The sequence below is a fragment of the Uranotaenia lowii genome, chromosome 1 (genome assembly GCF_029784155.1).
Source record: "Uranotaenia lowii strain MFRU-FL chromosome 1, ASM2978415v1, whole genome shotgun sequence".
NCBI classification, from domain to species: Eukaryota; Metazoa; Arthropoda; class Insecta; order Diptera; family Culicidae; genus Uranotaenia; species Uranotaenia lowii.
The window spans coordinates 3,037,637-3,143,450 of record NC_073691.1 but is presented as its reverse complement, the minus strand read 5'-3'; the positions used below and the strand labels follow the sequence as shown (position 1 = coordinate 3,143,450).

General features: G+C 36.3%; 2 protein-coding genes across 3 annotated transcripts; both read right to left on the bottom strand.

Annotated features, from left to right (window-relative positions):
* Nucleotides 1–14,163: 14,163 nt before the first annotated feature.
* LOC129754910 (uncharacterized) lies at nucleotides 14,164–56,976 on the bottom strand. Of its 2 annotated transcripts, none has more exons than XM_055751185.1 (8): nucleotides 56,757–56,976; nucleotides 39,491–40,288; nucleotides 32,702–32,840; nucleotides 31,887–31,998; nucleotides 27,955–28,161; nucleotides 21,245–21,674; nucleotides 17,117–17,328; nucleotides 14,164–15,679 (listed from the first exon to the last, which is right to left on the bottom strand). In XM_055751185.1, the coding sequence occupies exons 2-8, from the start codon at nucleotides 40,203–40,205 to the stop codon at nucleotides 14,414–14,416; spliced, it is 3,081 nt and encodes a 1,026-aa protein (XP_055607160.1). In that variant the 5' UTR covers nucleotides 40,206–40,288; nucleotides 56,757–56,976; the 3' UTR covers nucleotides 14,164–14,413. The 2 variants fall into 2 exon arrangements, with proteins under 2 accessions (XP_055607160.1, XP_055607151.1); XM_055751176.1 differs by having other exon boundaries at nucleotides 14,165–15,748.
* LOC129741931 (sodium channel protein Nach) lies at nucleotides 44,946–72,544 on the bottom strand. The gene is made up of 11 exons (XM_055733750.1): nucleotides 72,528–72,544; nucleotides 72,170–72,283; nucleotides 71,147–71,227; nucleotides 68,187–68,737; nucleotides 68,013–68,126; nucleotides 67,857–67,931; nucleotides 67,452–67,536; nucleotides 64,224–64,339; nucleotides 64,094–64,172; nucleotides 46,819–47,042; nucleotides 44,946–45,007 (listed from the first exon to the last, which is right to left on the bottom strand). Exons 1-11 carry the CDS (start codon nucleotides 72,542–72,544, stop codon nucleotides 44,946–44,948), a joined length of 1,518 nt encoding a protein of 505 aa, XP_055589725.1.
* Nucleotides 72,545–105,814: the final 33,270 nt, after the last annotated feature.

Below are 105,814 nucleotides of genomic sequence, written 5' to 3'. Positions count from 1 at the left end.
GTGTTCTCATGTAGAACTTTCAGTTAATCCTCTAAAAACTAATATTGTTTTATTTACTAAAAAACGTATCACCCGCGGGGTGCGCCCTCTGCTGTTTTATGGTTCCGAAATCACCGTGTCTAATCAAGTTAAATATTTGGGTGTCATTCTTGACTCCAAATTAAACTGGTCTGATCACATCGAATTCAGAATCAAAAAAGCATGCATGGCCTTCGGACAATGCCGACGTGCAATCGGAAAAAACTGGGGACTCAAACCCAAACATATTCACTGGATTTACTCCACAATAGTAAGACCAATTCTGGCCTATGGGTGTCTAGTGTGGTGGCAGAAAGGAGAAGTTGCAACAGTTCGGACTAAACTAAATCACCTTCAAAGATTGTGTCTCTTAGGGATGTCCGGATCGTTCACTACAACTCCTACTGCAGCACTAGAGGCTCTGTTTTCTATCAAACCTCTACACTTGTTCCTAAAACAGGAAGCCTTCTCATGTGCTTTTCGTCTACAGGCAGTTGGTCTCTGGCTGTCAGGAAATATCGAAAGATCATCGAGTCATACAAATGTGTGGCCTGAATTAGTTAGATTAAACAAGTTTAATCTAGCGCCAAACGATTTAACACTCTCGAGTAGTTTTCCCTACATGGGGTTTAAAGTCAAATTTCCTTCTCCTCAAGAATGGTTATCAGGTTTCGTAGAGGACCAAATGTCCTCTCATATTGTATTCTATACTGACGGTTCATTATCAAACAGCCGTGCAGGTGCAGGAATTTACTGTCACGAGTTGAACATAGAATATGCTCAACCTCTAGGAAAATATTGTACAGTCTTTCAGGCTGAGCTATATGCTATTATGTATGGAGTGCAAATTGCACTTCAAAAGAAGATTATGTTCAGAACAATTTATTTCTGTTCAGATAGCCAAGCAGCTATCAAATCACTCAGTGCTTCCAGTTCTAGATCAAAACTGGTAATCGCATGCCGGAAAGCAATCGAAGAACTTGCTGAAGGCAATGGATTAAACCTTCTATGGGTACCCGGACATAAGGGAATTTTTGGAAACGAATGCGCCGACGAACTCGCTAGAGCTGGGTCGGAAAAGGAATTTTACGGACCAGAGCCGGCTGTCCCAATATCACCATGTTGGTTCAGGAACCAAATTCAAACTTGGTCCTCTAACCAGCATGAACGATACTGGGAAGAGTTGGACACTTGTCGTCAAACTAAATTATTTTTAGAAAAACCATCTCCAATCATATCGAGTTACTTATTAACTTTAAATAAATTTCATTGCAGCATCTTGATCAGAGCACTCTCCGGTCATTGTAAACTCAACTATCACATGCACAACATTCAGCGTGCTGAATCTCCAGTATGTGGTAGTTGTGAATCAGATGTGGAAGATCCCTTCCATCTTATATGTAACTGTCCCTCATTTGCCAGACTACGTTTTCGTACTCTGGGATCTTACGCTTTAAGCGAATCTGAGTTTAAGAAATTAAACTTAAAAAACATTCTATCATTCCTTACCGAATGTAGAAAAGAGCTTTAATGCTAATAATCCCTAGTGGAAAGGCTTTATGCCATCTTAAATAGATTGAATTTATTTCTTCCTTTTATAGGTTTTTCAGGTTTCTCAGGTAAATGATGAAATCTTGGATAAAAAAAAGGCTAGGCACAATTTTCCCGTATGTTTGGATAACGTGCCGCTATTAAGCCTACCCCCATTCTGATACCTGATACCTGAAGGTTGATTCCGAAGTCCCGAGGCTTTCAGCAATCCGGCGCTTCGATTCTCCGTCCTTCAACCGCTGTCTGGCGTTTTCCAGCATCTCCGGAGAGCAAATCTTCCGGCTAGTTTTCCTTTTGTACGTCCTGATTATTGAAAACTTGATTATTCTTTGGGTTAGCTTTCCAAATGTTATCAAAAAGACGAAGGAAACCAACGCGTACTCTTGCCCCACCAAACCTGCGTACTCTTGCCCCCTACGACCATTTGTGAAAAAAGCTAAAAGTGCTAAATATTCCAATCATATCCTGGCATGAGTGTTCCACAGATTTAATCTATATGAATTATGTGTCCTTTATCACGTATGCAGATTTGATAAGCGAATTTCCACGAAGCGTGATAATGTTTTCAAAAACGCATAAAATTACAAAAAAATTGGAAAAACTAAAACTTATCTCATTTCTCCGACGTGCGCGAACCAAACCACAAACAAAAACACAAACAAAACAGCTGACTCGATGACCTGTCAAACCGGTACAGTGTTGCTAGTTTCAGTGTTTTCGTTTACTGTAAAAGCCTAGTGCGTACTCTTTCCGCCTGCGTACTCTTGCCCCATTTTACTCTACTGGTACCTTTAATTGGACCTATACCTAAAATTCTTATTAAAAGCATTATTTTTCGAAAATAAATTAACAAATTCATTAGAAGTGTAATCTTTAATCAAATATTATCATAAAAAGTATTACAGCTTTTTAACGATTGAAAAAACTTACATTTCTGTTATGAATATTTTGAACACTTTTATTCCCCATCAGCTCTATCAGCAGGACAATAGCTGAAACTTTTTTTATGTTAACTTACTTGTAGTTTATTTGCGTGAATCTAACAAAAAATGTTAGAAATGTTCAATATTGGTTGGGAATTATGCCCCAATTAAAAATTCGCACCTTTGTTGATTTGTATGGTATTCATACAAAGTTTTTGTGATGTTAGGTCTAAAAATGGAACATCAAAGTCAAAGACAATATTTGGACCGTTTACAAATTTTCCGGGTTTTCCATTGATTTTCATTTATTTTAGGAAAAATAGATAGTCTGGTTCATATTCTCCACAGTGAAAGTAATAACCCTTTAAACTTTGGCTTGGACACTAAAAAAACATGATTTTTCCTTATTCTTTCTCATTTCTCAAAACGTGCCCCAATAATTGAGCTCTCTAATTTACCAGCGAATAGGAGGCACATTTTTAAAAAGGTTGAAAATTTTATCAGAAACACTTTTTATGGCAAAAAGCGGTATGGAAAGATTCAGGAAGAATAATAGTTCATTGTGCACATAGCAGCATCTTTATTCTATGCAAGAAAAATGAATTATTCACAATTTTCAGTATTTTAGGACTAAAGTAGGCTCTAGGTCCAAAGTAGGAGCACAATCGAGAAAAATAGTCTAAAAATGACAAATTTGATAAAAATATCATATATTTTTAATGACAAAAATGACAAAAATGACAAAAATGACAAAAATGACAAAAATGACAAAAATGACAAAAATGACAAAAATGACAAAAATGACAAAAATGACAAAAATGACAGAAATGACAAAAATGACAAAAATGACAAAAATGACAAAAATGACAAAAATGACAAAAATGACAAAAATGAAAAAAATTTTGACAATTTTGACAATTTTGACAATTTTGACAATTTTGACAATTTTAAAAATTTTGACAATTTTGACAATTTTGACAATTTTGACAATTTGACAATTTTGACAATTTTGACAATTTTGACAATTTTGACAATTTTGACAATTTTGACAATTTTGACAATTTTGACAATTTTGACAATTTTGACAATTTTGACAATTTTGACAATTTTGACAATTTTGACAATTTTGACAATTTTGACAATTTTGACAATTTTGACAATTTTGACAATTTTGACAATTTTGACAATTTTGACAATTTTGACAATTTTGACAATTTTGACAATTTTGACAATTTTGACAATTTTGACAATTTTGACAATTTTGACAATTTTGACAATTTTGACAATTTTGACAATTTTGACAATTTTGACAATTTTGACAATTTTGACAATTTTGACAATTTTGACAATTTTGACAATTTTGACAATTTTGACAATTTTGACAATTTTGACAATTTTGACAATTTTGACAATTTTGACAATTTTGACAATTTTGACAATTTTGACAATTTTGACAATTTTGACAATTTTGACAATTTTGACAATTTTGACAATTTTGACAATTTTGACAATTTTGACAATTTTGAAAATTTTGACAATTTTGACAATTTTGACAATTTTGACAATTTTGACAATTTTGACAATTTTGACAATTTTGACAATTTTGACAATTTTGACAATTTTGACAATTTTGACAATTTTGACAATTTTGACAATTTTGACAATTTTGGCAATTTTGGCAATTTTGACAATTTTGACAATTTTGACAATTTTGACAATTTTGACAATTTTGACAATTTTGACAATTTTGACAATTTTGACAATTTTGACAATTTTGACAATTTTGACAATTTTGACAATTTTGACAATTTTGACAATTTTGACAATTTTGACAATTTTGACAATTTTGACAATTTTGACAATTTTGACAATTTTGACAATTTTGACAATTTTGACAATTTTGACAATTTTGACAATTTTGACAATTTTGACAATTTTGACAATTTTGACAATTTTGACAATTTTGACAATTTTGACAATTTTGACAATTTTGACAATTTTGACAATTTTGACAATTTTGACAATTTTGACAATTTTGACAATTTTGACAATTTTGACAATTTTGACAATTTTGACAATTTTGACAATTTTGACAATTTTGACAATTTTGACAATTTTGACAATTTTGACAATTTTGACAATTTTGACAATTTTGACAATTTTGACAATTTTGACAATTTTGACAATTTTGACAATTTTGACAATTTTGACAATTTTGACAATTTTGACAATTTTGACAATTTTGACAATTTTGACAATTTTGACAATTTTGACAATTTTGACAATTTTGACAATTTTGACAATTTTGACAATTTTGACAATTTTGACAATTTTGACAATTTTGACAATTTTGACAATTTTGACAATTTTGACAATTTTGACAATTTTGACAATTTTGACAATTTTGACAATTTTGACAATTTTGACAATTTTGACAATTTTGACAATTTTGACAATTTTGACAATTTTGACAATTTTGACAATTTTGACAATTTTGACAATTTTGACAATTTTGACAATTTTGACAATTTTGACAATTTTGACAATTTTGACAATTTTGACAATTTTGACAATTTTGACAATTTTGACAATTTTGACAATTTTGACAATTTTGACAATTTTGACAATTTTGACAATTTTGACAATTTTGACAATTTTGACAATTTTGACAATTTTGACAATTTTGACAATTTTGACAATTTTGACAATTTTGACAATTTTGACAATTTTGACAATTTTGACAATTTTGACAATTTTGACAATTTTGACAATTTTGACAATTTTGACAATTTTGACAATTTTGACAATTTTGACAATTTTGACAATTTTGACAATTTTGACAATTTTGACAATTTTGACAATTTTGACAATTTTGACAATTTTGACAATTTTGACAATTTTGACAATTTTGACAATTTTGACAATTTTGACAATTTTGACAATTTTGACAATTTTGACAATTTTGACAATTTTGACAGTTTTGAAAATTTTGACAATTTTGACAATTTTGACAATTTTGACAATTTTGACAATTTTGACAATTTTGACAATTTTGACAATTTTGACAATTTTGACAATTTTGACAATTTTGACAATTTTGACAATTTTGACAATTTTGACAATTTTGACAATTTTGACAATTTTGACAATTTCGACAATTTTGACAATTTTGACAATTTTGACAATTTTGACAATTTTGACAATTTTGACAATTTTGACAATTTTGACAATTTTGTCGATTTTGACAATTTTCCCAATTTTGACAATTTTGACAATTTTGACAATTTTGACAATTTCGACAATTTTGACAATTTTGACAATTTTGACAATTTTGACAATTTTGACAATTTTGACAATTTTGACAATTTTGACAATTTTGACAATTTTGACAATTTTGACAATTTTGACAATTTTGACAATTTTGACAATTTTGACAATTTTGACAATTTTGACAATTTTGACAATTTTGACAATTTTGACAATTTTGACAATTTTGACAATTTTGACAATTTTGACAATTTTGACAATTTTGACAATTTTGACAATTTTGACAATTTTGACAATTTTGACAATTTTGACAATTTTGACAATTTTGACAATTTTGACAATTTTGACAATTTTGACAATTTTGACAATTTTGACAATTTTGACAATTTTGACAATTTTGACAATTTTGACAATTTTGACAATTTTGACAATTTTGACAATTTTGACAATTTTGACAATTTTGACAATTTTGACAATTTTGACAATTTTGACAATTTTGACAATTTTGACAATTTTGACAATTTTGACAATTTTGACAATTTTGACAATTTTGACAATTTTGACAATTTTGACAGTTTTGAAAATTTTGACAATTTTGACAATTTTGACAATTTTGACAATTTTGACAATTTTGACAATTTTGACAATTTTGACAATTTTGACAATTTTGACAATTTTGACAATTTTGACAATTTTGACAATTTTGACAATTTTGACAATTTTGACAATTTTGACAATTTTGACAATTTTGACAATTTTGACAATTTTGACAATTTTGACAATTTTGACAATTTTGACAATTTTGACAATTTTGACAATTTTGACAATTTTGACAATTTTGACAATTTTGACAATTTTGACAATTTTGACAATTTTGACAATTTTGACAATTTTGACAGTTTTGAAAATTTTGAAAATTTTGACAATTTTGAAAATTTTGACAATTTTGACAATTTTGACAATTTTGACAATTTTGACAATTTTGACAATTTTGACAATTTTGACAATTTTGACAATTTTGACAATTTTGACAATTTTGACAATTTTGACAATTTTGACAATTTTGACAATTTTGACAATTTTGACAATTTTGACAATTTTGACAATTTTGACAATTTTGACAATTTTGACAATTTTGACAATTTTGACAATTTTGACAATTTTGACAATTTTGACAATTTTGACAATTTTGACAATTTTGACAATTTTGACAATTTTGACAATTTTGACAATTTTGACAATTTTGACAATTTTGACAATTTTGACAATTTTGACAATTTTGACAATTTTGACAATTTTGACAATTTTGACAATTTTGACAATTTTGACAATTTTGACAATTTTGACAATTTTGACAATTTTGACAATTTTGACAATTTTGACAATTTTGACAATTTTGACAATTTTGACAATTTTGACAGTTTTGAAAATTTTGACAATTTTGAAAATTTTGACAATTTTGACAATTTTGACAATTTTGACAATTTTGACAATTTTGACAATTTTGACAATTTTGACAATTTTGACAATTTTGACAATTTTGACAATTTTGACAATTTTGACAATTTTGACAATTTTGACAATTTTGACAATTTTGACAATTTTGACAATTTTGACAATTTTGACAATTTTGACAATTTTGACAATTTTGACAATTTTGACAATTTTGACAATTTTGACAATTTTGACAATTTTGACAATTTTGACAATTTTGACAATTTTGTCGATTTTGACAATTTTCCCAATTTTGACAATTTTGACAATTTTGACAATTTTGACAATTTCGACAATTTTGACAATTTTGACAATTTTGACAATTTTGACAATTTTGACAATTTTGACAATTTTGACAATTTTGACAATTTTGACAATTTTGACAATTTTGACAATTTTGACAATTTTGACAATTTTGACAATTTTGACAATTTTGACAATTTTGACAATTTTGACAATTTTGACAATTTTGACAATTTTGACAATTTCTTCGATTTTGACAATTTTGACAATTTTGACAATTTTGACAATTTTGACAATTTTGACAATTTTGACAATTTTGACAATTTTGACAATTTTGACAATTTTGACAATTTTGACAATTTTGACAATTTTGACAATTTTGACAATTTTGACAATTTTGACAATTTTGACAATTTTGACAATTTTGACAATTTTGACAATTTTGACAATTTTGACAATTTTGACAATTTTGACAATTTTGACAATTTTGACAATTTTGACAATTTTGACAATTTTGACAATTTTGACAATTTTGACAATTTTGACAATTTTGACAATTTTGACAATTTTGACAATTTTGACAATTTTGACAATTTTGACAATTTTGACAATTTTGACAATTTTGACAATTTTGACAATTTTGACAATTTTGACAATTTTGACAATTTTGACAATTTTGACAATTTTGACAATTTTGACAATTTTGACAATTTTGACAATTTTGACAATTTTGACAATTTTGACAATTTTGACAATTTTGACAATTTTGACAATTTTGACAATTTTGACAATTTTGACAATTTTGACAATTTTGACAATTTTGACAATTTTGACAATTTTGACAATTTTGACAATTTTGACAATTTTGACAATTTTGACAATTTTGACAATTTTGACAATTTTGACAATTTTGACAATTTTGACAATTTTGACAATTTTGACAATTTTGACAATTTTGACAATTTTGACAATTTTGACAATTTTGACAATTTTGACAATTTTGACAATTTTGACAATTTCGACAGTTTTGACAATTTTGACAATTTTGTCGATTTTGACAATTTTCCCAATTTTGACAATTTTGACAATTTCGACAAGTTCGACAAATTGGACAGTTTTAGAAATTTTGAATTTTCTTATAATTTTGATAAATTTGACAATTTCAACATTTCAGCAATTTTCTCATCTTGGATAATTTTGACAATTTTGGCAATTTTCACGATATGCGTTTTGAAATATTCTTCTAATCGGGTCATGCTGCTTGTTTTCCTGCTTTCGAAGTGTTAATGATGCGATATGCAAAACCGACGAAAATATGGTCAGCTTAAGGATGGTTTATTATTTTCAACAGCATTTCCTTTTCATTTGAATCACATGCCAACGAAAGATATCCGTTCTCTATCCTTTCTGGTCATTTGTATCGGAATTTTATGAATATTAATCAGGATCAATGCAAAAATATTTACTACATGCTTGATAAAATTCATTATCATCTTGTTCCAGTTTTTGCAATATTTTGCTTCGGATTACCCAGTCATATGGTTTTCTGTTCAATTTTTCATCAGAAAATCCCTTCTGATTATCCTCTGAGTTGTCTCGTTGTGTTGTGAATATGAGACGTGACATTTTTTCCGTAAAAGCTCAACTCAAAGCTCAATTTACCTGATATGGAACGCAATGTGGAAATATTCTTTCCCAGGAAATTCGTCATCTATCGGTATCAGCATGAAGGTACAACATTTCTTCCAATATATTCCCTTAAGTCGAACGAAAAATCAAACACTGTCAGGGAAAAGTCAAGTCAAGTTGAAGAGAAAAAACAATAACCAATCCTCAGGGACTCATACCTATCTTTTGTGTTGCTTTCCGGTACACGCTGGAAGACATTATTTTAGCGTCAGCACAATCGTTATCTAGCCCTTTTGAGGATTGGATTCCTCAAATCTCAGATCCGGAAGGTAATTTTATTTTCAATTTCATGAGAACGCAAGTTCTGTTTGAAGTTTGTGAGAACGAATTACCCAATTTCCACTCAATGAAATGTTGGAACTAGATTTATTTTAGAGAAATTGAAAAATAAATCAATTAACGACAATCAATAAATAAATAATAATAACGTACTTAAAAATAATGATTTTAAGGGTTCACCAATAAGCTGGTTAATGAATAGTTTTGCAACCCCCGGCACATGGTATAAATAGAAAAGAATTAAAAAGTATTTCTCTGATGAGTAGAACGCTAAAATTTTCTGGCCGTTTGTTTTATCACATTCATGCCAAGTCACGTCGTGCACAACACAGTTTAACCAGCCAAAACAGTGGACCAAAAACTCCCACATACTACCCCGGTTCGAGATAAATTAAACCTTTTGACCATAGTTGGTGCTGTTTTGACCACTTTTTGCCGATATGTTCGCGCACAACTAAATTATCAACCAAAAACCAATCAAACTGTAGGTTTTGGTTCACCTACAACGGATCGATAAGCGATTGCAGTTCACAATCAAAGCAACCGGATGTTTTATGCGGATTCAAAATATAAACAGCGAGCGCTGGAAGCCTTTCATTAAAATTTGAATGCCCCCGTACCTACGCGATTTTTGCATTCGTATGCGTTTGTTAAGTTAAGCCCATGGTACGTGTTTGGTTGACTTCAAATGAGTAGCAATATTGAAAAGGAAAACTTTTGTGTAACATTTTTTAATTTGGATGAAGATAAGTGTTTATAACTGAATCAGTTGATGATATAAACAGTAAGTTGATAATGTTCTATATAGCTTAAGTGAAACATATCGATCATTCACGAAGCAGTCTTTTTAGGCCACTGCTTGCATACGTTTAGAATTATAATCTAATAAGTTTTCCAGGAAAAGAACCAATTAGCAAACATAGTAAATATAAAATTACTAAGATCTACAAACCCAATCTGTCAGATTTTTGTCATGGAAGTCAGTAATACAAATTGTATTTATAAGAGTATTTATGAGAAATTTTTTAAAATTTTGTAGACAGGTTTCAAGCCTACAAAATTAATTTTTTTCCCAATAGCATCTAATGTTAGTTGAAATATTCAAACAAAGAACCCGGATCTATTTAGAATCTGCGTCATTACATTCAATCAAAGGCATTTCATTATTAAGATGTTCGGCATAATGTTTTCTCGAACAAATCGTACACAGTAAATGTCAAATGTTATGTATGATGGTGCCCTCGATGAGTAGAGATTTTCAAGTTGTTGTTGCGATAACGTGCACTTTTCGATGCACGAGCCTTTGAAATCCACTTAAAAATACACTAAATGCTTTCCTCAGCAACATCTTAAATGTATGATGAAATAGTAGATCTTAGCTTTTTCCAACTTTATTCCCAGCGAACCATTCCATCCAGCCTACAACGTTCCAGATTTAAAAAAAAAACTGTTTTTTTCAAGGAAGTTTTTTTTTCTTCCACTGTAACTTCTGAGGATGATGTAATAGGACTTTGACATATTCGCCAAATTTATGTATTTTGACTAGATATACAACTTTGTCGAATACATAAAAGCCCTTATTTGAATAATAAATAAGTTAGAATTTTCAACTCGCTATTGGTGGACCCCTCGTCAATAAATTTCACACCAAAATATACTCTTTGTAGAAATGAACAATGTTGATGTTCTAATTTGAATTCGATAAGCGTCGTTCCCCTTAACATTGTATTCAAGAGAATGTATTCAACAATTGGAAACTGTAAAAATACAAAATCAAAAGAAATTGACAGATGTTGAACAGAGCATAATCTAAATAGAAAACTTTAAACATTTTCACATAATAAGCTTATTGTTTCGTATGGTTCTACAGAACGCTTAAACTCATTGACTTAATGAGCTGCGAGTAATTTCCAGATTGGTTTTGAAAAAGTCTTTAAATCTTTAACCTTACTTAACCCTTTTATGCGTGACTCAACCTCTTTGAGTTACTTGGGTTATTATCACTTTTCGTATACTATTTCATTTTTTGAATGATAAATAATCTTACTATGTTTTTGTAAATAACAAAGAGTTCCAATTTTACCCTTTATTATCAAATCTGAGTTATTTTAGCATATTTGAACAATCGTGCTTGTTCGGGCTCGGCCGATGGGGGGGGTTCGGATTTCGAGGTATTTCTTCCCGTCTCTCGTCGACGGCATCCACCAGCAGCAAGAAACTCCAGGTAAGTCGCCTATTTTTCCACACAACAGCTGATCGCTCGCTCGGGGGGAAGATTTCGTTTGCACCTTTCGGGTTCGGGTTCTGCTTGTGAGATAGCACCACACACTATGCACTCGATAGTTGTTGCCACCAAATACTTTCCCAATTTTCGGAACTATTTAAGAAGTCGCTTGGTTGGACTTTAGATTAATTTATTGCGAAGAAGTGAAAATCCGTGCGATTCGTTCAACTTTACTTTCTATTCTAACAACTAAAATGGCTTACATACTATTGTTTGTGTCTCTCTCGGCGAAAGTTCTTATGTTGCGAGAGAGTACATATTTATGCTAGGGTACGTGTACAGAAAGTGATGTTTGCGAGCAAATGGATTAAAGTGTCAAGTGAACATAAAACTAGACACATATTACAAACAAAAACTTAGATGCTATTTCCTGACCGGTACAGTACCGATCAGTGCTATTTTTTCCATCAAGGATAGTAATTTAAGAAAATATTTTAATAGTTTGACTTGAATTTGATTACAATTTTTGATGGACGAAAACACAAAAGCGTGCCCCGCCCAAAAGTCATGGCTTACTCCTACGTACCTCCTATTTGAAAGTTTTCTAAATATAAGTAATGGAATGGTATATCATAGGCCACTTTTTTCTTTGCTCCATAACATCTTTATCATAAAAGATAAAAAGAAAAAAATTAATTGGGAAGGTTAAATTAATTTCCCGAGTTCTGACTGTTAAATAACAGTATTGATCATCAAATCCAAATTGAATAGATATCGTGCAAAGTTTATGAGTTGCCCCAGAACTGGAATTTCATAATTCATTTAGTTATTTTAAAGCAATTTCGGATGAGGAAATAAAAAAGAGAGTTGTGTATGATCGAATAGTTCCTAATACCTGGCTCGCGAATGTTTCGGTAAAATTCCTGATAGGTATAGTATTTATTTTCGTCTCTATCGCATTGGAAAAAATGGAAAAAATATTTTTCATAACTCTTCATTTGGCATAGGAAAACTTTGCAGATAGGAAAAACGTTTTTTAAGCTCTGAATGTGTATAAAACATAAAAATATAGGTGGCCCATGATACCCCACAAAATGTGGCCCACGATTCCCCACAAGCTATGATTTACAAATTGGTTGCATTTGTGTGACTTATTGATGTTTCATCAAACATTCCTTTTCCACGTAAAGAACATGACAAAACTAAGACCATAAGCGTATGAGCATATTTTTGTTATGTCTTTTAGATCTCTCATAATTGCAATAAGCGGGGGTTTGTTTAATTATGTAAGTACATTTTTCTAGGCTAGTAAAATAAAAGAAGCATATGATACGTACATAAATCAACAACTTATAGAAAAACATGCTTACGCTGAGCTACGCCGAAGACAGTTGGATTGAGATTTTTATCTCGACACACAGCTGAAATATTTACAGTGACCCACGTTTCCCCATGGCCCACGATATCCCACTCTCCCCGAATAAATTTAAAAATGTATAATTATGCAGGAAAAACCTGATCAGAGCTTCAATTTTCATTACATTACTGTCATACAAAGTAAAATCATACTTAGAATGCCGACTTTTCTACTCATGTTGTTGTGTGTTAATTGAAAAATGCACATATTTATATTATAAAATGCTCTATGAACATTCTAGCTTCAATTCACCAAACTTTGCTAGAAACTAAACGTACAAAAAAAATTACTAGAAACTCCGTTGGAAATTTAGCTGTATTAAATAAAGAATCTGACACTTAGTTTCCTCGAACAGAATTTCATTTACAGGATTTTGAACTAGTCCAATGCAAATTTCATCTCGCCATACGTGTTAATAACATACTTAAATGAATGGAAATTTCGTATTCAGTTCAAAATAAGGCGCTTTTATACCTACCTGATCGCTCTACAAGTAAAATGATGTGGGCACTGTGAGTTCCGTTTATATTCCATGGTAAATACAGCTTCCATTCGAACAATCGGATTTCGGGACCTGTCTGAATGTGTGAAGGTTTAATCCATCCAATATCCCCTCCATCCTGAGCTGACAGGAAAATTATCCGAGTGAGCAGCTGATCAATTTTTTTTTGTTGGTATTTTGAATATTTGACCGGTAAATCATAACAGATATCGAAACCAAAAATAGCTACTTCATATTTTGTGTTGTTTTATCGCTCTTCTCGAGTGAATGAACAAAGTGTGTCTGATTTCGGGCAAGGCCTCGCGCGTTGTGACCACTTTATTCGCAAGGTCAACACATGTTGGTATATTTGCATCTGAATCGTGCATGACCGAATTCTAATGCTGCCTCTCGATGTGCCATATTTATCGTGAATGAAATTTGCTTCCATCGGATATTGATAATTTAAACTATGCTTGACGTTTGTTTGATCTCGAACCATCAGGAATATTTCACAAGTTTCAACTGGAACCAAACGGATGAAAAAAAAACAGACAAAATCTTTATTCTAGACTTTTAAAAATGTAACATTTTAAATATTTATTTTTGTTTCGTTTTTGATGCTCAAACAGTCGACAATTTGTCGCTACTCCAAAATCAATCGTATAATCTTCAAAGACGAGTTGCATTCGTTTGTACCACACAGTTCGCTTTCCTGCTGTTTGTTACTTTTGTTCGTTTGTCAACAAACTTGTACCGTTTTTTCCCGTTCCAATCTGTATCCTAACCTAACTTACTTCTTAAAAAGAAGAACGATTCGACAAACTTCATTCGAATCCAAGATACAATCCTTTCCTGGGCGAAGACGACGACAACACCTCTGTCGTAGACGCCGCAAAGTGCTGGATTTCCGGTAGGCTGTGACTTTTCGACAGGGTAGCTTGCCCACTGCTGTCAGTGAAATCGACGGTGCCGCCGGTTTTTCGCCCGAAAGCTGCCGATGGATTTGTTGTTGTTGTCGTTGTGTTGACTTTCGTTGGTGCTTCCGTTGGTGTTGTTGTTGAGATGGGAGCTTTCCTAACTGACTGGCGACGCTTCCTGCGATGCTGCTGCGGCGCTTGTTGGCTACTTTGATCGGGTAAGGGGGGATGATGTTTTTCCAACTTGACGTTCTGTAGCAGTTGGTTGAGCTTTTGCTCGAAAGCTTTCGACTGTTCGGATAGTTGCGGGCTTGCGTATGGTGAGGGAGCTTTTAGGTGGGCCGTTTGACCATTAGCTGGGCTTTCGTCCAGTGGGTTAGAGTGTGTATTTTTGGGTGGTGGGGACAAACTGGACAGATCCGGATTGGACGAAAGGTGATACATACTTCTCAGATGAGGATACAGGTCATACTGGCACTGTAGCTGGCCACTCGTAAGGTAGTGGGATTTTGTCGGGGGGAATTCGTTGGAAGTTGATGAGCAGAGTGAAGCGGGTGGGGGATTCGGATTGCAGCATCGACTTTGGCATCTGGCAGGAATTGGGACCATGTGCTGGGATGCTGGGCCACTCGATTGTTGCGTAGTGAAGTACCTTATCGGAAGCCAGTGGTCAAGTTTGCTCGAGCGTTTCTGTCCTGATTTGACCGCAGGCCGATGGAATGTGTTCGAAGCAATTGGAGAAGAGCAATTGTGTAAACTCTGGTTCGAGTCTTGGTTGGCGTTCAGACTTTTGCCGCTCCAGTGCGCTGTGCCAGGGCCAATCATCCTTTGTCCACCGTTGTTGATGCAAACAGCTTTCGGATGCTGCTGGTGGTGATGATCGTTCGGATGAAAAATTCTCGGAGCATTCGAGTGGGATTGTGGCTTCCGGAATGACACCACCAGGGGACGTTTCAGCCTGATCAGATCCGTTTCCATGTACCGTAGCTGTTCGATTCCGCTGCTGGACTGCGAAGGAGATTCTAGGGTCACGGCCACAGATTGCGAATTATTATTATTATTGCCCGGGCCACCAGGTGGCGCCGCCAGAGTGCAGCACACTGTCGAGCACGTGTTTAGCGACTGCGAGTTAGGGGAATTTGAGCGCAATGAGGCATTCCTAAAAAACATACGCTGTCTTAGTAGAGGATGATGAGGTTGCCCGGAGGACGAGCGTCGGTACAAATAATTGGCCAAAGTGTCCTACGGAAAGTTGTTTTGTGGGCGCATGTGGGCGACACACATACGCATTCACACGTACAGCCAAAACCATAGAAGACAAAACCATATGTAGAAAAGAAAGAAAAAAAGAGACAAAAAAACTTATGTTCACAGAGTACATATTTTATGCGGTCCAATTTCGTGAGGTTTAAAATTTTGGGTGTTTGATTCTTCTGATTTTGGGTGAATGTTTGGTCAGGAAAGGAAATAAAGAAAAAAGCCACATGCAAAAACTGTGGGATTAAACTCAATTTTCACGAACCAATTTTGACGTTTTTTTTCCATTTTTCTTGCATTTGCATATTGGTATAGATTTTAACTAATTCTACAATTTGTGGTTAGAAAGCTATGTATAAGGCAAAGAGTGGATCGATTTTGTGTTTTTATTCACTTCAATTATATGTTGTGTACTTCCGATCACATGAAATTCGAGATGAACATTATCAAGTTAAAATTTTACACCCAATCACGGGGGTCAACAATATGTTGCTTTGTCTCAGATGCTTCTTTTGATCTAAGCTCTCGTGGTTTTGTGAAATATTCAATCTCCCGGATTGCTGAACTTCTTTACGTAGATGTCATGCTCTTAAAACCCTAAAAACACAATTAAGTTCACACACTCCAAACAAGTACCTGCATCATCTCTCAAGAAAACAAAAAAAAACCCTTACGATTGGAATGAATAACCTTTGTGGGATGGTGTTATGTGAAGTGATTAAAATTAATCCGATTCTCGCAACGTGATAATTGAATCCAAACGAGGGGTAAACGTTATTGTGGAGGATAAATTTCATGAACAAACATATTGCGATGTGGGTAGTTACAGTTATGTCTTCTCAAGCAAATTAGATAAATAATAATAGAATACCATCTTTTAGCCCATTAAGAAAAGCTTTAATTCGTCACAGTTAAATACAAAGTTAATCAAAGATTAAAAGACAGATTTTTTTCTGAGTTTCTGGAAACGGATATGGGATTCGTTTCAAGTATTCATCATTACCTTTACCATTCCCGCTGAAAAATCAGTAAGCGATTAGCTTTATTAAAAACTTGTTCACTTGCGTAATTTCTTGTGTGTGCTCGAAACTTGAGTGAGAGTTTAGTGCCCCTCATGGGGACACACTTTATTTGGGCGAATGATGGCAAATGGCGATGCGATAGGATTAGGAAATAATAAGAGCTCGTGGTTTGCATAGAAGAACATTTAATCTAACATGCGAAGTGAATTTAAAAAAAAGAAGTTTCTTGCCAAAATCGATCCACTCTTACAAGACGTCACAATTTCATCGGAAGCTGATTGACAACAGCAGTTTCTTTTTTCTGCTGTTGTCGTTTCTTATACCCACTCACCTTAAACGCCTCGCGGAACTTATGGCTCATAATGTTGTACAGCACCGGATTGATGCAGGTGGACATAAAATAGAGCACCCCGGACACGTACGTCAGGATGTCGAACGCGATCCGTATTGCTTTGTTATGGTTCTGGTCGTTTCCGTACACGGCGAAGAGACGTTGCGCGTGGAAGGGCGCCCAGCACAGGAAGAACGCTATCACCACGGCCACTAAAAGAAAAAAAAACAGGTGGAAATCAAAGTAGGCGGCTTATTGATGAGTTCATTTCGAGTGAGCGAGCAGTTTTCCTGGTGGCTCATTTTGGGAGCGGCAATTCCCAGAACTTGTAAGAGTTAATTTCGAGCGTCGGTATTTAATGCTAACTCATTAAGGGCCTTATCACAGTAGTTTATTTCATGTGCAACTGCCAACGAATATTAATCCGATATGTTCTTGGACGAATTCCCAATTGTAATTAATATTGACTTTTCAGAATCATATTTTATTGGTAACTGGACCGTAAATCAATGTACAATTTCATTTCAGGTAGCTTTTAATGTTCACTGTTGGCTTCGGTTATTCGAATTCTTCGGGAAATTGTCTGACCCTTCCACCTTCCACCAATCTAACAGTTTGAAGAGGAAAATTAATTTCCAACAAATTCCATAAATTGCATCTGTCCTCCGTTCTTGCTACACTTGTGGGACACACATTAGGTAGTTGCTGGTGCTGATGATGGATCATTGAATCAGGACGTTAAAATTAGATACGTGTTTTCCTCATAACACAATAATCTCGATTACTTGCTCGACATAACTTGTTCAGAGAGCTGATATATGAAGAAGAACGATCGAAAAACTTATGGATCGAAAAATAAGACATATCCCTCAATGATAAAAAAAAAGATTCAGTAAATAATTATCCCTGGGAATTAGAGGGAAATCAAAGTAGTCTGGTTGTGGTTGAAATCCCACTGTGTTCCGACTACTGTCATAATGCAACTCACGGTGTGCTTCACAGAAGCATTTAGAGAAAAATATGTATTCGTATGAATCGAAAGTCTTTTGTAATTTCTTCGGCGTAATTAGTCATCTTTGTTAAAAAACACTCATTCTGTTTTTAATAAATTTTAACTTTGAAGTTTGTTTCTAATGACCACAAGAATAATGTTACCAAAATTTAGGATGAAACTCTGGCACATGTCAGCATTTTCAGTACGAAACTAATAAAAGCCATGCTTTTCAACAGAAGTTAAATCAAGCAGCACATTTCGAAATGTATTAATCAAAATAATTCATCAAATTTCTGTATGAAATAATAAGATTTAAAACAAAGCTTTTGTCTAGGAACTAGTGCCTCTGGAGGAGTTAAAATCCCTCATAATATAAATTGGCAAAGACCCCCGTGACCCTCCGATTGCTTCGATGAGACGAATTTCTACACTTTTCCTAAACATACGCATTCATGCAGTCTTATAACTACCTCTGGCGCCTCCTCCTGAAGATGGGCTCCTCATCTACTACGCACGCACCGGACCTTATTCGTCGCGTTCTTTCGAATGACGCTCTCGCCCATGTTGCAGCTCGAGGACCTCCTCCGGGATCTGGCACGATGACCTAGCAAGACACCTGTCCGGAGACCTTCCAGCAGCTTCGGTTCCTTCGATCTTTCATGGCTCTAATCTCAAGGCTCTTTCCATCTTCCAGCCGGACTTGTAAACCATCGACATTTTCTCTGACAGTCGCACAGCCTGCTTCTATCAGTTTCATTGTCCGTGTCATCAAACGAGTGCGACAGTCGACTACCATCAGACGAAAGGACATTCATTCTTCTTTGTGTGATTTTCGAACGAAATTTCGTGTCTTGGTACACGAGAGCGATGATTTGATGGTCAAACGACCAGAATTCCCGACAGTTGACGACGTCGCCTGTCTCTTTCACGCAACAGAACCTACAGACTCAATAAGCAAATGCAATCCTTCTATTCACTGTCTCCCATGGAAAAAAATCCGTCGCTCTGCAGCGCCGGGTGATGTTTAGATGTGAATGTGGAATGATTATTTACGTATATGGAATGAAAGTCGAACGACTAACCACCACAAAGATCAAAATTTCATTTGACATTTTTTGCTCTCCGATCAAACGATTGCGCTCTCCATGATTGTCATGAACGATGTGTTGTGGATGTCAGTGAAAAAGTTCAAACAATGGTGACCACTTACAAGACTGGTTCCAGCCCGAAAACCTCCACTTGGCTTTCCGGTCCGACGACCTTCCATGGCACCGGCTTGACAAAATTCCGTGGTACCCCACTCGTAAGTCCTCCAGTAACTCCTGGTCCGACGACCACCACCTGGTTCGACCACCATGATTTTCCATGATACCGGCCCGCCAAACTTCCATGACTTCCGGTTCGACGATCCACCAGTGACTCTGGCCCGTGGTTTCAGCCCAACTGCCTTCCATGGCTACCAGTGGCTCCGGTTCGACGACCTTGTTTGGTTCCAGCTCGACGCAGGATCCGACCCAACAACCTTTCATGGCACCTGTCCGACGACCTCCCGTGTTTCCTGGCTTGTCGAGCTCCACCTAGCTGCCCGATCCGATGACCCTCCAGTCGGTTCCTGGTTCCAAGGGCGCTGGCACAACGACCTCCCAATGGCACTGCATCGACGACCAACCAGTGGCTCCAGGTTCCTGTCTTGAGAGCTCCCAATGGCTCCCGGCTCGTTGTCTTTCCTTGGTTTTGGCTCGTCTTTATTCCTTCGGTGCTAGCTCTTCTTGCCACTGTTGATTCCACTCCTCCTTTCCGCAGTGCTTGGTCCATAACCTGTTGTGCAGCACTTTGGGCAGTTGAAAGGAAGGACTTGGAGGTAGAACTTGGACTAATTTATTACAACTAGCTTTACTACCTTACATAATCAACCATTCCCATGGTTACGTATAATAATTTGTTTTTCCTGATAAACACCACCATCCGTGTGTTGTTATCCATCTCGCCGATTGCTTCGATGAGACGAATCTCAACAAGATCGCAGTGCTGTGTGTGGATTTCGGGTGAATTTTCGAGTTCATTCGAATCACGAAGGGGCATCGACAAGGTGATTGTCTACATGATGTTCAACGTGGCGTTAGAAGGTGTTATTCGACAAGCGGTGGACGAAATGTGATCCGATAAATTTTTGAACGATTTTCAACATGATTTTTGTAATATGAACGTGTTAACCATGTTTTTCAAGAATATGCTTGAAAAAATGTCATTACATAAATAAGGAACACTTTTTTTATTATAGTCGATTTACCATCATTATGGCATTCGCGACTTTATCAACGTTACAGTTGGCGGATGGTTTTTGAAAAACTTATCCGGTACAACTGTGTTCGATGTTTACTCTTGGGCTCAAACTCGCGGACATCTGCTCAGGAGACAACAGGCTTGCCAACTGAGCTATATCACAAGCCAAGGAACACTTTTTAAGGTTGTTATAGTTTTAAACTTTTCAATTTTTATATTCATGAGGGCATGAAAATTCTTGTAAAAAAAGGATAATAAACATTTTTAGAAATTGAATAAAATGAAATGTTGGCAGTTGGCAGCCAGTTGAAGGATTTTGAACAATTGATATTCATCCAACTCAAAATAAGATGACTCAACCAGAATTAATACACAAGATAGATACTCTTGTTTTATTTGGAAAACATGAGGTATCAGGAAAAAAATTTCAAATTCTTTTGACTTGTTCGATTTTTCAACAAACAGCGTGCGTAGATTTGATAAGGAAAGCATTTCAAACGACTTATCTTTTCATACATGGTGAGTGACTTTTATGTTTGAGATTGAAAAACGTTTGAAAACTCTTATGAAACGTAATAAAAAAAAGCATGATTATCCAGTTACATTTTTATTTTCGGAAAACTAAGGGATACTGTTTTTTTTTCTTTTTAACATCTCCTATATACACACCGCGAACTGCTTTACAGCGAGCAGCGCCAACTGGGATAAATTGAAATTGCACAGTTCCAGATTCGTGCTTCTCCCTCATGGATTCTGGATGCGAGTAATGAAAAGACACACCATCTCCGAATACCAGATAGATAGCTTCTGAGTACATTTTTAAAAAAAGAACTTTTTCGTCCTAAACTTACCGAGCATTTTGACCACGTGCTTGGTGCTGTGATATTGAGCCCGATTGCTGTAATTGATCCGCCCGTCCTCCGACGATAGCGAGTTGGTTTGCTCCACTAAAACATGGACGCTGTTGCCCACCTGCAGATGGTTCTGGCTTTGGTGGGGCTGCTGAAGATGCGGATGCTGATGGTGATGGTGATTGGAATCGCCTCCGTAGAATAATCCGTTGTTGTTCAGGTGCTCACTGCGTCCTCCGCCTCCGCCGCCAATGCTCAGTGGAAGTGATAGCTTCGGTTGCAGCGGCGACGGCGTCAGGCTGCTGGACTGGTGATGCTGCTGCATTGCAGTCGTCAGCATGCTTTCGCTGTAATGCTGCGGTGAGTCGTTGTTCTGGTGATAGTTGATGGAAACCACTGTGCGATTGGACGATTTTTTGAAAATGCTGTGCTGAAAGTTTCGGGTGGAAGAGAGATTTTTTTCCGGCTTTATTAATATTGCGTGAAATATGCTCGGGTGATGAGTTGACCAAGCGTAACCGGATGATAGATGATGGGGATGAAGGTTGAGACAAAAAAAAAACAACAACAAAATAATATGGTTTGTAACCCTCTCCTAAACCTAATGGAAATGGAAAAACGACAGGGAACTACGAGAGTGTCGTTAGCTCGAATCGGATGGACCGGTATATGCAAATCGCGCCCGACTGTTAGCGTAGCTAGGGTTCATTAGAGTTAAGTCGTCATCACAACATTTTTTTTTTATGAATGCCTTCTAAAAGCAACTTTTATTTGTAGATTTTTAAAGATAGGTACCATTCATATATTTTTCTAAGACTGAAAAGCTTGTGTCTTCTAACTTGCCTTTTTAATGTTTTATTTTTAGTAAAACATGGTCTAATGAAGCTTTTTTCGTCCTTGCTAGCAATCTGGTGAAATGTCGGAAGAGCAAATATGGAAATACGGGGATGGAGACGATGCCATTCCACATCCGGGTTGATGTATTCTGGACCACAAGTCACGTTGAAAATATTTATTTTTCAGACAAAAAAGAAGAGATAAATAGAAAAAAAAAACAAACTTGCGGAACCCCTATAAGTGCGGTGCAGGACAGGATAGACCGACGAAAAGGACCCGAAAAAAGCAGTGAAAAATGCTACCCACGATGAGCTTACGCTCTCCTTCTGTCCGACAGACTTGACAGACATCCGGTCGGTTGTTGGACCTGTGTAGTGTGTGGTCAGTGTGAAAATGCCAAAGTAAAAATACCACCGACTTGAGATCGTGACAAATCAGATCAGTCAACCGGAGCCGGAGGTCAAATTTGGCACTTTTTCTCCGAACGGAACGGTAGGTCAAAAAAAACAAACGTGGGTTGTTGTGAACATGTGAAAAATGATCTAATAAATAGAAGCATCCTCATCCTTCTGATTAATATGGAAAACACGTGTTATTTGTTCGCTCGATTTGCTAACAGGTAAACTCGATTGAAAGTCTGTTATGATGAACGCATCCCGATAATAAACTTTTTAAAATTAAAATGTTATGATAATATTGATTTATCAGTCAATTTCATTCAATTAATATTGTTGAAAACGCAGGTTTCAGTGGTGGAATAGAGTTATCTTTATTCATGTTTCGTCTGTGAGGTCAGTAGAATACAACTATAATAATTAGCGATAGCTTATTGTCACTTTCCACTTCCTATATCCCCTAACCGGGAAAGTACTCATTTCTCAATGAGTACTTTGATACTTCTACTCATTTCTGCCTGCCAACACTGCAGTGTAACTGCTAACCACAGTTTGGGTTATATTGGTCCACAGTGTGATGATGTAAACATTTGTACCGTGTACATCATCACCAGCTGTCATCAGCAATCATCAATGATCAATTGCTATTGTTCTCAATAGACGAATTGACCAAAACAAATAGAACAAAACAAACTGTTTTGGTTCGTCCAGGTTGCAGCAGAATCATCTGCTGCCGAAATACTTCTTCCGAAAACCGTAAGTTCAACAAATATTACCTCCGGAAGATAGATAAACAGATATCCGGTGCTTGAGAATTATTGCTAGTTCATTTTTTTGCTCTCAGTGTGCCATGATTTTATCACCTGATTGGATTTTCCTTTTTTGTGTTTTTTTTTTACCGAAAGTCAATCGATAGTTTCTTTTTTCACAAAAAAACTTCGGTGAAGGCGTGAATCTATTTTTTTTGTTGACGTTTGGGACGGAGAGGCTTTTCGCCAAATCTTACTTTTGAAAGAAGTTTAATATGAAGTCTAAGACAAACATGAGGTAAGTACGTGTTGAGTTGTACGATTCCCTCGTGTATAATTTAAAGCTCTTGAAAGAGCTTGTTTTTGTGAATTTTTCTTTTAATTTGATTATGATATGGCTGTTTTTGAACTAATCAAAAATAAATGCGACTCATTAGATCGAAACTCAATCCAAATTAGAATGATGAAATGTGCAGTGACCGAAGCAGGATTAGTACCACTATGTGTTTGCTTGTTAAAATATGAATGATTGAAAATCACCAAAATTATCTTCTTTAATTTGTTTTAAATTGTTTAACGGATAAAGCAAGCATAAGTTAACTTTTTTTTTTGACAAAGCAATTGGCGTTGAGGACCAAAATATGAAAAAAGGGTGCGAAATAAGAATTGTATCACTTTCAGCTAAATCAAGATTATTTCTTGAAACTTACTATTGCCGTTTTCGTTTTTCTCCACTGGCGCGGGGCAAAACTTTCTGTGAATAAACAAACAGAATCGTCACCCGGGACGATGCAAATATACGGTTGCTATACTCACCCTATGCTTACCCCCAACACTGACAACTTCTACGGGTTGCAACCAAGGTTGCCGAAAAAAAATCTGTGTTTTTGACAAAAAAAATTCTCGAATTCTGTGATTTGAACCTAAAATTCTGTGACGGTTTTCTGTGACGCTTTTTCAATGAAGTTCATTAGGAAATCATGTCAAACATCAACAAATTGGAAATTTCTTACAGTGTTAATTAAAAAAAATCAATTAGCATTACCTAGTTTTCATATTTCCATGAATTGTAATCAGAAATAAAAAGTCGAAAATGACAAAAAAAATATAATTTTGGAAATCTGTACAAAATTTAGAAAATCTGTGAATTCTGTAAAAATTTTAAAATATCTGTGATCTGTGACACAGATTCTGTGACAAAATTTTGCTCAAAATTCTGTGATAATACAGATTTTTCTGTGATTTCGGCAACCTTGGTTGCAACCGCCTGCTTGAGGTTCAAATCTCGGGCAAAACTAGTGGACTTCTGAATTAATAAACGAACACAAAAACAGCAGTTAGGGCAAAACTCGTGGATAACTAGGTTGCCACTGCTAATAAACGAAAACACTATATGTAAAAATGAATAATTATGCTTCTACTAGCTTTTTGGACAGTTACCAGCATTTTAAGGCGTTTTCTAGTATTCCAAAGGTGTTAAAGGGGGTTTGAAGAGATGCTCCAGTACCGCTAAGGAATTGGATATTTGAGCTTTAATACTTTATTAAACTGCCTAATTTCTTCATTAACGTTCGTTAACATGACGTAAAATGATGAAACATAGATTCTAGGCTAAATTTGAAAAAAAAAAACAGGCTTCCCTTTCAAAAATACTGATGTTTTTTAACAGTCAAACACTATTTCACCAGTTTCAAGTCATAGATGGCAGCACTATCTAGCTATTAAACGGAATTGAGGCCGATTTTTGACATTCCGAAATTATTAAAGCAGGCTGGATGATTTTGATCAAGAAATAAGTTCTTGGTACCGTGTGAACGCCTTGAAAATTCTAGGATCATTAAATAAAAAAAAATAGAATTGCATCAAGGTCACTAAAATGTGAATTTCTTTGACCGATAGTCAGGATAATGTTGTACGTTCCGATGGAGCTTGATGGACCAGACGGCCAGCGGTATTACTAATATGGTTTGCAATTGAATCGTAAGTTGAGGTGAGCAGGAACTTTGGCGTTGGTATATTCTTGTGCTGGTGATTTTTTGCAAATCCAGAAAAGCTTTCTGCAGCGTGAACTCCATAAAAACTGTGTTGGAAAATAACCTTGAAATAATGAATATGGGCCTGAATAAACCCGAAGAATCAATATTGACTGCAGGATTAACTGCAGGATAGTGCTGTCATCTACAGGAACAGGAAATAGTGTGGTTTATTGAAAGAAAATCTAAGTTTTGGAACTCCAATCTGTTTTTTTTTCTGATTCAAAATTAACCTAGAATGTTTGTTTCATCTTTTCACTTTTTGTTAATGAAGAAAGTAAGCAGTTTGGTAAAGTATTACAACTCAATTATCAAATTCCTTAGTACCGTAGAAGCATCTCTTAAACACCCCTTTAAAACCTTTGGAATGCTAGAAAAAGTCTCAAAATGCAGGGATCCATTCGAATAGTTGGTAGGAGCATTATTATTAAAATTTACATAATCAATTTTAAGAAATAATCTTAATTTTCGTAGCAAAACATATGTGGTAGGTACTATTCTAATTTCGCACTTTTTTTCCATATTTTTAGTCCTTAACGCCAAATGCGTCGTCCGAAAAAAGTAAACTTATGCTTGATTTATCCGTTGAACAATTTAAAACATGTTTTTTCGTTTCGATAATAGTCGTTTTACCATCTTTATGGCATTCGCGACTTTATCAACGGTGCAGTTGGCGGATCGTTATTGAAAAACTTATCCGGCTCTTGGGCTCGAACTCGCGGACATCGGTTCAGGAGACAACAGACCTGCCAACTGAGCTACATCACAAGCTCAATTTAAAACAAGTTGTAGGAGACAAATTTTGGCACTTTCAATCATTCATATTTTAACAAGCAATACACATATTGGTACTATTCTTGTTTCGCTCACTGTATTTTCGACTGACATTTCACCAACATTGCACCTGCACGTAAGTTTGTTACCATGGCAAAAAATAGCCTAGTAAATTAATTCCCAGCTTACATCGATTGAATCATCAATCCCCATCACTTTGCTGCCACGTGCATTTCCGTGTCGGTCCGAAGGATAATCAATTAAGGCTAGAGAAAAAGACCATCAAACTAGAGCCTCCTTGTCGATCCTTGAAAGGAAAGAAATTGATTGGAACTGGATTAAGCTGTAGGTAAGTTAGTCTGAAGTGTCGAGATATCCGGAATGTGTTGAGCTTGTTTTAAGATGAATTCACTGCAGACCGAAAATTAACTTTTATGTAATGAAAATTACCGTGAAGTATGGAATTGAGTTTCAGGAGAATAAATACATTTGGCACCCTTCAGCAGCCGTTTCCCAATGAATGTAAACGTTTGAGTTAATTTTTTTTACGTGAACTTTCTGTCTGCTGACCATATTTCGATATCCAAATCAGACAACTTCAACATGACTGTCAATGCCGGCCAACCTCATCAGTAGTGGGAAAAAATCCAAAAGTGGCTCCAGAGAGTGATTAACTTTTGCTATAGGTAGGCGAGTTCACAAGTGGTTTAACCAGACTATCGCTTGAATGTTTTATAACATTACATTGTACAAGATGCAGTAACAGTACGCGAAGTAAATTTTCATCTAGAAGTTACATCATAATCACTCGTTCTTTTCATTCGCCGGCATCTTTACGTTACAAAAGCATCCTCAAGGAAAGGCTCCTACCAGACATTGTTTGCTCGTTATTGTCTGCTCTCGGACTCGAACTCGGTTGTTTTTTTTCATCCTTTTCTCAGATTCCAACTACGCCATTGAGGATTATAACTTTTATTTTCAGTTCCCCCATTCATGTGGAATAATTTGTAGGAACGCATTATCTCGAAGGTTTTGTCCAATCATAATTGATGAGATTAAAAAAATGATGCTGCATAATTAATCCGTAGACTTTCTGAAGACGAATGAAAAACAAACCTTCCACAGGGTTCTTTCGTTTTCGGAAAGTTTCTCTTTAAGAAACACAAGTCGATGCGAGTCGGCTCGTTAAACGATAAGCGATCCGTGATTAAGAGAAAACCCGAGGAGAAAAAAGCCATACAATAGTGGGAAAATTTTGGCTGTACCCCAACCAAAAAGCGAAAAAAAGAGGAAGGTAAACATCAGCCTTGTGGTTGAAAAGTTTTCCCGTTAAACCAAACGCTCGAAACTGGTGGTATTGGAAAAGGCAAACAATCGCTTCTTTTTGCAGACGGCGAATCGACTCGGAGAATTTTCTGCTTCTTTTCGTCGTCAGTTTAGAACTCTCACTAGAAGTGTTCGTTTAAAGTTGTTCGGAGACGAAATTTCTACAGCACAGCATACATACTTATACTGAATCTCAAAGCATATGCATGTTTTGGCGCCAATTGGGAAATAACTTTATTCGGTTCTCTTAAAGTTGAAAATGAATATAACCTGGTTTGACACGAGCTGTTTGAAATGGCAAACGAGATTTTAAAGTGGGGACAGAAGACTTGAATCATTGATAGAAGTAGCTGTACCTATTTATATTTTTTCTACTGAATTTTCGATTGAACTTATCAGTTTTCAATCCCACCCTCCAGCTCAGTCACATAAAAAGAAAGTGAACAAAGGGTCAGTCATCTCGTTTGAGCGAACCCTTATCAAGTTAATGGCATAAATGATATCAATAAATGAACATTACGTCCCGGGTTGGATTCTTTTTCATCGCGGATCTCAAGAGAACCTTCTGCTGTTCAGTCGTTGTAAGGAACACTTACCTTGAGGCGGACGCTGCTCCCGAGCTGGGTGCCCCGTTTCATTACCTTCGATCGGCGAAGCTGCAACCCAATCAGGACGTACAGTATCGTCAGGACGCACATCGGAAACACAAACACCAGCACCGTCGAAATGGTGAACACGTGCTGCTGCCAATCTCGCCGTACGGTGCAGGTGCTGAACTCCTCGTCGATCTGCAGGGCCAGGGCCTTTGTTGTTGGGAAAGAGATAAAAACGAGAACAAAAAAAAATGGATACGTTTCAATTCTTCAATTTTGTCAACACTTTTTTTTTGCTACATGTGGCGTAATTTTGATGAAAGCTTGTCCGCAAGTTATCTCCCCGGCAGCCTACTGATTTATTTATCCGAGCTGGCGTGTTTTTCTACGCCTACTTTTAAAATGGCATTTTGAAAACTTCAGAAATTGTAGGACGACGACGTGGGGGTAGACAGCTGTAAATCTGTTCCCGGTATTGACACGGTATTAATAGAAATTGCTGATGAAAACCTACTGAAAAAAAACCTTTTTTTCTTTATTCGGATCCACAACATGATAACGTTTACTTTATGATGGTTTACGGTGCATAAAACGATTTTCGGTCTTATCCAAACTTACGCTACATTATTTTGATTTAGGACTGCTGATATGTTCATTCATTGGTGCGGTCGAGAAGCCAAAATGGCAATCAACTGAGTCTTCTGTGGGGTTAACAGCGTTAACGAAACGATTCAAAGGAGGACAATAAATACATGAATGACATAATAAATAAATGACATACATCAATGTTTATTTAAGTCTAGTCAGTCCTGCATCAATTCATGCTGCCGTTATGCTGTCTAAACTGATTTTGAATCTTTTTCCTTAACAATGTCCAAACTTCTTACTTACTTACAAACTCAAGAAAATAATTCACTAAAAAGTGTATTCGAAAAATATGCAACACTTAATTTTCTAAATAACTTTTGAATGCATGAAACTTTTGAAATTGATGAAATTTTCAGCGAAGTTATCTGGTGATGTAATGTTTACACATGCAAATTTTTGTGATGTTCTGTTGAGTGGTTTTTTAAATAGTGTCCAGTGAAGAAATTTTTCGACATTATTTTTTGGGCAAGACGTTCGCCATCTATAGCATATTATGAACCACCTTTTTTAAATCAAGGCTATTTTTTATAACGTTTGCTGAAGCTTGACGTTCATAATAACTCAAAATTTTGAATTTGGTCGAAGTTTCAACAAATTTAGCCGATTGTCCTCCTTTGGCACAAAAACAACATAATTGACTTTTTATCACTCCACCACCGATTTTGCGTAATGGCACGATTCCAGATCCAACTGAAACAAAGTATACATTTTGTGGGACCTATTGAAGTGCTTTGCAAAGAAAACGATCGCATTTGGAGGCAGTCTTCTTCGTATTGTTAACCGTTCATCGTGTCAATCATTATGAAAGACAAAAAAACATGAAGTCTAAATGACATTATGGTAGGTAGTAATATTAAAAATGGAATGGAATAAATAAAAAAAAAAAGGAATTTAAGAGCTATGAGTGCTAAACAACGCCTGCATTATGATTTTTACCATTTTCCTTAGCTTTGGTTTCAATTCGACCGTTTTGCAAAATCAATGCAATTTTCAGCAATTTTGTCCAATCGTAGTAATCGATGGGAGAATAACAACATACACATTAGAAATAAACAAGTACAAAATGTAACCATGAGACCGGTTTCTGCCACAACAGGTTTTGGGTCCAGCACTAGTGGAAAGGAGGAAAAGCGGAATCAAAAGTGGACAGCCGTCTAGCCAGGAATTGAAGTGAGGACAACGAGTCGAAATCCGGAAGGACAATGTGCCAGGAACCATTGGGAGGTAATCGTGACAGAGCTAGATTGACTAGCCGTCGTGCCGGAAGTTATGAAAGGTCATCGAGTCAAGAACCAGGTAGTGGTCGTCGGGACTTGTGTGCGGGGTACCCCAGAAGGTCATCAAGAGGGTGCCATGGAAGGTCGTTGGGATGGAACCACTTAGCGTCAGGAGTCGAAGCGGAAGGAAAGCTTCGAACCTCAGGAAGTGCGTCGAGCCACGGAAGGTTGTCGGGCCAGGTCCCGGTTGAGGTCGTCGAACTGGTGTCATGGAAGGTTGTCGAGATTAATGCGACGATTGAGGTCAGGTCGTTGAAAAGAAGCAACAAAATCTTCAAGAGAAGCCACCGGAGGCAGTAAGAAGACTGCTGAATGTGTCGTTTGTTGTAGAGGAGTGTTTAGATTTGTCTCATAAAGTAGTGAACTTGACCATGGAGATAGTTTCCCTTATTAATAGACTGATAAGTTAATTGAATAAGGTATTCAAAGTTCTACCACCAAGTAGTAATTAAGTAGTAATAGTAATTCTCCTTGCCACTCCCCAAAGTGCTTCTAACAACACTTTCGGCAGACAGTGATACAAGGTCTTCTTCCTCTTTGAATGTTTCACTAGTGGTCATGAGCAAATCCAACTATCTGCGTACCTGTTAGTTTTGCATTAACACCTCATTCTACATGTCGTACAGGAGCACAGGTCCGAGTATAGAACCCTGTGGAACACCCGTTGTAAGGGCAGTAGATCGTGACACGCTAAAACGGATCGCCTAGTGATCGTTGTGCCTCTAATCATAACACATTCTCCGGTTCATATCAACTTTCTGAGCTCAAGAGGGTGACATAACCATCTGATGTTCTGTCTGGTATTCCATGCTTGCTTCTTAACGCTCACGATTCGACACACCTGGTGGAGCACAACCGCCGCCTTCATCTTGAAGACCCTTTATCCATTTCCGACTACCAGCTTCTCTCTTCTGGTCCAAAAATTTTCTAATGAATTGGTCAACAGCTCTTCATGGACTCCCGGTTCGAAAATTTATCGAATAGCTCTCGGTTCAACGATCTCCCGAATAGTTACTTTGCTCGAAGACTTCCTAGAGTGAATCTACGTCTCCTCGCGTTTGAGCTATTCCCATAACATATTGAGTGCTTTGGATAATGCTTAGAAGTAACTTGATCTGTGATATCCATGATCCGAACTGACTATTTACTTTTCATGGCACCGGTCTGAGGGTTTGGACTGTTTTCATGGAATTGAATGTGTCTGGCCCTCCGGGAAATGGACCAGGAAAAGATAGTTAGACAGATTGATAATTTCACCGATTTCAAAAATTGTGTCCAGAAGTTGATATAAGTGATGGACGAATCATGTATGAAATGATTGAAATTTCCAATGACTTTCTGCCTTCCAACACGAAAATTAATTTGAGTCTCTGTGATATTTTGACTCAATTGCCTTCAATGGAAATCAAATCGATTCTAAGTTTTGCCGCCAATCCGATCCAAAAACCTTCGACAGTAGGAAGGTAGCCGGTAGGTTTCAGAATCACACAAGCCTGGCTATTTCGGGGAAGGAAGGAGCCAATAAGCAATATCAATTACCTGGACTGTTCGTCCTCGGATGCATATTTTCGACAACCCAGTAGGCGGGAGCAGACTGAGCGAACGAAATCCAATCACAGTCAATACTATTTGGAGGATTCAACGCCTCCCACAGCTTTTGGTTGAATGAATTTTGAGAACATTGGGCGTTGAGAGACGAGCTACTTTGATAACTGTTATTCGAAAGTTTTGTTTCGTCCGAAAATCAACCGAAATGCTTTACCTATGATTTCTAGGAATCGAAATTTAATTATAATAATTTTGTTTTTGGCGTGGTTCATTTTCAGATATTTCGAAGTAGCAAAAACGAGAAATTTTTCATTTCCTACAATTTACAAATTCCTGAAAGTCTTAATTATGTTTTAATAATTTTCATTCGGTGTCCGCTTACAGTTGAACGCTGAAGTCTTCGGATTCCAAAAATAATTAAAACACCTTCTACGAAGAGAAAAATTGTAACCGAATACTAACCTGTGGCACAGCCAGACACATGGCAATCACCCAGATAGCTAGAATGAAGCGCACTGCCCGGGACAGTTTGGACATCGTGTGAGACAAGAAGGGTTTGCAAATGGCCACATATCTGAAACATAAAAAAATAACAATGAGAAATAAATTATATCAGTCATGTTCGGATTTATAGGAAGTAAAACTTTGTTTTTTTTTCCTGATAATGAATCCATCCCTGTGAATCCGATTTCAATTGCCAACTTTAACTAAATAATTTCTGTAACAGGGTTGGTTTTTTATTGTTGGAAATGAATAAAAGCATAACCGGCCTACTTCGACCGGTTTAATTAGGCTTTTATTTTGATGATTCCATCAAACGATGAAATGTGAGAATTTCATGGGAATCGTCTTGAGTGCACACAGTTTGAGTTGCCACTCAAATAATTCCTCTAATGCCTAGAAATTCTGAGAAGCACTTCTTCTCCTAGACGGGATAGGGATCACTCAATCACACAAATAAAAAAAAAACAAGAAAAAAATTTAGAAAAATATTCTCCAAAGTGGCGAAACCACTTCTTTTTTTTTTCTTAGCTGTCTGTTTTCGTCTCCATGGAGCTCGTCACTCGTAAAAGTTTTCCCGCATAATTAATTCCCGTGAATCCGAAAGTTTCCCCAAATGCTTTTATGGCACTTTTTACGAGTCACTAATCGTACCTTTTTAGGATGGGAGGATCAAATAGAAAACCGGTGTCCTCGAAATCGTGTCATGCTATATGAACATTTGACAAACCAAGACGATATAAAAAAAACCGAGAAAAAAAAAGAAACAAACTTACCTTTCCACCGTGAAGGCCGTGATGGTGAGCACCGTCGCGTTGGCTGAAGTTTCCGCCGCAAAGCCCTGCAGCATGCAGACGTTATTGTCGAAGGGATACGGAAACCGAAACCAGATGAAGTAGATCTCCTGGGGCACACCTACACAAACGGGAAGAAAGAGATGGAGGCGAGAACATTGAGAAAGAGATCAAATGTTAATTAGGATTTAGGATGGCAGCGAGGTGGAACCGCAAACATTGTCACCGCAAACGCGACACCTCTTGGCTCGGTCGGAAGTTTATTCTTAGACTAGAGTTTAATCATTCTAATGCGTTACGGTGTGATTTAATTCCATACATCATCATAAAATTTTGGATAGAATGGAATCAAATGTATCTGGCTTTAGGGTTCTGCAAAATAGAATTAAACTGTTTTTAATGGGATTTCTCGTCTAGCCAGAATGTCTCAGCTATTTAACGATATTTTTTGTCGCATTCAAAACGTTATTGACTAAATATAACTATTTAATAGTTGTCACTTCTAAGGAATTGGGATAAATATTTGTTAAATATATTTAACTAAAGCATAATGTTTAGTTTGAACATTTTACAAAACTCTCACTGAATATTTTATTTCTTAGAAAAGAGTGGACCTATTTTTTAAATATAAGGATAGTGAGTTTTTTAATGATTATAAATGCAGTCATGCAAAACTATCATCTAAAAATTTAATGTATGTATATAAAGTTAAAAAGCTGCGAATCACTCCGCAGTTAATTAGTTGAGTAAATATTGTTCAGTTGAATTCCTTTGGACGGCGAATAGTGGATAATATTTGAAAACGAGGCCCCGTAGTGGTCCAACTTGCTAAAATTGAGAAGAAACTGTGTAAGTTAACTGTGTTAAATTTTCACTAGAAAGAAGACGGACACAGACATCCATAGGATTTCGGCATTCTAAGATTCTTTACATTTCACACTGGGGAAGGTGCTCTCTTTCGGAAATTTTAGTCAGAGAAGGGCACAACGAAAACACTATGATCGTTTTTAACAATGCGGGCATTTGAATTAAAAGTCAGAACCACATTATCCAATAAGTTTCTGCATTTGAGACTTCTAAAAACAATGCAGATTTTTCTTGAATTTCTTACTTTTCAAAGAAAGAAAAACTTTTTTCCTATCGTTTCCAAGCTTTGCTATCTGAAGTCACTTGCACCTAGTATTTTTTTCGGTGCGGTTCCAAGTAGATAGAGCGCGGTATTATAAAAAAAAAGTTCCAGTTTAAGGATAAATCGGTTCAGTAGATAACAGTCGGCGCCTCGACTGATACCGGAGGAACCGGTCGCCAAACTGACAATATCCATTATTATTTATGGCTCTGGGAAGAGCTAGCCGCAGTTGCAAGTCGGCCTACCGAAGGTCCCGGAAAATCGTCCATGATCAGTGCGTGGCACCGGGCAGAAGTCACTGTTTTATGGTCGGATGGTTGGTTTGGTTTGGATGTTGGAACAAGTTTTTTATGGCCGGATGAGTTTTATGTTTTGTTTTTTTTTCTTCGTTGGTTTAGGTAACATACCACGAGACTGCTGGTTTCAATTTTTGAGGGGGTGGTTTTCTTTTTAGTTTTTTTTTTATATCATCGCCCTTTAGTGCGCATAAATTGTGGTACTTTTTCCCAAAAACGGTCTCAAATTAGCATCATCCAGATTAATATCCCTCGGGTCTTATAAATTAAGAGATCATCATAAAATAGGTTTCGAATAATAGTAGGACGGGTATGTTAATTGCACTTTTCAGGATTAGTTTTCACATGCGCTAAATTAGATTGAACTTGGTTTGGATTGACGAAATGTTGCATAATAACATCTTAGAGGTAAACAGTAATTTTTGAAGCGAAAATGATCCGAGGAAAGCTAGCTGGTTGGTAGAAATTCATTTATGAATGTTTATGTGCTCATCACAGCTTGATGGTTTAATTTTCATCATCAATAAAGGGAATTGCCTTTTTTAATACTTTTTAGAGGGACTCAAAAAATAAATTCTACAGAAATGGGATAAAGCAACCGATATGAAATTATGAACGTCTGATGGCCAGGGGCAAAATTCCCGATCAATCAGCCCATACCGTGGGAGAATTGAAGCTGCCGTTGCAGAAGACGAGTTACGGAAACATCGTCGGAAAGTATCGACACTTGATCGGAGTCCCTTTGTCGAACACCAAGATGGAGGTTCCCAGAATTCTCATCGGTCTTGATAATCTACACTTATTTTGCCCCTCTGGAGTCCAAGGTTGGTGTCCCGGGAGACCCGATTGCCTAGAGTGCTGCGTTGGCAATCTACAGTCCCGATTTGAGATTGGATCAGCGACATAGCTACTTCACCATCTGGTTCAGAGATTGAATAATCGGGAGCAGTACGATGGGAGCAGTACGAGGGCGGAGCAGTACGCTCAGAAGGATTTGCCTTCACCGTTATGAAATGGGGCTGATGTGAAGACAAGAACCCGTTTTTCCTGATAGCTATCCAATGGCGTCGAATAGGCTGAGGAGCCTTGAGCGACGGTTCAACCGAAAACCACACCTGCAACAAAATATCAACCATCAGATCGAATATTACCTGACCAAAGGTTACAGCCACAAGGCCACGAAAGAGGAACTGTTGAATACCAATCCCTCTTCCGTGTGCTATTTTCCGCTAAATGTAGTACTAAATCCGAAGAAACCACATAAGGTACGCTTAGTGTTGGATGCAGCGGCCAAATCTCAAGCTGATTCCCTCAATTTATACCTGCTCAAAAGCCCTGATCTACTGGCATCACTTCCGGCAGTCATCAGCAAATTTTGAAATGTACCACCAGCTCAGGATAAGAGCAAGTTCACTGGAGTTGGGAAAAAGTGGTAGAAATTTTGACATTTATAGCACCTTTTGAAAATTTTACCATGTGAAAATGTTTGGGAGTTGTATTTTACAGCACTGTTTCTACTTCAACCGTATGTCATAGAAATATTGCTATTTTTGCATCACAGCATGCGAAAATAGAACACGTGTTGTAAAAAAACCTTGAAGGCCACAGATCTTGAAAATGTGTTTGCATGATAATGTTTTTTAAATGTGCTAAAAGTGTCAAAATTTCTACCACTTATTCCCAACACCAGTGAACTAGCTATAAGAGATGCAAATAAGCAGGCGCTAAGGTTTCTTTTCCGTTTTCTGCAAGACGATCATCCTACTGTGTTCGTCATGGATATGGCCACCGTCGGTGCTGGCAATTCACCGTGCTCGGTACAATACACCAAGAACATCAACGCCCAGCAGTTCTCTACAAGTTATCCAGGGCAGCAGCAGAAGCCATAGTTCCGAAGAGGAAGCCATCGCGCGGGCCAAAGAGGTAGGTACATTTGATTTACTCGAAAAGTGGATTCGAGATCACTAACTGGACATCTAATTCCACTGAAGTTCTTCAAAGCTTGGGTGTTGACCGTGGTTCCAGAGAATCGTAGAGGACAACGTTAAATGTTCGTTGGTGCTGGCGCGATTGAAAGTGGCGCAGATTAAACAACTTTCCATTCCATGACTCGATTTGAAGGCAGCAGTTTTGGGGGCGAACCTGAGTCTCGCTGTCAGGAAAAATCATCTACTTCCTATAGGCCCAACTTACTTCTGCAGCGATTCTCAAACCGTTCTCTCCTGGACTCAATCTTATCAGTGTCAGTATCAGTTATCAACCCTTCGTTGACTTCAGAATCGGAGAAATTCCGAGTCTCTCCAAGTTGACGGACTGGCGTTACATTCCAACCATGCTGAATGTAGCAGATTCGCTCACCAAATGGTGTCGTCTTTCAAATCTTTCGAGCGAGGGTTCTTGGTTTCGTGGTCCGGATTTCCTGTACCAGCATCCGTCGAAATGGCCTCAACAAAAAATTTCCGCTGCAAACACAAATACGGAAATCAAAGCAATCCACAGCGTTGAGCATCGACGTGCTGAAAATGTCCTCTTCAGGTTGGCTCAAAGCGAGACCTAAAGTGAAGAAATCAGAATACTGAAGCCTGAAGTGGAACTCAGATCTACCTTTCAAAAAGTGGTTGCCGTTGGAGAAGTCGAGTCCTCTCTTCAAGCTAATACCTTTGATCGACGCAGATGGTGTGTTGAGGATGGAACAGTGTTCCTAAAAAGCGGAGTTTCTCCCCTTCGACCTTCGATTTCCGATTATTTTTCCAAGAACCCACTGTGTCACGAATCTTTTGGATTAACAATACCACGAGAGGTTTGGACACGTTTTGTGGTAAGCTTTTGTGTTTTGTGGTAAGCGGTCTCACTAAAATTTGATAAGACGAACCAAAAGAAGCTGCGTATGGTGTAAGGTCCGAAAATGGCTGCAATACCCTTGCAAAGATTAACCCCTTCCAAACGGCCGTTTACTTTTGTTGGTCTTGACTATATGGTTGAAGTCGTCGTTGCTCGCCACGAGAAAAACTCTGGATCATGGTGTTCACGTGTATGGTTGTCTTACCGCTCAATCATGCATAATGGCTATCCACCGTTTCATCAGCCGCCGAAGTCCCGCCTCTGAACACTTCTCGGATAACGGGACGAACTTGCGAGGACAAAGTAAGGAGATAATCCCACAAGTGCGAGAGATTGACAATGTTTGCGCCGACGAATTTACGGCTGCCATCACGAGTTGGCACTTCATTCCACCTGGAATACCTAACATGGGAGGGGCGTGGGAGAGGATGGTGCGCTCGGTGAAGCAGGTCATGAAAGCCTTAGACGACAGACGTCAATTAAACGCTGAAATCCTCCTGGCTAAGCTAGTTGAAACTAAGGACATAGCCAACAGCCGGCCCCTTACTCTTGTATCTACAGATCCAGTGCACTTTGTCATAATGTGTTCCTACGTGGTTCAGATCCCAACGAGCCGCATGAAGTCATCAAAGCTACCAACCCTGCAGAGGCACTACAGGATGCTTACAAGAGATCGCAGCAACTGACCGACGACTTGCGAAAACGGTGGATAAAAGAGTACGTGCCGACAGTCAACCAACGATCCGGGGTTCTCCGAACCAGACCTTCTTAAGAAAGGAGATGTTGTGTACGTGATAGACAGGAATCGACGCAAGGCCTGGGTACGAGGAATCATCAAGCAGTCGATCATATCCGGTGACGGACGTGTACGTCAAGCATTGCAAGTCAAGCAAATGGTGGGTCCAGAGAGTTACGGTCATCATGCAACACCAGAAACTCTGAAATTGAAGGTAACTCTGATAAGGTGGCTCCAGAGAATGGACCTGGACAAGGTTTATGGGTGGGGGACTGTTGAGCGTGTCGAGCCAGCAAGCTGCCAGCATGGAAAGGGATGTGTCATCTGGAGGGTTTTAAACAACGAGTGCAAGCAAGATGGTGGAAAAACTGTAGTTCTAGCGTGCATAGTACAAAAATTCCTCAATTTACCAAAATCTCCGAAAGAAATAGCCGTGTATTATTACTTTCCCATAATTTTAGTGCAAAGGTGATCGTTTACAGTAGGTTGCCTACAGAAAACTGAAAGTTCGAAATGTTTTGGACCCGTGCTTTTTGTCAAAATTGTATTCCCAATAATATAGGTCATCGTAGCTAAACATAACCTACAAATCTCGCTAAACGGAGACAAACAGCTCTAAACGATTATATGAGTAATTGAACTGTAAGTAAGTTTTAAATAATTATCATTCGATTTGCCTAACGATCGTTATTTGTCAATTGAGGTGTCCAACTAAACTATTTACACACAAGTTTCATTACTCAACACGGCACGTCGGTGTGACTGTCCGTGCAAGTAAACTTAATTTAAGTTAACTGAATCATCCCTAAAGTTAGTATGACTAAAGCTAATTTCTTTTAGCTTTAAGCTGCTAAACAAGAAAGCTGCTCTAGAGATTCGTCCGTAAGTCCGTTTTCGCATCTACGAAGTCTTGTGACCTTCTAGGATAACAATCAGTGCATCGAAAGAAAGTCTTCTTCCGGACGACCGAGGTTTCTGAGCGGCAAGAAGCTCCAAAGGATGCTAAAGAGAAATACAGAGTGGAAAGTGGCTACTTCGCTGCGTGCGCTTGGTCAATACCTGCCAAAAATGAACGTACCTACATGTCAGGAAAGAACATGCTCCTCCATTATTTTCGGAAATGCAGGCAAAGACGCAGCGCCAGTGAATTTTTCGATAAATTTTCAGAAGGCCACTTGAAGGATGAAGATTATTTCCCCAAGAAAGCTTTTATCTACCATGGAAAATTTACAGAACCTAACTAGTTTAAGCCGGAACTAATTTAAATTATTCTTTTGTCATTTGGAGTTGAAAGATCACGAGAAAAAGGGGATTGTTAAAAAATCCAACTTCTTAATAAACAGGAACAAATTGCACAAAAGACTTGCGTATAATCTACATTGCATTAAAATAGAAAATCGAGTTGTTTTAGATCGAAAACTTGAGACAATCTTGACAATTCCCATCTTCTACAGTTTGGCTTATGCTTTTTCAACTGTTTGAATTTTCGATAAATTTATCAAAATTTTCAATAAAATACCTTAAACTTTATATATGTTAAATATTAAAACAAAAAAAAAATGCAAATCAAATCATTTGATCAACTATTGAAGTATTCTTCAATATGGCAAAATGAACGCACTCATTAAATCCGTAGCAGTGAGATCTGCAAATCACTTCAAACAAATCCAATTATGGAGCCGGCAACACTGTTATTCATTGCCGCAGACACCGAACGGCTTTATTTTAGTCAGGAAGGTAGACAGGAGTTATAGGTATCAGGTACTCACCAGACAACAGCAGCAGCAAGTCCGAGATGGCCAAGCTGAAGAGATAATAGTTGGTGGCGGTGTGCATCGACCGGTTTCGCGATATCACGATGCACGTTATCACATTGCCGAGGACACCAATCACGAAAATGGTCGAATAAATTATGCTTATCGGAATGACAATCCAGAGCGGGTCACGTATCTCGTAGGCAATGACGGTCGGGTGCGGACCCGAGGGGTAGGCCGTTGTCGGGTAGGTCGACGACGGATTTGCTGCGGTCGTCGTCGTCGTTGCTGTGGCCGGCAGCATCATCATCGTACTGCTGCCGACGCCGAAGGAGAACGACGAAGAAGAAACGTTATCGGGCGTCCCGGTAAAATTATCACTCGCAGCAACACCGACATCCAGGGGGAAAAAACTCCCTTGATTCAGTCTATTATCGGTGCCATTCTCCAAACTATTAGCCCTAACCCCAACCCCAATCCTACTATTGGCACCACTTGGATAATATCCGCCGTTTGTTGGGTTTGCGGTTGAATTGTTCGTCGATGGAAGGCCACCGATCACCGAGTCATCCAGCAATAGGCCGCCGTGGCTGGGTCCGCTCGGGAATGCTGCCGTCGTCGGTGGCGTCGAGATGGCACTGTGCAGGGACGTGATGTTGGTCAGCAGCAGGTTCAACTCAATTGTGGTGAAAGTGAGCCGTTCGTAGGACAGCCGGGCACGTTTGACCATGTTTGAACCCCCGCTTGCTCTACTCCGCTTCACCACCGGAGCATGGTTCCTGGCGGTTTTCCGGATTTTTCGACGTTTCACGCCTACCAGGGAAGAAAATATGAATGATTTATTACTAGGCGGATTGTGTTAACCAAAAGGTTTTACAATTTTACGTTGTGGCTCCAGAGAGTTAAAGCAATATTTTATTGTTCCGAAGGCATTATCCATGCGATTATCTGGTAAAATATTATGTCAGTGCTTTTTCTTTGTTTATGTCTTTTGAAATCCCGCATTTTAATAGTTTTTTAATGAGCAAAAGTTATTTGAAGATCCTGTAGTTGAACCATAAGAATTTATGAATTATCAAAGCAATCGAAAGATTCCCTTTAATTCAACCACGGCAGACCCATGTAACTTATCGAAAATTCTTTCTATACGCTCAGTGCTGCTCCCTTCTGAGAAGGGGTATCATAACAGGCGACTAAAATAGCTTGTACACCCTCCATGGGGGTCAATGGTTTGAGTATTCAACAACTTTAACGTCAAATAACATACAAAATTATCAAAGCAACCGTTGTTCCTATTCGCACGGTTGGTATCAATTTCAACATACTTGTTTTTATGAACAAAAAGATTCCCAATTGAGCATTTAATAGATGATTTTCTTCTCGACCAGAGTAAAATTAGAAAAGCAGAGTTTCGGTTTAATAAAAATTCAAATCAATTGTTTCCCGAATGGCAATATATGGTTAATAATTCGTCCAAAAGGTCAACCAAAATATATTTTTACCATTTAAAGCATTGTAGATGGCTCTGAAGTACTCACTTCCAACAGATATACTTTTAAAGCAGATTTGTTTTTCCAAGACACACATTGGTTACCATGGCTAGATGCATGAATCTTGTTGCCCGAACTCTTAAGATGGCGTTGCGAACATCGAAAGTCCGTATAGAAGAATAAATGTTCACAGCAAAGCCCACTTCTTTATCTTGAAGTGACGGTATCTTTGACCACGGTTAAGGATCAGATACCGGTATTTCGATAGCAACTTACTATCTTCTTCAGTGAACGTTTATCAATCGTAATCAGTAATCAATCGAAAACGCTCACTGAAAAAGATGGTTAGTTGCTATCGAAATACCGGTATCTGATCCTTAACCGTGGTTGAATTAAAGGGAATCTTTCGATTGCTTTGATATTAGAGTTATCAATTCTATTTTTCCTAAAATTCAAATCTTCTTAATTTAAATACATCCAAATTAGAAACTAAAAGTAATCATTATGATTTTTTCATATAATAAAAGAATATATTTACTTAGAGTATTCAGATTTCAGACTCTTGACTTTCAGATCACCATTTCAAACTGGAACATATGCTTCAAATTAACTTTAACTCAGATAAACATTTTTTTTATGTTTGTTTTTATTAAGTTTTAAATTTAAAATGATTGGATGTTGAATTCGAAACTCAAAAGAGAAGGCCATGATTCGTTGACAACGTACGCGTTTTATTTTCACTTCGCTGGAGGAATTTTTATTTTTTTTATATTTTAGTGTTTAATTAGATTCAAAATATGAAATTAACAAAAAATAAATATCGTACTTCCAAACATGTCAATCGTTAAAAGTGATCGTCATGAAAGTAACAGTCTTCCTAGACGAAGTAAAGACTTTGAGCATTACTTTCCTTAGTTTGATCTATCAACGACTATCAGTGACCAAAGATTATTTGGTGAGTTCGTTCCATTATAATTAAAGAAGTTTTTCGATTTTATCACTGTTCGATTTTATCAATACTCGCCAAATTCAAGCTCGATTTTATCACGGCTATTGTTTCGATTTTATCTCGCTTTTGAAGAAATCATTCAGAAACCATGTCCAGGACCTTAAAACTCGTTCAAAAGCGTAGAGCGTCTTTATTCATGATATTTTATATGGTTTACGCTATGGTATATAGATATTCAATAATACGAAAATGCCATTGAACTGCTTATTTTAGCTGTAAAGTGTTTTAAATCATCATTTGGATTTTCAAAACACTTGTAATAATGGACATAAGTATTCCAACGTCACGCTAATGCTAGTTTTGTCAATTTTGCTTGGTTAGTCACTCTATAAAGTAATCTTTTTTGGTTATGCGAATCATATAAAAATGTGATAATGCGTTTTTAAAAAAGAGATTGTTTCTGAATTCTTTGTTGAATTCGCTTATTTAAAAGGATGGCGTGGGTAATCGTGATTGGACAGCCTTTAGTATTGTCTGAATAGATAATTTTGGAAGATGAAAATTAAATTCTGCTAGCTTTGCCTTAAAATATGAAAAAAGGACTAAAATTTCTGTTGTTCTACATATGGAAAAGAAAGAATTTTCTGCCAATAAAGCCAATTTCGAGAAACACACTTTAAAAGTCAAAGTTGACCAAATTAAAAAATATTTTTCGAAAAGGTTAACTTTTTAGTTAATCAAAGGTGTGATCATTAAAATTTTGAAATTTGAAATTTGCAGAAGAAATTTTTTTGATCCATTTCTCTTCGAACTCTTTTTCAAAATCGAAATAAAAGATAACGACTGTTAAATTTCCATAAAAACTAAATAATTTACTTTAATTAAATGTAGAATATCAAATAAATATTCTACATGGTTTTATTTCAAGAAAAAAATCTTATAATTGCTATATAGAAGAAAAATTGGAACTGAAATCGATCCTTTGTGTTAAGTAAGCTTTGATTATTACTTCTTATGATCAAAATTTATTGATACAAAACGTTTCCACTACTGAAAACATTATAAATTATTGATTCAAGACAATAAAAATACTTTTTTCCACTTTAATTTTTAGTTTCGCCAAATTCACGGTTTCGCCATATTCACGGTGAAATTTTTTTGAACCTGTTAAAATCGAGAAACTACTGTACTATCTTTCAATTTAAATGAATGAATGATTTTTGGAAATTTCTCATGAAAATCTCCAAATTATACGTTATACGTTCCAGCATTATTTGGCTTATCAATTTTTTTTTGCTTCCAAAACGTAGTCCCTTCTATCAATTGATTTGAATGGTTTTCGATTTCTAGTGTTTTTAATGTTAACCACTTCTTTGTGACCAACTGCAACGTGCGCGTGTGTGACAACTTTTCGGAGTGCTGCGATTGCAAAAAAAAAAATGCGATAGTAGGGCAAACGCACTTAATACATTTATCAGTAAAGTTGAAGTAGGGAAGTGAGCTTTCAAAGAAATTTTTGGCTCCGTTGTTCGTAGGTACAAAAACTTGTTCAACAAGTTCTTTGATATTTACCATGAAATCTTTGGAAAGGATAAAGTTCCAAAGATTGCATGGATGTAACAATAACTTTCTTTTTTTTTTTAATTTTTCTTTCCAAGAGTGAGCAATGGTCCTATATCCATGGGCGATGAACTGGGATGGGGAGCAAACAAATTCAAAATGAATATGTTCTAAAATTTTTAAGTGCTTTGTTAAAAAAGGCCCATTCCCACTCACATAAGAAATATTTACCGGGGATCGGAATCCGGGAGCACACTACTTTCTAGCAATTGTTCTCCCAACATAAAAATTATCAAATCATGGGAATGTGTTGTACTGTTGTCCACGATTCTCCCTCCCTGTGTTCCGGTTGTTTTTTTTTGTACAATACTGCACAGTGGGCCTGGCCGGGTAAAGATGAGTAGTAAGTGTACTTTTATTACTCACCGGGATGCTGACAAGATCTGGCTGTGCATGTATCATAAGCATAAGCAAGCATATGATTGAAATGTTGAATTCGAAGTCTAAAATAATGCCAGATTGATTTTAACTAAATCTTTCAAAATGTGTGTATCAATTGGAGGATAAATCATTAATTCACACACACCCCCACACAACGAACGTGAGGCTTTTCTGATATTAAGTCACGTGGAGCGTTATCCATCCCTTTTTCTCCCTTTTCATTGTACAAAGATACTTCAAATGCCACAGCCGGTCATTTCTCCACCCTTCGAATGCCATTTTGATAATGTTGCAGCATTCACGGTCAATAGGAAACTGTTGAAGTGTTTCCTCGGATTGATTGCAACTATCCAATTTGCCGCGCACTTACTCGTCTTCTTCTGCGCCGTCCTTTAGTCGACGTAGTGGCTGTGGCGATAAATAGTTGATGCAGTAGAGAAGTCACAAAGTGCAGTGTTTGAAAAAAGAGCTTATTTTCTCGTCCATTCGGTTTTATACCCTCCTCCCCCCAATCTCGGAATGAATGATAAAAACGACACAACGAAGAACGTATCATTTCTCGGTCCCTTCGATGAACCAAAAGCAATGGGGAAACTTAAGTATCAAGCGATCGATTTCAGATGGCAACTGTATCGGATTTTTCTTTCCTTCAAACGTGTTTTTGTATTGAATTTTTCCTTTTCCAAATGCTTGAAGAACATCTTGAGACATAACCTCAAACTTATAAAAAAAAATACTAGTAACAATAAATTCGACAGGTAACGAATGGGATAATGATGAAGGTCAGAAAATGTTATTGCGCTTAAATTCTCAGCTCAACCGATGATTGGTGACGACAAAAAGAATATTAATGTTTCCCCGTTCGAAACGGAATGTAGGCGGTTGTTACGGTTCAATAAATATAAGACGGTACTCATCTCTTCCCGAAGGTGACAGGGTGATTTGAAGGCCCCCAGTCCAAAAGCAAACAATCAGAGAAAAAAATGGGAATGCTTTTAAAAAAGGGAAAAAGTACGGGAGTGATGATTTATTACAGCACTTTTTTTGTTTCATTCCACTGTAATTTCTTAGCTAGGGAAAGAAGAAGACAATCTGTAAATAAGAAATGAAAAATGAATTTCGGTATTCGAAATTGGCACTTCAATCAGAAAATGGGCTTTAACTTATTCATGCATACTTTATGTACATACTTTTTTTTTAACTGACAGTGGATGTTCTACAAAAATCGTTCTTTGATTTTATTTTAAAGAATATGGTTCGTTTGTTTTGCAATTATCGTTCTCGGCGCTCAGTAGGCTGGTAAACGAATTCAAAAACTTTGTCAGCGAATTTTCCCACCCACACAATCGAAGCAAGCCCGAATAAAAGAAACCTACGCAAAACCTTACCATTTCGGATTGTAAACTGCTGTTGTACATCTGCAGCTGTCATTATGTAATCAATTTTTTCTCCGGCCATTCATACTTTCGGCCGGGGTGGATGACGAAATAATTGGTACTTACTACTGGTCAGTTTTGGCCATCCATTGGTTTTTCGCTAAACGGATTATGAGTTTTGAACATTTTCGTTAACGATAATGACCACCACCAACCAACCGCTTCAATCAAATTAATCGTTTCATTTGAAAAACCCTATTCAAAAGACTTTATGATACATGATTGGAGAATCAACATTTAAAGAAGTAGGCGTTGATTTTATTCACAGTCACGAGTTTTGTTTTTTTTTTCTACACTGATAGTTAATTTTAAAAATTTTATTTTTCGTGAAAAATTATAATAAAGTAGATCAATTCATTCACAACCTATTGTGGCCTCAATCATGTTATCGAGTGATCGGCAATAGCTTGTAAGTAACAATGTTTGTCCAAAAAACCGTAAAAAGAAAATGATGCTTCAGTTTCCTCTTCAAATCCCCTGAACCCAAGGTAAATACTAATCAGGCGAATGGCTGGTTTTTATTGTTTTATGTGAAAAGGATTGCTTTTTTTAATGGAATTATTGATTACAAGTTTATTATTGGAAAAAAATGATATTGGAAAGATCAAATTTCTGATTATAACATCACTGACAGCTTAGAAGCTGTATAAAATTTGTTTATTAATGTTTTTCAATTTCACACGCGAAGATTTCGCACGAATGCGAAGAAAAGAAAGGAAGGCGATGGAAGAACGTTTTCCCAATATTCCCGTTGAGCAGTTTGCCGGCTAGCTCAGTCATAAAACTTTCATGAAATCTTAGATAGATTAAATAAATTTTAGTTTATTTGCCATGCCATTTTGTTTTATTTGCTCAACAGCAAGAAACTTCTTCCGCTTCTACATTCTACTTTCTTACTTAATGATCCCGCGCCGATCCTCCGGTGGTAAAAGACCTCCACTGTTGACGATCCGGAGCCAGCGTTTTCACCTGGTCCAAGTCAAGATTCTCGTCGACAGTCCGGATTTCAGCGGCTAGGCTTCGCCGCCACGAGTTTCTGGGTCTGCCTCTTCTTCGATGTCCTTCTAAATTCCAATCTAGCGCCTCTCTGCAAATCTCGTTTTAATCTTTCCGTGGCGTGTGCCCAATCCATCTCCACTTATGTTCCCGAATCTCGATTTCTAGCGCGATTTGATGACATCGGCGATGTAGTTCCTCATTCGAGATCCAGTTGCCAGGCCACCAAACGCGGATGATATTCAGCAGCCAGCGGTTTACAAATACTTGCAGTTTTTGTGTCGTTACCGCATGTGTGCACCAAGTTTCGCACCCGTTCTGCAATACGGATTTGACGTTTGAGTTGAAGATTCGGATTTTCGTTCGTAGAGAGATCTGGCGTAACCGCCAGATGTTTTGGAGACTCGCAAACGCAAATCGGGCCTTCTACATTCGATGTACATTATAAACAATCAATGGTCTGGCACTTACATTGTTGCCTCTTGATCACCTGAGGGTTCTGGATGGACTTGACACTTTTCCTATTCGAAGCTCCAACCTGCTGATCGCGCGTCATGGCGAACCCAGAAACACCTTCGGTCATCAGCGAACTCTTGCCATCGTTATCTCCATCGGCTGCTTCAGGCAAATCCGGAATGGCATCCGCCTTCAAATGCGGCCCAAAGTGAGGACCTTCCTCCCGAGAATCAACTGCACTAGAACGTGCAACTCCTGGACAGCTCGATCGTCGCAGCACGTTCGATCGATGTCCGACTCACAAGAACCGGCTACTGACGGCTCCACAAAACGATTTTCTTCGGTCGTTCATGTGCATTCGTGCTGCTCCAGCTGCCGATTTCTCTCGACATGAATTCCGTCTACTTCGGTTGTGCCGTTGCGAAACTGGCTGCTTTTCGAACCCGGTCCTAACAGCTGTGATTCCGAGTGTCTTTCCGGATGATGCGACCACTCGTGCTTGTTCTCAGCACTCTTCTTCACGGCACACCAAAAACGCCACTTGCGCGTACGACAGCCAGCAAAAGAAGAACGCGTCAAGTGGAAGCGTGCCGTCGTGTCGTTGTTGTTGTGTTTTTCTTGAAATCGTTCTTATATTGCGTAATTTCCTCCCTTTTGACAACAGCGGGTATTCAGGTCGACTCACACTTTTGGTGCACTGAGTTTTTTGATTGTTTGTTAATGATATTTCCATTTTCTTATTTAATCTTTTTACATTTAAATCCGAATGGGTTCATAATACTTATGAATGAATCAAGTTTTAAACATAACCACCGTACATGTGCCGTACGGGCTCCGTGGGTCACAAAAGAACTGCGGCGACTTAAGACGGCTAAAAAACGTGCCTTTCGAAACCACAACAAGCACATGTCGCTCGCAGACTCAGAAGTTGAACGAATACCGCAAACTGAACGCTATGCGCTACTCCCAGATTTGTTTTAATCGGCTACAGCGGAACTTTAAGATTAGTCCGGAAACAATTTGGAAGCACGTGAAAAATCAGCGGAAAGAAATAGGGCTTCCGTCCTACAGGTTCCTAGACAACGATACAGCTAATTCCGACCTAAGCGTGATGTCCAAACTCTTTGAACTGGTCGATTCAGATCCTATCTACTCGTTTTGCCAGCTCCACCAAAGATTCATGCCTGCACGATCTACGACTTCAAACTTACTGAGCTTCACCACTTTCGTTCAAGACTACTTTGCCATCAAGACCCAAACTGATGCCATTTATACTGATCTCTCTGCTGCGTTTGACAAGGTGAACCATAATATTGCTATCGCAAAGCTCGGACGCTTAGGGTTCTGTGAATCCCTACTGGATTGATTCCGAAGGCTATTCCGGGAGTTATCTCCTGTTCGAACTGGTGAACCCTTTTCCAGGAAATTCTAGCCTCCTTTGGAGTATTCAAGGAAGTCATTTAGGAACGATAATTTTAATTCTCACTACTCGCCTGAAAATTTTTCATGCCATGAACGACCATGCCATGAATTTTTACAGCAGCAATTCTTCGTATTTGCTCTCACTGGTGTGCTATGAACTGCTTGCCGTTGAACAGCAATAAATGCTCGAATATATCGTTTTCCTGGAAGCGTCACACTCTTAATGCGGAGTACATTCTTAGAGACGAAACTATCACCCGAGTGGACCACATTAAAGATCTGGACGATATCTTCGATCAACAGCTGGAGTTCAAGACTCACTTGAAATATGTTGTCGACAAATCTTCTATAAACCTTTGAATCCTTTTTCGCATGGCTAAAGACTTCAAAGACGTGTACTGCCTTAATAGTCTATATTGCTGCATAGTTCGTTCCATTCTCGAGTACGCTTAAGCTGTTAGGTGCCCTATTTCTCTCAGTGTACGATCCCGAAGATCAAGAAACTAGCTTCTGCAGCTCTACGTTTCCAGTTTCCTGACGACTATAGTAAGGTTGCCAGATTGCCCGGTTTATCCGGGTTCGCCCGGATATTCAATACAAAATTTTTGAAAAACCCGTTCCGGCCCGGTTGCCCGGATTTAATTGAAAAAAGCTCGGATTTTGCCCGGATTCATTCATTTTATTTTTCAAATCAAACAAAAAACATACAAATTGTGTTAATTTTTTTTCATTCATGTATGTATGCCCGATACACGCCCAGTGTTTTAATGCTCGATATTCTACAATGGTTATCGGCTAAACAGAGAATTGCATATAACAGTTTAATGTTTGTATATAAGATAAAAAATGGTATTTTACCAAATTACTCAACAGACGGCCTGCAATACGGAATTGACATTCACAGATACAACACTAGAAGAGCACAAGACTTCAGGATGCCTAATATTAAAAAAGAGATGAGCAAAGGCTCTTTTTTCTACAACGGATTGAAACTGTTCAACAACCTACTGCCGAGCTTCCTAAAAAACTACCTAAGTAACCTTCTGATAGTTCTAAATTTGCCGAGATATTTCGGCTGGCCTGAGCACACAATCCATTATATATCAGTCTTTTGATCGTTTGATGACCTATCCAACCCCCCAAAATTCCCCTTTAATAGAGTTAAGCTGTCTTGAATTTGTAATCATTGAAAAAAATCGATTATATGTATATACAAGAAAAGAAAAAATAATGAAACGAACTCACCAATTTGTAGATATGTAGATGTAGCTGAATTCACGATGGACATCGAGCTATGAAACCGGTGCAAATTTAGTGATTAAGCGGGCCTGCATCATCCGGCTTCTTAAGAATTTAGAATGATGGCACTTTGAAACGCGATGGAATAAAAAAAAGATTCCTGAATTTGTGAATATCTTTAACCTGGTACGATAAAAAAAAATCTTCTTGTAAATTCCACATCCATAAATTTGTCAAACTTCTTTAGAAAAACCGAAAAACAACGCAAGCAAAAAATGACAGGAAAACGCTTCCGCAGTCGACCAAGGCCTACTCAGAACTCTTGTTAATTTTTTCCATTCATGCGCCCAGAACGAAATTTTATAAAAATAATCATGATAGATTTTTTGAAAGCCTAAAATCTGCTGTTGAGTTTTATTTAAATTTATTTATTTTTTCAGGTTATTTTTCTTGATTTTTGTTGAGTAATTCCTGGCTTTTGACCAAATTTGCCCGGATATTGCCCGAATTTTTGCTTGCCAATTTTGAAATCAACTGCCCGGATTTTGCTAGGGTTTTAGATAAAAAGGTTCGGATTTCTCAGGCCCGAACATGTGCTGAAGAAATTCTGGCAAACTTAAACCATGGGGCCAACAGCGCTTTAACTTGAAAGAATACTTGAAACAGTTAGTATTAACAATGAAAAATACACGTTTTCATAATTCCACTTTATTTAAAGAATGTTTGGAAGACTTTGGTCAATGAATCTCAAAATAGAACTAACACCAAACCTTTTTCAAAAATTTCGACCGAAAAAACTTTACAAACGTCCCTTAAAAGCTTGAAGGATCATTTTGTATTGTAAGAGTCAGTTTTGTGAATAATATCAGTTGCTTTGTCCCGGTGGAAGAAGGCCTTATGTATGATTCTAAAGATGTTCTCTCGATTTTCATCCTTCTAGCAACGTTGAGGTTCTTAAAAAGCTCCTCACAAGTGACAGCAAAATTGTATAGTCGATTCATTTTCCACAACAATGTTTGCCAGATGCTGCATCGCATGCGATGATGAAAATCAGCATTGATAATTGACATTCGTATGAAAAACTATTTGATATCGCCATTGTGATGGCGCTATGGCACGAATTCGCGAGAAAATCAGCTTCCATTTGCGATATCCCCAAGTTCGCTAATAACTTTTACACAGAAATCAATGCTACTTGCTACTCTTTACCAGAAATGCAATAAAAATTCTACACCATATTGGAAGCTCGATTTAATTTTATTTTCAGCAGAACTTTGAGCCGCCATCAGCAAAACGGAAATTCATAAAAAACCAAGCCACACTTCAAATCAAAACAAAACAGCAGGACCCAAAATGTGTTGGGATTCAATTAAATTTAATCTGCTTTCGATTGGAGGTAATTAATCAAAACAAGCGTTGAAATCACGCCGAGCAGGCACCACAGTAGGCAGGAAGACAGGTTGGTAACTTTGACTGCCGCTAATGTCAACAGTAAAAAACAACAACAACAGGCATAGCGTGCTTGCCAGGTGGACAACAAATTTTCACACAAACCACAGTCGCTCGGGTGATGGCTAGCCCATGGCAAGCTTTGTTTACATGTGTCTACGTCTACATGGTCGCTGTGATCATCAACATCATGGTTTACTGCATCTTATTTACTTGTCAGCAAGGGAGATTGATTTTTTGCTATGTTTTCGATCATTCCCGGGCATTTAGACTCCCATCCATCTAAAGTTGATGGAAAAAGGGGGAGTGGGGGGTTAATTGGACCCCCGAAGCTGTGTATTTACTACAACCGTCGAAGCTCATCGATTTCGGTTGAAGTCAGGCCGACTTATTCGGTCAGGAATTGAGGAAGATTTCACCATAGGTCTACCTAAGTGATTGGAGATTAAAGTCTTCTTCAGGATTGTTGTGGCTGACTCATTTTCCGCTGAGTGTACTAGAGGGCAGAAAAAGTCGATGAAGTGTGGGTGAACCACATAAATCAACTTCGGTCGTGTTAATTTATTTCCGAGAAACTCATTTATCGCTCTATCGGGAAACCGAAAAGTTTGATTTGCGATAACTAGCGGGGATTTGTGGCCTGGTGGTGGTGTTGATTGTTGACAGCTCTCGTGGGTATCAGGTGCCGATATTATTGAGCTTGGGAGCTTTCGGAAACACATGCGTTGAAGATAAACTGCGTATCGTTGATTGGTTCGGTGGATCCAACAAGTTTCATACAGCTTTTTGTTGATGGAAAGTTGTTTGTTTCATTTTACTTATCCTTCCAAATGAATCATCAAACAATTGAATTCTGTGAAGTATTTTTTCCCATATCGTTTGTTGCTCTTCATATGAGTCTGAAGAAGCAACCGGAGCAAGTTTAGCAAGTATTGAAAAAAAAACATGTTTTTGTTATCATTGCTTTCTGGAACTGGCAGGCTTCTTCGAAAACAATGGCAAGATGAATGTTACCTTCCCCGCATCAAAATTGATAAAAACAGAATTATTTAAATTTTTTTCAACTCTAATCATGAATTGAAAACCCAAATAAACTCACCTCATTTCTGAGCTAGAGCATAGGTACAGGTCAATTAAAAGAATCCCAGCTGCCCGAATGCGTTTGTATTTGCTTTCAAACGGAAATCAAAGCAAGCGCGCTTCTGAACTTCGTTTGCAATTTTCACCCGATTTGGGTTGTTGACCCAGCTGGATTGTTTTTTTTTTCATTTTCTTGTTGATATTGTTAGAAATTTGATTTCGGTCGAAAAATAAACATGATGATGATGATGCTTTCCCAAAAACCGGCCAAACTTTTTTTATTCATCATCATTGTGGTGTCTTGCGTGGCCTTCTGCGATTGACAGTTTCAAGAGGAAGAACACTTTTGAGAGCGAATAAATCAAGAATTGCCATCGATTTTCACTTTTCTCATTGGAAAATGTTGATTTATCGCAATGATAGCTAGAGATCCAAATTGTTTGATTATCAAACAATAATGAAAAAGTTTGAGGGAAAACGGTATCATCTACATAAATTAGTATGTTTTTCATATTTTTTATAAGATTCACCTCTAGGTAAAGTGAATATTCCAAAATCAAACTTATCATTTCTTGATCCATTTCGGGCCAGAAAATAATCAAACCTTCAAAGGTGATGCGAAAGTTTTGAAGAAACATGGGAAATCAGAGAAGAACTAACCTTGCCTTATACAATCTGAAGTGCCGTAACCTGAGGTTATTTTGATCAATATAAAAAAAATCCTTAAATCATTAATAACTCTGTTAAAAGTATTTCTCTGATAGTAGAATTATGAATTTTAAATTTTCTCTAACTATCAGATTTCCTTTCCTGCAATATAAAATTTACAACAAACCTTCAAACAATACTCCTCCTGATAAAATGGAAAGGTTAAGTTTTGTGTTATTTTCATGATAATTTTGTCACAACTCTTGGATTTGTGAATAGTTTCATAGACCTAGGAACAGTACTCGATTTCTTTTTCTATTTTCGTTTTTCGAATCTAATCATAAAACGTTTTTCAAAAAAAATTCGTAACTGACAAATAAGGCTTAAGGTTTGCTACTGTGCCAGTAAAACAACCAAAATGTCATAAATCTCGACTTTCGAAACCCCTACCTACCCTACCCCTACCTAAACGTATTTTTCTTAAGAAGTGTATGCAAGTTCAGAATTATAAAACAACATTTATAACTTCACAATTCATTCATGCAATCCTAATTTGACATATCGACAACGTTGTATCCATATTGCAGATATTTAAAACTCGTGACAATCAACCGAATGTGCAAACACAAGTAGAAGCCCCAAAATAAGAAAAAAAAATGTGATGAAACATTTTCAGCAGATATTCTTTAAAATGCTCAATTCTACGTTTCAAAGGGTTTTGATCAAATAATAATAATAATTTATGTCATTTTTTGTGCACTGAATTCTCAGCATTGATTTTTAGTTTTGGTTTGCACCAAATTTTTATTTTTATTATTTTTTTGTATTCCTTTCAAGATGATTTGTGGCAATATAACAAAAGAGATGAATTCTTGTTTTCTTTAATATTTTTTTCTGTTTTTAAAACCTGTCTTTAAATTTGTTTTCCAAGCATTATTTTGAATCTAAAATTAAGACTCTGTATTTGTTCATTTGAAAGTTTCTTAATTCTGCCACAGTAATTGTTTTACTTGTATAAATTTCCTCTCTCGAGCCAAATTTGGTTCCATTTGCTTAATCACTTTCCAAGTCATAAAAAATAATGTCATGAGAGTCCCCTGCTTAATAATCAAGAAAAAGTTTCTCATAACCCAATCCCTTCTATGACAAATTTGCTCGAGCATTCCTCGAGTTATTAAAAAAAAGTATGGGTGCACTCCTCTCCCTTTTCAAGCTCCCCACTGAAAAGAACGGATGAGTCTTGAATTCTAATTTTCATATATTTCCTATGACAAATGTAACCCCATTTACTTAAAGTTTTATCGAGTTAAGCAAAAAAATGTATCAGAGCCAAACTCGTCCCGATTCACCCCACCACTAAAGGGTTCTCGAATAAGCATAGAAACATTTCTCCATACCAAAACCCTGCCCTACTAAAGGTGATATCCTCCTGACTAATTTAGACTATTTTTTTTAGATATGCAACAAAAATGTATGAGGCTCCCGTCTCCTCTTCCTATCTCACTAAATGGAAGAAGGGAAGGGTCCCAAAGAATTATAGAAAATAATTCTCCTATCAAAATACAATACCATACCACATTCGGTGTTTTTCGACTGATTAACTTTCGACATCTTTAAAAAAAACTGTGGTGGCCCCCTCTTCTCTTCCTATTTCTTTACTGGGATCAAACAGGTGTTTTAAACAACCATAGAGTCTTTTCCCGTATCCAAATAGCCTCCCATGGGAAATTTAGATCCGTTTGCTCAATTATTTCATCAGTCATGCAAAACATTGTATGGGATGTTTATGTTCCTCTTATGAAAAGTGGAAAGAGCTTCAAACCATCTTGAGAACATTTCATTCACCCAAATACCCTCGCAAGCCAAATTTGATTCCCCTCGCTTGATCAGTTACAAAAGAGGAATTTGATATTTGTTGTTTCTCACTAAATTCAAAACCACCGTAGTACTGCCACCTTTATCCCGGTCCTACTTCTCCAAAATATGTAATGAAATGTTACGGGGTAAAGTATGTTGTACGTTGATAAGTTTTCCACGCAAAATGCTCCTTCGTTCCTTTTAACATCTATAAAACATTTCTAAACTAAAATTTACAAAAGATATACTATAGTTCAAAGCTTCAAAAGCTTGGTTTTTCAATTTTCATCCCTGTTTATGGTACTCTTTTTGTTTACTTCCAACGGGAGGTCATTCTGTTAAATGATATTCGGTAAAGCACATGACAAATTTAATTTTATAAAATTTCAACTGAGCATCCGAAGAAAATTGGTAAATCTAATTCAGGGAAACTGTATATTTTGTACTTACGTTTTAGAAACTGATTTTGTACAATTTTGTCGTTCTGCGTTCGAATCGTTTGTCAGTTTTCGGCGTTTGAAAAATATAAATTAATCATTTTTGTGCAAAGCCAGTAAATATTGAATGAAAAATGAACAAACTTATATAAAATAATCGTTTTTCAATGAGTTTACCATCCCTAATTCAAAGCAGTATTCAGATTTCTCTCAAATATTCTGGTATCAGATATATGTTTAATTTTCAAAGCTTCTAGTATTGCTTATTTTTAACCTACTCAAAAATGTTCAAGCTGTTTCCTTTGAAAAATGGTCAATGAAACATTATTTAAAAAATTAATTACGTCGATACAAAAATGAAATCTCAATGCTGGAAATACAGCAGTACACACATTTTAAGACTTTCACTTTCTGAGTAAACACTTAACAATACACCAGTGAGTTGGAATAAAAGATAAAGAAATGTTATTCATGTAGTTTCTTCCGGCTCGAGTTGTCTCTCTGTCGGATATTGCTCAGTAAGACAAGCAAAATACAAGGAAATATAACATATGCTTACATCGACCAGATGTACCAAAAGCAGTTATCATAAGGGCAACCGAAAGTATCCGAAAATTCCCCAAACGACCCTTAGCAGGGCATCGAACAGGCACAGCAACAACTGATACTCCAAGATTCTCTTACACCCTGGAGGTTTCAAATAATGTTTTCGATCTATCGATCTACCGAAGAAAAGTCGTTCACTTCAATATGTGCAGCCAAACATTCCTTCGAATGACACAACAACGAAAAGAAAAACCTAATACAAGACAATTTCAACAATAATTATGCCTGAATATTTCATCCAGGGTTTCGAGAAAGGCTTCAGAAACGCCATAGAGACATCAAATTCGATTGGTTCGGGTATTCGAGAAGACTGTCACCGAGCAGCTTCTTCAGATTTCAGCTGGCAAACAACGGTCTCCGATACTGCCTATTAGCATACACATTCTTCCGAGCGTGTTTGATTTTTTCGCAGAAGGCACTGTGCTCCATGATCCTTTTGCATAAGTAATGTTCCGTTTAGTGTGTGTCCAAATGGAAGGAAGATTTTGCAACAGAAAACAACAACAATAGGTTGGCTGCAAGGGAGGAAAAAAACAGTAGGCTTGCTTCCCGTTTTGATGCCAAAACGGAAATTTCGGCACAGCCTGCTGTGCCGTTACCCTGCGGTGGAGTTTCTTAATTTCGCCTGCTTCGGTTGTTGGTAAGTGAGGTTTCGCCGTTTTTTGTACGGATTTTTTGTTCACAAGAGAGGTTAATTTTCTTCTTGCTCGGAACCCTTGGACGGCTACAGCAGTTTTTCCATGCCAGCGCATAAATGTCAGCCACCGTTGAGCGCCATAAATAATTCCACTTGCAATGAGAACATATGTATGTATGAGAGTATCCACACGTGTATACACGAAACACAACTGGTCTGAGGCGATTAATCCACATTATTAGGGCGAAAAACTCTCTCAGGAAATTATGCCTTTTGATGTAACTATCATACACCTAGTACTTAGCACCAAACCCAGGTTTTGTCTTGAGGCTTATTTCTTATTCCAAGAAATCGATTTCTTCCTGCCTGTTATGTTATAACTGGTTGAGTTTGAAGGTATGCTTTAAAATTGAGCAGCACTTGGCTTTTGAGGGTGCTTCAAATTCACCGCACATCACTTACAATCTCTTCAAACTCCACTTCATAATCAGAAATTCAAATACAATTACACAAATTGGCGACCACCACTTATGCTAATTTCATATCCATTTAAACTTGTACGACACTACTGCACTTACAAGTTGATCTGCATCCGTTTCAAAGTTTAACGCGTGACAGCTGCTAGCAAACGCAGATGAAAGTCAAGTCTCTGGAGGCCCCCAAATCCAAGTAGGGCTTCTCTAGCCTTAACACATCTAATCCCAGTAGGCGAGACCATGAGACGTCCGGAAAAGCGCGACAAACATCCTCGACGGTTGTCCAAAGACTGACTGCCAGAACCAGAATGCAAGCACCATCAAGTGTAGTGCCAACCAGCGACTGTCTGCCATCAACTGATAACAGATTTTTCGGAGATTCTTAACCACCCCAACAACTCCACCATCCAGCTTCTGACGGGCCTTCAGAGAAAAGCCCTCGACCATTCAAGCAATATCCGAATACTCGGTTTGTCGAAAGTGATCTAAACTCGAAAGGCGCATGATCGACCACCAGCTTTCGGCAACCGGCAATTTCGCACAGACAGACCGGATAAAGGGCCACTGTTTACATTCGAAGAATCAGTTGGCCATGAAAAGCCATGCCATGAGTATACTTCGATTGAGCAATTTTCTTCTTAGAAAAAATCATCCAGAGAGATCGAAACAAAATCGTTATCTTCACTGCACGAGCGCAAAATTATCTGCATTATTTTTCTGGAAAACTTTGTTCATCGTCTTCTGGCGGAAAAATATTTGGCCCTTCTTGAAACAATATTAATGTTACCGAAGGAAAGCTTTCTACTTAGAAAAAGCCGCGATATAAATAGATGGCTTGGCGTGCTGCGTTTCTTGGTAGCTCTCCTACTCTAAACCTCTAGGAGGCTCTTTGGTTTCATCGACTTTGATTTCGGTTTCAATCGAAGACAACCATAATAAAGAAAAAAAAATAAAAATGCACTGTTGTTCCGATGGATTTATTGTTCACATTAAAAAAAAGAAATCCACTAGCAGACTTTTTCAATAAAATTTATTATTATATATGATTTTTGACTATTGATTCCACACAATCAGGTTTCAGTATAAAATAAACTGATGACACTCACTTTTACATCCTTCAGAAACCGGCATCATGTATTGAATTCGTTTCATAATGTCACCGAAAAGGAGATTAGCTCGGGAAAAAAATATTCGCAAAACTTTTCTCCCCAGCGGCCATAGCAACCAGGTTACCTCCTGTGCCTCCTTGGTCGAAATTATAAAAAAGAAAAATAGCACTCAAGGAAAAGTGTCGAAAGAAATCTTGAGAAATTCCGCGGATAAATATGCTGAACCATGCTGATGATTTCTGTTCAAGGAATTCGCACCTACCAACCTGTTTGTATGTTGTTGATGAGAAAATGTGTCTGAGGAAAAGTTTAAATTAATTTTATTTTACGATTATTCGAGATTGACGGTGATGGTTTTTTGAAAGATAATATCAAGTGGTACCTCGATACAAGCACACAAAAATGACAAAAATGACAAAAATGACAAAAATGACAAAAATGACAAAAATGACAAAAATGACAAAAATGACAAAAATGACAAAAATGACAAAAATGACAAAAATGAAAAAAATGAAAAAAATGAAAAAAATGACAAAAATGACAAAAATGACAAAAATGACAAAAATGACAAAAATGACAAAAATGACAAAAATGACAAAAATGACAAAAATGACAAAAATGACAAAAATGACAAAAATGACAAAAATGACAAAAATGACAAAAATGACAAAAATGACAAAAATGACAAAAATGACAAAAATGACAAAAATGACAAAAATGACAAAAATGACAAAAATGACAAAAATGACAAAAATGACAAAAATGACAAAAATGACAAAAATGACAGAAATGACAAAAATGACAAAAATGACAAAAATGACAAAAATGACAAAAATGACAAAAATGACAAAAATGACAAAAATGACAAAAATGACAAAAATGACAAAAATGACAAAAATGACAAAAATGACAAAAATGACAAAAATGACAAAAATGACAAAAATGACAAAAATGACAAAAATGACAAAAATGACAAAAATGACAAAAATGACAAAAATGACAAAAATGACAAAAATGACAAAAATGACAAAAATGACAAAAATGACAAAAATGACAAAAATGACAAAAATGACAAAAATGACAAAAATGACAAAAATGACAAAAATGACAAAAATGACAAAAATGACAAAAATGACAAAAATGACAAAAATGACAAAAATGACAAAAATGACAAAAATGACAAAAATGACAAAAATGACAAAAATGACAAAAATGACAAAAATGACAAAAATGACAAAAATGACAAAAATGACAAAAATGACAAAAATGACAAAAATGACAAAAATGACAAAAATGACAAAAATGACAAAAATGACAAAAATGACAAAAATGACAAAAATGACAAAAATGACAAAAATGACAAAAATGACAAAAATGACAAAAATGACAAAAATGACAAAAATGACAAAAATGACAAAAATGACAAAAATGACAAAAATGACAAAAATGACAAAAATGACAAAAATGACAAAAATGACAAAAATGACAAAAATGACAAAAATGACAAAAATGACAAAAATGACAAAAATGACAAAAATGACAAAAATGACAAAAATGACAAAAATGACAAAAATGACAAAAATGACAAAAATGACAAATATGACAAATATGACAAAAATGACAAAAATGACAAAAATGACAAAAATGACAAAAATGACAAAAATGACAAAAATGACAAAAATGACAAAAATGACAAAAATGACAAAAATGACAAAAATGACAAAAATGACAAAAATGACAAAAATGACAAAAATGACAAAAATGACAAAAATGACAAAAATGACAAAAATGACAAAAATGACAAAAATGACAAAAATGACAAAAATGACAAAAATGACAAAAATGACAAAAATGACAAAAATGACAAAAATGACAAAAATGACAAAAATGACAAAAATGACAAAAATGACAAAAATGACAAAAATGACAAAAATGACAAAAATGACAAAAATGACAAAAATGACAAAAATGACAAAAATGACAAAAATGACAAAAATGACAAAAATGACAAAAATGACAAAAATGACAAAAATGACAAAAATGACAAAAATGACAAAAATGACAAAAATGACAAAAATGACAAAAATGACAAAAATGACAAAAATGACAAAAATGACAAAAATGACAAAAATGACAAAAATGACAAAAATGACAAAAATGACAAAAATGACAAAAATGACAAAAATGACAAAAATGACAAAAATGACAAAAATGACAAAAATGACAAAAATGACAAAAATGACAAAAATGACAAAAATGACAAAAATGACAAAAATGACAAAAATGACAAAAATGACAAAAATGACAAAAATGACAAAAATGACAAAAATGACAAAAATGACAAAAATGACAAAAATGACAAAAATGACAAAAATGACAAAAATGACAAAAATGACAAAAATGACAAAAATGACAAAAATGACAAAAATGACAAAAATGACAAAAATGACAAAAATGACAAAAATGACAAAAATGACAAAAATGACAAAAATGACAAAAATGACAAAAATGACAAAAATGACAAAAATGACAAAAATGACAAAAATGACAAAAATGACAAAAATGACAAAAATGACAAAAATGACAAAAATGACAAAAATGACAAAAATGACAAAAATGACAAAAATGACAAAAATGACAAAAATGACAAAAATGACAAAAATGACAAAAATGACAAAAATGACAAAAATGACAAAAATGACAAAAATGACAAAAATGACAAAAATGACAAAAATGACAAAAATGACAAAAATGACAAAAATGACAAAAATGACAAAAATGACAAAAATGACAAAAATGACAAAAATGACAAAAATGACAAAAATGACAAAAATGACAAAAATGACAAAAATGACAAAAATGACAAAAATGACAAAAATGACAAAAATGACAAAAATGACAAAAATGACAAAAATGACAAAAATGACAAAAATGACAAAAATGACAAAAATGACAAAAATGACAAAAATGACAAAAATGACAAAAATGACAAAAATGACAAAAATGACAAAAATGACAAAAATGACAAAAATGACAAAAATGACAAAAATGACAAAAATGACAAAAATGACAAAAATGACAAAAATGACAAAAATGACAAAAATGACAAAAATGACAAAAATGACAAAAATGACAAAAATGACAAAAATGACAAAAATGACAAAAATGACAAAAATGACAAAAATGACAAAAATGACAAAAATGACAAAAATGACAAAAATGACAAAAATGACAAAAATGACAAAAATGACAAAAATGACAAAAATGACAAAAATGACAAAAATGACAAAAATGACAAAAATGACAAAAATGACAAAAATGACAAAAATGACAAAAATGACAAAAATGACAAAAATGACAAAAATGACAAAAATGACAAAAATGACAAAAATGACAAAAATGACAAAAATGACAAAAATGACAAAAATGACAAAAATGACAAAAATGACAAAAATGACAAAAATGACAAAAATGACAAAAATGACAAAAATGACAAAAATGACAAAAATGACAAAAATGACAAAAATGACAAAAATGACAAAAATGACAAAAATGACAAAAATGACAAAAATGACAAAAATGACAAAAATGACAAAAATGACAAAAATGACAAAAATGACAAAAATGACAAAAATGACAAAAATGACAAAAATGACAAAAATGACAAAAATGACAAAAATGACAAAAATGACAAAAATGACAAAAATGACAAAAATGACAAAAATGACAAAAATGACAAAAATGACAAAAATGACAAAAATGACAAAAATGACAAAAATGACAAAAATGACAAAAATGACAAAAATGACAAAAATGACAAAAATGACAAAAATGACAAAAATGACAAAAATGACAAAAATGACAAAAATGACAAAAATGACAAAAATGACAAAAATGACAAAAATGACAAAAATGACAAAAATGACAAAAATGACAAAAATGACAAAAATGACAAAAATGACAAAAATGACAAAAATGACAAAAATGACAAAAATGACAAAAATGACAAAAATGACAAAAATGACAAAAATGACAAAAATGACAAAAATGACAAAAATGACAAAAATGACAAAAATGACAAAAATGACAAAAATGACAAAAATGACAAAAATGACAAAAATGACAAAAATGACAAAAATGACAAAAATGACAAAAATGACAAAAATGACAAAAATGACAAAAATGACAAAAATGACAAAAATGACAAAAATGACAAAAATGACAAAAATGACAAAAATGACAAAAATGACAAAAATGACAAAAATGACAAAAATGACAAAAATGACAAAAATGACAAAAATGACAAAAATGACAAAAATGACAAAAATGACAAAAATGACAAAAATGACAAAAATGACAAAAATGACAAAAATGACAAAAATGACAAAAATGACAAAAATGACAAAAATGACAAAAATGACAAAAATGACAAAAATGACAAAAATGACAAAAATGACAAAAATGACAAAAATGACAAAAATGACAAAAATGACAAAAATGACAAAAATGACAAAAATGACAAAAATGACAAAAATGACAAAAATGACAAAAATGACAAAAATGACAAAAATGACAAAAATGACAAAAATGACAAAAATGACAAAAGTGACAAAAATGACAAAAATGACAAAAATGACAAAAATGACAAAAATGACAAAAATGACAAAAATGACAAAAATGACAAAAATGACAAAAATGACAAAAATGACAAAAATGACAAAAATGACAAAAATGGCAAAAATGGCAAAAATGACAAAAAATGACAAAAATGACAAAAATGACAAAAATGACAAAAATGACAAAAATGACAAAAATGACAAAAATGACAAAAATGACAAAAATGACAAAAATGACAAAAATGACAAAAATGACAAAAATGACAAAAATGACAAAAATTACAAAAATTACAAAAATTACAAAAATTACAAAAATTACAAAAATGACAAAAATGATAAAAATGACAAAAATTGCAATGGGGTGGTTTTTGCCTAATGGCTAACGTGTCTGGTTTATAAGCCAGTGGTTTAGGGATCGAATCCCACTATTCATTGTTTAGGATATTTTGTAAGTCTTCGGAAAATGTTGAAGAAACGGAAATTGTCAACTTTTCGGAGTATAAAAAGATCGCAGAGACAAACCAATCAGCAGTTTTTAAATAATTGAAATTTATGTTGATTCACTGAACGGTTCAAAAGGAATAAACTCCTCGCAAATTCGGGGCTTAACTTTGAACTAACTATTTAGTCTGAACCCAACCATACGAATTCGCACCCAGTATCACGCAACAGATTTCGCCGCAGTTGGCAGGTGGTGACAAATGTTTCCTCCTAAAGGTCAACATGTGCTGCTAGTCGTCCGTTGCTAGTTTATTTCACCTTCGTTATAAACTCACATAATGGAGAAGAAATACCCTCTCCCAGCCAACAAGCAACGGCTGACTGACTGATAAGGGAAATTGCTTTTACATTAACTCTCAAGTACTTACTTAGCTAGAGCTGGGGTTGACTCTTTCTCGCCCTGGTTGCTTTTATCTTGGCTCGAAAACAGGTTCATAAATCGGCTAGTTTATTGGACGGCTGCATAGAAAAATGACCCTGTTAGCCCTTCGGATGACAACAGGTGCACTCAGCAGCATTTTCCTCTACCTACCACCACAGGATTATGGAATTGATTCTGGAAAACAGCTGCAGCCTAATCTCGTTTTGCTTTACCAAGAAAGTTCAAATGGTTCCACTTAGAGTCTATTTATATAAAAAGCACAATTGAGCTCGAAGCATAAGAAACTAAATTTATTTCTAACGTTTATGTTTTAAATGTATCCAATTTGTTAAGATCAAAGTAACCTATTTTTCAATGGTAGAAATTTCTTAGCACACAGCATTGACACAAAGCCTACTTCAGCCATCTGTTAATTAGCTTTACCAAAATACCGGAAAAGAGCTTATGACACGCCCATAAACCTCAATCAGCTCACCAAAATCATCATTTGAGATCTGTTAGCTTAATAAATTGGAACTTTTTAACCGAAGGAAACTTTTAACGAGCATTTTGTTCATTCAGCTGAAGAAAATTTTCTTCCACCAATAGTTTTCCTGCCGGAATAAATCCAGCCCTTAACTGTGACAATTCACACCAATAGGTTTCCCCAGGTCACGCTTCATCGAGAGCACGTGGCTTGTTTATAGTTTCTGCGCTGGCTTACAATTTTGATAAGCTTCTTACTGGTGTTACTGTGGGAGATTTTTTTCTCCATGAATCTTTGTTTGGTTCAGTTTTCCATCTTGCTTGCCAAAACATTGTTGCAGCCGAGAAAACCCCAATAGCCCAAACCGGAAACCGACGGAGGTCACATGCACCAGTGACAGCAACGAGATGCCAAAGAAGAGCCCGGCCAAGCCTCCGAGAGAAACTGTTGAGGAAAAATTGATTATTCACCCATGATAATTCACAATAAACTCACTGAAAAGATCCATCTCCGATTTGGCAGCACTCCGGACAAATCTTCCGCTCGGTAGCTGCAGCAATCGAACGGTTATCTGATCTCGTTCCGGATTGTTCTCGGTACCTTCGGCCTCACTGCAAACACAATCGAAAAGCCACAAACACAGGTATCAAAACTCAGTTGATTATGGTAGTTGAAACGGTACCAAACGTAAAAATCTATGCCTTGATTGAAGACGCATCGATGCATAAAGCTTGTTGGATCTTAAGCAAAAGCAATCTAGTTATCCTCGAAAGAAATATTGACTTTACAAAACAAATAAAAAACTTGGTTGCTTTGATTGTGAATTGATCGATTGTGATTGAAACACAATTAAAAGGTATTTCATAAAAACTGTTTAACGAGATTTTCAGGTTTACAAGTCGTCTACCTTCTTAAATGTTTTAAAGTTTTTGTCTTCATCGTCATGCCACACCTTTTGAATCCCGCAGGAGAAATATCAAAACGTTTCGAAAACGTTCTAACCAAAACTTTCTGATGCACTTTTGAAATTGCCTGCCGTCCCTAAAAATACATGCTTGGGTGGATATTCCTCCGAATTCTAGACCATTTTCAGAAAATGGCCACATGTCTGTACCTTACTCAAACCACACTATTATTTTCCAGCACTCCAGAAGAGACAGAGAAACAAAGCTTTCCTTTACCGTTTTGTCGGATATTTGTGCCTTTATGTCCTCAACTTTTACAGATTGTTTATTTTAATCATCACTTTTTTTTGCACTACCATTTGAAACGTCTCCCAGGAAAAGTTGTTCAAGAAAATTTCAAAATCTACCTTATTATTTTAGGTACATGTTTCTCATTTTGATCACACATCGTATTTATAGCGGCTCGCTTAGCATTTTTTGTTATTTCTTAAAGGTAAAATGAGACTTCTTTCGTACAGTTAGTGTTCTTGCGACAGTTTATGTACTTTTTGGAAGCCAAAGGAGAAACGAATTTGAATGTACCGGAACAAAACTATGAAAATATATGACATATTATTTTTATCTCAGTGTCATAATGGTGTAACAATTTTGTCATTGATTTATAAAAATTTTGTAATATTCTTTATTTGTTTTATTAGCATAAACTCAGGGGTAAACATAATAGGAATTTAAAATTCATGACATTAGAGAAAAAAAACATGAGACATAAGACATGTGACATGAGGTCTCATGTCTCATATCTCATGTCCCACGTCTCATGTCTCATGTCTCATGTCTCATGTTTTTTTTCTTTTTTTTTTGGTTACCCAGGTGGTAAATTCGAATAAGGAATTTTACGAATTGGTCCCAATGCACGTCGAGTGCCGTGTCTACATGGGAACAATGGGTCAACTCGTTATATACTCATCCGTATATACATATGCCCTAAACTCCACCTGGGGCCTCAGACTATTTCCCAAACCGGTACCTACCCTAAGGCAATACTTCGGTAGGGGGTGTCTAATTCACGCATATGCGTTACTTCTGCAACACTCGCCAAGAAGTTCATATTTAAATTAAATATCATCCTGACCGCCCAAGATCATCTTCACGTTGTAGTCCCATCAGCTACGCTGATCGTTTTGCGTAGTTCATTTCATAGCTTCGGTTTCTTTAAGCTTAGTAAATGCTAATCAACTTCCCCAGCAAACCTATGCTTCGGTTCATTTCGCTGTCCTGGAAGGCTTCCATCTGCTGTTGTGGTATCTTGGACTAAACTATAGTTAATTGGTTCAAGGCGGCAAGGGCACGCAGGGATGATTCCTGATCTACATAGGGGTTTTCCGGTACTTCAACGACATTCTAGGTCTCTTCTCGGATCAGCACTAATTTCATGCCAAATGCCCACGTGCTGTAGTGCTTCCTGGTGCTTCCGACGGTCGCTTTTCTCCCGTTGGATGATACGTGGTTTCCTCGGCTCGTGCTCATGGTTCTTGATGATCAAATTTAATCTTGAAAGGAATTTTTCCCAGTTGTAATTTTTTTTTCTTCACTTGTTACTTTCCCTGACTGCAGTTGCTATGGGACTGGGCCCATAATCTTATGGAGCAAATAAAAATACTACTGCTTAGTGGGAACTCTTAGCAACCAGTAACATTGTATTAGTACTACAAAGCATGACTTACTTCAATATTTAACAAACTCTCACGTCTTTTTAAAACCGACGATTGATTCGAGTTCCTGGGAAAATTTTACAAAGAATAGTATTATTTGGGGTTTGACAATCAAACATTCAGAATGGATTGTCCTTTCAAAAAAAAAACCCCTCTATGCAACATTTTAGCTCGGTTCTATGCATGAAAATACTTCAAAAACCTATATTTTTTTTACAGACTAAGTCACTTAAAAAAGGTAAACTTAAAAAATGAGAAATCCATTTTTCGTTCGTATTACAACTATGTATTTGTGCAAATTTTGATCTCAACGTCATCTGTAATCTCTTTCATTTTCACAATATTTAACCAAAACTGAAAATGAAATCGGTACAGCGATACGTCTCTTCATTATTTAGCCATCAAGATTGAGAGCAAATCACGAACCTTGAAAAGGGTTTTTTTTTTTGTTTTTGGTTCACATAAAAAGGTCAAAGTAACGAGCATGAAAAAAAACTTTCCTTATTTTCACTGCAAACTTCATCACTCATTACTTTGGGGCTAATTATTTTTTTCGTTTGCATTGCATGATTTTTCTTTACTCAGCACACACACAGCATCCATCTCAAAGCAGCGTCATTTTATTTATTTTGTTTGCAGTTACTGTCGAAAAAACGGTTATGCAACACTGCTGTCGAATCCATGCTGGTGAGCTGGGTCAGGGACCTGTTTAGTTATTTATATCCACCTTTTAAACAGTGGAATATTTAGACATGAGATAACCAGGTTTACCGACTGACTTTTTATCTTAAACTTTGAATTTCCAAAATTGGAAAAAACAATCGTTGAGTAAGAAAATGTCCAAATTTAAAAACGCAAAATAAAAATTGGAAAACAATAATGTTTTGATTCAAATATAGGCAGATGGAATCGAATGTTTATAGTTTAATCTTAAAAGTACAAATGTCAAAAAACTGAAAATCCTTCCTGAGCTGCAATAATGTTTACCTTAGGCTTTTTAAAATTGTTCTGTAACCTTAAGAACGAAGTATTGCTCAAAGAAAACAACACCTTCTCTTCTGTTCATCACAGCATCACTCTTTTTAACGATCAGCACCAACACTTACCTGTCCGAGCTGAACAACACCGAGTACTCCGGCTCGACGCAAGACGCCATGCAGTCACATCGTTTCCTGGTGGTGGCAATTTCCGCTGGGTGATTGGGATAAAGTTAATTTTTCCCATCCCACCCCCCATCAGAGTCAAGTCATCAAAAAGGTGGTGGCCATCGACGTCGGTCCAATTGGAAAGAGGCCAATCCAACGTCAAGCACAGGGATAAAATAAGGGTTACAATTGGTGGTGTGTGGTAATAAACAATGCAGTGACGATAAAGTTGTTAACGCATGAAAATAAAACCGAGAAAGAAAAACACTTCTTCAGTAACAACACGTGCACATGACAAAAACAAAAGTGAACTTCAAACAAAGCAGGCACGATTTATGTGACCAAGCATCTTGAAAAGCCACCAACCGGAAAAGTCGCTGAGACATGTTAGCCCTTTATAGTCACACACCGGATTGCTTGGATGATGCGAGTTGCTGGTTCCTTTAATGAAAATTTAATGCAGTGTTGTGTTGTTTAGTTTATTTTTTTTTTGTGTGCTTTTCTCCAAACTCCGAGTTTTACCTTTTCCGGAAGTTGGCATCAAATGGTGGGTGCAGTTGCACAACTGCAGCTGAATTTTCCGGTAGCACTCGACGGAACAGGACGAGAAACTGTAACTTCTGTATGGTTGGTTGGCTGAAATAAACGCTATAATTAGCCCAGCTGCAATTGTGATGTAAGTTTAATTGTGCCTACCTAATGGAGGAATTTCCCAGGGAAAACGACAACCTCTTCGCTCAATCGGCACATTCCGTACACTGGCGCTATTCTCCATCTCCACAATTCGGATGATAATCTCCTTGGTCATTCCCCAGAGCAGGGTCTCCTTCAGCGATCGATCCGAATAGGCAAACGGAACCGAGTAGGGATCGTGGAGGAAAATCTGTAAATCCTCTTTCACTCGGAACTGCAAAGCTCCGGGACCGGTACGACGGTTGCTAATCAGCTTTGCGTCCTGTGACATCAACAGAGGAACCGTGTTCCTCGAATTGATGCTGTAACAGAGGCCAAACTCGGTGTGCAGCGGAAGGAAAAGTTGACAGCAATCAAATGGTCGCCCGTGCCAGGAACAATCCGACAGCAGCTCATCGCACCCAAGACGATACCGGTCGGCAACGGAGGACAAATTTTGCGGACACTCCAGCCGACCATTGGTGCAGTCTTCACACCCGAAGCAGTTGCCCCCGAAGAAGACCAAATCCGCCATGATGGCATCCAGCTTGAAGTCACGATTAGCTCCTAAGTCCCTGTTCAGGAAATGAGAAAAATGCTTTTTGATTTGGTCAAGAGACCTATTTAAGGAAGGCATAATCTCCAAAAAATTGTCAAAAATATCAAAATTATCAAATTGTCTAAATTGTCAAAATTGTCAAAATTGTCAAAATTGTCAAAATTGTCAAAATTGTCAAAATTGTCAAAATTGTCAAAATTGTCAAAATTGTCAAAATTGTCAAAATTGTCAAAATTGTCAAAATTGTCAAAATTTTCAAAATTGTCAAAATTGTCAAAATTGTCAAAATTGTCAAAATGGTCAAAATGGTCATAATTGTCAAAATTGTCAGAATCGTCAATTGTCAGAATCGTCAAAATTGTCAAAATTGTCAAAATTGTCAAAATTGTCAAAATTGTCAAAATTGTCAAAATTGTCAAAATTGTCAAAATTGTCAAAATTGTCAAAATTGTCAAAACTGTCAAAACTGTCAAAATTGTCAAAATTGTCAAAATTGTCAAAATTGTAAAAATTGTCAAAATTGTCAAAATTGTCAAAATTGTCAAAATTGTCAAAATTGTCAAAATTGTCAAAATTGTCAAAATTTTCAAAATTTTCAAAATTAACAAAATTAACAAAATTGTCAAAATTGTCAAAATTGTCAAAATTGTCAAAATTGTCAAAATTGTCAAAATTGTCAAAATTGTCAAAATTGTCAAAATTGTCAAAATTGTCAAAATTGTCAAAATTGTCAAAATTGTCAAAATTGTCAAAATTGTCAAAATTGTCAAAATTGTCAAAATTGTCAAAATTGTCAAAATTGTCAAAATTGTCAAAATTGTCAAAATTGTCAAAATTGTCAAAATTGTCAAAATTGTCAAAATTGTCAAAATTGTCAAAATTGTCAAAATTTTCAAAATTAACAAAATTGTCAAAATTGTCAAAATTGTCAAAATTGTCAAAATTGTCAAAATTGTCAAAATTGTCAAAATTGTCAAAATTGTCAAAATTGTCAAAATTGTCAAAATTGTCAAAATTGTCAAAATTGTCAAAATTGTCAAAATTGTCAAAATTGTCAAAATTGTCAAAATTGTCAAAATTGTCAAAATTGTCAAAATTGTCAAAATTGTCAAAATTGTCAAAATTGTCAAAATTGTCAAAATTGTCAAAATTGTCAAAATTGTCAAAATTGTCAAAATTGTCAAAATTGTCAAAATTGTCAAAATTGTCAAAATTGTCAAAATTGTCAAAATTGTCAAAATTGTCAAAATTGTCAAAATTGTCAAAATTGTCAAAATTGTCAAAATTGTCAAAATTGTCAAAATTGTCAAAATTGTCAAAATTGTCAAAATTGTCAAAATTGTCGAAATTGTCAAAATTGTCAAAATTGTCAAAATTGTCAAAATTGTCAACATTGTCAAAATTGTCAACATTGTCAGAATTGTCAGAATTGTCATTTTTGTCATTTTTGTCATTTTTGTCATTTTTGTCATTTTTGTCATTTTTGTCATTTTTGTCATTTTTGTCATTTTTGTCATTTTTGTCATTTTTGTCATTTTTGTCATTTTTGTCATTTTTGTCATTTTTGTCATTTTTGTCATTTTTGTCATTTTTGTCATTTTTGTCATTTTTGTCATTTTTGTCATTTTTGTCATTTTTGTCATTTTTGTCATTTTTGTCATTTTTGTCATTTTTGTCATTTTTGTCATTTTTGTCATTTTTGTCATTTTTGTCATTTTTGTCATTTTTGTCATTTTTGTCATTTTTGTCATTTTTGTCATTTTTGTCATTTTTGTCATTTTTGTCATTTTTGTCATTTTTGTCATTTTTGTCATTTTTGTCATTTTTGTCATTTTTGTCATTTTTGTCATTTTTGTCATTTTTGTCATTTTTGTCATTTTTGTCATTTTTGTCATTTTTGTCATTTTTGTCATTTTTGTCATTTTTGTCATTTTTGTCATTTTTGTCATTTTTGTCATTTTGGGCATTTTGGGCATTTTTATTTTTTACCATGAGCTTTTCACACAATGATTAAACTAAAAACAATATTTATTATACTGCGAAATAATGCATAATAATGTATAGTATCGCTTCGCGTCTTAGGATTACTAGAACTTTTTTTTTGTGATTGAAGCTGGATGCTTCGAAGCCCTTATAAAGCTTTTTGAGATTTGTTTACGCTTCATATGTTAAAGGTAGAAAACAAAAAAATGCCTTCTTAAATTTTTTCCTCCAGTGATCTTGTTTACTTTTCATAAGCCTAGCAAAACTCGACACACTCTGTTGCTTATGGGAAATATTTACCGACCGAAAAAGTTGCAGATCCTAGCAACAAAGACGAGGAGTGTATACGGCAAAGTGTTTGGGAAGTATTCATAGCTGTGCGTGTGTGTGTGTATGTAGGCGCTAACATGTGAGTGAGAGGTGTAGGGCACAACATACTAACTTTTCCAGGGCGTCTGACATCGTCTCATCATTCGCCACTTGGCACAAGCTGACAGCCGGAAATGTTGTATTCCAGTGGAGGCTGCTGGTGGTGAAGATATTTTTGTGATATTTCGCCGTTGTTATCGTCGCAGCCAAAGAAGTTCCATGAAACGAAAAGGAGAAAAAAAAAACATATGATAAACATGAGTGGAAGGTGAAATTAAATTTTGATGGGTTTTTATCGGCGACATTATTTTTGCATTAAACATCATCGCTCGCTTTTACGCCATTTGGTTTGGTGAAGCATTTGGCCCCTTTTTCATGCGTGCCATACCAAGGATTAGAACCAAGCGGTTTTTGTGGATTGATTTACCCCACAAAGAAAACGAGGGGAATTCAATTCACGCTTTTTTTCGCAACGAACCGCAAACTTCAATCTCAAACAAGCAACTCTGCAAGACAAAAATGTCGCTAGGAAGAGTAACGTAAAAATTATACATCAGAGAGCAATTAAGCGATTGAGAACATGCATTTCAACTGGTAAACATTAAAATTCTATCAGAAAAATTGATAATATTTCCTTCAAAACATGTTTCAAATGTTTTAACTTGAGTCGTGATTTTATTTATACAAAGATGTTAAGGACTGTTACTTTTATCAATTCCTTAAAAACCCAGAAAACCAAAATTTTGGGACCGTGAAAAAACACGTGCGATTTCAATCGGTCATTGCCTACTCCTTATCAAAACAAAAAATATAAAATTGTCACACTCGTTGATTACATGGAACATAAGGTGATGGTTGAGTTATTCTCAATTGACGTGTCTAAACGAAACCTCCAACATTTTAATCTGTGGTAATCCAATCTTTGCTCTCTATCTGATACATTCTTTATCCTTATTTGAATATTTCTTTGAACGCATTTTCAAAACTCATGACATGATCCGGATGTTTGTTTGGAAAGAAGCATTTTCACTGCCTCTATTGTTAACTTTAATTAAAAATTTAGTTCAAAATATCGTTTAAATTAAGCTCAACTTACTAGTTTGTATCGACGGAAAAGCTTAAAGGATTGTATAGAAACACCAGCAGTAGAGTTCGAGTAGATCTGATCATCATGAACAGCAAACCAGCCATTACAACCGACCAGTAGAACCTAAAAAAAAGGAGAATTCGTTACAAAATTCAATCGCAAATAATTTTAATCGATTCAACCGGTTATGTTAAATGATTTCCACCGAAACAGGAAGAAAAATGTTTTTCAAGCGAAAAAATACATAATACCAATACCTTCTCAAATTCGGCAGAAGCTTCCACGACCGAAACATATCCGATTTAAACAGTTCAACCATTTGGAACAAACAATCTGAGCAACGATGATTGTACGCGGGCTTTATTACCTCAGAATAAGATACATTTTGATTAAACATAATACAATACAGCACAAATGGAACCGTGAAAATTGGATGGGATGAGGAAGAAGAAGAGCCATTGTTAATTGCTCCACACAGACCGAACAACAATCGCTGCTGTTGTCTGTTGTGCTGTTCGCGAGCGATTGGATTCTGATGATAAATGGTTCTATGATTAACCGGAGGCATTAAAGCTCAATTTTGAGAAACGATGTCTGCACAGCACACCCAACAGTGCCGGAATCCATTACTGGAATGTTGTTTTATGTTGAGTACAATTAACCTTAAACGTTGGCTAAGATTTGTGACTCCTGATTGTCAAATGTCCAGGCTATGTCAAATGAACTGTATAATTAAAAAAAACTGGAAAATTATAAACGAAAGAAAGACAGGTTAACAATTATGTATGTATGTATGATCCAACCAACGACCCACTGGGCTAACAAGTATGTTACGCAAAAGAAACAATATTAATCAATTTGATCAAAATTGCTCAATCGCGAGTGCTGGTAGTGTTAGCTCAATAATTGGAATTCCAATTATTGGAATTCCAGAAACTTATTTCAGAATGGCAGCTGCACATTTCGAGGTTACTTTCATTGACAATAAGCCCCACACAATCATAGCCACATGACCAAAAGGGTCATGGGATTATAAATAGACTTTCGATCTTTTACATCTTTGATTGAATATTGATATATGCGTCTAACTCCCTATATCAAAATAATCACCATAGCCTTTCTAGTAAAAGATCGACTTGTTTATAATGGTAAATTAATATAACGTTTCATGCAATTTAATACAAGGAATGATCTCAAGGATGTTCCTGTGTTTATCCCTTCATCCTTCACATTTGGGGACCACACTTCCAGAAGACCGGGAGTAAGTTGCAATGTAAACGAATTAGAGCAGATATGTTTAGATTCATTTAACCTTAAAAAAAATCGGATAGATACAGGTGATTCGCAGGAAGAAACAATCGATCGCAGCAATAAGAGCTAAAAAAAATACATTTGCGTAGACCGCATAAGGGTCGAATAAATCGCTTCCACAATTAATTTATGTATGTCTTCTACGAGGGAGAAAACTCCTACTTCTAAACTGTCACACACTTCATACAACATGCGCTTCCCCTAACAACCCCAAACCTCCACATTAGAATAAAATTCAAATTGAATGTGTAAACATTCCGTCTCTGCAGCCACCGGTTCCCGATCAGGAGGGAAAAACAAAATTATATCAAAATGAGATATTTTGATACTTATTTTTTCCTATCTAAATGAGTTATAATTCAGTACTCGTAGGATGTTAAAATATCTCAAATTATATCAAAAAATCTATACGATCATAGCTAAATTATATCAGTTTTTGATATGCTCCTTTCAAGATTATATCTGGTTCAGATAGCATAGTTTGATATTGCACAGAACAAATTATATCAAAATTATAACTTACCGATATATGAGTGCTTCGAGAAAAATTTCTAGTGGAAGGTCAATAAACCACATTATTTGATAAAACCATGCCCCATTTTTGGTTTCCCAAAAATTTGATTCAATTAATTTAATGTAAGGTTTGTAATGTAAGGTTTGAGCCGTTGACTTCGATGTCCGTGTTTCAGAAAAAGTTGTACGTATATCAAAATATGATATAATCATTTTATTTTAGGACAATCCGAAAAAAATCTTGATCGTTGAATATGAGCTAAACCTCATTCAAGTTTGTCAATCAGAATAAGATATAATTCAGATTAGAGAAACTTAAAATCGAAAATTTGGAGTACTTAATTATAACAGAATCAGATGTTAATATCTTGGTGAGATACGTTTGAGTTATTATTTTGATATGCTCTCCTGATCGGGTTTGCAGCTCTTTTTATGAAATAACACTAATTCCCCTCTAAATTTTCGGTGCACACTTCTACACTTCCTTCCAGCTCTCACTTTAAGCCACTTCTAGTTAGTTCCCGACTGTTTTACGTACTGAAATAAAAAAAAATTATAAAATTCTCGCGGACGGAAAGAAAACCGCGAACGATGAGCAAAAGTCGTCGCCTACTCCAGCTTACAATTGATCCATAAATTTCAAGTGGTCTTTTGATTTTGGTTTTGAAGTGGCATCTTGAAACTCATTCCACGGTAACTTAACACGTCAAATCCAAGGAATATTTAAATAAGGTAGTGTCGAGAGCCATATTGGATTTTTTTTGTGACGTCACAAAAACGATTGTATCGGAAATTTATGTGAGAATGGTAGGAATTTCAAAGAAAAACACGTTTTAAAACAAATTTGAATTCCAATTTCATTTTGATTTTGTTGTAAAGCCTCTATTTCACTATGTTATGAAGTTTTTTGATCCTTCGAAGATTGCATTATGTTTTATTCTCAATTTGTTAATGAATGCAATGTCTCCTAGAAGCTAAAACGTGCATAAATGAAGAAAATATCAGCTTCAAGAAGGTGTAGATAGTAGATATTGAGTGTTTAACAGATTGTTATGATTTTAATCCAACCGGTTTACCATATACAATTCTTATGTAGAACAATTAACATCAATTCATGATTGCTAACTCAGTTTACTAAAATGCCAATAAAAGATTGTGGTTTTGTGTAAAAAAAAGTGTTTTGATCATTTTATTGTAATGAGGAGCTTAAAATGCACTGATTTGAACATTTTCATGGAAAACTTTGAACTTATTTTATAGTTTTGCAAATTTCAGTGGTGAAAATCCACCATTTTTTCGAACTTCGATGGCCTATTTTATTCAAAAATTATTCGAAAATGCAACTTTTTTTGTACCCATCTTAAAGAACAAAAATCCTTCTACAATAACATGTATTCAAAGTGGAAAATTTCGAGCACATTCTTCGAATTATCATCAAAAAAGAAAAGTTTCTTAGTAAATTTACATATTTTTCGTGATTGTGACGTTTCAGCCTTTACCAATACTAGAGGAGGGCTGCCTCGGCACTACCTTCTTTAAATATTCCTTGTGTCAAATCTACATATTTCTCTTAAATTGAGTTTTTTTGTAAACATATTTTCTGAAATTTTTGGGTTTGGTAATGATATATTGAAAATATAATAATATAAATGAGGTCGAAACAATTTTCTATCAGATACAACTAGTGGGTCACATGATAACAATTCCCTTTCAAAGGAATAACAAGTACTTGTTAGGTTAGAAATTGCAAGCATACAATCGGACCTTCATCGGTATCATTGAAGCTTATTATAATTCCTTTTTTATAAATAGAATAATACCCCCTCCCATTAGATGATAAAACAGTTCTGAGCAATCTTTTGAATTTGCTTGATTACATCGGCAACGTCCATTCTATTGATTTCCATCGAAATAACCACGGTTCAATTTTTTCCCAATGGATAATTAAAACATAACAGTTCGGAGATAAATGCTTCATTATAGGGTACGATTGATTTGTGGTGTGCCGAACCATTACTTAATTGAGGATTGAGAGACAATTTGTTGCCGCCGTTATCTATCTGCATTGTATCAATCTTTTCGTCGGTTGGTTTTGAAATGCAAAATTTTCCCAGTCAATCGTAGCGTTAGAAAAAATATTCTCTCGGTGTACTAGAGGTTTTTTTTAAGCAATACATCCCATTTCGTTTGAATTTAGGAAGTACATTTCAAACAATAAAATTATTGAAAATCATTATGACCTGATTATAGTAAAGTTTTGAAAAATTGAAAGCTTATTTAAACTAGCTTTTCAAAATTTCTATTCTCTAGCTTCCAAGATTGATTGATAAGAAAATTCATTTTTCTTATTTTTCTGTTTTTCTTCTGTTCAGTCATGTTTTCTTAGAGGAATTATGTCGTATGGTACAAACTTGATGTTCATTGTTGCGTAGCCCACAATAACAAAATAGGCCGCAAATGCATGAAACAACTGTGTCACTTTAAAAAAGTTAAAAACAAAACTAAATATTCTTTCTTTGCCAGCCAATCGTCTAAACCTGATTTTTTTTTTCAAATTTACAGCATGCGGAAGTGCCGAAATTTTGACATAGGATTACGTCTGAAGGCAACACTAAACACGCGAACCGATCTCGCATCACGCATCACGCATTTTCTGAGGAACATTTCGAATCGCCTGTGTGTTGGACCAACACTGTTGCCAACAGTCTGTTGGTACACCAATACCAACAAAGCGCAAATACGAATTGCGCGAAAATATCTATCACAAAAGGTATAAGTAAAAACCCTTCCATTTTGCAATTTTCTTTTCTTTTCTTTTTCTGGGATTTTCATCCTGTGCGGATGGTTCATCCCTCTTCCTCCGTGGCTCGTTTGGATTTTACGTTTCGTTTTCGTATGTTTTTCGTTATTTTTGTTATTGTTTTTTCATATCTCTGCAGTGAGTTTGGTATCTCGAAGAAACGAGAAAATTTTTTTCTTCTTCGACCGGGTCATTTGACAATGCTTCCCTGAGACTAATTGCCAGCCTGCTGTCTGTTCGTGCTTCTTGGTATACTGGACATTGGATGATGATGTGTTTCACAGTATTTTGTACGTTACATACTTTCCATTTTGCAAGCTTTTTGCCAGCTCGTCATCACACGGAAAAACTCTTAACATTTACTTAGACAGAACTACGTTTGTTGTTTTGCGTTGTTTACATTCACCTAGATCGGGTAAATGCTAACACTTCTCCTCAACACACGCTGTTAGTCGCTCAACAAAGCACCGTGCCGGGCCAAAACCATCGCATTCAGCTCATCGACCCCCCACTCGATGACAACCTTACTCCGGTTCGCACGAAGATCGTTCCGTCTGGTCCGACACCATTCTTGCTACCGATGCCGTTTCTCACGGTTCGACGCCCTTTACAGCAAATCGAAGCTCTCCGGCTCGACGCTCTTCCTGAGACCTGACGCCTCCCAGTGGCTCCAACCCAATCCATGGCACCGGCTTAATGACCTTCCGTGGTTTCCGGATCATAAGTCCTCCAGAACTTCCAGAACTTCCATGGTACCGACCCGTCTACCTTCCATGGCTTCAAGCACGACGACCCACAAGTTATTCCTGTCCGCTTCCAATGGCTCCTGACCAATGACCTTATAAAGCACCTATCCGAAGACCTCCCTCCAGTGTTTCCTAGTTTGTCGACCTCCACCTAAAGCATGGATCACTACAAATCTGGACGCATTAAAAAGGGTCTATCTCGGAGCTATGTAAACGAAATAAAAATGTTTTGTGCTCAAATTGTAGGGTTTTACTGCACTTTTTAGGAAAAATAATAAAAAAATATTCCGATGTTTTGATGAAATTTCGTACTTTTCGTCGAGACCCACTCATTTAAGTTTGGACACCCTATTCACTGACCTCAGCGGCCATTCACTGCCCTCAGCGGCCATTTTGTTTCACAATCTTTTCATCTCTGTTGCATCCCGAGTCGTCCTACCATTCTTCTTCATCTTCTGATTAACAATTGCTCAAAAATTTTCGATAGGGCGGAATTGAGGGCAGTTGGGTGGGTTTACGTCCTTTTCGACAAAATCCGACAGTTGGCCCGATACCACTGTAGTACCTCTTAGCTGTAGTGGCAGCTAGCTAAATCTAGCATAAACTTTACTGGTTCTTTGTGAGATCTAACAAAAGGAAAAAAACATTTTTCAGGTACTCCTCCTTGTACATTTCGGAGTCCATGGTCTTGTTTTTCACAAAAAAAACGGGGTTTTTCGGCCGCAGCTCCAAATATCTTGCCAGATCAAACACTTTTCTGCAAAGTTATTGGCAAAAACGAATTTGAACTTGATGGGGACATCACTCTGACCAGTGGCTTTGTAAAATTTTTGGTCAGGAAGCCTCCTCAAATCAGATTTCGCGATTTTTGAACCACACCACATCGGGTTTTAGAACGTGGGTGTCCAAAATTAATTTTCGTCTCGCGGCTTCTATCACGTGTAACTTTTTTGGAACAAAACGAATCGTAATGAAATTTTCAGCACTGATAGAGGAAACATTTCCGAACAAAGTACTATCAAAAAATTCCAGATCTGACAACTAGGAGCGCTATGGTATAATAAACAGTGCGTCCAGATTTCTGATGATCCATGCTTTAGCATCCCGGTCCGACGACCTACCAGTTACCTTCCGGTTTGCGAAACGAAGTTCGTGCGGGATCTGCTAATGTAAAATAAAAAAAAAATTAAAATTATCAGGATACTTATCTCTGCCCCGCTGCAATTTTCCCAAGGAATCAAAAAATATCTAAATAGACATGTCACAGTGGGCCACAAATCCTATGTAGATAGTAACATTTTTAAAACAAAAACCATTTTCAGATGTAATCGAAAAACACTTTCCCCAATCATGATTAATGAACTCATATGTACATCTTATTTCCCATTGAAAACAGATATTATCTTCGCATGAGATATCAAAGAAAGAAAGCAAGAACATAAGCCGTAAATATAATAAATTTTTCGAAATTGAAATCAAATCTAATGTTTTTAATTCATCTTGGTACATCCTCGTACCTGAAAATGATCACGAATTATCTTCACTTTATGTTTAAAGCATGGATCATCAGAATTCTGGACGCACTGTTTATTATACCATAGCGCTCCTAGTTGTCGGATCTGGAATGTTTTGACAGTACTTTGTTCGGAAATGTTTCCTCTATCAGTGCTGAAAATTTCATTAAGATTCGTTTTGTTCCAAAAAAATTACACGTGATAGAAGCCGCGAGACGAAAATTAATTTTGGACACCCACGTTCAAAAACCCGATGTGGTCTGGTTCAAAAATCGCGAAATCTGATTTGAGGAGGCTTCCTGACCAAAAATTTTACAAAGCCACTGGTCGGAGTGATGTCCCCATCAAGTTCAAATTCGATTTTGCCAATAACTTTGCAGAAAAGTGTTTGATCTGGCAAGATATTTGGAGCTGCGGCCGAAAAACCCCGGTTTTTTGTGAAAAACAAGACCATGGACTCCGAAATTTACAAGGAGGAGTGCCTGAAAAATGTTTATTCCCTTTTTTTAGATCTCACAAAGAACCAGTAAAGTTTTTGCCAGATTTAGCTAGCTGCCACTACAGCGAAGAGGTACTACAGTGGTTTCGGGCCAACTGGTGGATTTTGTCGAAGAGGACGTCAACCCACCCAACTGCCCTCAATTCCGCCCTTTCGAAAAATTTTGAGCAATTGTTAATCAGAAGATGAAGAAGAATGGTAGGACGACTCGGGATGCAACAGAGATGAAGAGATTGTGGAACAAAACGGCCGCTGGTCAGGTCAGTAAATAGGGTGTCCAAACTTAGATGAGTGGTTCTCGACGAAAAGTACGAAATTTCATCAAAACAACATCGGAATATTTTTTTTATTATTTTTCCATTTTTTTTTATTTTGCAGTAAAAACCCTACAATTTGAGCACAAAACATTTTTATTTCGTTTACATAGTTCCGAGATAGACCCTTTTTAATGCGTCCAGATTTGTAGTGATCCATGCTTTAAATAAGACACTTCCACCTATTTCTAATAAACCACCATTATGGAACGTCAGCCAGCTGGCTTTCGGTTCATCATTTCTTCGATTCCCACCTAACGTTTCCGATTTTTTCTTTCTCTTCAACCACACTCACATACCGCTGAAGAAATAGCTCCTGCACGTATTCCAGGGAATGTCATCTTTAAATTTACTTTCACTTTTTATCCCTTTCTCTACAAAGAACCAAAAAGGTATTTCTTCTTAATCACTACGAAACGAGCCAAGCATCAGCGGGAAAAAAACATCTGCTTCCCAACATTACCGAAAATTATCAAGACGTATTATGCACTCTCATCACTTCCCCCAACCAAGCTCCAGCGTACTGAAACAAGCCGAAAACTAATTCGAGTACTTCCGCCGGTCACTTCTCCAAGCGTTTTTCACTGTTTTGTCAATAAATTTCTATAAATTATAATTTGATTCAAATTTTTGATGAACGAAAACAAAAACGCATACGTCACCCAAAACTCAAGGCTTACTTTCCAATAAAGATTCGTTATGAATTGATGCAGAGAATACCTTTGTTACCATAGTTACCACACCGAAAGTGAAAACCTTCAAAAATGGGTCTAGTTCTAGCATGAAAATCTTTAATTTCACAGAAGGAAAATTAATTTTTTTTTCTAACGTGCTTCCCTACATTTCAAAGATGTGTGTTTCCCGTCCAACACAATCAATGATACATTTAAAATTTCATGAATGAAACTGATGAACCCCGGCCGCCTATATCTATGCACAGATGTTTGATCCATGACATCTCTCATTCACCCAATTCCGAGAATTCCGAGCAAACAACAATGTCACCCTAGAGGTTGTTAGGTAGCTCGGATCTCTTTTGGATTCGATATTAGATTCCCCCATTTGGCAGGGAGACTCGCCTCGTTCGAAACGATACCGAACGATACGGGATCAATGGCGCTTATCAGGGTTCATCCCCCCGGTTCTGCTTAGTGTAAATTGTTAAATGTGGTTCGACTGCTGCTGATTCTTCCTGGAACGAGTCGGAAGTCGGAGATTGAATCAATTCAAAGATTCGATCCGGTTTCAAATTCATCGGTAATGGAAATTATGCATCCAGTTCAATTTGTTTGTCCTTTCCTGGGGATGTTGATATGTCATTTCAGTCTCATTCATGCAAACGTTTTTTAATAACAAATTGATTAAATCTCTTCTGTTGATGTAAGGCAGAAGTTTTTTACGTAATTGAAAAGCGAAAGTTTTTCCGAGCCCAAAATTCTGGAGGCTAAAGTTGGCCAATCATCATTACGACGCTCATCATACTTACTCTTAGGGCTTGTCTGGTGTAGGTGCGTAAATTGTCTGCGTTGAGGGCATCCGCAGCAATCGCAAGCAAAGTGAAAATGCTCGCGAGTTTAACCTTCCCATGCCGTTCGGGTCAATATGACCCGAAGCGCACATTTCAAATCTCTTTATCACCATTCCAATATACTGAAGAACTTGGAATTTTGACAGACCAAGTATGTTCTATGAAAATAATGATTAAATTAATGTCAAAAAATTGAAATTTGAATTTTGAAAATCGGTTCATTGGGAAATGAAATACAGCTAAGCAAAGCAAAAATTGGATATCGTTTTTTAAAGATAGATTTTTTTCTACCGGAAGATCTGAGATAGCGGTCAAAACTTTCATTGGACCCCTACATATCTATACACTGTCGGATAGATGGATTCTTGACGAATTCAAACATCAATGAAACACTTAAATACAGAAAAGCTGTCAAAAGTTTTGAGCATTTTAAAAATAAAATTGATTTTTCGGACTTTTTACTTTCTGAACCAGTTTCTGATAACTTGGTAATACATATCGACTTTATTTTAAAATTTTGAGTAATAAGAACAATTTACCTATACAATGAATATAATATCATCAAAATCGGTTAACATTTACAGCCAGGAGAACGAAATCAAACTACAACACAAATTTCCCCGAAACGGATATTTTGCGAACGGCATGGGAAGGTTAATCACTTCTATACCGCACCGGGGGTTAGTATCAAGGTGAGAAAAATAGGGCCGTTGCCGTCGGGACCGACAAAATCACCAAATTTGCTCACTAGAAAGGGGCGAAAGCAAACATGCACTGAAAAAATTCTACCGTTTTAAGCAGAATTAAACAAACGACGTTGTTTACTCGATTCTGAATCAATGCGAAGTGGCCAGCAATATGGCTCGGTATGACGGAAGCGAACCACTTTGACATACATACACGAGCCGAGGGCTTCAACGGAGTTGTTAAAAATCGCATCTTGGGCAAAAACTTTTTTTTATTGCACAAAAACTAATTCCATGAAATATTTCCGAAAAGCCCTTCAAGTCCGACGATTGCTTGCTGAAGATTTAATGGAGTAATAATAATCGAGACCAGTGCGCTGTGCAGGATTTTTGTATCCAACCAGCCAATATGGGTGGCATTCCAGTACTGTCCCTACCGATTCGGCTTTTGAAACGAGGTCTCTCAATAAGTTTGCAACTAATGGGACCCAGTTTTTCGGAGCAGCAACTATTTCAGTCAGCACGTTGGATAGAAAAAAGTTGAAGATTTTTTAGAAAAGTATGATTTTAATAGAAATATAATAAATAAATAAAGTTGAATTTTAGTTGAACTGTTTAGTTTGTTGAATTTTGTTTTTCGGGTCCATGTGTTAGGAAATATAAGTGCCCGGCGTTTTGAAAGCAAAACCGAGCTTAATTCGAAAATACATTCTTATCTGAACTTATTTTATTCAATCAAGTCGTCCTACAATTCAATAAGTTTTTAATCACAATCCAGCAAACGGGTGACACGGAATTGGAAACACCGTAAGGGAAACTCAACGCTTTGCCGAAAGGATCAAAGTTGAATCGGTCGCCGAAAACAACCACCACCGGTTGAAAGCGGTGTCCTATAGATATGATGACGAGGTCAAGCGAAGCAAACATCCTGATAATTGCTAAGAAGTTCTTGCTGCATCCGTCATCGGACCCGATTGCTGGTCGTCTAAGCTGCTTGGCCTTAAGGCAATTGCTGCTGCTGTACGGCATGTTCAACCAGGATGTAGACTTTGACGTCACGTTACGGATAGCAGCTAACCCGTCGAATAACTGCCAACAACCCCCAGGCCCTTTTAAGACCAACATTAATCGAAATTTTAGCAAAAAAAACTGACGACTTCGAAAATTTACTCGGTCCGTATTAATTTAAGATTAAGATTTTCTTCAAAAGTTTTCTCAGTGCAATTCTAAATTTGAAAATTTAATTATGCTACCGCCCGGTGCGCGTAAGAGTGTGTATCCTAAAACCGGTCCGCTGAAATGAGCAAAACCGGGCCGCGTATACTCACTTATTGGTGCGTTTGCTCTGAACAACGATCGAGAATATCTAGGCCTCATTGTGCCAGCGTTTGAACAATGAGAAACTTTTTAATTCAATCAAACTTTGTACTAGGCAAACGTCAAACGAACGGCGTTCAGCCAGTGTATGGAATAGAACCGTCTGGAAAATTAATTACGCAATTTTTGGTTCCCGAACAACAGTCTCATAAGCTCAATAGCTTAGGGCTTAAAGTCTTAAGAAGCTTAAATTTGTTACTTCTGTGGGAAAATTAGGATTAACCTAAAATTGAAACCGTTCACAAAATCAAAACGATTTTTTTCAAAACGTCTAAAATTCAAATGGGACGTTGCATCAACTAGGAATGAATTGTTTCTTCAGCACAGGTATTCGCATGTCTGAACCCGACACGTCTTTAAAGAGGGAACATTTACCATCGAATTTGGATGGCGAAGTTTACTTCTCTGGTAGGGAGGCATTGATGAGCTGTTGCCGGTTGCCGGTGCTAAAGGTTGAATGAAAATTAGTTAAAATAGGTAGCACGTGTTTCGATTACAAACCAACTGAAACAACCTGTTTGAACTTTGGAGAAGGTCAATTTTATTGAGACGCCTTGGCTAGTGAACGACCTTTTAATTTTAGATGTTGCGTGAGATATTTTCTTGCACAAAATTAGGTTTTCGACTTGATTGTTTCAAAATTGAAAAATAAAAATTGCAACTTTTCTACGGCAACCATCGTACAAAGTCGACTTGAGTTACTAGAGAAATATTGGTGATTTTGATGAGTTGAAATAATAAAAAAAAAATTAAGGATTTTGTTCAACTCGTTCAGAGATTTACGCTTCCATTCTCAAACCTGGCTCAAGTATAAAACATCTTCACTGGTCCCACAAGGAGCGGCCATATGATGAAGCAGAAAACGTGAACCACTAACCAAACGAACGAACAAACAAACAAAAAACTTTGACCGAAGAAGTTGAACGGTAGTAAATTACCGCACTTATCTGATTTTCGCGTCAGAGCGTAAGGATTCATTCGTTTAATCGATGCTGGGTGAACGGTGCAAGTGCAAGGGGATGTGCCTCCGTGGGGAAATTTGCATGAGTTATTTAACACACAAGGAGCAACCGGATTCCGCCATGGAAAAGAGCAACTTTGAATGTGTTGTTGTGACCCTTTGGCAAACATGGATAGATGGGTGTTGATTAAAATCCGGGGATTAAATTATTTTGATTACTGAAGGATTTATGTGTGTACAACAATGACGGTGAACAAACTTACTGGAATCACTGTCCGAAACAACAGAAAGACAAGATAGAATCAATTATCGATTAATAACCAACCTACCCTATCAACCGTTTGCCCGATAAACGATGGAGTATACTTGATGTGAATTGACCCGAATCAATTGATACTTTTAGTTCAAAGAGCTTTTCCATAAGTAAAAGATCCAACTTCTGACAAAACAAAAAAAAAGTGCCTACCAAGTTGTTGATGTCACATTCAGAGCAGCAAATTAATTCAAAGTGACATCTTCAAGCAGTGTCGAAAAATTTCGTTACACAAAACAACTTTTCAAAATCTTTCTCGATGTTTGATATAGTTTAAATAGCAGACAGTAGCTAACATATCTGAAATCAAATTGATGTTATTGTTAATGTATTTAACATTGTTGAGCTTCTTAGTATGATTTTTTTTAGCTTTCAGTGTAGGTGTTGACTTCAAAAGTTGAAACAAATCTGCTGTCATCAAAAGTTGAAACAAATTTCAAAATCCGTGAAAGTGGGTGAACTTTTTTGATGAAAACAATCCAACGACGGAAATTTTCGGAACATTCGAACAGATATACCAGAATAAATGCTTGATCTTGAGGGGGGGTCAAGATTCAAGCATTTATCATGGTAGAGTCCTCCAACATCTAGAAGTGGTCGTTTGTTTAGCATTCCCAGCGAGACCGTTTTTTTTATGTAACTATTCTCATATTTTCAATTAAAAAAAATGGATTAATCTCACCCGAAACTTCCAAAGTGTGTCGCTTTTTCTGACAGGTAATCAGATTTGCAAGTGACAGGGGTTTCAATGGTTCTTTTCTCTTGCAGATATTTTGTTTATCACAATCGTCAATCCACTTAATTGCACTTTCACGAAAAAAAACACGCTCATTCTTCATCAGGGCTTGCTGCGACCTCTAACTCGTTTTCGCGGTATTTTTGAAGCTCTTGAACGAAAAAACAGAACTTGATCATTCATTTTGAGTTTCTATCCAAAATTAGTACAGTGAAGCAGGAATTGTTGTAACTGTAAGTATTGGGGACAGATTCATTTTGTTAACACCTACGTCCAAACATATCACAAGTGTCCCCCGGAGCAAGTTCAAGGACTGAATACTCAATATTTGTAGAAAAAAAACACAATCAGGAAAACCAAACTATCTTTTTCCTGTTGTTAGACGAAACATCTATTTTGCAGCTTACCATTACTTTTTCGGCAACCCAAAATAGGACTGCCAAGGTGGGTTGGAAGCTTCGCACTCGAGTTTCATTACACTGCTCATCCATTCCAGACTATACCTGTAAGTAGGTATGTAGCTCTTCTCTGGCATAGTAAATAGTTGCTTTGTGATACTGGAGCAGTTTCCCAATATTTTTCGGGACCAATCATGCCACTTTATCTGTTCTTTTACTTGCTTCCGTTTGTTGGTTATTTTTTTTCTTAACGGCAAACTTCCGAGCTTCCTACACAGTATGCTCACTATTTTTTCACAAATATAATAAAAATCCTAAAAAAACTTTTGATGTATTTTTGTTTATTTGATCATTGGGATTTTAACACTTATTGGGTCATTCATCCATTAATCTTTCAAAGTACGAAGAATGACGTTTGTTCATGAAACTGGTCAACGCCTACTCGATTTTTCATCATTTTTCTATTTGCGAAAATAGAATCAATCAACGATACACCCTGTAGTAAATATGGATAAAAAAAACACGTGTGCATGACACAAAAATAAAGTTCCTTCGATGGCGACCGGAATAGCATCTGCCAAATGCCATTTTCATGGCATGCTTCACACATAGAGTTTTATGTTTTATGGTAGCGATACCAGCACATGTCGTCAATATAACAACCGTAAAAAAATACCACTTGTTGCCACGAACGATCATCAACAATAGGTAGGCCCATAATCGATAATAGTCTCATTTTTTTTGCGACGATGAAACTTCCGATAGATTCTCCTTTTTGAATTGGTACCGTAGATCAAATTAGACCCCCCTTTTAGTTAAAAAAAAACATTTTCAATATCGTTCATATAATTTAAAATAAAATGAAGGTGATATCTCCTGAAGTCATTGCGCCAACTGTTGTTTCCCTATCCGGCTACTGGATTAAATGACAACTGGAAAACTCCGGAAAACCCCTAAAAGTGTGCAACAAAGTTAAACCTTAACTCAAATTGAAACTAATTTACCAGTAAGGTACCTGAATTCTAGCCACCGAGAGCCGCTTGGAGGGGAAACTTTTTCTATCACATTTGCTTTTTTCTGGTTAGGGGTTTTTGACTGCGGCAGCAAAATAAAAAGGTACCATTCCCGGTGCTTTCTTATCCGGGTGAAAAACTTTTGCCCTCGCGCGAGATTAATTTATCCCAACCCATCCGGCGGGATTGGGTCCATTTTTTTCGGGTCGGCTACTTTTTGGAAACTTTTCTAGCGAAAGTAACAAAAAATAGACTCCTTCGAAAATTACTGAGATTATTTTCACTTGTTTTTTATTCGATCCGGGAGGTTTATATGTCCAATTTTTCAAATTAATCAGAGATGTTATAATTGATTCCTTAGCCTCCGCAAATTATTTTTAACAAATTTAAACCAAATCGACGTTATACTTTATTAATCGAAATTCAATATCAAAGGCACAACTCTGAACTAAATGTCTCTGGAGTGAGAAAATTTTAATTTTTTATTTCATCTAGCCTACTGAGATAAGTATTTGCATTCCAAGAAAGATTTCAGTAAGCGCTAGTAAAAAAAAATATTTTAAAGACTTCTTCCGATTGATTATTCTACCAAACATCGAGCGTCGTTTTCTTCAATCAAGCGAGAATGAAAGAAGCAGCGTAACTGATTGCCAATTGAAAGAAGATGTTCCCCCGCCGCAAAAAAAGAACCTGATTCCCCACCAGTCTCGTTTGGGAACGCACCCGGATGTATAAATGTATGAGCCCGGATCGATTTTCACCTTCATTTTGTTCCGTTTACAGCCGAGCGCCCAATTCCGGGAAACGATCAATAACCCATTGATAAACAATAGCTACAGAGAGAAGAAGTGAACTGTCACCACGCTTCTTGCTTCCATTTGGGATCATTCTAAACAATACGCTTGGGCAACTATTGTCTTTTGGCTTTTCATTCTGCCGTAGAATCGAACTAGATGATAAAAAGTCAACTAAGAACGCCAAATGCACGCACATCGGTCTTCTGATCAATACGCCAAAGTTTATCATTAGGTACTTTGCATGAAAAACACATGAACAAACAAATAAACTGTAGGTACGCCCCACACAGGGGTAAATGCACCTAATAAGCGATCAAAATTATTTGCGGACAAACGGTAAACGATAGACATTTGATGTCTTCGCAACATTTTTATATTTTTTGCTGATCTATCAAATTCTTGAAAGAAAAAAGTGATTTTTCCACCTGGAAGGGAGATAAAAAAAATTGTTTCTTGAAATCATTAGTTTAGACACTTGATGTCTTCACAAAAGTTGTAGATCTTTTTATTCTAAGCAACTTTGTTGAAGACTGCTGTGATAGGGCGGCAAATGAAAAAGCGATGCACTGGTACTGATAGCAGACTATATTTATAGTTTTGTAGTGCTTCAATTCTATGGAATAAATGATGAGTTATTACAAACATGGTTAAAAATGGTTTTATAGGTTAGAACTTACAAATCAGTGACCCTAGCTATTCCGGCCCTAATACAACTCAGTTCAACCTTGTATCGAGAGCAAAGAGTCCTGTGGACAATATTCTGGGGTAATTGGCGGCGTTATAGAATAAAATAAATAAAAATTACCGATTTGCTACTTTTAGCGCTCTGTTCAACAGAGATAGTCAATCCAATATCAGCGTTTTTGCCTGATACTAAAATACAAAAGTTAATAACGAGCCACTCTAATCTACATGTATACCTACATGATCCTACACTTATGACCTGAAAAAACAACAATATTTCGCAAAACGGAACACTTTAAAGTTTTACTTTAAATTCTGCTTCTACGCAGTACGCAACTCGATACAAAATGGCTAACAGAAGTGAAAATTTTCCTCGTGCGGTCCCTTTTGGCGGCAACGATGACGTTTAGTTTTCGCTGTTATTTTTCAGCGACTTTTGAACAACCGCGGACTGGCACGGTGGCCAGTTTTCCAACATTCCCCCCCGATGGAACCTACGGCTGGCCTCGGTTTCATCACCTCCGGAATCCTCGTTCTCGCCTTCATCGTTGCTCACTATGGAGCCACCTTCGCAGTCAGGCAACTCTCTGGAACCATTCTCTCGAGACGACACTTCAAGGATTGCTAGTTTAGCAATCGGCTTCCGATGTACTCGGTTACCCGTCTGGACCCCAGCTTGTTGAGTCCTTCCATCCAACGCAGCAATAAGTTCCACGATCAATCCTCGCTCCCAGGAATTCCGCTTTCCTTCATTGACTATGAGTACCACATCTCCTACCGCAATGTCTCTCGTTTCATTGAACCACTTAGTACGTTTGGTCAGTGTTGGCAGGTACTCCAAAACCCACCTTCGCCAAAACTGGTCGATTTTCTTTTTCACCTTAGTCCATGCTCGCTTCGGGAGATCGTGGGTACATTCTTCCAGTATCGTAGGCCGTCGCACGTCCAACAAAATTTGGATCCACTTCCTCCAATGATTGAAGCTATCATCGCTTCTTTCTTCTTTCCATCCTTCGCCTGACCACCGCCATTTTCGGCTAAGAACCTCTCCTCGAACAATATGTAGAGCATTGAAAAGCCACATCGCATAACTAATAACCTCTCGATTAGTTGGTTTCGGACTGTCTTGCACACGGTTCAGAATATTCTCCTTCGGCTTGGAAAACAACATTACGGTTTCACATTTCGTTACTTCCACTGAAATCCGCACTGCTTTAGTTGTTTTCTCTTCACTGATACAAGCTGTCGTCCTTGCTCGCTCATCACGATGTTCCATTTCTGCCGTACTATTGGAGCTAACGTTTCGCAGCTTGATGCTGCCACTTCGGTGCACTTCCGTCATCTTAGCAGAAATCAGTTTAAGCTCCTCAACGGTCAGAAAATTATCAGCAAGGTTTTTGACACAATATTTAGGAACAATCGCATCTACTAAACGCGCTTCTGGTTCGTTGGTCTGATCCTTACGCAAAAAAAATCGTTGGACATCCCGATTCGCATTGCGAATATTATCTTGATGACATCTCTCTTGAACATGATCACTCACACCAACTACAGGATTCCGGAGACGGAATAAGATCGCCAGCAGTGACGTCAGGAGTTCTGAGCCCTCGAATAGCATGGTATTCGGGATGATATCATCCACTGGAGCGGTAGCTGCCCAACGCTGGCGGATTTTCCTCGGCTTCCTCAGATTGGTCACAAGTTTGAGTGGCAGATATAGCATCTTCCGCGGATCTGCTATTGTCAGCTCGGCTACGGTAGCGTTATGCGCATGACTTCTTCTCACATGTTCGTCGACTTGTTCTCCAACGCTATCCTCCAACAATGGATCGTTCACACAGATAGATGTGACTTTCAAGGTAGACCCTGCAGGGGCATCTTGGTCTGACACATAATGCAATGTGGGTTTAACTTCTGCTTTTGCTTCTTCGATAGCAGAATACTCTACAACTGAATTTTGAAAATTCGTGTTGCAACTAAATTTGCACAGATGCAGATTCAACGCGAAAAGCTTCGAATTTCCTTGTCCTCCGTAAATATTCCAACCGAGACGAGTTTTAACTGCAGTTGGTTGTTGCTGACCTTCTTCTCGAACTCTGAGAGGCACGACCAGTCTCAGATGGTCCACGTCAATCAATATCTGGGGCACTGCATTCTGGTAGCCAGAAACCGGAATCCCTCGAAGGTATTGATATCGTTCTTGCAAGTCGCTGATGGGCAAACTTTGCACTGGCAGGCCCAATGAATCAACGGTGCAAACATTTGTCATTCGAAACCTTTTCGGTTTACCCAGACCAGAGATCTCAAATGACACTCTTCGGGAGTTTTGTTCAGTTCTGGATACTTGTGCCGTCCACGTAAGGCAAAGTGGTTGCTTGCGTCCTCGCAGTCCAAGCTTATCAGCTAGCTTGGTATCCATCATACTAAGTGCCGACCCCTCATCGACAAAGGCGAATGTGTCGATAGATCGTTGACCTTGATAGACCGTCACAGGTAAAATTCGGAAGAATAATGTTGGATCAGTACCATCAGTTTGGTGATTCATAGCGGCATGCAGCGATGCCACAGTCGTCGTGGCTGCATCTTGTGTTCACTTTCGAAAGTGGCTCACGGAATTCGGCCCACTTCATTCTGTAGTCAGGAGGTAATTTTTCAACTAGATCCTTCATCAATTGCGGGTTGGCCAAATGATCAGTCAGATCAGCAGCAATTATGTGGTCGCAAAGAGTCTGCACCTTCTCCCCAAAATCGATTAGGGTTTCCAAACGATCCGCTCTGGGTGGAGTCGTAGATTTCACATTGTTGATGAAAGTCTCGATCAACAATTCGGGACGCCCAAACCGCATCTCTAACGCGTCGATAACCGCAGGAACCAATGACGGTATGACTAGCTTGCTTCTGACTGCCTCGTAGGCAGGACCTTTCAGACAACGCTGTAAGCGGATCATATTTTCTCCGCAGTTGAAACCACACGCCTCTGTGGTATAATTGTAGTTGGCGATAAACAACGGCCAATCAGCTGGATTGCCGGAAAATATTGGGAGGTCTCGCGAAAGTACTTGCCTGGCAGCAATCTGCGATGCCGATGGTGTGCTCAACACAATTGACGAATGTTGAATTCGATTGCCAGACAAACCTGCCTGTGGCGAGGGTGTCAAGTTGCTTGGCATTACATCACGTTCTGGTGCTATGTGTTGCGGCACCGGTGCTTTACATCCGGGTTCCACCTGCGGATGTTCCCAATAACAACATTGGTTCGGCATAGAACTTTCCGTGCTGTCAGGAAAGATTTTTTATTCTCGACGCTCACACTGCTCGAATGTACGGGGAGCAATCGGCGGAACCAGCATTCGGGTGCCTTTTGGCACTGCGCCTGTGCACTGTGCACTGTGTGGCACTCACTGAAGCGTTATTTTGAATTTGGCACGCCTTCAGGATGACTTTCAAACTCTCGTACAATGGATCCGGTTCCTTCTGGCCGTTTACCAACTTCCTATTGAGCTCGCGAAAAACACTGTTTACTTGCTGAATCTGTTCAGCTTCAATCGGCTGGGCGTCGGTACGCCCCTCGTTGACACCACCAACAGCTCCTTCGAGCCTTTCCGAAACGTTGCTCGTTCTGCTGGACACCCAGTCTTCCGTTCGTTGCCGTCTACGGTGATATTCTTGGCGGCTTTCTTCGCTGTCAATGTCATCATCGACCGCGGCAGCTTCAAGTAGACGATACTTTTCGTCTAAACATTTCTGCTCCAGTTCAATTTCGAACTGCTTCCGCTTCAGATTCTTCTCTTCCTCGAGACGTTGCAATTTTACGTCGAGGAGGGCCTTACGCACCGTCGAAGTGGATCTGATCGAATTTGCTCGACTTGGAACCGGGAAGCATCTGGGGCATGTCCAATCACGGTCCTTAATTGACTTGGTTACTCCCGCACAACATTGATGCCACCAGGAATCACACAAGTCGCAGGCAACCATATCGTCAAAGCTGTCTGGTTTGCTGCAAGCCACGCAGCTGGAGTTTTGATCGATAATAGTGGTGTCATTGTCAACTTCCGGACCAGTTCCGGTCTTGGGTTGAAATTCTCGTTCCATCTTTGTTGGCGAACCTCGAACGTAAAGTACTTCGACGATTCCCAGTTGATCGACGAATTTCGACTTCAATTTGATTTAATTGAAGAATGTTGTGATAGGGCGGCAAATGAAAAAGCGATGCACTGGTACTGATAGCAGACTATATTTATAGTTTTGTAGTGCTTCAATTCTATGGAATAAATGATGAGTTATTACAAACTTGGTTAAAAATGGTTTTATAGGTTAGAACTTACAAATCAGTGACCCTAGCTATTCCGGCCCTAATACAACTCAGTTCAACCTTGTATCGAGAGCAAAGAGTCCTGTGGACAATATTCTGGGGTAATTGGCGGCGTTATAGAATAAAATAAATAAAAATTACCGATTTGCTACTTTTAGCGCTCTGTTCAACAGAGATAGTCAATCCAATATCAGCGTTTTTGCCTGATACTAAAATACAAAAGTTAATAACGAGCCACTCTAACCTACATGTATACCTACATTATCCTACACTTATGACCTGAAAAAACAACAATATTTCGCAAAACGGAACACTTTAAAGTTTTACTTTAAATTCTGCTTCTACGCAGTACGCAACTCGATACAAGGCCGTGCGAACGGGGGGGGTTTTAGGGGTTTAACCCCCCCCCCCCCCCCATGGAGATTTTTTCATAGTAAAATTTTTCAGTTCAAGAAAGGATTTTACCGTACATGTTAGAAAATTTTCTTGCCTCCGGCGGAATTCAATTCCAAATCACTCAAGACCTAAAACATTTAATTTTAAGACGTTTCTAAATTGATACTAATTTATAATTGTATATTTCAGTTTTTAATTCAATATATCATCTGTTTTGAAACTCAAATCTTGACACAAAAAATGGGTTGTATTTAGAATGGGTTTTTATTTTGAAGTGTAAGCAACGAAATTCAGGATTTGAAGGTAACAAAATTCATTCATCGAATACTTATTTTACATATCAACAAATTGGTAGAAATGTGACAAGCGTTTAATACTTACGATAATCATTAGAATTGGCAAAAAAAAACTTTCACTTCAGTTTTATTATTAATCACTTTGATTATAAAAAAAGGTCATTACAAATTTCCTGCGTACTATAAATATTCTTCAAGAGACAAACTTTAGCTTCAATTTTTTTTTGTGTTTCTTGTTCTTCTAATACTCAACTCCACATTTTTTTTTTGATTACACAAGGCCACAAAATTCACATCTTTCCGAAGTGCAAAGAACTTTATAGCTAATTTTCATTAAGTTAATTAAATCGAAATATGCAGTAATTTTTTTCTATCAGCTTTTTTTATATAGCTTTTTCAGGTGTTAAAATAATTTAAGAATAATCGGAATTTTTTAGACAAAACTTTAAAGTTTTACAAAAAAACCATTAAAGGTTTAAATTTTATCATCCACTTTTTCTAAAACCACAAGTTATTTTGACTTCTGTGAAAAAAAATTTCTGTTTAAAAAGGGAATTTTAACAAATTTTTGAAAAAGTTTCAACAAAAATTAAATTTTAGTTATTTTTTAAGTAAAAATTAAATAATTTTGCAGGCTTCAACAAAAAGGTTTAATTATATGAAACCTTTGCATTGTTATGATATTTTTCCAATTTTTAAAAACTGTTAAATTTATTATTTTGAGATTATTCATCATCATCATGATCAAAATATTTTTCTTTCTTAGTTAAATGAAGTAAACAAATTCAGAGTCATTTTTGTTCTCTCATGTAGATTTGTTAGTTTATCAGTTATCAATGATTGGTTTTAATCAACATTGATTCATTTTTAAACTTATAAACTCTATATTTTAAAAACTAGAAGGGATTGACAAAATCTATGTAAATATTCAGGAAATTTAGTCAATTTCAGGAAAATTCGAAATCTACCAAATCATCAAACTCATAAAGTGCTAATTTCTTTAGCTAACAACAATTGAATTCTATGAATTAATTTTCGAAGTCGCAAGAAGTTTTTATTGAAACACATTTCTTCTTAAAAGCTTATCTTTTTGATTTTTATATTTTGTTTATATTTTAAAATTACTTCACCGAATTTTAATGTATAGTTTTTTTCTAAATTGTCTAATAAATTGTGAGAGAAGGATTGTAATTTTTTGAGATATTTAATGATATGTTTATTTTGTTTTGTCATTCTGAATTTTTGTTTTCAGAAAATAAAATATTCATTAATTTTTATTAAGTAAAACACAATTTCGACGTTTTGTCCTTGTCAGGACTCAGAGCTTGAAATTCTAAACTATTTGATATGCATTTTAAAGTTTACAAACGTTTCACGTATTTTTTTATTATTTTCAATAATCTTTTTTGAATCGATCATGATTTTTTAGTAAGTTTATGAGAAATTTCAAAAATGATTACAAGTAGCAAATTTGAAGCAAAATTTCAATGTTTTTGAAATGCTTTATTTTTTAAATATTTACAACAAAACATGGAATTACATAATTTTAATTTTTTTATCGCCTCACCGGATTAATTGCGCATCTTTGGTGTTGTTATTGCATCTAGCTCAATTTGAATTTTGAAAACCCCCCCCATGGACGGGTCCTTCGCACGGGCCTGACTCGATACAAAATGGCTAACAGAAGTGAAAATTTTCCTCGTGCGGTCCCTTTTGGCGGCAACGATGACGTTTAGTTTTCGCTGTTATTTTTCAGCGACTTTTGAACAATCGCGTACTGGCACGGTGGCCAGTTTTCCAACAAAGACATTATAAAGATCGCATGAAATTCAAAAAAGTTACGAGCACTTTAAAAATAACAAGAATTTTAACAAGTAATTTTGAGTTCTTATTTAATATCTTTTTTAGTATACGATTTACAAACTTGGTATATTTGAGAAAGTTGTTCAAATTGTTGAAACACACAATTTTGTATAACATTTCAAATACATATTTCAACTAAGAAATATCAAAAATACAAAATATCCAAAATAATGCCTTTTTTCAGTAAGTTATAACCTTAAGAGTTCGGACGAGTTCATATAATTTTTTGAGTGGATTTTGTTGGTCAAGTTATTGGCCTTCCATTGATATATAAATTTAACATTAGTTTTGAATAGATTTTCTGCAAACTAGCAATCAATAATGCGCTTTTTCCTTTAGAGACACTTAAAATTCGAAGAAAAAAACCCTCAATTTTTCCAGTTTTTAGAGGAAAAAGCTCATTTTTTATTGTCTATTCAAAAATCCACTCAAAAATTATACGAACTCGTCAGAACTCTTAAGGTTATAACTTACTGAAAAAAGGCATTATTTTGAATATTTTGTAGTTTATCTCGTTTCTTAGTTGAAATATGTATTTGAAATATTATACAAAATTGTGTGTTTTAACAATTTGAACAACTTTCTTAAATATACCAATTTTGTGAATCGTATACTAGAAAAGATATTAAATAAAAACTCAAAATTACTTGTTAAAATTCTCGTTATTTTTAAAATGCTCGTAACTTTTTTGAATTTCATGCGATCTTTATAATGTCTTCAACAAAGTTGTTTAAAATAATAAGATCTACAACTTTTGTGAAGACATTAGGTCTCTAAACTAATTATTTCAAGAAATAATTTTTCTATCTCTCTTCCAGGTGGAAAAATCACTTTTTTCTTTCAAGAATTTGATAGATCAGCAAAAAATATAAAAATGTTGCGAAGACATCAAATATCTGTCGTTTACCGTTTGTCCGCAAATAATTTTGATCGCTTATTAGGTGCATTTACCCCTGTGTGCGCCCTTTAGAGTAAAGAAAACGAAACGGGATGTTCAACATTTATTTTAACCAACCGTTGTTTCACGTTTCTTTGTCTGTGCCTTTTCTCTCTGTGTTGTGGGCTGATAACATAATACCAAGCTTAAGGAGCAGCACAGCCTTCTTGGACGGAACCGGAAGCATCAAAACCTTTCTTCTATCCATAAATCTCAAGGCAACCATGATCTACCATAACTTCGAGCTCTCCATCAGTTGGGGAGCTGTTTTCTTTTCGTCACACGCACGCTTTCACACATACATACTCAAACACGAAGCTGAGCTGCCGTTTTCTTTCTGTAAATGACATTAAACTTTGATCGATGCAGAATCGTTTCCGTTTGCTGGCAAACTGTCGACAGTAACTTTGTGAGCACAACCGGTGGGATTTCCGGATGTGACCCCGGTGATGGAAGGGTGTCATAACACTGCCCGGGATGTGAAATGCAAATTTCGGGAATAAAATTGGATGTTTTCGCTAAAGCAGATGGCTCGTGTTAGAGGAATCTAAAAAAAACGAACACAATTTATGGATTCAACCTTCTGGGAAATAATCATTTCAGCGAACTAGATAATGTCAACAAACGTATCCTATCGAAAATTTTAATAACCTGCCTATGAACTTTTCCTTGGCACAGCTCTTTAATTTAAATTGCCAAATTAGCGCTCGGAACGCGTGTTGTGTTCCGCCAAATGTTGCAGGGAAACATCGCGAGAAGATAAAAGAAAACAGCAGAAAACAGAATAATAGTTTCCACCGGCTGTTACGAATGCTTTTCGTGTTGTGTGGTTGTGAACTCCATGCTTTCCGTAGGTTTCACCAATCGAAATGATCTCAGTTGAAGCCTCTCGAAAATCCCGTGTTGTTTAAGGTGATTCACCTTATAACAGAATTTCCACCAATTCGTGCCCTAGTAACTAAAATTCGAGAGATAACGCTTTTGTAACATCCTTTCACACCCGCGTTGGTACCATCCACCCCAAAACATGGCACGGCATGGATGGGTATGCAAATTTTATTGACCTATAAAAGCAGCTTGTCGATAACGGCTGCACGATGTTTAGTGAGTACTAGGCATACTAGTACCTGAAGCATATCGAAGGCTTCCAATTTCCGAGGAAAACATGTGTGAATTGAATTTATTTTGTTATCGTCATCCAAACGCAACTAAGCTCCGTGATAAGAATGTGCGTATCTTACTAAATAGAATTGACTATCTACTTTTTCCTTTGCAAGGGAGGAGGAAAAGTCTAAGGTCTTAAGTTACTTTGGTTGTGAAGTGACTTTGGAAATTTTAACTGTTATCTTGAGTCATAATAAGATTTTTCCCTACGACAACTTATTATGTATGAAAACAATTTTAGTAGGCGTTGAACTGCAAATCAAATGGCAAAAAGCGTATCCAAAAGTGAAAATAGAAATTCGAAGCTTTTTAAGAACGAATGAATTTTCGAGTTTGACTGAATTCTCTCTCACTGTCAAAATTGAACATATTCAGCAAGTATAAGGAATAAATTGAAAGGAAAGATAAAAGTATTTAATCCAGGATTCTGACTTGACAGAAAAACTTGACAGAACTTTTGCGCGTCTGGAACATGTAAAAATGGAGACGAATGGCCGTGAAAACACAGTGCGAATGCATTTTGGAAAAGAAGCTCGCAAGCCTAAAGATTTTGAAGTTTTTAAGTTTTTTTAGGGAAAACGAAATAACAATTGACTCGTCACCGGGTATTTACCAAGAAGCCAAGGAATGCTCAGTGTTTGCTAAGTTCAAGAGTCAAACTGAACTAAAAAGTGTTCTTGAAAAGTTGCCACGTAGATTGTTTTCCGAATACGATAACGGCTCTAGAATCCAGGTGATAAAATCAGGAGCCAGCTAGTGGTTCCGATGCGTCAGAATTTTTCAACTCCATCCGGAAATAAAGCACAGCGATATTTCTAAGGAATTAGGAAAGATAAGAACGATTAATTTGGACTATTTTGACAATTTCGAAAATTTTGACAATTTTGACAATTTTAACAGTTTTGACAATTTTGTCAATTTTGACAATTTTGACAATTTTGACAATTTTGACAATTTTGACAATTTTGACAATTTTGACAATTTTAACAATTTTGACAATTTTGACAATTTTGACAATTTTGACAATTTTGACAATTTTGAGAATTTTGACTATTTTGACAATTTTGACAATTTTGACAATTTTGACTATTTTGACAATTTTGACAATTTTGACAATTTTGACAATTTTGACAATTTTGACAATTTTGACAATTTTGACAATTTTGACAATTTTGACAATTTTGACAATTTTGACAATTTTGGCAATTTTGACAATTTTGACAATTTTGACAATTTTGACAATTTTGACAATTTTGACAATTTTGACAATTTTGACAATTTTGACAATTTTGACAATTTTGACAATTTTGACAATTTTGACAATTTTGACAATTTTGACAATTTTGACAATTTTGACAATTTTGACAATTTTGACAATTTTGACAATTTTGACAATTTTGACAATTTTGACAATTTTGACAATTTTGACAATTTTGACAATTTTGACAATTTTGACAATTTTGACAATTTTGACAATTTTGACAATTTTGACAATTTTGACAATTTTGACAATTTTGACAATTTTGACAATTTTGACAATTTTGACAATTTTGACAATTTTGACAATTTTGACAATTTTGACAATTTTGACAATTTTGACAATTTTGACAATTTTGACAATTTTGACAATTTTGACAATTTTGACAGTTTTGACAATTTTGACAATTTTGACAATTTTGACAATTTTGACAATTTTGACAATTTTGACAATTTTGACAATTTTGACAATTTTGACAATTTTGACAATTTTGACAATTTTGACAATTTTGACAATTTTGACAATTTTGACAATTTTGACAATTTTGACAATTTTGACAATTTTGACAATTTTGACAATTTTGACAATTTTGACAATTTTGACAATTTTGACAATTTTGACAATTTTGACAATTTTGACAATTTTGACAATTTTGACAATTTTGACAATTTTGACAATTTTGAAAATTTTGACAATTTTGACAATTTTGACAATTTTGACAATTTTGACAATTTTGACAATTTTGACAATTTTGACAATTTTGACAATTTTGACAATTTTGACAATTTTGACAATTTTGACAATTTTGACAATTTTGACAATTTTGACAATTTTGACAATTTTGACAATTTTGACAATTTTGACAATTTTGACAATTTTGACAATTTGACAATTTTGACAATTTTGACAATTTTGACAATTTTGACAATTTTGACAATTTTGACAATTTTGACAATTTTGACAATTTTGACAATTTTGACAATTTTGACAATTTTGACAATTTTGACAATTTTGACAATTTTGACAATTTTGACAATTTTGACAATTTTGACAATTTTGACAATTTTGACAATTTTGACAATTTTGACAATTTTGACAATTTTGACAATTTTGACCAATTTGACAATTTTGACAATTTTGACAATTTTGACAATTTTGACAATTTTGACAATTTTGACAATTTTGACAATTTTGACAATTTTGACAATTTTATCAATTTTGATAATTTTGACAATTTTGACAATTTTGACAATTTTGACAATTTTGACAATTTTGACAATTTTGACAATTTTGACAATTTTGACAATTTTGACAATTTTGACAATTTTGACAATTTTGACAATTTTGATAATTTTGACAATTTTGTTAATTTTGACAATTTTGACAATTTTGACAATTTTGACAATTTTGACAATTTTGACAATTTTGACAATTTTGACAATTTTGACAATTTTGACAATTTAGAAATAAATTTTTTATACATACGAATTATGTTGAATATTTAATTAAAGAACAAATATTACGCCTTATTGGTAAAAGAATAAAAAAAACTTGAATTCAATTGAAACTTTCTTTCCCAAATAAAAAGGCTCGAAATAACTAGTATTGTTGAACAGAAGACCTATTGAAAAAAAAAAGTCACAAACCCTTCCTCAATGTTTAATAAATGAAACTGTCCAATTTTTCTAATTGCAAAACAAGAGCTGAACAAGGCAAGGAAGAGGAATTAATTTCCACTCCAGTCTCAGCTGTAGAGAGCTTATTATTTCCCGATGTGGGATACAAGCTGGCTAGGGATGGGAGGGAAAAGGGAAAAGACTTAATCTACAAACAAGGCCTTTTTAGTCATTTCCTTCATTCTCGCTCCGGATCCGCACTGGAGTAGCCTAGATTGGAATGGGCATAGTCAATTTCTGAGATTTTGCTTCCCATTAAGTGTGGAAGTCGAGTTGTTTTTGTTTCCTTGTGACCATCAACTGCTTTCATTAAAGATAAGTTTTCTCAAATCACTGTCTATTGTTTCTGGTTAGTCAAGGTGAAATCTCGCCGGTAAATAATACGTCTAGACCACCAGAAATATGCGAGCAATTTCTTTTTTTGACAATTGTTTACTTGGTGGCTCGGGAAATCAATTATAAGTGATTCATTCACTGGGCTTTCACTGTCGTCGCTGATAAGGGATGAGAAACGGTTTTAATTATATTCAGTTTACTGTCCTGCTTTCTTGATTCTTCTTGGTGACCTACCAAGAAAGGATTTCCCGGAAGTGAATGGTCAATTAACTTCTTTTGAATAGGAATTCTCCTAGGGATCAGCCCTTTTCCGGGTGATGAGCTCGGACTTTGCGATAATTGTTCCTGGAATTATGTTTTTATGTAGATCAGACCATTCATGATTTGAAGCGGAAGTATTCGGAACATTTGAAAACAAGTTTAAATTTGAAATTCGAAGAAAATGATTTCAAAGAAGATGTACTCTCTGTGTTGTGTAATTCAAAGATTTTTATGGAAATTATAACGTTGTCTAGTCTTTATTAAATCCACTGACCAGAAACGAAATTCGTTTCATTATTTATTGTTTGGAAATTGTTTCCAACCCAGAAATAACCCATTTACGATGCCATCAATACCAATTTGTTTGTTTGTTCTCATTAAAAATTAATGCTTTGTATCTACAGTGCAACTAAAATCGTTTGACATTAATGGGGCTTATAGTTGAATATTACAAACTCATATTTTCCAGTATTTTGTGTTCTAATTTAGAAGGCTTCATATCATATGTGAAGTTTTTTTTGTGTTAAATAATTCTCTATAAATTTTCAAGCCACACTAGTCTTGGAAAATTATTTCAAAGGATTGCAACCTGACTCTTGTGTGTCGCAATACGATCACTCCTAAGCGACAAATTTTCATGCAGCGATCTCTAATTTGGTTGCTATTAGAAGAAAACTGAGAATAATTGAAAAGCAGCTTTTTACAACATTTAATTTTTAATCTCAGTCGGTTGGTTGTTTTTCCAAAACTTAGTAATATAAACTAAGGAACGGATATTCATTGTTTAGCGTGAAACTTTAGTGTGCTATTTCGAAAGTTGCAAAACTATCTGGCATCTACATTTCCACTGATTGATCATTGGTTCAATAAATTCACTAAGAGCACCACACTCTCCACTGAATTATTTATTCATACTACTATCTCTAACAAATTGACTTACACGGATAATGTTCTGCAAACTCATTTGGTGGTTTATCCTCGGGAAAAGCGCTCTTTTCCCAAGTACTCTTCCTCACCTCGTTACGTTTACGCAAAATAACAGCAACTACATCCGAACGATGTAATGTGCTGGGTGTGTGGATTTATGATGCTCTGCATTGCCCGAAATTTCGCACCAACAGCATCACTCTACCCAGGCCACCCCAAAATGGAATGGTGCAGAAAGTTGAGGTTGGATTCAAACCATGAGTACCAAAATCGTCCTGGCGGTAGCTACCATCGCATCATCATCCGAAGCAGATGAAGCTATGGAAAATTTACTCAAACAAACACACCCATTCGAGAAAATACAACCATTGCAGTTTATCTTTTATGAGGCGGTGATATTTTGCACCATGTGTATTGAATGGGGCAGTCGATCAAATAAAGCTATATGATGATAACGGAGTAATTTGTTGTGTGGGAAACTTGAATGATTTTTTAATGAAGAAAATGAGCCATTTACTGCAAGAGTTGCGTTAAAATCAAACATAAAAAAATCGAATGGAATCATTAAAAAATTGAAATGTGTTTGAACTAACAGAGGCAACACAATCCGCTTATACAAATTGGAACATGAAAATAAATCTCAGCTATGAATATAAACTCTACACACTGCTAATAACCGTTTAGATTTGTAGACATTGCCATACATATCTTCATTCTTAATGAATGTTTGAAAAAATTCAGTAGGCTGATAATTCAAAGATTGCGTGACTCCAGAGAGCGGTGACATCTCTTATTCTCTAAAACATTTTCAACTATAATGGTTCTGAACAACTTTTCAATCGCACCTTATCGAGATTATATTGACAGCTAGAATCTAACAAGGTCCAGATCGTCTTCAACCGAAACCTATTTAAATTTGAGAAAGCATGTGAACATGTGTTTGCGAGACACTATCGTCTGAAGGTCTTCTCGGTAGTCAAACTCGAGAGAGACGGATAAGAAACAAACCACGGTTGTGAGTGGAAATTCAAGCACCCGAAAAGCAAAATTTTCAATCCATACTGTTGTAGATTTATCAACGCGGTAGGAGGAGGTGAACTTCCGGTTTCCACGTTCTCCGGAAATTGGTCAACGGGTGACAAGGATGAAGAAGCGTTTGCGGAAATCCTTTGGCGCGGGTCTAGCGTCGGCCAGAACGAACCGCAATCCGGTGAGGATACAGTGTGCGAAACAGAAGCATGCAGGATTGCATCGGATTACAGATGCGTAAGATTGGGCGGCTTTAATTGTGCAGTGACGGTGATGGCTGGTTTATAGCAGTGATTGTGGCGGTAAAAGTGGTGGGTATAAAGAGCACAAAGTTGTCGTATTTGGTACAGAGGGTTGCGTGTGGGGTGGAGAAGCTTGGTGGGTGGATTTTGCTTCATTATCACGTCTCGAAAAGCGCCAAATGAGCATTTGAAAATTCTGATTAACATAATAATTTTCGGGACTTGGTAGGCTATGACCGTTGACGGTTGTATTTTTTCAACGAAAAATTTCAAGAGCTCTCAAAACAAAATTTTGAAAGTCGAATTATAATTCTTGATTGAAGTTTCCCACGCAGAGTGTTAATTTCCTGCTTATTCGGTCGTCAATTGCCGAACTGTTCAGCTAAAAAAATTGGAACCATTGAGAAGTCGACAGATCCACAGCTACTTGCTTTACCGTCGCCATCTTCCAAGGCCATCATCCCTATCCGAGGACGTCTTTTTTATCCGGGTTTGGGCACTGCCGGGGCACATACTCGAGGGATCCGGCGCTGTTTGCTGCAACCGAGGAATACAATGACCCAGAATTCGATTGGTCGTTCTCTCAGACGTCGCCATCTTACTTTGGAAGAGGACCACGTGGTTGGAGCTAATCAATTACGGACATAAATTTCAAAAAGGCTTGTGAGTTTTTCTTTCTTTTTTCACTTTTTTCTTTTTCTATTTTTCCCTTTTTTGAATATTTTGGGCATCGTGAGCCTTGTTCATATTTAAAAACGGAAGGCATTCGTGTCCCCGTTAAGAAATATGAGCGAGAACGGGTGGTTTCAATCGGCAACTGTGGATGATGAAGATGACATCTACGAGAATGAGTTGCATTTGGAGGATTCAGATGAAGCTGGCCCCTCAAACGCCGTCCATTCTCGGATGATAGAGAGTTCTTCATCACCCATGACTGAGAATAAGACAACCCGGCTCCGAACCTACACGGATGGTATAACTTTTTCAGGTCCTTGGGTGGCCTTCATCCGGCCCAAAAAAGGTGGCAAACGGCTCAATGTGGTACAGATCACCAAAGATCTGGCGAGGGCATCCTCCGTAACCAGCATTACTAAGGAGCGACCAGACAAGCTGCGCGTAGAAGTAGCTGACAGAAAGGCTGTCAATGAAATTGTTGCCAGCAATTTCACTAATCTAGAATACCAAGTTTTTATTTCGTCTCGAAACGTGGATATCGAGGGCGTGATTACGAAAATGAGTTTGGAGGCAGACTACGTTAAATCCAACGGCGTTGATAAGTTTCCTCGGTGGAAATCCTGGATTGCCGACAACTCAAAACTGCCAGCGTCGTAAATGGAGTTAAAGTGTACTCGCCTTCAGCCTCATTTCGCGTGACCTTTGCGGGAACCGCCCTCCCTCACTTCGTTTTGATTGACGGAAAGTTGAGGCTTCCTGTGCGAGTCTTTGTGCCTCGACCGATGCAATGTAAAAATTGCATAAAATTGGGATACACAGCGTCCCACTGCTGCAACAAGACGCGTTGTCCAAACTGTGGGGAGACTCATGGGGAAGGAGCAATAGAGCAGTAATGCTTCAACTCCTAGGCAGACCGATCACTCAATCGAGGTGTTTTAAGTATCTTGGAGTTTGATTTGATTCCAAGTGTACCTGGAGAGCCCACATTGAGTATCTCTAAGTAAAATGCCAACGGAGAATCATTTTTTTCCGATCAATCACTGGCATTTGGTGCGAGCCCATCCAGAAGATCTTTTAAAATTGTATCGAGCAACTATTCTCTCAGTGATGGGGTATGGTAGCTTCTGTTTCCAGTCAGCTGCCAAAATTCACCTCATCAAACTCGAGCGTATCCAATATCGTAGTCTCCGCATCGCTTTGGGCTGTATGCCCTCAACGCATAACATGAGTCTTGAAGTTTTGGCAGGCATACTCCCACTAAAAGATCGATTGAATTTATTATCACTCCGGTTCCTCATCAGGTGTGAGGTCATGAACCCAATTGGTGACTATAAATTTTGAAAGGCTATTTGAGCAAAATTTTCAAACCAGAATTATGTCTGTATACCATGTCTTCATGTCCATGCAGGTAGATCCTTCTTCGTACTCTCCAACTCGTATTTTCATCCCAGACTACAACAACTCTTCTATCCAGTTTGATTTTTCTATGCAGCAAGAAATTCGTGGAAACCCTGATTTGCATCGTCCACTTTTGATTCCAAGAATTTTCGAAGCTAAATATAGACACGTCGATGCTGACAAAATGTACTTTACTGGCGGGTCTCTAATAGAGGAATAAACCGGATTTGGTGTTTTTAACGAAATAGCTAGCGCCTCATATAGCCTCCATTCACCATGCTCTGTATACATTGCACAGTTAGCAGCTATTTATTGGGCGTTGGATAGCATCGCTTCACGGCCTGCAGGACACTACTATATTATAACGGACAGTCTCAGTTCTGTTGAGGCAATCCGTTCAACAAGACCGGGAAAGTATTCACCGTATTTCCTCTGGAAGATACGGGATATTCTGAGTGCTTTATCAAGACGTTGCATTGCCATCACTTTTGTTTGGGTCCCCTCACATAGTTCGATAATAGGCAATGAGAGGGCAGACTCTCCGGCAAAAGTGGGGGCGATAGAAGGCGACACGTATCACCGTGAAATCGTCTCCAACGAATTTTACTTCTTGGTTCGAAGGAACTCTCTTGTCAGGTATCAGGTATCAGAATGGGGGTAGGCTTAATAGGGGCACGTTATCCAAACATACGGG

Bases quoted from the DNA above. Each gene is read 5' to 3' on its own strand.
- LOC129754910 (XM_055751176.1), bottom strand. From the start codon at position 40,205: ATGGTCAAACGTGCCCGGCTGTCCTACGAACGGCTCACTTTCACCACA. The intron at 28,162-31,886 runs GTTAGTATTCGG...CCAACAACAAAG, and splicing joins TGTGTCTGGCTGTGCCACAG to GCCCTGGCCCTGCAGATCGA. The intron at 21,675-27,954 runs GTAAGTGTTCCT...CGAAACTTTCAG, and splicing joins GGAGCAGCGTCCGCCTCAAG to CACAGCATTTTCAAAAAATC.
- LOC129741931 (XM_055733750.1), bottom strand. The intron at 71,228-72,169 runs GTAAGTTGAGCT...CACCACCAGCAG, and splicing joins TTTTCCGTCGATACAAACTA to CCTCCACTGGAATACAACAT. The intron at 45,008-46,818 runs GTAAGTGCCAGA...TCTTATTTACAG, and splicing joins GGTGATCAAGAGGCAACAAT to ATTGTCTTCTTCTTTCCCTA.